At 37.2% G+C, this 144,179-nt stretch overlaps 1 long non-coding RNA gene across 1 annotated transcript; it reads right to left on the bottom strand.

The window, feature by feature from the left end:
- Positions 1-62,098: 62,098 nt before the first annotated feature.
- On the bottom strand, positions 62,099-135,373 carry LOC131405242 (uncharacterized). The gene is made up of 3 exons (XR_009219953.1): positions 135,283-135,373; positions 65,452-65,614; positions 62,099-62,966 (listed from the first exon to the last, which is right to left on the bottom strand). It is a non-coding gene; the product is annotated as an uncharacterized LOC131405242 (long non-coding RNA).
- Positions 135,374-144,179: the final 8,806 nt, after the last annotated feature.

Raw genomic sequence — 144,179 nt, 5'->3', positions numbered from 1 at the left:
AGAAAATAAGTGACAAGATAAAGTTTCAAATGGAAACTGCAGAACAGAAAAATATGATGACTAAAATTTAAAACTCAATTTAATGGGTTTAACAGCAGATAGAACTCAACCCAAGAGAGATTTCGTGATCTGGAAGATGGGTCAGCAAAAAATATCAAAACTCAAGCATGAGATTAAGAAAAAAGAAAAAATAGAGCATAAAAGACATAGAATATGATACAAACATTTAATAACATGTAATTGAGTCCAGATAGGGAGGAGAGAATGGAGGAAAAGCAATATTTGAAGCAACTTTGGCTGAGATTTTTCCAAAATTGCTAAAGACATCAAGTTACAGATTTAAGTAGCAATATGAGCTCATGCAGTAGGTTATATAACAACAAAGGAAATCCACCTAGGAAAATCATAATAAAACTGCTGAATGCCAAAAATAAAGAGTCAATCTTAAAACCAGCCACAGAATAAAAAACGCATTTCCTTTAACAGAAGTGATCGAAGCCACAGGATGTGGCATGATTTCTCTGAAGTGCTGAAAAAAGAACAAACTGCCAACCTAGATTTCTGTACAAAGCAAAAATATCTTTTAAAAGTGAAGGTGAAATGAAGACATTTCTAGACCGAAAAATTAGAGAATTTATCAAGAGCAGAAATGCACTAAAGAAAATACTAAAGGGATTTCTTTAGGGAGAAGAAAACTGGTCCTGATCCATGATGGAAATATGAAATTGTAAGAAGGAATGAAGACCAAAAGAATGGGCAAAGATATGCATAAATCTAAATACTGATTACACAAAATAATAATATTTGGTGAGATTTAAAATATATATAGAACTAAAATTCAAGACAATTATAATTTTAAAAAGCCATAGCAGTAAATGGTGATAGAGGGATCTGAGTTTCTAGTATTATCTAGGAAGTGGTAAAAGTATTAATTTATATTCGATTCCAAGCAAAGTTAAGGATTCATGTTGTAACCTTTAGTGTAAAAAAAAAAAATAAAAAGAACAAGAGTAAAGTGAAAGAATCGTAAAAAAATGTATAACAAGAGTAAGAAATTAAGATAAAAATAATACATAATAAAAGCAAGGTCAAAAAGAAGTCAAAAAAGGAACATGTAAAGGTGGAAAAATAGAAATCAAATTATTAGGCAGTAGACATATATCCACATATACCAGTAATCACATCAATTGTAAATGGTCTAAGTGCTCTGATTAAAAGACAAAGATTTTTCAGACCAGACTGAAAACAACTGTGTGTTGCCTAAAAAGATGAACAACAAAAAAAGCTACAGGCAAGAGGGGAGAATATATACAACACAAACAGTAACTTAAAAAGTCAAAAGAAAGCTGTTGTAGAATTTGCAAAAATATGGAAGCAAAAGGCATTTCTAGAAATAGTCATTTCATAATGATAAAAGGGTCAACCATCAGGAAGAGGTAATAATTCTTTTTTTTTTTTTTTTTTGTGAGGAAGATCAGCCCTGAGCTAACATCCATGCTAATCCTCCTCTTTTTGCTGGGGAAGACCGGCTCTGAGCTAACACCTATTGCCAATCCTCCTCCTTTTTTTTTTTTCCTAAAGCCCCAGTAGATAGTTGTATGTCATAGTTGCACATCCTTCCAGTTGCTGTATGTGGGATGTGGCCTCAGCATGGCCTGAGAAGCGGTGCGTCGGTGCGCGCCCAGGATCCGAACCTGGGCCGCCAGTAGCGGAGCGCATGCACTTAACTGCTAAGCCAAGGGGCCGGCCCAGGAAGATGTAATAATTCTAAATTTCAAAACACATAAGGCAAATTGTACCATAGTAAAACTTGATAGAACTAAAAGCAGAAATAGACAAATACATAAACTTAATAGGAAATTTTAACACACCTCTCTCACAAAGTGATAGAAGACAAACATCAATAAAGATAAAATCGGTTTGAATAATAGGATTAACAAACTTGACCTAATTGACTTACATGAAACACTACACTTGACAATGACAGACTACACATTCTTTCCCAGTGCATTTGGAAAGCTTGCCAATATTGACAATACACTGGGCCATAGGAAAAAAGTCATAACAATTTTAAATAATTGAAATAATTCAGAGTATTTTTCTGATCACTGTGGAATTAAGCTAAAATTAATAACAAAAAAAACCCCTAAAAATCTTCTAAGTACTTCTACAAACATACTTCAAAATATTTCTAAACCACAAGTTTAAATTATCATTAAGTTGAAGGGGAAATCATAATAAAAATTAGAAAATATTTTAAACTGAATAATGATGAAGATATGTCATATCACTTTTTGTGGGCATGCAGCTAATACTATGCTTAGAAAATAATTTATAGCACCAAATGTATGAGAAGTCTGAAAATCAATGATATAAGTATCCATCTAAAGCAGTTTGAAAGGAAATAAAATTTTACTCAAAGAAATTAAAAGGAAGGAGATAATAATGATAAGTGCAGAAATAAATAAAATAGAAAAAATTGTACAACAGAAAAAGTCCACAAAGCCACAAGTTGGTTTTTTGAAAAAGACTAATAAAATTGATGTTACTAGTAGGACATTTAAAAGAGAATGCACATACTACCAAAATGAAAAAGAGGGCATCATTGCAGATCCTGCAAACATTAAAAGGATCATAATAAAATCTTTAACTTTATCCACTAAATTTAAAAATTCACATGAAAAGGACAAATTGCTTAAAAATTACAACTTACCAAACTCTACACAATAAGATACAGAAAATCTAAATTGTCCAATATTTACTGAATCTGTAATGAAAAATAATCTTTCCATCACAAAACCTCTACCGATAGAGGTTAACGGTTTCACTGCTAAAATTTTCCAAATACTTAAAAATAATAGCGCTAATATTAAAGAGACTCTTCAGGGAACAGAAAAGAAAGAAACACTTCCTAACTCATTGTATGAAGTGAGGATAATCTTGTTACAAAAACCTGTCAAGGACATTATGAGAAAAGAAAACTAAAGGTCATCTGTCTTGAGACTATAAACGTAAAAATTGAAAAAAAAAAAAAAAGATAAACCCAGGAACAAATTTTAAAAAGCAGTCACAATTGAGTAGGGTTTATTCTAGAAATGCAAAGTTGGTTTAACACACACAAAAAAATCAGCTAATGTAATTTGTTGCCTTAATAGAATAGAGAAAAATCATATGATCAACTCAACAGGTAAAATGAGAGTTTTCTTAAACTAATAAAGAGTACCAACATAAAACCTACAGGGAACAATAATGGTGAAATATTAGAAGCTTTTTCTCTGAAATTGGAAATGAGATCAAGTTGCTTAATATCACGACTTCTATTAAAAATTGTCCTGGAGGTCCTAAGAAATGATATGAGCTAGAAAAAGTAAAAATTATAAGGGCTCGAAAAGAAGGAGTAAGCCTGTCATAATTCACAAATTACATATTTTCTATGTATAAAATCCAAAAGATTTACAATCTGGAATTAACAGGTAAACTCAGCAAGTATGCTGGGTACAAAGATAATATAAAATATTAATTTTTTTAATGATTAGAAACAATTAGAAAATAAAACTTTAAAAGATATAATAACATTAAAATCCTTAAATATCTAGGAATAAATTGAATAAAAATGTATAAAACCTCTGCACAGAAAGCTAAAAATATTATTGAGAGAAATCAATGAATACCTGAATAAATAGAAGACTATGTATTAGAAACCTTAATGTTGTAAATACATCAGTTCTCCATAAACTGATCTATAGATTCAACGCAATTTCAATCAAAATCCTAGGAGGTAATTTTATATACATTAATAAGATAATTCTAAGATTTAAATGAAAATGCATAAAACAAAAATAGCCAATATTTTAAAAGTAAATGGTCTATGTTTAACATTATTTTTAGTTTACATGGCATTATTATTATTTTTTTACAACAATGGAGAGTTTAATTCCTTGCCTTCTGACTCTAACACAGGAGCAAAGGCGTAAGGAAGATCTCAAGGAACTGGTGGGACCAATCCAGAAGTCCTAATCTATGGGTCTACTTATTCAGAATCTGCTAACTCAATTTAGGAAACATACAGAGTATAAACAAACAAAATTTTAATGTTTTGTAAAACCACCATGGTCCTTGTAGACAGTCGTAAATTGGTTTGGATTTTGGCTCTGCCACTTAAGGGCTGCGTGACTTGTGCAAGTAATTTAATCTTTCAGGTCTCAATTTCCTCGACAGTAAACATGAGATTTATTATTCCTCCCTAGAAGAATTGTTGTGAGGAAAAAAGATAAGATTTAAAAAAATATAGTTTCCTGACAAATAGAAGATATGCAATGGTACTTTCCTTTCTTCTCACTTCAGATCAACATGTTAACCTTGCTGCAGTTGTTGAAAATTATCAACTAAATATCAATTCATTGTCCAGGTTGAGTGGCAATTAAAACAGTTCCAAGTTGGATGGAAAAAGTAAAAATATCCCAAATTTGTTTCCCTTTATTCTAAATTCTGCCAAGTAGTTTTTGAATTTTTAGGAAAAGGGAAATCTGTGTGCTTTAAAATTTTATCAATTTTGCTTGCTGGTCTGAGTTTGTAGGTACATCTTTGGATCTTAGCTGCTGAGTTTGATCTTTGAGAGATAATGAAACCTTGAACCCAGGTGCAAAAGGTTTTGATTGTAATGTCACTATCAAACAATTGACGGTGGGTGCCTGGAGCATGTATAGAAAAGGATTCTGAGCCTGAGTCTGAACTCACCAAAAAAAGAAGCAAAATCTGTTATAGGTGTGGGAGGTGGGAGTGGTGGCATGCATGCCGTGTTTCTGAGAATCTACCCTACCCCCATGGTAGGGTAGGTAGGCATTTCAGAGTATGAGAAATCTTCTTAATGTAAAAAATGTTTCAAACTTCTACATGATAGAAAAATTATACTTTGAATGTTCATTAAACAGCAAAACATATCATGACCAGAAGTTTGGGTTTCTATAACCTATGGGTTTCTATAAGCTATATGTCATAAAAGTTCCTCTATGCAATATTTTTCAAAATTTAGGAAATCTGTGGATTTCTTAATGGATAAAAAATAAAGTGAGAAGGTTATAAAGAGTCCAAAGCACCATTATCTATAACGGTAATTATACAGGATATACACATGCAAAGTTATTCATTAAACAATATTATGATTCAGGTTTATTTCACAATGAAGGAGTTGGTCTCATGTTATAGAAAATGGACAGAATGGATATCATAGGGAGGTATAGTTGATTGCAAAGTCTAAGTATCTAAAGTTCCTACTTTCCTTCTTTTCACCAAACACAAAAATGGCTCCTTCCCATTTATTCCAGGGTATTCACACCCTGAATGCTTTGATATAGCAAGACCAGACTTTCAGGAGGTTGATGGGGAATACTGTATAAAATCACACAGAATCAGTGGCACAGATCAAAAGAAGTCCCAGATGCCAACTTATAGAATCATGCTGTGTTACCAAGCTGATCTGCATTAGCAAGTTTCAGAAAATAAAGCAAATTAAGTCAATATGGATAGCTGGTCCTTCTTTCAGTGCTATGATTTATAAATATCAAAATTTATATGATCTTGGGTTGGCTCCAATGTAAGGTAAAGAATATAACGTATTTCTGCGTATATTTTAGGAGTTTTTGTGTTAACACGTCAGCAGATTTATAGTTACTTAGATGTATCTATGAAATATCTTTTTTCTCTGTTACTTGGCAATTTGAGGCAGAAACTTTTTAAAACATTCCTCAATATCCTCACTCCTTGCATACCAGCCTGTCCTGAACTCAAACAGAAAAGAGAATCTGCCAAAGCTAGTGAACCAGTATTATAGAGAATAATTCTGCCAGAGACATTAGCCAATGAACATTTCAGTAGTTTATGTTAAGAATCCACAAATTCTCCGGTTTTGGGGGGAGGGGGGTGGTGTAGAAATAAGTCCCTGTCTTTGCTCTTATTTCCTTTTAATCATTTTATTCCTTGCCTGCACAAGGAGACCCATTTTTTCAGTGAAGGATCAAATTTAGCATGGTGGCTCAGCAGAGTCATGGGGTTTTTTTACAATCCATGGGAACAATATTTGACCTGATAAAATTCTTGTTGCCCTTATCCAGCTATTAATTCATCTTAACACATTCTATTTTAATATCAACTTTAGACTGCAACCTCTCTATTTCAGTTACTTGTTGCTGTTTTAAATGTCATACTGCACATTTTCCAGACCTCAGCGCTAGCTTCTGATTTTAAGAATACTAGCTAGGAGTTTCTTTTTCTGAGAGTAGTAAATCATCCATAGAGCTAAAACACTTGGGGGTTGAATAGGTTAACATTCCTGAGAACCTCCAGGTATACTAACTGCCTAACTATATGCAAGGCATTGTGTGAGATGCAAAGGATATACGTATATATGATACAGTTCCTGCCCTCAGAAGTCTTTTGTATGCCTATTAAATTATATCATTAAATTCAACAATGACTTACTGAGCATTTACTATGAATAGGACTTTTTACAAGACTGCATGAGATACTCTGTCCTTGCTCTCAAGATGATTAAGATCTTTTTTCCAAATAGTTTGAGATTTCTAGTAAAGTAGTAATATACATAGAATATTACAAGTAGGTTTGTGGTTCTAAATGAGTGGATTAATGTACATGCTTGTCTCATCTTCTCAATTGGAAAGTGCTTTAAGACAATGACTCTGTGATGCTCATTTTTTATATTTCCATGCCAAGCCTAATGCAGACAGATATTCCTTGGGGATATATACCTAAGGAGCTTACATGACTACTGTGGGAAACACACATGAAAGTTTTTTTAAAAAATAAATTGTGGTAACTGCTATAATAGAGGTGTTATCAGGTACCAAAGAAGAATAAGGGAGGAATAACTCATCTGGAAAGAGTTTAAAAAATGCCAGTTGAATAAATGAACAAAAATGTTAAAGTGAAGTTGCTTGAAATTTAGGAGCTTAAATTATTACTTTTCATTATACCTTGTGAAATAGTCTGGATATTCAAGTGCCATTGCTCATTGGAGCTAAGATTATTATTTTTTATCTACATTCAATTTCTTAGTAGTTTTATTTTGTTCTTCTTCAACCACAACAATGATCATTTGTCCCCAAACCAGAGAGAGCATAAAGTGATCCATGGAACCAAAGACATGATTTCTTTGAGACGGAACTTGAAGAATTTTGTGTTGGTGGAATTGCCTTAAATAGAAACATTTAGAGCATTCTAATCAGGCATCAATGGAGCCACTTGAGGGTGCCAACAGAGGGTAGGTTGTCCAGTAAATATGTACTGTCTATTATGTGCCAGACACTCTAGTAGACACGGGTGAAAAACACAGTAATACATTGCTTGTGGCCTCAAGAAGCTCAGAGTAAATTGACGTATGAATGAGTAGGAGAAAGAACAGACTTAAAATCTGGACCACGTTTTGCTTTGTTGTCAGGCAATCATATCACTCTTTACTTAAGCTAGTGGTTCTCTGTGGACCCTGGACCAGAAGCATTAGCATCTTTTGGAAACTTGTCAAAATGTAAATTCTCAGGCCCCAGCCCAGACTTATGGGATCATAGATCTGGAGGTGGGGCCCAGCAATGTGTGTTTTAACAAGTCCTCTAAATGATGTTAATAATGCACACTAAAGTTTGAAAACCACTGATCTAGGCCAACTCCTTGTCCTCTCAACATAGATACCAATATTGCAACTATGACTAAAATCATGTCTTCCTAGTCATTAGTTTATGTAAACTAAGAAAGTGGTGAAATGGTTATGTATATTAAACAGGAGCCCTCAAATTTAACATTTATTATTCACTTAAACACGAATATTTCTTCCCATCAATTTATGGTCCTGATATAGTTTCTGAGGCAGTGATACCAAACCTCTTAATTTCAAGTTCATGTGCCCAATGCACAATAAGCCATCACTGAGACATGGGCGCTTGGAGGTAGAGAAAGTTTTATTTGAATCGGCCAAAATGAGAAGGTGGGAGGACAGGTTCTCTCAAATCCACCTTAATGGAAGAAGAAGGCAGTGGGTCTTTATAGAGCTAAGGGGCTTCGGAGGAGGAGTTTCAGACAAACAAAGGGGAAATTCATGTTTCTTTCACTCCAGAAAAGCCCTTGGGCAATCAGATTTCTGGGCATCTACGGCAGCTGGGAGCTGGTTATCTGGTGACCATAACTTCGTTAAAGGCATTCTTTTTCTTCTGCAAAACAGGCTTATAAATCCTTGTGACCCTTGAATCACCCCTCAGGTTAAACAAGAAAACAGCAAATTAATAAGATTAACTTCTTTTCACTTGGGTCTCTGTTGGGAACAAGGTTGAAGGATAATCATGTTCTTATGGCATATTTACAGTAACCTTAGGTACCTGGCTTCAGCAGCCTTTGTTTTTTCCTCACCTTCTGTAGTACCAGTCAAAATGCTTGATACTGTGTTAAAATATAACAGAAAATGCTTTTAAAAATCTCAGAGATCTCTTGCATATTCTTGCTTATAAACTTAATTTTAGTCTAAAAGAATTATGATCATAGTATAAAACTCTGGCTTCTTGTAGACTGATAAATGTCAATATGAGGAGGAGACAGACAAAAAGAGTATGGAAGCAACTAAATCTAAGACTATTTTCTCCTCCGAATGAGGAATATTCAGTGATGCCATTCTATTCCATAATCGGTAGTGCGGCAGCATCTCTGATTACTCAGACTACTTCAAAGAAGAAAAATAGCCCTCCATTACAACTAATCAGACTTCAGTTTATTTTTTGAAGTCGTTTAGTGTGTTTCATGAAATGGGTGTGCCTGTTGTCATTAGATCTGTCTAGCATAAATACCTGTCTTAGAGGAGAGAGGTCAAGATGGCACTCTGTATATTTGCTGATTTCTCAGTCACAGTCATGTTTGCTAAACAAGATAACTTCCTCTCTGATTTCCTTTGAGGAAGAAGTGAAAAAAAAATGCTGGAGATAACATTAAACAGGAGATGGCCCCACGGAACTGCATCAATTCCACCCAGGATTTCAGAGGTGAGTAGAGAGGTGAAGAACTTGAGATTGGAGACTTGGCCTTTTCTTTCTAGTCTTCTTCCTTGACGTTACTTCATCAGCCATATGGAACTCTCAGCCAAGAAGCCATGAACACAATAAATTTGTCTACATAGGAATTTACCCCTACAAATACATATAAATAAGCAAAATATAAACACAGTTTATTACAGCATCCTCTACTTAGAAATTCTTTATGTTCTGGGTTATTTTGTTGCCTTTCTTTGCTTCCTATTTTGTGACATTTATCTTTTTATTAAATTCCTCCACATCCAGTCCAAGAATTAAACATTTTGCAGGATATATCTGTGGCAGAGCCAGTTTGTTGCCTACTCAATGGGCCACCCTGGCAGAGCCAGTTTGTTGCCTACTCAATATGCCACCCTGGCAGAGCCAGTTTGTTGCCTACTCAATGGGCCACCCTTCTTACCTATAAACAGACCCCTAATTAACAAGTGGTCTCAGAAGAGGGAGTCCCCACCCACAGTTCATGAAGATGAATCATAATTGGTCTATGTTAGCCATGGAAATTTCATTTGATTTGCCAGTAATTGGTCTGGAGTCAGCAGAAGACCCAGTTCTGACTAATGAGATATAAGAGAGAGTTTGAGGAGAAGTTTCCCTTCTGGGAAGACAAGAGCTGTCTTTTTTCTTAGGATACTGGTGTGAGGATATCTCCATAACACAACAAGAGCAAGAACCTAATGCAATAACCAAAGATGGAAGAATGGCAAGACAATAGCAGCCTAGGGATCTTGGTAGTATTTTTAAGCAGTTGAACCAGTACCTTCAATCACCCACATCTGACTTCTCGCTTGGGGAACAAAACAAACCCATATTTGTTGAAGACATCATTGATTATTTCCAGTTATATGTAGACTAACATGTTTCTGGCTGCATGAAGTATATATTTCAAAAATATTTCAAAGCTGATTTCATTTTAAGTCAAAAATCAGTAGCCACATTCCCAGGGGATATGCCCTGTGGAACTGGGCAATATCTTTTCACTAACCAGAGAAAACAGAGTGCGAGCCTTATCTTGGCATCCAAAAATGGTTCCATTTCAAAAGAATATGGGTATTAGTTAATTACGAGGTAAAAACTAATTTCCATTTTATCACTGCCCAATGAGGATTTTCATGCTTTTCAACATGGTAAACTCACACATTGCTGTATAGGTTTCGTTCATTTTATACTACATTCTTAGAAACTGTCTTAACTTTGTTTTCTAGCTTTTTGTATGTTTTATTTCAGCAATTTTATTCTAATTTCTAAGATCTCAATTTTTTTGTTTCTTCTCTTGCTTTCTTTTTTTCCTTGGTTCTTCCTATATCTCTTGTAGAGAGTGTTTTAAAAAATTATCTTCTCTCTGCTTCCTAAAGTATTCTTGCTTACCCTGTGGTTAGTTTTTAAACTCAGAGAGTTGGTGTTCCTTCTCCTCATTTGCTAATGACTTTGGGTATATATTTTTATTTAAGAAAGAGCAACTAGAAGTCTGAGAATAGCTAGTATGGGTTTCTTCTGCTGCTTAGTAAAGTCTGTTTTTAGTCTCCCTTGTTCTTTCCCTAAGAGGAGAATTAAAATAAGCTCAAAGCATGTAAATGTCCACTAGGAGGTTAGACTTAGAGTTTTAGCTGTCAGATGGCAGGCCCTTCAAAAGCTTGAAGGAAGAGGGCTGTATTCTGGAGCATCTATACTAAGGAGTAGAAGCCTAAGCTCTCTACAGATAGTTCATTCGACTTCTTTAGAACAGAATTCTCTCTTTTTTTGGTGGAGGGTAAACACTATGTTCCAGTCACTTTGCATATGGAGATTGGGGAGGAATGGGGTAAAGACAAAATCGTTGCCCTACAGACATTCAAATTTACCCCACTCAAACACACACACATCATGGTAACTCCACATTTCACCTTTGCCTCTCTCACTCCTACTGGTTCTGACCACAGAATCTCTCCAGTGTTCCACCTTGTAGACTGACTCACGTTTTCTCCAACTCCTCCTAGCATATGTTCTCTGGGCTGTGATTCCACCACTATTTTTTATCAGTCTGTAGGACTCTCGCATCCACTTTCCATCTTCCAGAAGTCTGTTGAAATCTCTGTTTCTAGTACAACCTCCTCCATTTCTCTTTATTATACTATGAATTTACTCTTTCTTTTACTTTTTTTTTTTCTGTGAGGAAGATCAGCCCTGAGCTAACATCCATGCTAATCCTCCTCTTTTTGCTGAGGAAGACTGGCTTGGAGCTAACATCTATTGCCAATCCTCCTCCTTTTTTTTTTCCCCAAAGCCCCAGTAGATAGTTGTATGTCATAGTTGCACATCCTTCTAGTTGCTGTATGTGGGACGTGGCCTCAGCATGGCTGGAGAAGCAGTGTGTCGGTGCGCGCCCAGGATCCAAACCTGGGCTGCCAGTAGCGGAGCGCGTGCACACTTAACTGCTAAGCCACGGGGCCGGCCCTTTCTTTTACTTCTAACTTCTCTTTTAGTCGGGCCTCAGGCAAGATAGAAGGCATGCCTATGACCAGCTCACAATTTCTACTCTAATTCTGTTATTTTAAATGTCAGTCACTCTTTTCTCCTATCCTCTTACTTCACTTCCTCACTGGCGTTCCCCCCAAATGCCCTGCTCCAACTCTGGTCTGTGAGATCCCTGTAGCCTCATCCTTCTGCTCTATTCTCCTGATTCTTTATTACAGAAGCTCAAAATAATCACTCTTGCAATATTAAAGCCTTCCTCTGAGGGTGGGTGGAAGTATTCAGAGGAGGAAACTAAGAATTAAGCATCAAAGCCAGAATACTCTTTAGCCATCAGGGAAAAGAGAAATGCTGATAACACTCATGTATTATTAATTTTCACTCTGTTATGCCTATTTTCTTTCCTGCCTTCCTTCACTAGTTTATAAGATCCTTGGAAGAGATACTTAACTTGTATACAATTGTGAATCTGGAACACTGAAGATACTTAATAAACATAGAAAAAGAAAATGAAGTATAGTATCTACTTGATATAGCTATAAAATTAAATCTGAGAGGTAAAGCAATTGGCATGAGGGAACATCCAGGGCACTGATTAGATGCGAGGGACATAGAAAGCTCTTGAGAGACAGACTATTTGTAGCTTTTTAGTGCATAGATCAGACTGCTACTGGCTTGAAATGTTGAAGTAGGTTGAAGATTCCATAACATGAAGGTATCACCTCTGACTTTTATAGTGTTAAGATTTTCAGGCAAGAGAATAAAAGGACCAGACATACTATGTATAGGACTAGAAAGCTGAGTGGGCAGGTGGCTGAGAAGATCTGTAGCCTTTATTCTGAAAGCCTAAAACAATACCCAGGAAATCCACAGTACATCCAGCCAGATTGAGGCTGGAGAGTTAACATGGAAGAGCTCTGGAACCGTCAGCCTACAGTCACACAGAAGCAATCATTTTTCTCCTATGAATAGACAACTCCCTTATTTCCACCCACCCTGGACACTCAAGAAGCCGCACATTGAAAGTGAATGAGTGAGACTCTCTGGAGTGAACCTCCCTGTTTAGCATCTCGGAGGCAATCACCACTATGCTGTGCTACCTAATGGGTAGAGTGAAGAGGTAGGGAGTGAAATCATAATCACACACCTCATACTAGCAGGCGTTTCATCAGGAGTTACAGTCACCCCCCTGCTTAGATGTCATGAAGCAATACACTCTCAAACATTGATGAAAACCGGATGCCCTTGTTTTTCAGAGAAGTCACAACTCTGTTTAGCAAATTTAGCATAGACCAGATAAAGTCACTGATTTATGATTAGCAATATAGATAGGTAATGCCTATTGGATACATCTACTTTAGAAAACTTTGGCCTTTCCACTTAGGAACAGTTTTTAAAAAATAAGTCAGTTTCTCTTTCATTACAATCAGGAGTTCACCAAATTTAATTTTTGTTTTGGCTTCGATTTTGGCTATAGTTAATCACAGCATAAGGTGAAACACTTATTCAAATAACATTTACTGAATATCTAATTTGTACCATTTATGGTAGATATAAATACAGGGACTCTGATTGAGGGGTTGAGCTTGTTTTCTCTAGCCAAAAGGATTAATACAGAATATCTCCCTTAGATAAAAATCTAACAATTTAGGTTAAATTGTCCTGGAGATGTTTTTTTTTTGTGAGGAAGATCAGCCCTGAGCTAACATCCATGCCAATCCTCCTCTTTTTTTGCTGAGGAAGACTGGCCCTGGGCTAACATCTGTGCCTATCTTCCTCCACTTTATATGGGACGCCACCACAGTGTGGCCTGACAAGCAGTGCATTGGTGCGCGCCCCGGGTCCAAACCCCGGCCACCAGCAGCGTAGTGCACGCACTTAACTGCTACACCACGGGGCCGGCACCATGGAGATTTAGGTTTAAGAACATCTAAAATCTGTTTAATAAACAGAATTTTGCATAGAGTCATGTCACTTTATGTCTCACAATATTTTCTTTTCACCTTTTACCAATTCAACAAAGTCCTTTAAGTACCATTAGAGAGAAAAATCTAATGATTTATTCCTAACCTGTGTTTTCACTGACAATATTTCCAACAATGCCACATAGCAATAGTTACACATCAGAGAGCCAACAATTAAAGAAATGACCACATTAAAAAAATGATCTATCTAAAATATACAAAGAAATCTTAAAACCCAACAATAAGAAAACAATCTGATTGAAAACTAGGCCAGAAACCTTAACAGAAACCTCACCAAAGAAGATATATAGGTGGCAAATAAGTATATGAAAAGATGCTCAACATCCTTGTGTGTCATCAGGGAAATACAAATAAAACAACAATGAGATACCACTAGACATCTATTAGCATGGCTAAAATCCAGAACACTGAAACACCAAATTTTGGCAAGGATGTGAAGCAACAGGAAGTCTCATTCATTGCTGATCAGAATGGAAAATGGTAGATTTTGGAAGACAGTTTGACATTTTCTTACAAAACTAAACATACTCTCACCATACAGTCCAACAACTGTGCTCCTCGGTATTTACCCAAAGGAGCTGAAGACTTAAGGGCACCCAAAAACCTGCACACGGATGTGTATAGCAGCTCTATTCATAATTGCCAAAACTTGGAAGGCAATCAAGATGTGCTTCAGTAGGTGAATAAATAAATAAACTTTGGTACATCTGAACAATGGAATGTTATTCATCACTAAAAAGAAATGAGCTATCAAACCATGAAAAGACACAGAGGAAATGTAAATGCACATTACTAAGTGAAAGAAGCCAATGTGAAAAGGCTACATACTATATGATTCTGACTACAGGATATTCTGGAAAAGGCAAAACTATGGACACAGCAAAAAGATCAGTGGTGGCCAGGGGTTAGTGGGGAGGGAGGGATGAAAAGACAGAGCACAGAGGATTTTTAGGGCAGTGAAAATATTTTGTATGATACTACTATGGTGAATACATATCATTATAAGTTTATCCAAACCCATAAAATGTACAACACCAAGAGTGAACCTTAACGTAAAGTATGGACTTGGGTTGATAACGACGTGTCAATGTGGGTTCATCAATTGTAACAAATGCACCACTCTGGTGGGGGATGTTGATAATGGGGAGGCTATGCATGTGTGGGGCGTGGGGTAAATGGGAAATCTCTGTACTTTCTGCTTAATTTTGCTGTGAACCTACAACTGCTCTAAAAAATAAAGTTTACATAAAACCCCCCAATAACTCATTCACCAGGACAAGTGATTAGCTTTCAAATCTGAAAAACAAAGTTGCTCCTGAAATTAGGGCAGATTGAATCAAACTCTCCCACAAATATGTCATTTGCAATATTCTGGAGATTATCCTAACAAGCCTCTGGAAAGAGAAAACTGCCAATGGCCAAGGAAGAAGACATCTTGTTCTATTCCTGTTCTGGGCAATACTAGCCTCCCAGGGTAGTAAGGAAAGGACAGAAAACTAAATAGCAAACAGCAAGAGTTGTTCCAATTCTGGGCAAATCTCCCTGGGTCCCAGCATGGTGAGCTTGAATCATTTTCCAGTAGACGGCTCTTCCACGAAGATGCCAATGAATGGAACAGGGAAAACAATGTCTAACGGCAACTACATGATGTAGTACTTACATAGACTTCAACCAAACAAAGTCGATGGGCCAAAACAGCGCTGGAGCCCTGAAAAGTTTCTCATGCTTGGCTTTAGGGTTAAATCCACTCTTTTTTATGCGACTCAAATTCTTTCCCTCATGGGCTCATCACTTTTTTTTTAATACAAACGTCTCTCAAACTCCTCCCCATATATGCAAAAATTTGCTAAGAGGGTATATCTTATGTTAAGTGTCTTATCATAATTAAATACATAAATAAATAGGACGGGGGAAACTTTTGGAGGTGATGGATATGTTTATGGCTTTGATTGTGGTGATTGTTTCATGGACGTATACTTATCTCCAAACTCATCAAGTTGTATATACTAAATATGTACAGCTTTTTGTATGTCCGTCTTAAAAAATATTTTTTAAATCTCAAAATGAAACAAAAACTCCTCCCCAAATCTTTTCAAAAGGAACTGATGGAATCACATTTAATTCTGCCTTTCATTACTGTTTATATTGCTTGCAAATAGTTTCTCAGTTTAATCTCATTATCATAATATATATCCCACCAGGAGTGGTACATTCTAAGTTTCAGTCTCTATTGAGAGGACTGAAGTCTACTTGACTGAACTTCTACCTGTGTTCTTGTATGACCTCAATTTTGTGATTGCAATAAGGCAAAGTATTTTACTGTCCCGACTATATCCATCCATACCTTATTTTCTCTCTCCCTTTCACTCTCTTCCTTCCTCCCTAGCTCTAATACTATTCTTTCCTTCTTCATAATAGATTCTCCTTTTGAATATCCCCTTTGATCAGTACAAGCTGCTTAACTATTTTGTGTCAGCTTTATTGATGTATAATTTACATGCGATTAAATTCAACAATTTTAAGTGTATACTGCATTAATTTTTAACAAATGTATACAATGGTTACTGCCATTACAATCACGATATGGAATATTTTCATTACTCCAAAAAGTTCCTTCATGCCTCTTTGTGGTCAGTCCACTCCCCTCACCCAAACCAGTGACAAGCCCTGATCTTTCTTTCACTATACTTTTGCCTTTTCTAAAATTTCATATAAATGGAATCATATAGTGTGTAGTCTTTATGTATGGTTTCTTTCACTTAGCATAATACTTGCAAGATTCATCCACGTGGTTGCATGCATCAACTGTTAGTTCCTTTTTGTTGCTGAGTAGTATCATGTTATATGAATATATCAAAATATGTTTCTGTATTCACCAGTTGATGACATTTGGATCATCTCCAGGTTGGGGCTGTTATGAATAAATCTGCCATAAACATTTGAGCACAAGTCTCTGTGTGGAAATATTTTGATTTTCCATAGGTAAATAACAAAGGGTAGAATTGCTGGGTCATATGGTAAGTATACATTTAACATTTTAACAAACTGTCAAACTTCTCCGAGTGGTATCATTTTGCACTTCCGTTAGCAATATCTGAGAGTTTCAGATGTCCCATATCCTCATCAACACTTGGTATTGTCAGTCCTTTTAACAGTAACCATGCAGTGGCATGGTTATGCAGTGGCATCTCAATGTGGGTTCAAATGTACCACATTGCTGTTTGCTTTTCATTTGTCCCATTTTTTTCTTTATTCCCTCCTCCTCTGTTTCTGCCTTCTTTTGAATGCATTGATTAGTATTTGTGATATACCTCAATATAACTCAAATGACCTCTGATCAAAGCCAATGGCTTATGACTCTAGAAATTTTATTAGTCAGTGGGAACTTAGTTTATTTCACGATCCACGACCCAAAAATGGATCTGAGAACTTGACCACACACAGTCAAATTAAAGAAGAGACGCTGCAGTTTGCATGAAGGAAAGAGTAAGGACCAGTGGAGTGGGAGTGAGGGAAGTACAGATGTGGAAACAGAGCTTCTGAAAATTCAGCTGTTTGTTTTTAAAGCTATTACATAGTCTTGTAGCTGTCTCCCTTTAAGGAAACCATTTAGGCAAGACAAGAAAAACAACAAATTAATATTATTTTCAAGTATATTCTCCATTGATGTGATAAATTTTATTAAGGGTAGGTGAAAAGGAGATAGTCTTTAAATAAAATAAAGTAACTAGATACCAAGAATGGTGTCCTGATTCTTGGTAAAATGTAGTATAAATCCATGGATTAAATTTAGAGCAACACTGAACATGAAGAACTATTCCGTATGAGTTGTATCTGGAGGGACAAGAGAAGAAACACACAGAAATTCAATATGAAGAAGAGAGTGGTGGTTGGAGACATGGTCCCTCCTTCTGCTGAGATGGATTGATTTACGGTTGGGGAAACATCAATTAAGGGTTTGAGAGGGAAACTGACGAAACATAGGAAATGAAGAAAAGAGAAACAGGAAACCGAGTTGGCTGAAGGAGAAGGGCAGAGATCTGTACTTTCTGCAAAGCAGGAGCTAGTTTTCCAACACTGATCATAACACATCTATAGCTACCTTTCTAAATAGCTCAATTGCAGACATGTTTAGGAATAAAATCAATTATCTAGAGAACAACATGGAGAAGTTAAATGGCCATATTTGTATTCTTACAGGGTGGGAAATGTGTTACTTTTTCTCGCTGTTTATACTGAATAGATCAAAGAAATTAAGTCACAGTGTTTGGAAAATTTCCTGGCAGGGAAAGGACTTAGCATGAGTGAATTCTTTTTACTCTATTAAGTTTTTCTTCCTGATTTCTTTTCTTTTTCTTTCTTTCTTTTTTTAAGAAACACTGTACTGGTCCTCAGTAATATGCAATTGAAGGCAAATATAGAATCAGTTAAAATCAAAGTATGGGTGTCTCATACATGTTAAAATAAGGTAGTCTCTGTAAAATAGTCAATCATTTCTTCTGCTTTTGCTTCTTACCAGACTCCTCTGGAGATATGTAAATTATTGATTCCATCTGGTTTATTGCCATGTGGGCTGCCTGAGTGTTTATTTTTTGAATGCAGGTGTAAATAAAGCTAAGTTACTTTCCAGAAAAGCTACCAAATAAGGTTATAAACCTGAAGTGTAATTCTCCTCTTCCAGATGCCACCCCAGACATAGAAGTTTACACAGGGAAACATACTACCTTTTAGGTCTGCTGAAGTGCTCGGCTGAGGGGAAAATTACCAAGCTACAGGTGTAATCCACTATCCTAAAATAGTCTTTCTGAAGGGCAAAGACTTCATTATAATTTTTTTCTGGATTTCTCTCTTTTTCTTTCCCGGGGTGGGCAGGGGGGTAGGTAGAGGTAAGTCTGCTAATGTTGCTTTCATATAAAGTGTTTTTCTGTAGTCTCATGTAGGCTTGATTGCGAGGTATTTTTCTTCTTATACTACTCTTCTCGTTTTCTTTCTCTACCTACTATTCTTGCTCCCATGATCTTCTGACATGAAACCTATCTGCCTAAATACATCATTTCCAAACTAAACGGAAAATGATGAGGAGGAAAAATCTTTTTAAAAATCCTCTTAAGTTTACATCTCTATATTAACCCACAAAAGAGTTACGGACAAGACTCAAATCCTAGTCTAATCAGATAATGTACCATTTAATGAATTAATGGTTTATTAACTGCTTATTGAATTAATGGATTATAAATATGATTTATAACCTATTAGAAATTGAAAATAACACTGAAATGTGGAAGTTTCTATTAGTACATTTGAGGCATATCCATATTTCTGCACTGCCAAGCCATACAAAACATCAGGTTTGTGCTGGGCAATGGTCCAGGCATAGTAAGCTCTCAGTATGGCTGTTAGTGAGCACAACAGAAAACGTACCATGTAGAATATCAAAAATTGTCAGATGTGCCATGATAATCTAGAGGAAAAAAGTAAATCCTTGTACTTGTGTTAAAGTCTCTATGATTTCCCAGTTAGTTATTAGTAGCAATTTTCCAGGACTTTATTCTGGGATATTGAGTTCCTATTCTCAGGTAGTCTCTACATTTCTAACTGTCAACAAACCATCTTGGTGTCTCCTTGAACTGTGGAATCATTTTGATTAACTGACCTCTTGGAAAAAAAATCCCAATTTATTCAAGGTAAGAAAAGGCAAATGCACATTTATACTCATTTTGGTTTAGTGTAAAAGGCCTGAGATTTAGAACCAAATGGATGTGGATAACACTCCCAGACTCTGCCAGTTACCACCAGTGTGGTCCTGAGAAAGTCTATTAACTCCTATGGGACTCAGTTTCTAATCTGGAAAATGAGATTGTTGTGGGATTGCTTTGAGGATTAAATAAGATAAGGTATGCATAGCACCTGTGTGTAGATCCTGACGCAATGTAGCTCTCTCCTTCCATTCCATTTACATTTTCAACTTCAGGTAAAAAGGATACTTGGTCTTTAAGGATCCGTGAAATCTTCCTCTCTTTTCTCTGACAGCATTTGGTAGATAGAAGGTGCCCAATAAATGTGAGCTCCTTGTCAAATCTTTATGTGCCTCACTAGACAGCAGGCAACCACTGGAGTATAACCCCTCTCATATATAGCCTGACTCCATCCACACAGCAACTGTGAAGCAGACCAATTTCGACTTCCTCATTCATCACTGCAGAAGCAGTGAGTCAGGCTGAAATAAATAGTAGAGTGCATAAGTGTCTGCAAATCTCGTTTAAACAACACCCATTTCTGGGGTAGATGAATATGAAAGTACTGATGCAGATATACATATTAGAGAGGATGAAATTTTAGAATTTGTGCCCTCTTGTTTTTTGGTTGAACCTCTTATTTTAACCAAAACTAGAGAGTCACCATTGTAATTGTGGGTGACGGTAGGGTTTATAAAAAATGATGTTCTTTTAATTTTTCAAGGCCTAACTTGAATGAATTTGTGTATTACACTTTCAGCAGTAATAAAGCTAAGATTAGCAGAAAGGAATATAATTTTGGATCTCTTATTTAGAAAGTTTATATGCTGTGTAACTCTATAAAGTTAAGTATCATTAGCCTCACATACTCTGCTTTATTTGGCTTATTCATCAATGGATATGTGAATAAGAGACTATTTTAAGACACACTGTTTGAAATAACATTTTAAAAGGGATAATACTTTTGAAAATATTAAAACAGTGTATTTTCATTCATCATAAATCCACTTCTCTATGACTCCCCACCCATTAAATGAGTAATACTCATTACTTCAGGGGGTTGTTGGATATTTCCTAGAACAAATAAGTCATTATTCAACTTTGAGCTTCAAAATTAAATTATTCCTGAGTGCACAGCTAGATGATAGTCTTGAGAATCAAGCTTTGCTAGGAGGAATATGTTTCTAAACTCAAAAATCTTCTTTTTACATTGCAAAAGCAAAGCAAAGGGTCAGAGCCTGGATTTTTACTCTCAGCCTCAGTGCATAGGGAAGGAAGGATATCGGGGAAGGCTCTGACACACAGGGAGAGGAAATCTTTCTAGTGTAAAGAGGACTCTGAGGGCACTGGAGGAGATGAAATTAGGGTAACTCAGGGGGGCCCTGAGATGGAGTCAGATGCTACCACCACCCTGGACCAAAGATGGAGGGAGAGAGAATGAGAGAGTAGGAAGTGAAAAGCAGTGGGAGCATAGGTCTCTTTCCCATTTTAGGCTATGGCCAGAGAATGCCTCAGAGGTGTCCTGCAGCCATTGGATTGGCCACAGTAGAGCAGACACAGTACATGACATGTTTAGGCAGAGGTGGCACCAAAACTCCTGCCTCCAGGTGGCATGGGAGAGATTCAGACCTAAAGGCTCTTCTGGTGGGTGGGGTGGGGGAGATTGGGGATTTGGCAGGTAACTCAGAATTAAGAAGCAACTGGCATTCTGGAGGTTTAAGAGGAGAAGAAATAGGGTGGAGAGCAGCTAGAGGGCGGCTGAAAAATGCACTGAGTCTCAGGAGCGCAGCCATTCAAACAAACACCAAACTGCTACACCCCAATCCAAAGTCAGTGAGAGCCAATATCAGGTCCAGACACTTCCCCTCCTGCCATCACAATGCTACCTGAACTTTACCTTGTGTCAGGAAGCCTCTCAGGGAGAAGTGGAAAGATGAGGGGAAAGGTGCCCTGAAAGACTAAGCACCCAACTGTCAATAAAAAGTATTTTACATTTAAAAGACTAAGTAATCTTAGTCCACCATTTTGTGGTGGAGGTTGTATAGTGTCTGCTGCTGAATGGAAATGGGGGCTATTGAGCAAGATGAGAGGAGTCACATAAATTAACTAATTTCCTGCATATTGGAGTTGTAGCCTTTGCTACTCTTTGGAGGATCAATCAAGAAGTTCTGGTTTCCCCAAAGCTCAGGTCTTGAACTGTATGAATTAGGAATTAGAAACACCATTTGCCTACTCACATTACAAGATTATATAGAGTATCAGAATTTTCAAAAGTAGAAAATAGGCTTTAATTAACCCTATAAAATGCTATTGAATATTGTTCCATGCATTCATTTTAAATGTGTCTATGTGTATGTGTGTTGTGACTCTTCTGTTTTGGGGCTTCAGTTAGCAGAGGGGTCAAATCAAATCCATCATTTATTTTGTCCAAAAGAGCCTAGAGGCATGAATATGCGGAGACCCTAAACATAATCAGCCTAACATATAGAACTCCAAAGTAGCAAGCTAGGCTAGGGTTAATTTATACTCTACAGTATGAGAGCTCCAGCAAGGGAATCCTTAAAAGAAATCAATCTGGCAAAACCAAAACATACATCTGTTTCAAATCCAACACTATTAATCTAAAATGAAGGTTTGTTTTAAATTCAGCAGATCTTGACTAACATATACTGAGAATTCTGAAAAGTAACCCATTAAAACCAGTGACTTAAATTAACCCCAAGATAAGGATTTGAGTGCAAATGGTTTATTAGGGAGCTGATCCTAGCAGGACCACAGAGGAGTGGTAAAGGGAGACAGGGAACAGGAGGAAATTAATAGTGTAAGATAACGTGCAGATGACCATTGTGGGTGACTGAGGCTCAATCCCACTGGGAACCTCTGAGCGAGGAGATCATGCCTCAGAGTCATACCACCTGAAGGACGAGGAAGTCAGTATTTAGTCTCCAGCTGTCTCTCTCATTAGCTGAGGGCTGCTTCTGGGGGCATCAACTTCCCAACCCTCTGACCTGCCCCATGCCGGGGCCAAGCATGCCAAAGGAATGTAGAAAACACAAGCAGTAGGAAGCCATCAGTGTGCACAGAAACAGGAGAGCTAACAATGTTAATCAGGCATTTGAACAACTTAAAAGCGGGAAAGAGTAAATCAGGCATTTCTGGAAGCAGCAGAAAAATGTCTATTACTAAATGAAGATGAACACTAGAAGGCGCTAGTGTTCTGGTAGAGTCCATACAAAATGTAACCCTGTAATATATAACCTTATCAGAGTAGATTTGTTTAGTTTGAAGATTTAAGCTACCATTTTGTCTAATTATTCTTTGACATTCCACTGAGCTGAGGAGATCCATGAGAAAGTTGCAAAAGCCAAAAAAGATTTTTAAAAAATTGACTGCTGGGATCCAGGGGCCAGCCCAGTGGCATAGAGGTTGAGTCCATGTGCTCCGCTTTGGTGGCCTGGGGTTCACAGGTTCAGATCCCGGGTGTGGACATATGCACTGCTTATCAAGACATGCTGTGGCAGGTGTCCCATATATAAAATAGAGGAAGATGGGCACAGATGTTAGCTCAGGGCCAATCTTCCTTAGCAAAAAGAGGAGGGTTGGCAACAGATGTTAGCTCAGGGCTAATCTTCCTCACCAAAAAAAAAAAAAAAGAAAAAGAAAATTGACTGCTGGAATCCAAAGTAAACTTTGAAAGCTAAAATCCTTCTCCGTATATCTCTAATGAGATGAGGTTCAAGGTGGGACAGATATATTTAAGAAATGAGAAGAAAGCAAATTTTAAAAATCTTTAGTTTCTTAGGTGCTTGAGATTATGCTACTGAGGAACCAAGGGTTGCATATCTTTAGACTTGGAACTCAAATTGTGATTATTAATGATTTGAGAAACATATCAAATCATTTAAATTAAATATACAACTATGGCTGAACGTTAGTCAAAGAAGGCTGCTTAATAATCTCCATAGTGGGGCAATCCTGTGTAGAATAAGGAGTTCTTGAGAATGTCTTGAGGGGAAAAGGGCGTGTGTGTGTGTGTGTTTCTTTCTTTCCTTTTCTTCTTCTTCTTCTTTTTTTAATCCAAAAGAAAAATTAGCTTCAGCACTGATCTCTGGTCACAACATAATTTCTGGGGTCAGAATAGGTGTGCTTAATTCATTTCAAAGCTAGAGTAAAAGTAAGGTCTAGAATTTACAAAAGGGAATATTTCAGATGGTGTCAGTAGAAAGAAACATAAGAGACAAAATCTAAAGAGATATCCAAGGAATGTCCCCACATGCTCTTCCCAGTAGACTAACCCAGACATTTAGGAGACAATGACAACCAAAACAGAGAGACCAAGTATGATTAAGCCCTCAGAAACCAGACAAGTTCTAGACACTCTCCTAAAATTACATGTACAGTTCCCTGTATGGAAAAGTAGCTAGTAGTAGTTAGTTACTAGAAGGGGACAATTTAGAGAAAAGTCTGGATCAATCAAGTGCCTTAATAATATATGTTGGTATTACCATTTGCTTATAATAATCAGTTTAAAAATTTTGGCTAGTAAACATCTACAAACATTATGTACCTTGTTTAATGCAGATACTTTAAAAAATGCTTGAGTATTTTTTACAAACTTGCATTATTTAGAAGAATAATTTTATAAAATAAAACAGTAAGTACATCTCTAAAACTGCCGTGAATATTGTTATATCTCTTCAATGCAGGGTATTTAGCATATGCTAAGCATTATATAAAACAATTAATGAGGCAAAGGAAATTAGCGTGCAGGTCAGTGGAATGAGGGAAGAGAAAGGCCTCAAGGCCTGAAAGATTTTTCTCATTGAGAGAAGCATATTGGTGAACTTTATGGTACAGAGAGCACGACTGTGACTTCTGTGACTTTCCTCAAGTGACAGCAACAAGCAGATCCAAATGTTGTTCTACACTTAAAATAAAAACATTTAAGATTAATAGGAGTTCATTTAAAGTAACAGATTTGATGCTTGAACCAGCAAGTTATTTAGCCTACATAAACAGAAATCTGTTTACTAATCCTTAATAATCATTAAAATCAAATGATGCCAATAATACACATAAAAATCAATATTCATTTGGAAGAAATTTGAGGAAAAATTTCTAGCAACTTCTAAGCTAGTAAAAAGTCCACTTACCAAGATTTAATTCGTAAATATGCCTGAATCCCATGTTACTATTTACTAATTAATTATCTGCCCATAGCAAACAGCCTACCTATTCTAATTTTTAGGTTACCAGAAAATGATTCCTGTACCATTAGACTAAACCATTACATTTTTTTAAAAAAATAGGAAAGCACATATCACAGTATTTGACAGGCAGTAGATATCCAAAAATGTTAATTATACTTAAGTCTGTTCATATCTCTATGATAAGAAAGAGTAGTGTATGGAAAGATACAAAGATCTGATATCAGATTCTATTTTTCATGAAATGAAGAGAGTTGCTGTCACGTTTATTCAGTTTTGGGTAGGTGAGGGAAGTCTACCAGGTTGCAAGGTTTTGCCTTATGGGACCTCTTGAGGAAAACTGTTGTATCTAGAACTGCCATATCAAACTTTACATTAGCTAGAGCTCCACAAAAGTGTGTTATTATTCCTCCTTAATGCAATGCTTTGACTCTGATTGAAAGTTTTGTATTAATATTTGCAAGGTATCCAGCTTTAAAAATAGACAACTAACAATCCTTCTCAGTGTTGTGGATTATTTGATATCCCTCAAATCTGTAACAATGGTTTGGAAGGTATTATGACTCTTATCCATCAAAAGAAGCCTCAATATAAAAGAGATTTACTGAGAAGCTACCCATTCATTCATGGCCTAGTATGTGTTAGTCTAAATTAAGCTTCTAAGATGAAGTGCTAACTGCGAAAGACAGGCAGAGTTTGTGTCTGCCATAACCTTTAATTATATTGGGAAGGCATACAATAAATAAGTAAAAGAACAACACAAGAAAATTTAAGATAGCAGTGAGTATTATGAACGTTGATGTGATGGATACTATTGGAAGTTGAAATTAGGTATCTAATTCAAGAAATTTCTCAGATTAAAATCATGACCAATTGTATCATTATGGACTTAAAGAACTTAATGAAATAAGAATTCTGAGAAATTATTGAAAAAATAACAAGAGATAAAATAGGAAATGGCAGAGCTGAAGAAAGAAGTGGAGAGTAAGATAATTGAAGCCCTCATTGGAATAAATAATTCTGAAAATACAGTGAGATTCATAAGGATAACCTGAGAAAAGTGGACAAGAAAAATTCAAATTAGGAATTCAAAATTATTAGCCAATGTGATAGATGTGGAAGATCCAATACATGTATGATTGAAGTCTCCTCAGAGGGTAACTGATTAAATAGAACAAAAATTTAGAAATCAAAATATACTACAATAAAACTTTCCATAAATAAAAGAATAGTTGAATATATGGGTTAAAAGGATTTATTTTGGGGGCCAGCCCCGTGGCGCAAGTGGTTAAGTGCGCACGTTCCGCTGCTGCGGCCTGGGGTTCGCTGGTTCGGATCCCGGGTGCGCACCGACGCACCGCTTGTTAAGCCATGCTGTGGCAGCATCCCATATAAAGTGGAGGAAGAGGAGCATGGATGTTAGCCCAGGGCCAGTCTTCCTCAGCATAAAAGAGGAGGATTGGCATTGGATGTTAGCTCAGGGCTGGTCCTCCTCACAAAAAAAAAAAAAAAAAAAAGAGGATTTATTTTGTCCCAGGAAAATCAACATGGAACAGTCAACATTGAAACACATATGAGTCAAATTATTGGACTTCAAAAATGAAGAAAGAACTTTCTAGATGTTCAGGAAACAAAATTAGATTATTCATCAAGGCAAAAAAAATCAGCTAGGAGTTTCAGACTGATTCAAAGCTAAATAACTTGGAGAAACGCCTACAAGCTCTTAGAGAACAAAGGGGAAGGGGCAACCCCAGAATTTTATATCCAGCCAAACTGTCTTTTCTGTATTAGTACAACATTCAAGAAATCAAGAAATATGATTCCAAGAGGCTTTCTTGAAAAAATTTGTAGGGTATTCTCTTCCACGAAGGTCACTAGGTGAACACTGCCGCATTTCGTCTCTGGCCTTCCAATTTTTAATGTTTTTATTTTACTACCTTCTATTATTTTATCACCACTAAGTAACTAAGAGTGAAGTTATTCTTACTGTTTTCTGACTGAAAATCAGTCCATGTCTCTGCTGACTAAAAGATAAATGTAGAAACTGTAGCAAAATGAATTCATTTAGTTGTAAGACTAAGAATAAAACAACTGTGGAGATCATAGTTCAGAAGAGAATAACTTTGTTGTTAACAATATTATTGTCACTTATAAATAATATAACTAACAAACATGTAGAAAAGAGAAAAAAGAGAAAATTGACAGCCTGGCAAGTGGGTTGATTTCTTTTATAGAAATGTCAACAGATTTTATGCTGATAAATCAAGTATAGAATATATCAATCAAAACAGACTAGACTAAGATATAGGAAAACCAATGCCTAAATCTCTATGATTTAACATAATAAAGGTTTATTTCATACTCATGCTAAATGTCCATCATGGAGGCACTGTCACTCTGTTCTATATTATCTTCACTCTGACACAGACTGACAGAGAACCACAATCTGAAGCATTACCAGAATTCATGGCAGAGGAAAGGTCTCACATTAGTAATGTCACTTCTATTCATAACTCACTGGCCAGAATTCATCACTGGAACTCACCCAAACACAAGATTATCAGGAAAGGCAATCCTATCACATGTCCAGAATGAGAGAACTGGAATATATGGCAAAGTGCACTAATTGCTACCAGGTCAAGATATAAGTACATTTAAGTGAATTAAAAATAACACCAAAATAGCTAAGAAAAAAAATAATGAGGAAAAATTAGGAAATGGAGGAGAGAGGGAGAAAATAAAGAAGATGGGAGGAAGTAGAAGTATACTCACAGAGGAGAGTTGGTGAATATTGTTTATATGAAATAGAGAACTGAGTATAACATAGATCTCTGCTGTCCAATAAGGTAGCCGCTAGCCACAGGTATTTAAATTTAAATTAATTAAAATAAATTAATATTAAAAATTCAGTTTCTCAGTCACACTAACCACATTTCAAGTGCTTGGTATCCAACATGTGGTTAGTAGCTACTGCATTGAACAGGACAGACATAGAACATTTTGACAGTCTAAGAAATTTCTATTTTATGGTGCCTCTATTGATGTTTGTTGTTATAAATAAAAAATATATAAAGAAAAATTATTATTACTCTTTTAAATTATGAGAATGAAAATGCACATACACAAAAGCAATCAAAACACAGCCAGATAGTAAAAGATAAAATAAAATTTAGAAAAACAGAAATTACAACATAAAATATGACAAGAAAACTAAGAACAAAGATATATGTCCTACCAAAAAGTTTGATAGAAAAATAAAAAACTCAGATAACATTATGTATATAAACGCAAGTATATGTAAACATAAGAAATAAAAATTGCTTATATTTTTAAATCCTTATCATAGGCCAGGCAACTAATATAACCATGCGGTACATATTATCTCACGTAATTATCATGACAACTTATGAGGTAGGTAGTTTTTATGGGCTGAATTGTATCCCTTCCCACCCCCACTCCTAATTCATATGTTTAAGCTCTAAATCCCGATACCTCAGAAGGTGATTGCATTTGGAGAAAAGGTCTTTAAAGAGGTGATTAAGTTAAAATGAGGACATTAGGGCAGGGGCCTAATCCAATATGACTGGTGTCCTTACAAGAAGAGGAAGAGACACCCTGTGCACAGAGGGGTGACCATATGAAGAGGCAGCAAGTGGGCAGCCATCTACAAGCCAAGGAGAGAGACCGCAGAGGAATCCAATCTTGCTGGCACCTTGATCTTAGACTTCTGGCCTCCAGAACCATGAGAAAACAAATTTCTGTTGTTTAAGCCACACAGTCAGTGGTATTTTGTTATGGCAGCCATAGCAAACTAATACAGTAGTACTGATGTATTTGTTTTTTTGTGATACAACCAAAACACCAAAATGTTAAATAATTTAAGGAAAGTTACAAAGCTTGAAAGCAGTAGAGGTTAATTGTGAAGCCAGGCAGTCTAATTTCAGATCTTGTCCTCTTAACCCATTTCCAAAGTTGGTCATGAATTTGAACATAAAGCAAGGCTTAACAAATGTTATGATTGAAATAATTCAGAGTATGTTCTCTGACCCCAGTGGAATTAAGCAGGAAATCAAAAAAGATAACTAGAAAATCTCCCGGAAATTTAAAAATACACTCTAAATAATTTATTGGTAAGAGAAGGATTTGAAATCCAGAATTTACAAATACTGTGAACTAAATTATTGAGAAGATATCACAAATGAAAACTTATAGTATGCAACTACAGCAGTGTTTAGAGAAGAATGTGAATCCTTAGACATATATATTAAGAAAGAATAAGGTTAAAAATCAATTATATCTAAGCTGCCATTTCAATAAGTTAGAAAAAACCGGTATGTCAAACCTAAAAAGGGACAAGAGAAGGAATAGCCAAGAAGAGCTCAAATCAACAATAGAGAAAATCAACTTACAATAGAGAAAACCAACAAAACCAGAAGCTGGTTCTTTAAAATTGATAATAAAATTGATAAACTCATAGCAAGATTGATGAAGAATAAGAGAGGTAATTCAAGATCACAAAAGGATTCTATGAAATGGACAAATTCCTCAAAAAGAAAAAAAAACTTAACCAAATTGACTTATTTAAAAAAGAACATCTGAAAACTTCTATGTTATTAAAGAAATTGAATCCATCATTGAAAACCTTCCCCTAAAGAAAACCTAAGACCTAGATGTCTTCATTGGTGATGTCTTCCAAACTTTTAAGGAAGAAATGACACCAATCACACACAAACTCTTCCAGAGAAGAGAAAAAGAGGAAATTCTTCCCAACAATTTCTATGAGGCCAACATACCTTGATTTAAAAACATGATAAGCACCTTAGCAGAAAGGAAAGTGAAAAATTACAGAAAATACCAAAAGTTGACAATGGTGAGGAGGAACTAAAATTCTCATACACGGGCTGGTGGGAGTGCAAACTGGTACAACCATTGTTGGACTGTATCTACCCAAATTAACCTATGTAGATACACCCCGCGATCCTGCAGCTTCATCGCTTGGTATACACCCTCCAGAAACATCCATAAAGCCAACAAAAGATATGCATTAGAATATTCACAGCAGCACTATTTGTAATAACCCCAATCTGGAAATGTTCATAATACTAAATACCAAAATGTCCATGAACAAGGGAATAGATATTAATTATAGTACTGCATACAATGGCATACCACCCAACAAGAACGAATGAATTTCATCTACATATAATGTAGATGAATCTCACAAACCTAATATGAATAAAAGAAGTCAGGCACAAAAAAGTAACATCGTATAAATCCACTTATAAAAAGTTAAAAAGAGGTAAAACTATAGTGTTGGAAGTCAGAATGGTGATTACCCTGGATGGCAGGGAGAGAGGGTAGGGTAGTAATTCAAAGGGCCATAAGGATACTTCTGAGTTTCAGGTGGTGTTCCGATTTTTAATCTGGTGGCAGTTACCTGGGTATATTCCCTTTGTGAAAATTCATTAAGCTGTACACTCATTATTTTTGTACATTATTATTATTATTTTATACTTTAATAAATAGTTCATATAAAATTTAGAGGAAAAATTAAACAACTATGGTATTGGGAAGGGGAAAAGTGGCCTTAAAAGATTTTTAAGTCCTTTGATTTTAAAGAGGATTAAATTACTGACCAATCGCACACTAAGTCAAGGTCGCATGTTATATTCTCTAAAACCAAAACATCAAATTACTAATATTGAATTAAAAAATTACTAAACAAACTTATGTGGTCAACATCCACACTTAGAGAATAAGACTTGACTGTAGGGAGCACCTGTGAAAGGAACAGACAGGCGGCCCTGCCACTATTATCACATTCCTGAGTTAAACATAGCAAACTTCACCTTCATTGCTACAAGACGACCAGGGTCCTATGTTGTGTTCTAGTCCCCCAAATCAATGCAATTGGGAGCATTTCTCTCATATTATTTCTTCTCTAACAAAAATCTTTATCTCTGCTGGTATTTGAAGATATGTCATGATCTTTGGGAATAAGATAATCATGTGAAAAAAGTCCTGTTTTTTCACCATGAACTGAACTTTGTGGACTTTATCATTAAATATCTGTTGCATATTTTTGTTTGGTGAATCCATTCCCTGAAAGCCCTGGACCTCCTGCCTTCCCTGCGGGTAAGCGTTTTTTTTTTTTTTTTTTAATGATGTCTTTTCTGAATCTTCCTTTCACAAAACAAATCCAGGAGGTATTAGATTAAAGATCAATAAATTTGATTATTGTGATCTTCAACGTATTATACAGAAATCTGTCTGTCCCCCTACCTATTTACGTACTCTCTATCTTATATGAATTAGATCCAAGCAGGCACCAGTTTTTAAAAATAATGATCCATTAAGTAAATATTTGATTTAGGAACCTGGGGAAATAATGATGCAGAAAAAAAACATAAGACCTGCCTTCAAAGAGTTAACACTATGATGGGAGAGATGGTGCTATAAATAGGTAAATTATTAACCAACGTGATGAGTGCTCTCATATGGATGCACAGAGGAGAAATTCCCCTGTCCAGGAGGGAAGGAAAAACAAAGCAATGAAATCTCTTTGATAAGTATTTCGGTTAAAATGACAGAATAACTAACATAGGACATAGAACAAAGGACTGTCACTAGCATTCTAAACCTTAAGTAAAATTTCAGGGGAAAAAAGTACGTTTGCAAGAATGGGCCACTTCTACTACGACATTCATCACTTTGAAAGTTTGTTATAAGATGCTTTTATAAGTTTCAGATTTACAAAAAAGAGGTAAAGTTTCTACAAATTTAATTACACAAAACGTTCCTACTATTGTGTCAGATATTGAACTAGATATTTAATGTAATTCTCATATATAAGTTGATCTTCACAAAGACCCTGAAAATTAGGAATCATTGTAACAGTCTTGAAGATAAGGAAACTGAGGTTCAGTGGATCGAAATTTGCTGCTCAAAGTCAAACAGCTGTCAATTGGCAGAGTGAGGACTCAGACCTTGGCTTCTTTGTATCCAATATGTTCACCTGTTTGTGCTACATCATGTAGTTGCCTGTAGCTCCTCAGCACGGACATACACATTGTTCATGATAGAAATGAATACATCAGTGACATACCAGTGAAAGAAAAACTGAAAGATGGAGGAGGATGAAAGAAACAATCCTGTGTCCTTCGAATAACCGCCTAGGCGTGCAGAAAGCTGGTCCCATTAAGGAGTTAAAATATCCAGCCTGAGAGAAGTAAATTAAAAGGGGCTGTATGAATCAAGTGCAGCTGGATTTGGAGGAAGGTGTATTTATTATTCTGTACACCTTGGCATGTGTGATTGATGTCACTTTCAGGCTTTATAGAGTAAAAAGTGCTGACAAACAAGTGAATCACTTTATTAATGTGCCATGAAAGGATAAATGAAGCTTGAGAAACTTTCTTTGCCCTAGACTCAGCACATTGGGAAGGCTGGCAAAGGCAAACACCTCCTTGGAATGATCCATTGCACCTCCTGCTCAGTTTTTCATATGTAATCTTCCTTTTAGACTTCCTAGAGGTATTGATTCTCCATGTTCACAATTTCAAAATACTTGGTCTCACTTGCACACATCTCAAAATACTTGGCTAAGTTTTCGTATTCATTTGTCTACCCACAAACCTTCCACTCATCCCTTATCCAAAGTCAGCTCTCCTGAAAGGTTAACTCATCAAGTGTCTCTCTCAGGACTTCCAGAGAAAATACATTATAAATTTGTATGTCTTAGGAGGAACAAATCAATGCTGTCACAGTGGGATTCATGAGCCCTAGGAAAGTGCATGTGTCCCCCCCACTCTCCAACATCAAGCTTCTCTGTAACGCTAGAAATTCATTTCTATATTCTTAGCTCTTTTTCAAGAGTTCCTTCTCAAAATGCAAATAACCAAAATCATTATTAAATAAAATATACCTGGGAAAAGCTAGGACAGAGCCAAAGAAGTGATAGGATCTCTAGAAGGCATTCAAAGGCAACCCATACATTTTCCTGGACCGACAATAAATGTCCTCTTAGGTTTCTAAAGTCCTTGTCAGCAAACTTTTCCAACTTTTTCAGATCCCAGGTCAGCGCTTCCTTTTCTTGAGAATAAACTTGTTCCTCCAGGCCAGGAGAAATGGTACCCATTGATAGGAACTGTTCCAGAGAGAGGTAGGTATGCATTCAAGTCAGACAAGGGAAAATAAACCATAAAAATCCCATCTTGCTGTGCTTTAGGACTGTGCATTTAGGACTCAGGGCATCTTTGTGCAAATAGAAAAAGGTGCCCTCTCTGGGTAGAGGGAACATGGCTTAGCAAGTAGAGAAACAGCTGAATTTCAGCCCCTACTCCCATCCTTGCCAGGAGCAACTGTACAGTGCACACCGAAACTGCACAACCACATGTGAGGTTCTCTCAGGCTACTGTTTCGGATGACGAAAGACTGTTCGTGGCCTCTGACTGAACTTTGCCTAGTTGTATTAATTAACTAAAACTAACTAACTAAAATGTTAATCTTTTAGGTTAACTTCTAAATGCAAATTTCTGAAAAGTTAACACTTGTTTGCTATTTCCCTGGAAGGCATCTTGAAATTCACTGAGGAAATAGATGTTTTCTGTTATTCTGTAAGCATTTTTGGCTTCATCTGCCTCTTGATGCATACTTTGTACCTTTCACACCAATACACACACACACACACACATCCACACACACCTAGACACACCCACTCACCTAGCTACACTCATACCCATATGCACAGCCACACACACACGTGCATGCATATGTATATGCACTCAGACAGATATACACTTACCCAGCCACGCACTACTGCACACGCACATAACTACATGCACCCCAAAATACACCACACATACTCACACCCATACACATTCACCCACACTCCTAGCCATACACACACATGCTCACCCACATACCCATAAAAATATCCACACACACACATAGCCACACACAAATTCTTTCTCCAATCACTGATGCCTCCTCCTACCCACAGACACTGCACAATCGCATACCAAAAGCTGCTCTCTCCAAAACCATCCTCATGCCTGAGAAACACATCTATGAAAGTCCTGCACAGTTTTGTGACTTTTACTCTTTCCTTATGCTTCACTTTTATTTGTTCAACCAAAGAAATTGAACGCCTTTAGAAACCTTTGAAAAAAGTAAACGGTATCTGAAAATGTTCAAAAAATTAAACATTCGCCAATCAATTTCACCTAAACATGCACAGCATTAACCAACCATTCTGTTTATAAATTGTATCACTATTCAGAATAACTCTGCTGAGGTTTGAAAGAGGCTAACAAACGATACTCCCTTTCCCTGCCAGATACAACCAATTGAGAGCCAAACTGTTACGCAGTTTATTGTAGATGAAACTGGGTTGGAGGAGATGGCTTTGGAGAAAAAAGAGCTTCCTAAATCATTCTTGTCCAGAATTAGATACTTACCCACCAGTCACTAGCAGCACTGAACAACGACAGTCCTTCCTCCACACAACCAAGAGAACACCAGATCTCTCTACAGAGAAACAAATCTCAAGGAGGAAAGAGGTAGGTCAAGCATGGAATGTTCCTTGTCTCAAACTCACCAATGAGGGTAGTCCATTCTCCTCTCACGAGGAGAAGCTCGGGGCACAGAGGGGAAGAATGTCCTTCCACATGGCAAGAGACATTAGGGGGAATAAGTGTTTCCTCTTAACACCCCTCAGCTTTTCTTTCATCTTTACCTTGTATGCTTAACCAATGAGCTTATGCATAACCAGGGGTGGAAACATTCCTCTCCAGGGAGGAGACTGGCAGGCTATCAAAATAGTCTGCTTTCACTTTCATAAGACCAGGTGACTATTTGTACATCCTCCTTGGACTACAGTTGAACAGTATAAATTTTGCTCCCAGAAGACACTGAAATGTGCTAGAACCACATATTAATTAAGTCAACCCCAAAGCTTCTTAGAAATTAATGTGGAAAATTTACTCTTTATTCTATTTCTTATCCCAAATTATTTCCAGTTTGTTGTCCAACATAGTTTATCAGCTGTCTGGCAATAAAATCAAAAGTCATCATAAAGATATTCCAGTAATAATATAATGAATTGAGATGTCTCAAATTTAAACATAAACCCCTTCCTGGAAGAAATTAGAATTCAATGATTAGAAGGGCTGGCCCCGTGGCTTAGCGATTAAGTGCTCGCGCTCCACTGCTGGCAGCCCGGGTTCGGATCCCAGGCGCGCGCAGATGCACCGGTTCTCCGGCCATGCTGAGGCCGCGTCCCACATACAGCAACTAGAAGGATGTGCAACTGTGACATACAACTATCTACTGGGGCTTTGGGGGAATAAATAAATAAATAAAATTATTAAAAAAAAAAAAAGAATTCAATGATTAAAGTCCCAAATAAATTGAAGCCCTAAATTCTTGTTAGTGTCCAAGAAGCCATTATGAACTAAAACCCAAAGAAATTAAAGTCCTACCCAAATTCTTACTGCTCAACTTCAGCAAGAGGAGTTCCCCATGACTGGATAGAATCAGAAATTCCTCGAACAGTAACACCTGGTGTCGTCCCCTGGTGTGAATTGTTCTTTCAGTGCCCTAGATCTTGAATTAGGTTATGTCAATCTTTTAATCTGTCTAACTTTTCGAGGAGTCCGATGAGTTAATAAAACACAAAAGATTCCCAACAATGGCAAACCAGCCACTAACTTTAAAAAAAAAAAGCCAATCCCCAGGGCTTAATAAGTCACCCAAGGCACAATTATGTTCTCAGTATCTGATTATTCTTTTTAGCCAGACTATAGCAGAAACTCAGTGGCTTCTGAGAAAAGGAAGGTAGATGGAGATTTTAGTTTCAGCTCAGTTAGGATACAGGTAAGTATGGCAATGGCCCAGAGTTCACAATCTGTGAACTTAAATTCAATTGAGAAAAATATTCCATCAAAACAATTACATACGGCAAGATTTAATTACCTAATCTGGAAAGAAAATTCACTTATGCATACTGTCTCCATACTTCGAAACAGACATTTGAGACACTGTGCCTTCTTGTAAAGTTTAGAAAATTGCCATCATGGCTGTCCCAGTCATCAGATCTTATTTATGATGTCTTTTTTATTTAACAGATTTATAAAATAAGCAGAACTAATAAGATGTAATAAGAAGACAAGTTTAGTTTTGTGTCCCAGTTAGTGTAAAATTTGTTCAATGGGGCTGGTTCTTACCCTGTCCTTAAATAAAAACTCAGACAGATCATATGGCTTTTAAGGTCAGTTTTAGGTACTAGAAAGCACTGGGGTTACTTTTAAGTGACAAGATATCAATTTGGAATTGGAAATGTCCTATCCGATGTAATAAAACTTCTAGCTTCATTCAAGTTAAATCTCTCTTCCTCCAGCTGGAGCCTTTGGCAGGCAGAGCACAGGACAAGAAAGGTCTACGCCTCTCATCCCTGCTCCACCTTATGATTTGTACCCTTCCTCCCTCAACTTGGTAATTACAGTTTCTCATCCACCAGGTTCAAAACAGAGGAGAGGCAAGGGGGAATGGGGAGGGAATATCCACTTCACTGGCATCATGAGAGGATAGCTTTACCTGAGAGGGGTTAAGGTTGATGTTTTCTTTCTGGGGACTTCACTTTGGGTACTTGGAGAGCCTCCTCCTTGCTGCTAGTCTCTCCTTTGCAGTTCCTATGACCTGGTGCACTCTTTTCTGGTGGCCTCTTACTCCCTCCTCAGCTCCTAGGAATCTGGAAGTCCAATTTCAACTTCTCTGCTTAGACCTGTTAAACAGGCATGTCACCAACTATCTAAGATGTCCCTCCATCCTCCAGGCACACGACCAGCATCTTGTGCAAGGAACACTAGTGCATTCAGGCTCATTTCATATTTAGGGACATACGCAATTTTTTCTCTTGCTACTGTGATTCCATTTTTCATTAATTCAATCCCTACCCCTATCCTTATAGCTCCCAAATTAGTACCCCAGAGCTGTCGTTTAAGCTGCAAATGTCATTGTCCATCTTTCTGCTTTATTGAGGACATCACCACAATAAAGCTGCCACCTTATACTGCTCTGATCTACATTCCCTGCCTCAGAATCTCAGGTCATATATGCATAAATCAAACTCTATCACCTCCAGAGATAGCCATTAGTGCTATTGTGGCTACTGCTATTGTGAGAATGTGTCATCTGCAGACCTCCAATTGACCAAGGGCCTGAGCTGCTGTGCACTGAATTCCACCGTTGCATTGGGACTGAAGCAGCACTTCCATGGGCTGCTATCAACCAATGACTGAGCATGACAAGGATACTAGGTAAGGTTGTTCCTCAGAAACACAGGATTCCTCTGACAATCGACTAACTCTAGGACTCCTTGACAATCTTGAGAGCTTTCCTGAGACCTCTCTTTCCTTCTCTCCTTCACTCGGGGAAAGACTTGCATTACAGTCTGATGGTTCTCTCAGCCTCCCTTACCACATTCTCTCGCAGCCAGTTGCCCAAACAAAATCCTTGCATGTTTAATCCTATCCTGGGTTCTGCTTCTCAGGAAACCTGACTAACACGCTTCTCACTGACATTCTTCTCCCTCTTCCTTTCCTTCTGACCACCTGTAAGACTCAACTTGCAGCCAGTCTCCTGGTGGTTGTGGCTAGTCTGGTCACTGAGTTCTGAGTGGGTGACATGTGTCACCTCCTGGAATATGTACTTGCTGGTGCAAGATCCACCTGCGCTCTCTTTCCCTCTGCCACAGCAACTGGAAAGCTTCCAGATAGTGGCTGATCTGTCAGTCTGAGTCCCCAGAATGAGGAAGATGTGGAACAGAAACTCCAGCTAGGCCAAAATGGGCATGCAGCAACAGCAAGAAATAAACTTTTGCTATTTTAATCCACCGAGATTTGAAGATTAACATTAATGCAACCTAGGTCATCCTGACAGATTCTCTAATTAATTTCCTCCTCCTGTGTTTCCTCTCAAATCACTCTGAGGCACTCAGAGTTGTCATTTTCACTACATTCCTCTTCCCATGTCTCTCTCCAGTCACTAGATTCTATTGATTAATCCCTCACAATGGTTCCAATGGTGTGCTCTCTATTTTATTTCCAAAGTAGCTCTCACTGTGGTTGTCATCATCTATTGCCAACTACAAAACTCTATTCATATCTGGTCTCTGATCCTCCATTCACTTACTTGTGCAGCTAATCTTTATTTTGGCACATTAACATGCCTTGCACACAATGGACATTAAGTCATTCAACTACTTAGAATTTTCAGTGTTTTGCTACTGCTGACTAAAAATCCAAATTCCTTAGTAAAGCTTTCAATACTAAATTCCCAAACTAACTTCTCAATTATATTTAGCACTCAAATTTACAATCTCATATATTGAGATTGCTGGATTCACCTTCAGAAAAATGTAAATAGTGATCACAATCTCAGTTTTTTAAAAAAATTCTACAAATGTGAAGATCTATAAATCCTCCCACATACTACATATGGGACTGATAGGATCCAGCCATTCATGCAGAGAAGTCTTTAACTTCTGTCCTTTAAGAGTTAGGCCAAATGAGAAGATAGTTCATTTGTTAAATTTTGGTATAAAGCAGCTGTAGGGGATCTCTAAACTAGTGATCCAAGGCTCTTCTATCTTGAAATATCCCAGCTGCACTTATTTTCTTCACAAGAACTCCCAAATGGGGTATTTTAAAATATCTTCCCTCATTCTGTTTATCAGATTTTCTAGAACCATATACTATTTAAGATGATGGTAACTCAGGACCAGTGACAGAGAACTAAGACTCCTTCCTTGTCATTCAGTCACTCAACATACATTTAACAAGCAACTAATATATACAAGGGACAGTGTCTTTTCATATTTGTGTCCAAAGCAAATAGCATGCTGCACAGAATGGCCAATAAATAAGTGCTAGTTATTGCTGAGCTTTGGGAACACAAGACCAATTACTCACGGACCCTGCCCATAATGACTTTCAAATCTTTGTGAGAGACAGTGAAATAAGCACCAAATGGAAATACCAGCATTGTGGTGTGAGAGACTGGAGCAAGAAAAAATGCATTCTTAATTGTGAGAATCAGGAAAGTTTAAAAGAGAATGTTTCATTTGAGCAATGCCTTCATTTTTCACTGTAAGTGAACATAGGGAAAGCATCACAAGAGTGAGAGATCAGTATAGCCAGTATAAGCAGATACGGAATTATCTGACACGACTGGGAAACATAAAATACAACAGAAAGCTAGATCAGAATACAGAGCAGAATAATGGGAAATTTAGCTAGAGAGGTAACTTGTAGTCATATCACAAAGAACATTGAAGGCCAAATTAAAAACTTTTGAACTTAATTTTTTAGGCAATTGAATGAATACTGCAGTAAAATAGCATAACCTAATATATTTTAGGAAGATAATTCTGATGGCAAGATCCAGGTTTAGTATTTTTTTTTTTTTTTTTTGTGCCTGAGCTAACATCCAGGCCAATCCTCCTCTTTTTGCTGAGGAAGACTGGCCCTGGGCTAACATCTGTGCCTATCTTCCTCTACTTTTATGTGGGATGCCGCCACAGCATGGCCCGACAAGTGATGCGTCCTTGTGCGCCTGGGATCCGAACCCAGGCCACCAGCAGCGGAGTGCGTGCACTTAACCGCTACGCCACGGGGTCAGCCCCCGATTTTTTATAAAGTTACCTCACAGGAGGCTAAGTTTCCCTAATGACAATTTATTCACTGTTCATTTCCTTCAGGGTACCTGAATATTACGCTGTACTCTTCCAGAAGGTTTCTGAATGGCATTATAGAAGTGAGTAGATAAGTGCATTTTTATCACACAGTCCTATTTGGCATGCAATGGTTGCCTTCAAGTAAAGTATTTTTATATAAGTTTATAATAGCCAGATGATCTTACTTCTATTCAACATGTTTATGAGTCATTTAAAATGATTAAGGACTAAGCAATCATAAAATTGTTCTGCTAGATTAAGTAGTTCAGGGATGATGGTTATTGCTTTATCAACAGTTTTCCCATAGATCTGTCATTCCTCTGCTCAGCATTCTCTCTCAACATCAAAGCCATATCTTTTGGGTTGATGAGTACAAGTGTCCTCCATTTTTGGCAGTCTTGGTCTTTTGTGTCACTGTGATGAGCACAGGTGTTCACAAGGCTATTTTCATTTCCAGCTTAATATCCGGTGGCACTGCAGTGAAGAAGGTCTCTTTCTGACTACAGTTATGCAAAAAGAGTTAATTATTAGAACTGCTTTCTTCTCCAAAGGTCAAAAGCTGAAATTGTCCTACTTTGATGCCCCCCAGACACACAATGAGACAGCAGGTATTCAAATTTGGCTTTAGTATCAAACTGGTACGATTTCATGAGTATAATACATGTTTTGTTATGTAGCAACTGAAATAGTACAAACTATCTCAAAAGATGGAATTTATGAACAAAAGCTACATTTCTTGTTCAACATATCTACAGACAGAGAAAAGAAAGAGCTAGCAGGTAAGAGTAATTCTTGTAGTTTCCTAGCAGTGGAAATCATAAATCACAGGAAACATTAATTATGCTCTAGCTCCATGACAATATGGGTCAAGACTCCACAAAGACACAATGAAACAAAAGCCTCAAACTCCATCCCTCTTTTTCACCTGTATGACCTTTCTAATAGGTAAGTATAATATCAAAAAGAACGCACTATTATAAGAACCACATATGATCCGACTGAGAAAATACCATAAACCAATTAAAAGCCTCTCAATCAATGTGCCATTTAGCTTAGCAGAGAGGTTAAGGCAGAGTAATTAATTGCTTAATCATTTGTAAAAGGACATGTTCTGGGATGGAAGAAATTTTGGCAACATTTCTAAGACATTAATAATGGCTGTTTCAATGCTTCTTCCTCTAAAGGAACAAGACTGCTATTTTAACACCACATATATGTATTATGATCACACGCAACTCTGTTCTGTGTATTTAAATAAAAGCATTCCTTAGCCTTGCCGTTTGAATTCAAGGACATTATAGAATAATATACACAATTTTATACCAATAAATTAGGACAAGCTGAAGAAAATCATACATTTTATAGATCAAACTGTAAAGAGAAATAAACAAATTGACAGTCACATTGAGATATTTCTCATTCCTGAAGGGGAAGCACACTTTTCTCAGTAACTGATAGACCAAGAAAAAAAGTTAAGAATATAGAAAATTTGAATACAATAAACAAAATTGATTGAGTGGACATATATGGAATCTTGTAAACACAAACTGTAGAATACATATTTTTGTGAGCACACATAGAACATTGAGAAAGAATACCATATGCCAGGTCAGAAGGCATATCTCATCAAATTTCAAAGGACTAGAATTATACACATTTCATACATATGTTCTCTAACCAAAGTGCAATTAAGCCAGGAATCAACAAACAAACAAAAAAGTGTTTTAAAGGAAAGGGGAAAAAAAGCCCATATGATTGGAAATGAAGAAGAAAGAGATTCCTAAATAATCTATGAGTCAAAGAATGAAAATGAAAAAATATTTTGAACTAAATGGTATGTAGAGTACAATAAAAATCTTATATATCAAAACTTAGAGGATGTGGATGAAGCAGCAAATTTACATACTTATATGCAGTTTGGAAAAGGAATAAAACTCAAACCCAATGAGCCAAGTATCTATTTCAACATGATGGAAAAGGAACAGAAGATTAAATCTCAATCAAGTACAAGGAAGAAAATAATGAATAGAGATTAATGAAATACAAAAATAAAAAATAAAGAGAGTGAGCTAAGGCTAACCTTGGTTCTTTGATAGGACTAATAAAAGTGATAAATCCTTTTTCAGATCTATATGAAAAAAAGAGAAGATAAAACCAATATGGTAAAAAACTGGTAGAGATGTCTCGACCAGTCAATTCAAACAAATTTTCAAGGTAGAAATAATGCCAATTTTAAAAACACTTTTTGAGAGAATTGAAAAATATTTAATATCCCAGTCTATTTTATAAGGTTAGCATGAAGGAAATTATAAGAAAGGAAATCTAAAGGCCGATTTCACTCCTGAATGTAAATGCAAAAACTGAATCCAGAAATAAATGCAAGATCAGCACACGATCATCCTTGACATATTTTGTGGCTTTTTCAGATCCACCCTCCTTGGTACACTGGGAGAATAACCTACAAAGCCTGCATCAATGAACTTTTCTTCCTCTGAGCTTTCATCTGGGTTTGGCTAATAGTAAGCACTAGTCAGAGATCAGAAGAAATAAGGAGACTAAGGCCGGTTTATGAATTCCTCCAGCCCCTGTCAGGCATCCCTCTCCACTTAACTCTCTCTCTTCTGGTGCTGGTAACCACTCCCAACCATCACGCCCAGGGACACTAAGAGGACTCCTCTATTATACCTTTTTTTTTTTTTTTTTTAAATTTTTGTTTATTGCAGTAACGTTGGTTTATAACGTTGTATAAATTTCAGGTGTACATCACTATACTTCTATTTCTGCATAGATTACATCATGCTCACCGCCCAAATACTAATTACAACCCATCACCACACACATGTGCCGAATTATCCCATTTGCCCTCCTCCCTCCCCCCTTCCCCTCTGGTAACCACCAATCCAATCTCTGTCTCTATGTGTTTGTTTATTGTTGTTATTATCTACTACTTAATGAAGGAAATCATATGGTATTTGACCTTCTCCCTCTGACTTATTTCACTTTGCATAATACCCTCAATGTCCATCCATGTTGTCACAAATGGCTGGATTTCATCGTTTCTTATGGCTGAGTAGTATTCCATTGTGTATATATACCACATCTTCTTTATCCATTCGTCCCTTGATGGGCACTTAGGTTGCTTCCAAGTCTTGGCTATTGTGAATAACACTGCAATGAACACAGGGGTGCATGTAACTTTATGCATTGGTGTTTTCAAGTTCTTTGGATAAATACCCAGCAGTGGAATAGCTGGATCATATGGTAGTTCTATCCTTGATATTTTGAGGAATCTCCATACTGTTTTCCATAGTGGCTGCACCAGTTTGCACTCCCACCAGCAGTGTATGAGAGTTCCCTTCTCTCCACATCCTCTCCAACACATGTTGTTTCCTGTCTTGTTAATTATAGCCATTCTGACAGGCGTGAGGTGATATCTCAATGTAGTTTTGATTTGCATTTCCCTGATAGTTAATGATGTTGAACATCTTTTCATGTGCCTGTTGGCCATCTGTATATCTTCTTTGGAGAAATGTCTGTTCAGGTCTTTTGCCCATTTTTTAATTGGGTTGCTAGTTTTTTTGTTGTTGACATGCATGAGTTCTTATATATTTTGGAGATTAACCCCTTATCAGACGTATGGTTTGCAAATATCTTCTCCCAATTGTTAGGTTGTCTTTTCGTTTTGTTGATGGTTTCCTTTGCTGTGCAGAAGCTTTTTAGTTGGATGTAGTCCCATTTGTTTATTTTTTCTATTGTTTCTCTTGCCTGGTGAGACAAGGTGCTTGAAAATATGTTGCTAAGACTGATGTCGAAGATCGTACTGCCTATGTTTTCTTCTAGAAGTTTCATAGTTTCTGGTCTTACATTCAAGTCTTTAATCCATTTGGAGTTAATTTTTGTGTATGGTGTAAGGTAAGGGTCTACTTTCATGTTTTTGCATGTGTCTATCCAGTTTTCCCAACACCATTTGTTGAGGAGACTTTCTTTTCTCCATTGTATGTTCTTGGCTCCTCTGTCAAAGATTAGCTGTCCATAGATGTGTGGGTTTATTTCTGGGCTTTCGATTCTATTCCATTGATCTGTGTGTCTGTTTTTGTGCCGGTACCATGCTGTTTTGGTTACTATGGCTCTGTAGTATATTTTGAAATCAGAGAGTGTGATACCTCCAGCTTTGTTCTTTTTTCTCAGGATTCCTTTAGCTATTTGGGGTCTTTTGTTGTTCCATATAAATTTTATGATTCTTTGTTCTATTTCTGTGAAAAATCTTGTTGGAACTTTGATAGAGATTGCATTGAATCTATAGATGGCTTTAGGAAGTATGGACATCTTAACTATGTTAATTCTTCCAATCCAAGAGCATGGAATATCTTTCCATTTCTTTGTGTCTTCTTCAATTTCTTTCAGAAATGTTTTGTAGTTTTCAGTGTAGAGATCTTTCACCTCTTTGGTTAAGTTTATTCCTAGGTATTTTATTCTTTTTGTTGCAATTGTAAATGGGATAGTATTCTTAATTTCTCTTTCTGCTACTTTGTTGTTAGTGTATAGAAATGCAACTGATTTTTGCATGTTGATTTGTATCCTGCAACTTTACCATATTCGTTTATTACTTCTAAAAGATTTCTGCGGAATTCTTTAAGGGTTTTCTATATATAAAATCGTGTCATCTGCAAATAGTGACAGTTTCACTTCTTCCTTTCCAATTTGGATCCCTTTTACTTCTTTTTCTTGCCTGATTGCTCTGACTAGGACTTCCAGTACTATGTTAAATAGGAGTGGTGACAGTGGGCATCCTCGTCTGGTTCCTGTTCTTAGAGGGATAGCTTTCAGTTTTTCACCACTGAGGATGATATAAGCTGTGGGTTTATCATATATGGCCTTTATTATGTTGAGGTACTTTCCTTCTATACCCATTTTATTCAGAGTTTTTATCATAAATGGATGCTGTATCTTGTCAAATGCTTTCTCAGCATCTATTGAGATGATCATGTGATTTTTATTCTTCATTTTATTAATGTGGTGTATTATGTTGATTGATTTGCGAATGTTGAACCATCCCTGCATCCCTGGAATAAATCCCACTTGATCATGGTGTATAATCTTTTTAACGTATTGTTGTACGCGATTTGCTAGTATTTTGTTGAGGATTTTTGTGTCAATGTTCGTCAGTAATATTGGCCTGTAATTTTCTTTTTTTCTGTTGTCCTTGTCTGGTTTTGGTATCAGGGTAATGTCAGCATCATAGAATGAGTTAGGGAGCTTCCCTCCTCCTCAATTTTTTGAAAGAGTTTGAGAAGGATAGGTATTAATTTTTCTTTGAATATTTGGTAGAATTCACCAGGGAAGCCGTCTGGTCCTGGACTTTTATTTTTGGGGAGGTTTTTTTTGATTACTGTTTCTATCTCCTTACTGGTGATTGGTCTATTCAAATTCTCTACTTCTTCTTGATCCAGTTTTGGAAGGTTGTATGATTCTAAGAATTTATCCATTTCTTCCAGGTGGTCGAATTGGTTGGCATATAGCTTTTCATAGTATTCTCTTATAATCTTTTGTATTTCTGAGGTGTCTGTTGTAATTTCTCCTCTTTCATTTCTGATTTTACTTATTTGTGCCTTCTCTCTTTTTTTCTTGGTGAGTCTAGCTAAAGGTTTGTCAATTTTGTTGGTCTTTTCAAAGAACCAGCTCCTGGTTTTATTAATTTTTTCTATTGTTTTTTTAGTCTCTATTTCATTTATTTCTGCTCCGATTTTTATTATTTCCCTTCTTCTACTGATTTTGGGCTTTGTTTGTTCTTATTTTTCCAGTTCCTTTAGGTGCATTGTTAGATTGTTTATTTGAGATTTTTCTTGTTTGTTGAGATAGGCCTGTATTGCTATAAACTTCCTTCTTAGAACCGCTTTTACTGTATCCCGTAAATTCTGGCATGTCGTATTTTCATTTTCATTTGTCTCCAGGTATTTTTTTTTTTAACAATTTTTTCTTTAAAGATTTTATTTATTTATTCCCACCCCCCTCAAAGCCCCAGTAGATAGTTGTATGTCATAGCTGCACATCATTCTAGTTGCTGTATGTGGGATGCGGCCTCAGCATGGCCGGAAAAGCAGTGGGTTGGTGCGCACCCAGGATCCGAACCCAGGCCGCCAGCAGCAGAGCACGCGCACTTAACTGCTAAGCCACGGGGCCGGCCCTCATTTGTCTCCAGGTATTTTTTGATTTCTTCTTTGATTTCTTCGTTGACCCAGTCGTTGTTCAGTAGCATTTTGTTTAATCTCCACGTATTTGTGGCTTTTCTGATTTTCTTCCTATAGTTGATTTCCAGTTTCATACCGTTGTGGTCAGAAAAGATGCTTGGTATTATTTCAATCTTCTTAAATTTATGGAAACTTGTTTTGTGGCCTAATATGTGATCAATCCTGGAGAATGTTCCATGTGCATTTGAAAAGAACACGTATTCTTCGGTTTTTGGATAGAATGCTCTGTATATATCTACTAGGTCCATCTGTTCTCGTGTATCATATAAGGCCAATGTTTCCTTATTGATGTTCTGTTTGGATGATCTATCCATAGGTGTAAGTGGAGTGTTAAAGACCCCTACTGTTATTGTGTTACTGTCTATTTCTCTTTTTATGTCTGTTAATAATTGCTCTATATATTTAGGTGCACGTACATTGGGTGCGTAGATATTTACAAGTGTTATATGCTCTTGTTGGATTGTTCCCTTGATCATTATGTAATGCCCTTCTTTGTCTGTTTTTACAGTTTTTGTTTTAAAGTCTATTTTGTCTGATATGAGTATTGCTACCCCAGGTTTCTTTTCATTGTCATTTGCGTGGAGTATCTTTTTCCATCCCTTCATTTTCAGTTTGTGAGTGTCTTTAGGTCTGAAGTGTGTCTCTTGTATGCAGCATATCTATGGGTCTTGTTGTTTTATCCAATCAGCCACCCTATGCCTTTTAATTGGAGCATTTAGTCCATTGACGTTTAAAGTAGCTATTGATAAGTATGTACTTACTGCCATTTTTTAACTTTTTTTCTCAGTGTTTTAGTAGTCCTTCTCTGTTCCTTTCTCCTTCTATATGGAATTGATGGTCTCCTTAGTTTGACCTCTGTCTGAAAACTCTACTCTTTAACTCCCCTCCTCCCTCATTTTATGTTTTTGATATCATATCTAACCTCCTTTTTGTGCATTTGTATCCATTGCCCTCTTATCATGGAAATAGGTAATTTTTCCTATTTGTGGTCTTCTCTTTTCCCCTTAAATCAGTCCCTTTAACCTTTCTTGTAGCACTGGTTTCTTGGTGACAAACTCCTTTAATTTTTGCTTGTCTGGGAAATTTTTGATCTCTCCTTCCATTTTGAATGATAACCTTGCTGGGTAGAGTATTCTTGGCTGTAAGTTTTTTCCTTGTAGCACTTTAAATATATCGTGCCACTCTCTTCTAGCCTGTAAGGTTTCTGCTGAGAAGTCAGCTGATAGCCTTATGGGGTTTCCTTTGTATGTAACTTGTCTTTCTCTGGCAGCTTTTAGGATTCTCTCTTTATCTTTAATTCTGGACATTTTGATTATGATGTGTCTTGGTGTGGGTCTGTTTGGGTTTACCTTGTTTGGTGCTCTCTGTGCTTCCTGTACCTGGATGTCTGTTTCCTTCCTTAGGTTAGGGAAGTTTTAATCTATTATTTCTTGAAATAGATTCTCTGCCCCTTTGTCTCGCTCTTTTCCTTCCAGGACACCTATAACACGGATGTCAGTGCACTTGATGTTGTCCCAGAGGTCCCTTAGACTGTCCTCACTCTTTTTAATTCTTTTCTCTTTTACCTGTTCAGCTTGGGTAATTTCTTCTAGTCTTTCATCTGGCTCGCAGATCCATTCTTCTGTATCCTCTACTCTGCTTTTGAGTCCCTCTAGTGAATTTTTCATTTCCAGTATTGTATTCTTCATTTCTGATTGGTTCTTTTTTATATCTTCCATTTCTTTGTTGACATTCTCACTGAGTTCATCTATTCTTCTCCCCAGATCAGTGAGCATCCTTAACACTCTTAGTTTGAACTCTCTGTTGGGTAGGTTGCTCATTTCTGTTTCACTTAGTTCCTTTTCTGGGGTTTTGTCCCGTTCCCTTACTTGGAATGTATTCCTTTGCCTCCTCATTTTGCCTCTTTCCCTGTGCTTTTGTCTACGTATTAGGTAGGTCAGCTACGTCTTCTGCTCTTGGATAGGTGACCTTATACAAGTGATGCCTTAGGAGTCCTGCAGTGTGCTTTCCTCAGTTCTCAATGTTACTGGGGTGACCCCTGTGTGGGCTATGTGTGTCCTTCTGTTGTGGCGTGTTTGCTCTCCCTGTATGCACCCAGGTAGGCCGAGTTATGCTCCTGGTCAGCTGTTGTAATGCTCAGCTGTTTGTAGTTGTGTGGGGAGTATCAGGTGTGGGGAGCCCCAGCACAGTTGGCTGCAAGTTCTAATACCACATTTGTGTTGCAGTATTTCTTTTAAGTGAGTAGGCCCCCAGTGTGGTAGGTTGTTAGGCTCAGGGTCTTACAATTGCTATAAGCCTCCAGCCTTTAGGTCTCTTGTCAGCTCTCTGAGGATTGCTGCTGGATGGGGCTGGCCTCAGGCCTGGGAGCACCCAATTGTTTCAGGCTTTGGAAGGTGGGGCAAACCTCCTATGTGTGTCTTTGAGAAGCACAAGTCTTCTGCAGCTGACAAGCCCTGCCGCCCACAGGTCCACACACACAGTCAACACAGTCCTGCCCCGAGTTTGCGCCCTGACCTCCTGAAGTGGACCCAGCCTCTCCACAGCGGGAGCTCCACATACTCCACCACCGCTCCACACTCTCCACCCCTCCTTGTGCACACCCTGCCCCACTGAAGTCAGCTCAGTTGCCAGGTTGCAGAGAATCCAGTCACCAATGTATGCAGGCCCACAAGTTGCCTGAGGGCTTGTTGTTGGGTGGGGCCAGTCGCTAGGGTGGGCTGCCCGCCCTGGCTGAGCTGGATTAAATCGGTGCTCTAGTGGGTCGCGCAGACCCTGGGCTAGCAGGCCCCAGGGAGAACGCCCACACCAGGCCACAACAATGGCCGCCGCCAATGTCCCAGTCCCTGGAGAGGTCTCACCTCTCAGCGAGATGTACTCAGGGCCTATCAGGTGAGTCTCTTTTCACCAAAGCACTGTGCACCTTTCTTTCTGGTGATTTTCGGTTGCTTTCTGAAACGGGTGAGTTTGTGCATGGGCCCTTTAAGAGCCGGTTTTAATTTCTTTGTGAAGCATCTTTTCTGGGGGTATTCCCTAATGTTTTAGTAGCAGGCAAAGTCAGATATTCTGCCACTCGTCTCGATTGTGCTGGGTCCACAAAATGCCCACAGCGGGGGCGCTCCCGGCTCAGGGCCCCGCGCCTCCAGGGAGGCTGCGGACCTGTGGGCTGCTCCCAGCAGCCGTGAAGCTGGCAGCTTGTGAAGGCGGCGTTTTTTCTCTCCACAAGGGAGCTTCTGCCTCTTCCACCTCAATTAGGGTTGTCGTTGGTTGCAGGAGTTCCTTTTATCCAGTTTTCAGTTCTCTCTCAGGGGTAATTTTTCCACAAGTAGTTGTGTATTGGCTGTGTCCGTGGGAGGAGGTGAGTTCAGAGTCACTATTATACTTCTTATGGTTTCTTCATTTTCTAGTCCATGTATTTTTAAATCACCCTTTTGCTAAACTACCTTCAAAATACCCAGTTTCATTGGGTCATCACTTTCCTGTTGGGACCCAATGACAAAGTAGGTTTTATTAAAAAAATGCAAGGTTGACTACTGCCCTAAAGTCAATCAATGTATTCATGTACACTACCAGAATCAAGGAAAAATATCTTTTTATCAACTTAGTCGATGCAGAAATAACATTTTCTCAACATCCACTGCAATGTACTATGTACTCTAACATATATATTCAGTAAACTAAAAAATAAAGGAGACTTCTTTAGTCAGAAAAAGATTATCTATTAAAAGATCTATGGAAAACACCATTCAAAATAGTGAGTGTTGAAAGTTTTCCCTTGGAGATTAGGAATGAGACAAGGATGCCCATCATCATTGTTCATGGTTGTACTAGTGGTCCCAGTTAGTTTAATAAGGCAGGAAAAAAATGAAATGTCAAAGTATTAGGAAGGAAGAGATAAAACTGTTATTTTATAGAGGCAGTTCAACTGAATATGTAGAAATCCCAAAAGCAGCTAAATTATTAGCATTAATAAGTGGTGATAAATTATTAGAATTAATAGTGATTTTAGGAAATTTGCAGGAGAAAGGGTCAATTTACAAAATCAACTACCTCTCTATATGTCAGCAACAAACAGTAGAAAATGAAAATTTTTAAATGAATCTATTGAAAATAGCCACCAGAATTTCAATATCAATAAATAAAACTAAGGAAAAGTGCAAGATTTCTATACAGAAAATTATAAAAATTGAAGAATTTTTGAGGCTTAAATAATAAGTAAACAAAATAGAATTGCAAAATCCAGAATATTAATACTCACTATTATATGGAAACTTGATTTATGATAGAGATGACACTAGAAGACATTGGGAAAATTATGGACTAGTCAATAAAGAAAGTTTGGGACTAACTTGAAAAGATATCTGCACCCTCATGTTCATAGCAGCATTATTCACAACAGTCAAGACATGGAAACAACCTAACTGCCCATCGATGGACGAATGGATAAAGTTGTGGTATATATATATATACCACATATATATATATGTATACACAATGGAATATTATTCAGCCATAAAAAATGAGGAAATCCTACCATTTGCAACAACATGGATGAACCTTGAGGGCATTATGCTAAGTGAAATAACTCAGACAGAGAAAGACAAATACTGTATGATCTCATTTATATGTGGAATCTAAAAAAAAACTCAAAAAAAAAAAAAACCCCACCAAACTCAGAAAAAGAGATCAGATTTGTGGTTACCAGAGATGGGGTACGGGGAGGGTGAATTGGAGGAAAGTGGTCAAAAGACACAAACTTCTAGTTATAAGAGGAATAAGTACTAGGGATGTGATGTACAGCATGATGACTATAGTAAACATTGCTGTATGATATACTGTACAGGAGAGTTATGAGAGAGGATCTTAAGAGTTCTCATCACAAGGAGAAATTTTTTTTCCTTTTTTTTTAATGTATCTATGAGATGATGGATGTTAACTAAAGCCATTGTGGTAATCATTTCACAATATACCTTAAGACGATACACCTTAAACTTATACAGTGAGATATGCCAATTATTTCTCAATAAAAATGGAAAAAAAATAAAGTAAGTTTGGGCGAATACCACTTGGAAAAAAATAAAATGTTAAACATGTTTCCTCTGTTACTCCATTTATTGAATTAAATTCCAGGAAGATTAAAGACTTCAATTTTTATTTATTTATTACTTTATTGAGATACAATTGACATGTAACATTATATTAGTTTCAGGTGTACCTGATTTGATTTTGTATATATTGTGAAATGATCACCACAATAAGTCTAGTCAATATCCATCACCATATATAGTTACAAATTTTTTTTCTTGTGAAGAAAACTTTTAAGATTTACTCTTCGCCACTTTCAAATGTGCAATACAGTATTATTAACTATAGTTACCATGCTCTACATTATAGGCCTATGACTTATTAGGACCTAAATTTTTTAATAAAAGGTATTGGAGATAAAGATATGCAACTACATGTATATAACCTTAGATGAAGGAAAGAAAGCTTTCTTAAACATCTTGAAAAAGCAAAAGTTGGAAAAGGAAAAAGCCATAAGGGAAACAACTGAGACATTTAACTACGATAAAATTTAAAACTCTGGTAAAAAAACAAATGACTTGTGAAATGCAAATAATACACTGGGAGGAAATATTTTTAACATATAAAGCAGACAGAATTCCCTTAAATCATTTAAAAAACAAACACAACACACACACAGTGGGATATAGGTAAAGAATATAAACATATGATTCATAAATGTAGATACTAGTGGTCAATGAAATATATGAAAAGATAGTTAACTCCAGCGGTAATGAGGGAAATGCACGTTTTGGCTGAACTAATTTCTCTACTGTCTGAACAACTCACTCTGAAAATGCCCCACTCTACCCCTCTCTCCAATAAATCAAAGAGCACAACTCTATCAAGTGGACATTTTCACACTAGACACTCCCAGACTGGACAAATGAATCCAAGAAGTGTCCCAGACACCTTATAACCACAAAGAAGCTTCAAGAAGTTAATATCCTGAAGATAAGGAGCCTGATCACAAGCTCTGCCTGCCTCCGGGTACTCCCACCACATACCCACAGCGAAGATGAGTCTACAGCAGTCAGAACCTACATTCTCTGCAAAGCCTTTGGAGACTCTCACGTAAACCAAAGAAACGTTCCCTGCCTTTCAAACTGTGGTCTAGAATTTCCTAAGAATTCAGAAAAAACTGAAAGACTGGTAGGGGTTGAGGGGGTTGGAACTACCAAACCTAAATTACAAGAAAATTAACATCACAATGAAACAGACATTGTAGAGAAAAACAGAATAAAACTTTAAATAAATATAATTAATATCCTCAAAGAGTCTTTCTTATCCATAATAAAAGAAACATGCTTCGCTAAAATAAACTATTTTGGTGCTTAGAGATTAAATATATATAATTCTAATTAATACATATTTAATATAGTATCTATTTCATATAGTTTAAATACTTATATATAAAATATTTAATGTATGTAGACACACATACGTACATATAGGCTCATAAATGAAAGCTGAAATTTAAAAACACACACAATAATGAGCTAAAAATAAGAAGAAACTTAGATAAAATATGAATTAGTGAGATGGCAGATTGAACAAAAAGATTATCCAAAAAAACCCAGTGCAAAATGGTAAAGAAATGGAAACTATGTAGAAAATATTGGCCTAGATATGTACAAATATGCCCATTGTATCATTATTGTAATAGCGAAAAATTAAAAATATTTTTAATGTCCATTATTTGTTGAATGGTTAAATAATTTATGATTCATCTATATTTAGTAAATAGTGCAGCCTAATATTTATTATATATTGCACATATTGCATTAAAATATGGTGCTTCCATTTTTATTAATTATTACTCATAATAAAAGAGTTGTATTCAGTTGTGAGTAACCATTATAAGTAAGCAGTGGCTTAAGCAAATTAGGGTTTTTGTTGTTCCAACTTTATTGAGGTATGATTGACAAACAAAAATTGTATATATTTAAGGTATACACTGTGATACATACTGTGTACATGTAAAGTATAACAGATGTGAATTTTTTGATATCTGTATAGATTGTGAAATGATTACCACAATCAAGCTAATTTAGATATCCATCACCTCACAGTTACCGTTTTTTTTTTGTGAGAATACTTGAGATCTACTCTTTTAGCAAATTTCAAGTATATAATACATTAACTATAGTCACCATGCTGTACTATAGGCCTCCAGAACTCATTCATCTTGTAACTAAAAGTTTGTATCCTTTGATCAACCTCTCCCCTTTTCCCCACCCCCCAACCTCTGGTAACCACCCTTCTACTTTCTGCTACTATTGAGTTCAACTTTTTTAGATTTCACATATAAGTGGGACCATGCAGTATTTGTCTTTTAGTGTCTGGCTTATTTCATTTAGCATAATGTCCTTTAGGTTCATCCAAGTGGTTGCAAATGGCAGGATTTCCTTCTTTTTTATGGCTGGATAATATCTATTGTATATATCTATATATGTATATATATATCTACCTATCACATTTTATCTATTCATCCATCGATGGACACTTAGGTTGTTTCCATATCTTGGCTATTGTGAACCATGCTGCAATGAACATGGGAGTGCAAATATCTCCTAAAGATAGTGATTTTATTCCCTTTGGATAAAATCCCAGAAGTAGGATTGCTAAATCAAATGGTAATTCTATTTCTAATTTTTTGAGGAACCTCCATACTGTTTTCCGTAATGGATTACCAATTTTCATTCCCACCAACAGTGCACAAGCGTTTCCTTTTCTCCACACCCTTGCCAACACTTGTTGTCTTTTGTTTTTTTTGATAATAGCCATTCCTAACAGGTGTGAGGTGATATTTCATTATGATCTTGATTTGCATTAAGCTGATGATTAGTGATGTTGAGGACCTTTTCATGTACCTGTTAACCATTTGTACATCTTCTTTGCAAAAGAATGTCTATTCAGGTCCTCTGACCACTGTTTAATTGAATTTTTTGGGGTTTTTTGCTGTTGAGTTATGTGGGTTTCTTACATATTTTGTGTATTAATCCCTTATCAGATATATGATTTGCAAATACTTTCTCCCCTTCAGTAAGTTGCCTTTTCATTTCATCGATGGTGTCCTTTTCTGTGCAGAAGCTTTTTAGTTTGATGGAGTCTCATTTGTTTATTTTTGCTATTGTTGCTTGTGCTTTCAGTATCAGTTCCAAAAAAATCACTGCCAAGACGAACGTCAAGAAGCTTTTTCCCTATGTTTTCTTCTAGTCATTTTATGGTTTCAGGTCTTACATTTAAGTAAGTAACCCATTTTGAGTTCATTTTTGTGCGTGGTGTAAGATAAGGGTCCAATTTCATTCTTTGCAAATGAAGGGTTTTGATCTATAAGTAGAAGGTTGCAGGCATGGTTCAGGAATGTCAGGGGCAAGGTGATTCACAGAACCTTTCCCTCATAGTGGAATCATGGCCTTTGCAGCTCTAGCCATTACATCTATATTTCAGGCAGCAGGAAAGAGGAAAAGGACAAAGAAAGTAGGGGCAGTATCTGTACTGAAAAAACAAACTTTGAAATTCCTAGCAGACATCTGCCTCCATTTCATTGGCCAAGATTGTGTCAAATGGCCATGCAATCGGCAAAGGACAATGGTATTTAGTTGATTTTGTTGTTTTAGCTGGGCTCATTGCTGCTTTTAATAAAACTGGGATTCTATTAGAAAGAAAGGGGTATTGGATATTAAGTAGGTTTCTAACAGTCACTATGAACTGTAAAAAAGAATGATAATGATCTGTACAAATTAATCCAGCATACTGCTGTCACCAAAACATATGCATAATATCATTGTATGTAAAATGAAAAAAACCCTCAAACTATATATATATTTTTTATGTGGGTTTCTATGTGTACACTCATGAAAATGTATACAAAAAGGTATTGCACGTCATTGCAATTTAGGAAAAAAATAACCAGAGAAAAAAACAAAAGAATATCCTACAAAATATCAAAGTTGGTTGTATCTGTGCAAGGAAAGCACGGATAGTTTAAAAATATTTCTTTGTAGTTTTCTGCTTTTTTCCCCATTTTTTTCTACGCTAAGCACGTTTACTTTGGTAATCAAGAAAAAAGCAGCATATGGATATGTGTAAAGGGTGGCATTAGCTAAGAGAAGTGAGAGGTGGGCAGCCAGAATAATTTCAGAGGACAAAATACTCTCTGGTGGAAAATATGATTATTTCCTTCAGGATTTTTCCATTTGTTTCCTTGCCTTGTTTCATTCATTTGTTTCATTGTTTTATTGATTTTCAACATCAAAACTATTTCATATTGAAAGTACACACAATAGAGATAGAATTTTAAAGACACCTGTTTACCTCCTGTTTTGTTTAATGAATTCACATTGATTGCCAGTGTGCTGGCTTGATGATCATCTCCCCAGGCACAGGAAGACAGCGTTCTTTTCTGGAGAAAGCCAATATGTTATCAAAAGCTAATACTTTTTAGAACTGTTTTAAATTAATATTTAAAATCACAGATGCCAGTCTGAACTTTATCGTGTGGATATTCTCTCTCAGTATTTTTTTTTTTCAGCCTACAGTTTAATTACCAAAGAAGCAGAGGCACGATCCTGGGATAGAAGATGAAATCTAATCATTCCGTTTCCTCCCAGGGCTCACCTTCTAGGATGTATCATTTCCTCCAGGACCCTTCATTTTCAGTGCTGCTTGTTTGATATTCAGCTTACTGATATCTTATTGCTTAATAAATCAGAGACAAGAAAGTATACGAACTGAAGCCACGGGGTGTATATCAACATTTGACACTTGGGAGCTGCCATCTAATTCTTACCACCTACTTGAGGTGATTTAGCTCAAAGCAGTGAATTTTGTTTCCTTATCTATGATAAGGCCAATTCATATTTATTTCACTGGATTGCTATGAAAAAAATAAGTGAAATCATGTAAAGTGAAAGAACTTTGGAATATTAAACAGCACAAGCTTGAAAGAAAAAAAAAAATCTCTTCTTTCCTAACAGTATTTGTCTCCAAGATATAGGAGCCAATTCTGCTTCTAGAACATGCAATAATTCTACATAATATTTTTAATTCCCTTAAGCTATGTCACTTTTTAAAGCATTTCCTATCTTCTGGGTTATCAAATTTCATTCAATCTAAAGGATCATCACTTAGAAATATACATTATTTATTCAGGAAAATCACTTTAGTTCGTAAGGAGAAGGAGGCTCCTTTTTTCTTTTGAGTAGGATCTTGCCTAAATTTTGACTCTCAAAACAGGCTTTCAACTTTAAGCAGTACATTTCAAGATCAATAATACTGGTAAGGGGTAAGAGTGGAATAACTAAAAATGTAGTTCTCTGATTTTTCTGATATCCATTCCTTAAAGGGGGAAAACAGGGTATTTTTTCAACATATCTCTGGATAAGGAGTTTTCCATGATCATAAGCTTGAAGCAAAGCACATGTCTGCTGTACTTGACATTTCAATGAGGCCAAAGACAATAAAATAAAGATTTGTATATGGTTCTAGGATATTATTAGAATCCTTCTTTTTTTTAAGATTTTGATTGGAAACCCTATTCAACTCTCATTTTACCAAATTACGGAAACTAATTAATTAACTGATCTTAAAACACAGCATACTACATGAGGGCTTTTTGAAAATATAAGCTTTAATTAGTTTGTCTTTAAAATGTCTATATTATCAAAGTGAAATTATGTGATAAAGATGTGGTTGCCTCCACTGAAAGAAAAATTTCCCTATTGCGGAATCAAGAAGCTCTACCTTCAGACAGGGCATAACCCTGCTCAGGACTTTCTCCTCGTACCCAGAAAATGCAGATGGTATGATACTCTTCTGTATGTCTAAGGCTCTTTATTCTTAAGCCATATGTATTGGACCCTGGTGTCTAGGGTAGCATAGCTCTCAGGCAGAGCCACTCTATGAAGAAAAAAATAAAATAAGCAAATTTGTTATTTTAGCCTTTAGTCAAGCACTCCACCTTGTGTTCTTTCTTCTAGTTACGTGGTCCGATGTTCATTTTCTCCTCCCTCCAACAAAAAGATGGTCTTAAAAATTAATACATTAAGGTGTCATTGAAATCTCAGGATGAATTTAATTCCATGGTTAACGTCTTCCAGTTTCATTTGCATTTTAATTATTATCTTTCAATTTTTTCCCAATATAGGTATAAATTTCAAGTATTAATTTTAGTCCACAGCAACCCCTCCACAACCAACACTTCCTGAATCAAGGTGAGCAAGAAGAATGTCAGAAAAAAGGGAACAGACATAAACTTTATGTGCTATACATTATTAATATACCATTTACTCCTAAACAAATTATACATACTTTTAGTGTTTCATTTTCCTACTCCATAAAATAGGATAATAATTCAAGCCTCTTCCATAGAATTTTGTAATAAATGACCAATGTGTTAGAAAATTCAGGAATCACAGAAACTTTTGTCAGTTTCCTTTTCTTATCCCGCCCATGTTAATGGTTTCTTTCTTTTTATTGCATTTTCTCTTTCTAGCTAAGGATCTTCTCTCCACTCTTAAATTATCTTTAATAATCGAAGTGTCAAATCAAACTTTTGCACCCAAATTGCAGATAGCACTCCTAAGCAAAGAAAAACAAACAGGATCCATGAATAACACACCCACGTTATTCCAACATCTTTCACAGTTCTTTTAAATATAATTCATTAACTCAGCACCAAGACAGCATCTTTTTGTTCTTCTCTGCTTTATATAGATACTCTGTCAAATCTCTGAATACTTGTTTTTGTCTTATTAAAAAAGAAAAGTGAAAGGAAACCATTGTGTAGAAAAATTAACATGTTCATAAAAGCAAATGTTAACATCAGATTGAGAGGAGAGATTATTCATGAAGGCACACACTCATATTGTAAGTTATAGAGCTCTGAAAAATCTCTAGTTATGTTATCACTGCTTGTTTATTAAAGATTAAAAATAAAAACTCAATGTGTCTGGAAAATACTAAGGTGAGAATATATAGTTTTATTTCTGTCTCTTGACTTCAGTAATTTAGAAATGAGGTGTTTATTTTATCCAGAATCTAAAAAAAAAAATTGTTAGGTGGGTTAGGGGAACTTTTGAAACAGAGATAAGGACAATAATGAGAAAAACATTCTTCCATTTTGTGTATGTTTATGATTTAATGCTATGATGAGTAGAAGCAATATAGTGTAGTGTAGTAAGATTGGACAGTGTAGGTTGAATTCCAATTCCCTCACCTCTCAGTTGTCACATTGAGCGAATTATTTAACATATGTAGGGCTCAAGTTTTTAATCTGTAAAATGGACACACTAATAGGCATTAACTCATACAGTAAAGTGTTAGTAGGCATTCAACTTTGGTTTATAGTTTCATCAACTATTTTCTAGAAAAAGAATCCTTGAATATAAAATAATCATTTAAATGTATCAAGTATAACAAGGCAGATGTTTTGAGTTCTTAACAACGAGTTTCTAATATCTTTATTATCCCAAGCCTCACAAAACAGTTCCCCCTCAGCAATCTGACGACTTCCCCTCAAATTTCACAAAGAAAACAGAAACCATCAGAGAGAAATGTCATCATCTTCCCACCAGCAAATTAAAAAGCCTTCCTGCATTAACACTCATATTCTCATCTTCCATCCTGTTTCAACAAAAGATATAACCATGTGTCATGGACAGTCCCTCCACTTTTGCTCTGGATCAAATTCCCTCTCACCTTTTCAAGGCCTGTACAGTGTCTATCATCCATCTCTCTCCTGTGTGATTAACCTCTTCCCCTCTGTGTATCATTTCTAGTAGAATACAAATAGGCTCTAGTATCTCTCATATTAAAATCAAATAAACAAAAAGCTTGATGCTACATCTTACCACCTATTTGTGAACCACCATTCACAACCAAACCTCTCAAAAATGTTGTCTACTTTCCCTTTGCTCCTCGTTTCCATCTATCTCACTAATTCGAGACACTGTAATCTGGCTTCTTACCCACCAATGCAGTGAAGCCGCTCTTGTCAAGGTCACTAGTGAGTTCCATGTTGCCAAATCCAAAGGGCATTGTCTTTATTTCATTTTACCCCACCTTTCACAATACAGTTGACTATTCTCTCCTTGAAATCATACCATTTCTTCCTTTCAGAGACATTGCTTTCCTCCTACCTCAGCCTTCTTTGCTCTTTTTCTAATACCTGACCTCTAAACATCAGACTATCTCAGAGCTTGTCTTCTATTCTTTTCTATCTATACAACCTCCAAGATCAGTTTACCCATCCTCAAGGCTCTAATTACCGCATCTAATTACCCAAATTCATATTAAGCCCAGATCTCTTCCCTGAGCTCCAGATTCATACCCAAGAGCATATGTGAAATCCCCACTTGGATGTCTCAGAGATTTCTCAATGTTAATAAGTCTGAAACGGAACCTTTAAAACACCCTCCCACAGCAGCTTGGCCTTCCGGTCTTCTCCATCAAACGATTAGCACCATTGTCATCCCAGTATCTCAAGCCAAAAAAATGTAATGACTGTCCTTGATTCCTCCCTTTTTCTTGGCTCCTATATTCTATGTATCAGCAAGTTCTGTTATTCTATATCTTAAACATCTCTGTAACTCATATCAATGAAAATTATTAGGAGAGAGCTTTCACCACATCAATTCAACCTTTCAAAAGCTGTTTTGGTTTTTCAGTTAAAGATGATGGCAAAAAGGCTCTTTTTATTGTACTCCCAACCCCATGAAACCTACTAAAAGCATCCAAAAGAATGTAAAGAGAAAAATCTTTGTTTTCAACTAAATTATAAAATATGAAGTATGTTTGCCATACTGGGAAATCTAGACCAAAACAAGAGAGCACATTAAGAACTGGCACATAATAGGGTTACGTTGTGAACAAGAAACACTGGTCTAAAAGCAAATGATTCTGTTCTAAATGAACAACAAGATCTAGAAGGATAAGAAGGCCAACAAAAGTAACAGGGACTGTAAACTTGACAGGGACACAGGGAAAGTGGAGCAGAATGGGCAACTGTGCTGATACGTCATTCTTCTGGTCTACAACTGGGTGGTTATGGATGGATGAAATGGGATGAAGGCAAGAGGAGAGACAGTTATTACACACTGCTAGATCTCAGCAGCAGAGCTGTGACATAAAGAACTTTATAGGTCATAAAGACTGCTAGGGTGCTGAAAGTTGAGTTAAGATGTGTTCCAAGGCAGAGAAAATTTCTAAAAGGGTTTTTAAGATGAGAAACCTAAACTACATTGTTCCAGTTTACATCACCTCCACTTCCACTCAGTTCTCCAACTACATTCTTCAAATAATTTGATTCATTAAAAGCAGAAGAATAAAAAATTTTGAAAATACATATGAACACTTCAAAAAGAGTAGAGAGGGAAAATAAAAAGCAGGCAGGTGAAAAAAATACGTTTCAAGAACAACTGCCCAACAGATTAGGAGTTCAGACAAATAATTCTCCGTGGTCTCAAATAAATTTTAGATAACATTACTTGTCCATAAAAGAAAAGCTCACAAAAGAGACAAATGAGTTGCTAAGACAGCAGAAGATAAAAGTGAGCTGGTTGAGTGTAGGAATAAAATGAAAAAAAAAAAAAGGGAGACTAAAAGATATATTAAAAACAACTAAAAATAGGATAAAGATGATTTAAATCACATTCAGGTACATGTTGACAGTCTAGATGAAATTATAAATAAAGAATAAATATATAGGAATGATTATGGAGAAGATGGTAGATCGAAGGCCACACAAAGATTCATCACATATATAATTAGTGAAGAAGATTTTATAAGAAGTGGAACTGAAAAACCATGCAAAAGCCAAAAAAACTTTTTAAATTTCAAATCATAGAAAAATTTTAATCTGTATATCTAAAGAACACTCTATTTCCCAGATGTCTCAGGAAAATCTGTTTAAAAAATGATAGACACTAAGATATAATCTGTTTGTGAACTTAGCTGAGGAGAGAATTTACCTAAAGAAAGAAGTGTACTGTCATCCAACTAGAAAAGGAAGCCATGAATAGAAGGAAACATTAGGTTACTTCAGACTTCCCTGTTGCTCCTCCTCATGCCAGGAGGAGTCAAGGAAGATATGTCTACAAGATTATAAGAAAATAAAGTGCCACCCAATCATTTAAAACAGCCAAGTTATACTTCAAGTATAACAGCAAGTGACATATGTTACCAAACATGCAAGAACTTAGCATACATAAAATCCTCAGGGCAATACACAAATACCTGAAAATGAAGTTCATCCAAATAAATGCTAAACCAAAATAGAGGAATAGGGAATGCATGAAAATAAGATTGGCATCAGATTTCTCATTGACAATGCCAAATCCAAGAAGACAAAGAAGTAATAGCTCAAAAGTTCAAACTCTGAACCTAGACACCTCTGCACAAATAAACTATCTATAGTTTATCTATAGTTTGATATAGTTTAACTATCTATAGTTAAAAATAACTATGTTTGTGAAGGCAAAATTCTCAACAATTTAACAGAAGTAAGAACTCAGTTTACTACCCACAGACTTCCTCTGAAAGAATTACCTTACAATGCATTTCAGCAAAAAGAAAAGAGAATTAATGAAGAACAATTGGGATGTAAGAAATGTTGAACAAATAAAGCAGTAAAACATATTGCTAATTCTCTTACTTCTCTTAAGGGCAAGATAATTAACACTGATAATCCTAGATTGTGTTAGTAAAATACAAGTAGAAATATGTGTATCAGTAAGCTTTTACTAGGTAATTTTGTGTTACAAACAACCTCAAACATCTCAATACTTCACAGAAACAAGTTTTCTTCTTACTCAGTTTCACGTGGTCCACAGATTGCTCTAAGTTGGGCTTTCATTGAAAGATCTCCAAGATGTCATGTTAAATGGACAAAAACCACAATATAGAGAAATATGCATATTATGACAAAAAAGTGTGTATAACAGTGCTGTATGCAAAATATAGCTTGTTGACTAGCATTACTAGTCCGTGATGAGGTGAGAGAATTGAGTGGGAGATGGGAAGTGGGGAGTTTCTTAACAATCTCTCAGGGTTTCAAGACTGAAATGGAAAATCTACATTAAACAACCCCGAGAAAAATCCCCTGGGAGTCCCTTTTACAAAGTCTTGGCTATTAAAGAGGAGAAGCTGGTTCTGCTTGAGAGAGGAAGAGGGTTGAGGCTGTGCAGTGTCACCAACTGAGGAGGGGCAAGGCTTCAGCCCAGAGTGTGGCAACCTAACTGAGAGGTGGAGAGATGAAGGCTGCAAACCCCGGAATTTCCTGGGTGAAATCTGAAACTGGTCCCCATACACAAAGGGCAAGGAGAGACCAAAGAAAGAGGCAGACCACTTCAGATTGGTAGGTGGCAGTTTCAATAAGCAAAGGAACTTACATATGAGGCTTTGTCTTGAGCATCTGCAAGATGAGTACATTTCTGCACCCCTCCTCCCCACCGCCAGAATCTTAAAAGTTTATATAGAGGCCTTACCTGGGTTCAGTCACATATACCGTCCAGATGTTCTCAACAACACATTGCTCTCTCAAGGCTGCGTCCTTGAAATGGCTCCCACTGTGGGAATGGTGGGCAGAACACACATTCCAAGGACAGGGGAAGGGGCAAGAAGCATCAGATTACCTGGGTCCAACTCGTGGGTCAACCAGCAGTCATGTCCTCTCGATGATCTCCTCCAACACTTGGGTCCCTCTGGCTCATAGAAGCCCTGAGCTGGCAGGAACTCTGATGGGGACAATTACTTGAGTGACTGTGTGGGCTGTAAACTTGGAACCTTGGTCTTGTGCACTCCAGTGACATTCCCATGGCTGAGGCTGAGAACATGGCCTTCCTGCAGCCTCAGCTGTGCCAGGGCATTGTATAATACGAGGAGCCATGGCATCATGGCCAACAGAAATAGAAGACTGTGCCCTTTAGCTTTTTTGTTTTTTAACTGAACAAACTCTGGAACTTCTTTCCATACGATAGAAGAGTGATGCCTCAAATTTTACTGATATTGGAAACATAGTTAACCTTGTCATGTAGATGTTAACTCAAGATTTAATTTCATTTAGACAAATGTAAAATGTGACATACCTTACCCTGCCAGTGTCGTAGAAAGATTGGCTGACTTCCTATTTGTTAGGCACGATGCTCAGCAAATTAAATTATTTAATCTACAAGCCCTGTGAGATAATCATTATCATTACTCCCATTTTACAGTTGAGCAAACTGAAGCTTAGAGAGATTTGCCCAAAAATTACAGAGCTAGTACAATTCAATAATTGTCAGATCTATTAGTAAATTCCAGGGAATTGGTGTGGTAGAGGGGTAAAAATGGGCTTTGAGGTCAGAAAATGGCTTTTGGACATTAAATCCTGCTGTTACTACTAGTATGTGGTACATAGTAAACACCTAAAACATTAATTTCCATTCTCCCTTTCATTTCTCCCTTTTTTGTTGATGTATAAACCTAGAAAGAGAAGAGCAATAAAAATTCACATATATTTGGAAGTCACAGTCAAAATTCACACATATTTTTGCCATAACATACACTGCAAATGGGATTTGGAAATGAGAGGAAAAGCTCTCTTAAATATCAGCTTCAGATCGTTCACTTGGCAAAATCAAAGTTTACTTTACCTTTTATCAGTGAGCAATTCCCAGTAAGTCTTGAATGCATTAACCTTCGAATAAGAGCACTTGTCAAAGTTTCCGGCTTATTGGAGGCATGTATCTAATGCCTGCCGGTAATGTTCTCATTCTTCAGAAACAGTGAAAACTAGCTGAAGGAACATGGGCTTTGGAGGTAAACAAAACAGAACTGCAATCCTAGTTTCTCCCCTATACAAGTCTGCAAAAATTATTCATCTCTTGGGCCTTCAGTTGCTTCATCGTACCTTCATAGAATTATGTGAGAGTAAGGTCAGATACCACAGGCAAAGCACCCTGTAGAATACTCAGCGCAATGTAAGGACTCAATAGCTCAATAAGTGGTTATTATTTTTATTTTAGTGCTTTTCTCACTGTCAGAAGGAGATGATGCTTCTGTTAACTCAAAGGGAAAGGGTTGAGATATACTTTTAGAGGGCGATTGGTGCTGCAGAGAAAGATTTCTTGATTAATTAATACTACGGTTTTCTTATGAATCACCCACTGTATTAGGTAATACACATTTTTATTCTCATAAGGCAACTTTTTGTGCTTCAGTTCAATAACTGTTTCCTGGGCATTGACTGGCCCTGTACTAGTTTCTAGAGATTTAAAATAGCTAGAAGTCACCCTTGCTCTCAAGGAAAGGATTCCTGAGTAGTAAGGAAATCAGTGCGATCATAAATCCCATGAGGACACACGGGGTCTCCCACACCTTTGTAACTCCTACGGCACCTACCTCAATGCCTGCGCTGAGCTTAGCAATGTTGCTGAATTTAATGGAATTTCTGCCAGGGTCCCGTTTCCCCATAGTTTAATTCCAAATTTCTCCTACGATATCACAGTTCTTGATCTGTGACATGCAAAGATGTCTGGAAGACTTCCAAAGATGTTTTTCTTATTTTTCTCACTTAAGCTAACGCCATTTTTCTAGATTTAAATGTGCCATCTCTGTCTCTACAAATCCTATCATCTATTAAACCCTTTCATATTCCAGAGAATCCAGCTTTGCATAGATTAGATAAAAATAAAAAAGGAAAGGTTAAAAAGCAGGAGGAGGAGGAAGAGAATTACAATAAGGAGATACAGAAAACAAGTTCTTGGAAGAATTGTCAGTGAAGACATAATTATTATGCATTAACCGCCAACAGCTAGCATTAGTCCAAAGAAGCTGTCTGTATTCTCTAAGTATTTCAGACAATGTGGTATTCATTTATAAATTCTTGACAGCTCTTTAGATAAAGTGTGTATAATAATTTTGCAGCAATCCATTATCTGCCTGAATGTACTTTAATTTAGAGTTAGAATATATTTGAAATAATTTTCCCAAGTACTAAACATACTTTCCTTCAAATATATGACCTACATGTAAAGGATCATTAAAAGGATTAAAACGAGTCAAAAAGTTCCTCTTTTCCTTCTTTGGTTTTTCTCTGTTCTATCTATAGGTCTTTGAATAGTGCTTTTGGCTTGATCAATGGAATCTATGTGATTGTTTTGAAAAATACATTCAGCCCTCAGGAAGGAACGTCTCCCACCATCCTGCTGAAGCCGAGGCTGTCTGAGTGTGCCAAGAAATTCTGATGAGGAAATGGTGCAGACCTAATAATTAAGGGAAAGGTACAAATGAAAGCACCCTGGTAGACAGTATGAAGAGACAGCCTATCATATATACTCCAAGTTAAACCCTCCAGGTTTTTCAAAGAATCCATAAACAACCGAAATTGGTTTTTTGTTTTTTTATGAGATGACCCCAGCCAGCCTGCTCAAGAGCAGACTGTACAGTGTAGCCTCTTCACTAGCTACCAAGGAATCAATTTTACTCCCATCCCCATCTCCAAAAATGCAAAAACAAACCTCACTGATCCCAGAATTCCTGTAGGTTTTTTTAAATCCCTCTACCCACTTTCTTATAAATCTTGTGCTTTGATAGTTATCTCCTTTACATATGAATAAGCTGCTATTTTGCTTGCAGCTAACTGACTAAAATGCCTGAGTTATTCTTCAAAAGTCTCAACACAAGTAAGCAGTTCCATTATAAAGGCAAGTCCAGGAGGGTTTTATCAAAAGTCATAAAATAGTAATTCAGAATCATGTAATGACAAACAAGATTGGGCTGCTGAAAACTATCAAGCAAGTTAATAAGGACTCATCATTTCACTTTCTGGTTTTACTTGCCTTTTTGGTTGAAAGTAAACACCAGAGGGCAAAATGAAAAATAGCAGTGAGATAGTAGAATAGGGTCATTGTAAGGGCAAAATTCACCGGGGGAGTCTTCTCATGTTCGACTAGACATTCAGACTCACCAGACTACCACAGGCCCTCTTGGCCTCAGCGCCTCTGGAAGACAGAGGACGGAGCCACACATGCAGCAGGGGGAGTAACCTCAGGCTTCTTCCGGGGAGTCCTTGCAGCAGTTTATGCAGCAGTGCACACAGCAGCTATTTTCTTTGCTGCCTCACCTCACCCCTGTAAAAGAAAAGTTGCACTGGTCACTTGTTAAAAACAGTAAGGAAGACTTTATTCAAGACTATTGCAATAGGGAAGAGAGATTGAACTCAACTCCCCTGAAACAAAAGGTGAGAATATTTTTAAACACTGGAGTGAGCTAATGGGAAAGTACTGGAGGACTTGAGCAGGGAGGTCAGTCAATGTGGTTAGGCCATCTCTTTTGCTAATTGTCACTTATCACTTATTGAAGTTAGGCTCCTACCCTCCCAAAGAGACTGGGGACAGGGGACCTATCTCAGTTGATGATTACATTTCAAAGGGAGGGCTCCCAGGTCCTTGAGAAAGACATTTCTGGCTTGGAGAAGATTTACGTCTCAAAGGGGCAGAGAAACAATTTACAATTGCAAGTTTTCTAAAGTTAATGCACTAAGAAAAAGGAGGTCAGAGCCTATAGTCAGGAAGAAATCTGTCCAAAGTTTAGTCAAGCTGAGGGGAGTGTTAAAGCCACTTTGTTCACCCTTGGTGACAGTTCAGGTACAAGGGAATGAACTACACTGGCTTAAAATCCTCCTGCCCCACAGGATGCTGATTTTTAGAAACAGTTCCATAGGTCCTCACAAGGGACATGTCCAACTATAAGAGTCACCACATTCAGAGAGGCCCAGAGTTATGGCTCCCTATCAGATCTTTATAATTCTTCTAGTCCAGATATAATTTACCAATCAAGGGACATTTTTTCCGTGAGCAATGCTTCCTAATAACACAGTTGACTTTTTATCTTTTTGGGTTTCCAGGGAGGAAGAAACCATAAATTTAACTGGGAGTCAAATTTTTATGTGGAAGGGGAACATATTTTTGTTATCCTTCACTCTTAATAGGTATCACAAAAGTGTTGTATTTTACCTCTTTTTCTCCAAATGCCCTCTCTCTAATCTTCCAAGAACATGCACATGCTTGAGAACACAGACAATTACACACACACACCTACACATTCAATCTGTCATCCTGTCCTCTACCATTCAAAATTGGCTAAAATTCTTTCTTTTGAAAGCTCTCTTCAGTTTCATTATTTTGTAATTCTAGTGAGTTAAATAAGTGTATGACACGTTACTGGTTATGAACATATACTTAGTTCTCTCAGTGTTCTAATTTTCTATTTCCTGTTTTTTGTTTCTAGTTCATTTATCCCACCTTGGAAAGCAATTTTCTATGGATACACATGTTTCTGTATTGATTATAGACCTTGCCCATTCAATCCATATTCATCCAGTTAGTGCCCACAATGGCCAGGCTCTCTTCCACGCATTAAGTAAATATATGGCCCTTCTGTCATGGAGGTTGACAGTTGGAATGCAATGGACCTAATTTCTTTCCAACATAATTTGACAAAAATTGCTGCAAAAGATATATACCTGGGTAATAAAATAGAAAATGAAAACTTAAAGCCAAGGAAAAATAGATCCAAATGTGTTAGGTGTAAGGGTTAATATAATTGCTATAATTGTACCTCAGATTTAATTCTGAGTCTCCTAAGAGTTAGCTAAAAAACGCAAATATAGTATCACAATATACATTAAAAGAAGTTGAACAGAGCAGTTTTTTCTGAGAAAACAAATTTTTGGTTTTTTAAATTTCGTTTTTTTTTTTCCGTTAATAAATCCTAAAAGCAATTTCTTATCAAGAGTTTTATATAGGGAATGCTGTTACAAAAATTAACTGTTAGCATACATTTTATGAAATACCAACAGAAGCAAAAATATCATTCGTTTCCTAAAACAATCTTGAATAAAAACTTGAGCAATATATGAATATACAAGTTAGTAAAAGTAATTCTATAAAGAGCTAAGTGGATATGGTCTTGATATATAGTTATCTCAAGTCTACACTGAGCCTAGAATAGGACCAAGAGCACCAAGAGAAGATGAATGATATCTCCCTTTCAAAACCCTTCCCCCAAACGGAATCCATTTCAGCCAGATGAACAGCAGGTGATTGTGACGTTGCATGGGTGTTTCAATAATGTGATGAATACAATGGAGTTGCTTATTGCTGCTTGAGAGGAAATCTGTATATTTTAGAGATCAAGAGAGCAGGTGGTAGGGTTCACATAGTTTGCTGATGTTAAAGAAAAAAACAAATCAATTAGCTGGTGTTCTCCCACAGAAGAACATCTGCATGGAGGTGCAGCCCAGGAGCAATTGCGTGCATGACCAAGATTTTCTTTTGGGAAAAGCCTCAGCCCCAATTTAGCACTTGATCAACCAAGTGTTCAAATGAGTCCCCAGAAACCAGCCTCACACATCGTGGGAGATGCTTGAATAAAGAAATGTTTTCATGTGGGGTGCCGCCAGTCACAATTTCATAGATGGGGGCAAACATCAATTGTGCCCCTTTGGCACACATTTCTAATCTCCATCACTTGTGGTCATACATGCCAGAATTAATTAGCTATAAAATGTACTCTCTCATCAGAAAACTAATTTCCTTGTGAGGTAGAGTTATTAATTATTGGCTTTTTGTATTTTGAAGAATATCTGCCACAGGAAATGTTTGTTTGTTTAATTCATGTCGTGGAATTCTTTGTGTTTGTTTAACTCATGTTGTGGAATTCTTTGTGGCAATAGTTAGATGGCAAGGCCGATTGTCTTTTGACTTTACTCCTGGCTCATGGTAGTATACAATAATGCCAGTATACAACAGCAAACATCTCCTCCTCTTTACGGATTGAGGGTATAAGTCCAGTTCCTCTAAAAGGAGTATCAAACAATAAAGTTATAAAATAAAATTAAAGGGCAAGAATAGTGCTGAGGGTCATCCTTTCTTGCCCTAATTCTTGCAGTGTTATAAAAATACATATTTTACAACATGCAACAATAATCAAGGGTATATATTAAGGCCACAAATCTTGTCCCTTTTATAGTTAATACCAGCAGAGCCAAACCGGGCGAAGAAAAATTATCCAATTCCTTACATGAGCTACTCATTTGGAACACGAAGAAATCATTTTGCATTAAAACATGGATCACAGTTACTCAGAAGGAACGCTGATTTTGTCTGGTGGACTTGGGAAAAATAGATTAAGGAATAATGTGGGAAAGAAAGACCTAGATTAGTTACAGCTGATCTCCCTCTACAGTGAATTTCATTCACTCAGCAATGTAATTCTCAGTAACTCTTTGAAAATAGCTACTTTCATCAAAGTGCACTTCTATATTTTATTAACTTAGTTACCTAACTTAAACAGGATAATAAAAATTATTATCTCTTAGGTAAAATTGAGGAAAAACACATACAGGATTTAAGAGCCTTGCCCATATAAAAGAAGAGGCATTTTCACTTTCAATTTTGTGGAGCTTCTATCAGTCAGTGAAGTTGTTGCATCTGTTTGATGTGTTGATATTCCCACCTCTAATTTTTTGAAAGCCCTCTTTTATACAGTAGTCATTCTGCATTGTCAGTGTTCTGTGTGAATCAGAATTCCCACTGTGCTCTAAACACAGAATTGTGGTTCATTCTCTTCCCCATGATTCTTTTCATCACAACTAACAAATAGGAGAGAGATGGTCTCAGAAAGCATTTGGTAGCTTATTTGTTCACTTGTTTGGTCCACAAATATTTGGTGAGTGCCTGCTGTATACCAGACACTGCGCTATTTGCTAAGGATAAAGCAATGAATAAGACCGATATGTGTCTTTGTCTGCATGGAGCTTAGAATTTAGTGAAATAAAAGAACAAATCTTCAACCAAAAATTATCAGGACAGTGAGTGCTACATACAGGGGAGTTCCAGGCACTTTGGGAACAGAAGAGGCTCCTTGAGGAGGTTGACATGGAGGTTGAGCTGAGACTTGAAGGATTAGCAGAAGTTATTAAATCATCTTATTCCATAGTCTACATTTATGTGAAGACACTTTATCTAAGAAAAAAATTAAATGTTTCTGTTTGTCAATTTATGCTTCCAATATCCCAACCCACACAGATGCCTGATCATAAACAATAAAGGAAGAGGGTCAATGGCTTCTTATTCAAGGGCTTAGCTCTCCTGAGGGCTCTGAGCACTTGAAATATCTGTTTTCCCTTTAATCTTAACCTCAGCTCTTTACTATGTCTACAAAAAAGGCTAAAGTGTCACTTGTGATTATTGAGAACTTTTGTATCACCTCTTTCCTACAACCTCTCTCTTCAACAAGGAAAGTCAACACAGAAATTCACACCTTCACTGTGGAACAGCAGTTCTTAATCCAGAATACCATTCAGGGAACTCATATCTGGATGGGAAAAAAATTGCAACTTTAATCTTTATTTTACTTCCCTAACCTCTAACTAAAACACAGCATTTCCTTCATTATGAATACAGGCAACAGATAATGAAAGTATTAGCAGCATCTGTGATGTTATAACCAATGGAAACCAAAGATATTTTCATATTATATATAAAAAGACATATATAATATTTTTATAGTTGTTGCATATACTTTAAACATTGGGTCTTTTCCACCACTACTGAGAAATTACAGTGGCTATTAGACCTGCCACTAGATCATGTGCGATTGTGATCTTTCTACCTACAGCTGCTCATAATGCATGGCTGGCCAACTACATGGCACCTAGTAATCCTTCCATCACCAAGTGTGGCAAGTTCTTATACTGGTGACTCAGACAACTAAGCTGATTCCTAGTATTCTATATCTACAATTGTTTATTCATCAATACACAGACAGAGATAAGTCATCTTCACTGTTTGTTAAATGTTTGCAAAACTAGAGACTTCAGATGAGATTTCTTAACTCCCTGCAAAGACACATATATGTTTGTAATGTGGCACAGGAGGGTGTAAACAGCCTTCATTCTGATATTGCTCTTAAAAATAAATTTTAACTTTAACTTGTCTACATTTTAAATGTACTGTCTTGCTATTTAATGTGTTAATAAAAATTCATTTTTAATATTTTGATAATGGTACTATAATGGATTTCCTTTGTAATCTTAGGTATATTATTCTTATTTTGTGCATTGAAGAACATTTTTTTTTGTGTGTGAGGAGAATCAGCCCTGAGCTAACATCCAATGCCAATCCTCCTCTTTTTTGCTGAGAAGACTGGCCCGTGCCCATCTTCCTCCCCTTTATATGGGACGCTGCCACAGCATGGCTTAACAAGCGGTGTGTTGGTGTGCACCCGGGATCCGAACTGGCGAACCCCCGGCGGCCAAAGCGGAGCGCACACACTTAACCACTTGCACCACCAGGCCGGCCCCTGAAGAACATTTTTATGAGGAGTTTACAGGTCATACCAAACAGGCCAAGGAATAAAAAAGGTTGAGAATTCCTGCTTTAGAATAATGCTCTCCTGATTACATTGAATTCTAGTGCTGAAAGGAGCTCTTCTGGAGCTTCCAGAAGGAAAACAATGGCCTTGTACTGGTAAAACTTGTATGCTTATGTAAGGAATAGGGTAGAGGTGGTCTAACTTCTACATAGTCAATGTCTCTGGCACGCAGATATGCAATTGTCAGCTTGGCTTTTTAAAAACACTTTTATTGAAGTATAACACACACATAGAAGTGGGTAGAAATCATAAAATATAAATGGTCACAAAGTGAACGTGCCATATAACTCCATCCAGGCCAAGAAATAGAAGATTCTAGAACCCCAGAATTCCTCCTCATGCCCCTTCCCAATCACTACTACTCCTCTAAGATTGCCACTCTCTTGACTTCTAATACCATAAGTTAGTTTTGTCTGTTAGTGAACTTTATATAAATGAAAACAGCTATAGGATTCAGCCATGTTTATGTGTGTAGCTACAGTCCAGTCATTCTCGTTGTAGTATAGTATTCCATTGTATAAATATATCACATTTTATTTATCCATTCTACTGTGGATGTACAATTAGATTCTTTCCAGTTTGGGGCCATTACAAATGATGCTCTTATGGATGTTAACATCCAGGTCTTTTGGCGCACATGAGAACTACTAATTAATTGATATGCAAATGTTCAATTTTAGTAGACGAGTCAAACAGTTTTCTAAAGTTGTACCAATTTATATGACCACCAGCAAGGTATGAAAATCACAGTGATTCCACGTTCTCACCAATCCTTGACAATACTTAGTATTCAATTTTGTTATTTTTAGCTATTCTGAGGTATATCTCATTGGTTAACATATCAATTTTCTCAAAAACATATTTTAATTTCAAACAACCACCATAGATAAGTTTTTCATTAACTATCTGGAGGCTTATGTAAAAATTAAGACCATTTTTCTCTTACATTAAGTATAATTGAGAAAAAGGAAAGTAAATTACTGGGTTTCTATCTGCTACTCTCTGTAAAGACTTAATGATAATCAAGAGGCACACGATGCCTGAGCCCCAGGATCTTACAGTCAGGAGGAGGAAGCAGACAAACAGGTGTTAATAAGGCAGTGTGATAAGAGCTTATGGAAGCACATAAGACGGCAATGATCCTATTTCAGAAAGTCTGGAAATTGAGCTCTAAGCTTAGACATAAAGGATATGTAAGCTCTAGAAAGTCGAACGAGTGGAGACTAGGGAATTAAAGGAGAAAGGTACTGCTTATAAAAAGGCCCATCACCACCACCAGCTCCTGAGAGACTGGCATAAGTGAAATAACAAGATGAAGCCTGGAGGTATGTGAAGTGCACCTAGGGTCAAAAGTTCTAGAGAACTGGAATGGGGGACATTGTTGGCAGCACAGTGGGAGGGACTCTATAACTCTGTTTAACGCTTGAGTGCACACACATCACTTATCCATTGTTCGGCACTCACATCATGCTGGACATGCTGGGCTTCTGGGTGCCACAGCCTAGCATGGATAAATGGCCTAGAGGGCAACAGCCTTCTTCAACGCTTTGGCGTAGGCAGTGAGATAGGATGAAGCATCTGCCTCCCTCATCTGCCGAAAGCCAACCTGAACGGGGACATCTCAGTGGATTCCAGTATGGTTTTCCGACAATTTCAAGGAAAGGTCCTCCTCCTGCTCCCTCACTACACTGACTTTTATTTTAGCACGTGCAAAGCCCTTGAAAATTAGATACAGCTTCAGGAAAAGAGGGAGAATGTCTAAATTGACTGAGATATAGTTTCTGTCACCCAGTGACAGACTTTAAATTACATCCAGTGACTGGAAATTCAAATTAGGAGCTAATTTGTTATGGCAGAATGATGAATTACTTTTACTGCACGCTAAGTTAGGGGAGTAAGACTTGCATCTTCTACAGTTTGACTGATTTTTCTCCAAAGTGCTTGGCAACCCATTTGTAGAGTGGGTTAGAGATTTTCCAGGCAGATGTGAAGGAAGGACAACAGGGAAGAAAATGGGAGAACCTAGCCAGTTCAATGACAGACCACAACATCTAGACTTAATAGGAAAGAATGAAAACAGAGAGAAGCTAACATGTCTGAAAGAAGCCGGTGGCCAAACAGCTCTTAGAGCTCACCGTGAGACTAAGGGTCAGGAGTAACAGCACTGAATGAGGGAGGCAGGAGAGGAAGGCAGGGTCAGAGAGCAGAATACTTATATTGTGGGAGTTAAAATCTTGAATTTGGGGCAGGTATCTTTATTTTTAATCCAAGCTCTACCATTTATTTACTGTATGACCTTGAGCAATTTACTTAACCACTCAAAGCCTCAGTTTCTCTCTCAGTAAAATAGGGGTCATTATAGTATCTACCTCACAGAGCTGAATTCGGAATTAAACGAAACAATAGCTCTAAAGGTGATAGCTCAGTGCCCTGGCGCGTGATAAGTTCTTAATTGGTGGCAGCTATTATAATTGGTAAAGCAATTACTGTTAGGGTATTCAGAGTGACACAGTGTCCACAATTTGGACAAGGGAGTGAATGGCTGATGTGGAAGGGCAGTTTAAGACTTTGGCATTGAGGAGGTCAAGAATATCGTGTTGGATGGTAATCCATGTAAACTCTGAAGTCACACAGCCAGTGGCGTGATTTGGGGCAGAGAGGAATTCTGTGAACTGGATGCCAAAGGTACATTAGCCAACTGGGCGTGACCAGGCAGTCAGCAATGATCATGTGGAGGAAGAGTGTGAGCATCAAGGAGCAGGGATTTTTTTTCGGAAGACTGGAAGAATGGCCGTCCAGAAGTGACACTGGGGAACTAAGAGGTGTGAGCTTCACTGCCCAGTGCTGATGTAGGTGACTGTGAGAGAAGAAACAGCATTCACTTGAAAAAGATGCAAGAGGGAGGGTCCTCAGGGAGAAGGAGGTTTCAGTTAAAGCAATAATGGGACAAAGTGTTCCAGAAAGTGGGAGAAGGGTAGTAGAATTTGTTTACTGTGGAAAAAAGCGTCAGAGGGCACCTGGATAGGCGGGAGGAAGAGAAGCACAGGAGGTTGGGAGTGATCAAGGGAGCCGTGAGCAGTGGCGTCCATCAGAGGCTCTCTACAGGACCCTACAGGTTCCTACAGGTTCCTACAGGGGACCTGTAACCCTTTTAAAAGAGCTTTTTAAAAGACTCTGTTAAACTACTCTGTGCTGTCAGGATTGAAAAGGCAAAAATGCATACATCAGAAACAGATACACACAGATTAAAAAGAAATTTGATTGGAGGAAATACAAATGCTAATTAGCAAATAAGTATATCCAATAATACTTGTCTGTAACTCCCATTCTACAGCATCCTAATAAAACTCTAGAAATTTTCCTAATGAAATAACTGCACGTTGTATCTCAAAAGCACCACAAATTACCTAGGCATACCCTGTTCCAGACAAGCACTAGCTGCTTTATTTGGCAAATCCCAGAAGCCGTGAGGCCATGATTGGTTTTTAGCAAACCACTTTAGATACTTCACTTCCTTCAGTTTAAAAAACTTGGTGTTTAGACTCCCTTTGAGCATGCCTTACATCTATTGAGAGGTCTTTGTGTTGTCCACGACGTGGTCTCATCTCAATGCCCTAGACACCTTTTAGGGAAGCTGGAGCGATCTGCCTGTCTGAAAGACATGCCTGCCAAAGTCAGCTTTGCCTGTGGCTTTGCTTCAAATTCCAAGAGCTTTTCAAACAGTAGTGTTGATGCTGCCAAGGCCAAATACTGCATATGAAATTTAAAAAAAATCCATAATGAGGGACACAGAGGAAGATAAGATAAATAAAATAATTATGGAGGGGCATTGTGATAGAATCTGTTTCCTATTTAAATTCATTATTTTGTTGTCTCCAGATAAACAGCACAAAGGTGAGAGAGATCTTTAAGCCTGTAGCAGAGACAAATTTTTTTAAGAAATAAGAAGCAGTGCAGACATCTGTCTGCCAGGACAAGCAACTTCAGACAAGGGGAAACTCTCTTCAGCTCATTCAGACCTTTGGAATAAATCACTGGCTGCCAGCTGGAAATAACTTCTTGGGAAGGATTTCCTGAGACACTAATATTATGCTCGGAAATTCAGTGCTGCCGAACAAAGACAGCACTGTTGTGTAGTTCTGTCATGAATCTGGTGCACCTGGGCAATATGCTGGGATGCCAAGGCCCTTGCAGCCATTATTTGAAGTCGCAGGTGTCCCTCTCAGCCGAACACCAGGAGCTACTGCATTTGCACCTGGTTTAGAAGAGAGAGTGTGGGAAGAACATGGAACTGGGCGTCGGGCAAGACTGCAAGTGAAACTCTGTTTTGTCACTCACTATGTGTGTGACCTTGGACTCATTGCTTACTCTCTCTGAGGTTGCATTTTAGTTTCCTATATAAACTGGGCTAACACCTAGTGGGAATTACATGAGATAAAGTATGTAAGGCATCTGGAAAAGCTCCCAGTTTTTAGAAAATACGAAATAGTATTTATCATATGAATAAAGCCCCAGATCCGTATGCTCAAAGGGGAAAGGAAGAGGATATCCATTATAAAACAACCTTACTGTTAGGTGACTGTGTATTCATACTAAATCCAGAAGAATTTACAAAACTTTTCTCTAATTCAGGTTCCAGCATATCTTCCAACTTTTAAAAAACCACAGGGGTTTAAAGGTTCTGAGGTGGGATCCCTTATCTGTTCAACCAAGATTCAGGCCCTCAACTAGTCCGAGTCCCTCGTGCTAGACTCTGAAGCTCACACATGACCACCATCTTCTCTAGTATCTAGAGAAACAATGCTTCCCAAAGGGGAATTCTCTCTCCCTCTCCTTTTTGCTCCTCTCCTCCAAAAGCCCCACTTCCTCTTAGCCTCCTGTAGAGGTTGTCAATTGAATGGATTTAGTTGATTTCAATATGAATATACTCAAGTGGGAGTGGGAAAGAGGGTCCCTGGAGCCCAAGGAGGTAATCAGACTTTTTAGACAGTTAAGATGGACCTTCTCTCAGCAGTTCTCCTGTAAGTTATAACATTAAAAAATTTCAATCTCTTCCTCAACTAGAAGAGCTTGTTGTGCCTCCCTAGATTCTACCTGCCGTGCTACGTATGTATATGTTGGAAAGGCTGAGTGTTGGGGAGGAAAAAAATCCCATCCTGCCATAGTCCCTCTGATGGATTTCATGGAGCTCGCACAAAACTCCTATAACTACCTCCTTCCTAATGGTTAAAGATGGGCTGAAGTGTTCTTCTGGGCCCTAACACCAGCAATAAGCCCCCTGGCACGTTCAGCTCTTAAAAGGCTGCTCTGCAGGACCTTCCATTTGCTCCTTCACTTCGAATTCTTCCAAGTCTCCAAATACCAATCTCCACTACCTTGTTCAAGATATACTGGCTGGTCCCCCAGCCTCTATTACCACTGTCTCCTGCTCAAGAACTGTGGTAGGGGCTAAGTGCCTTCCTGTGTTGAAGTTATAGCTTTCCCATTCCTACCCAAGATCTCTTCCTAACTCTCCTCCTCTACCACCATTCTACCCTCTTTTTCAGAGAGAATAGAGTTGGTTTATTTCTCTTGTGACAGAGAAGTCTGCCTGTTAATTTGGGAATGGGTATTAATGGAAGTGTCCTATGAAGGATGGATCTTCTCTTATTCACTCTTTTAAATGCCCCATCCTAGCCCCCTGATGCACTTCATAAGTGAAGGGGATCTTAATCAACCCACTATAGAATACAAGGAAACTTCCAGCAGTCACCTACTTCATGCCTACCCAGAACCTTAATTCCATAGCAAAATTCGGGTCTCCAGGCCACGTTCTGGTGTCATAGTGCTTAGTTTTCTTTTTTCTGTTGTACATTGTTTTGCTGATCCGTCATATCCAACAACCAATAAGCCACTTACAGTTTATTGCTTAAATTAGAGGTATATAATGAAGGAAATTGGTCTCTTTTGTCCCCTTGTCACATATCACAAACCAGAGGATGGGTAGCCAGCAGTCCTTCTTGAATTTTGAAAAATGAGACTCCAATGGTGTCACTTCTAGTAGCACTGTATACATCGACTACAAAATTCGCATACTGGCTCCATTGAGATGTCACTGCACAACTATTGGATTGGCAAAACTGAAAAGAGCTGAACAACTATTTCTGGTATGGTTGTGAAGAAAAGGGTACTCTCATATATTAATGATATATGTATGAACTACTACACTTGTAAACATCTATTAAAATTAAAAACACTTATACCATTTAACCTAGCATTTCAACTCCTAAGAATCTATCCTATAGAAATAAAATATTCCAGTCTAAAGGGACAGTTGTACAAGATATTTATTGTAGTATTAGTCATATTGGACAAAAACTGAAGACAAATTTAATACCTATCAATAGAAGAATGGCTGAATACATTTTATACACCCACACCATGAAATATGGTACAGGCATGAAAACAAACAAATCAGATTTGTAGTAAATTCACAGAGAATTTTCCAGGAGAAAAAGTGTGTTTTGTAAAACAATGAAAAAAAATAGATTTCATATGCATGTATATATACATGCACACACATATATTTGAATATATATATCTTTATAATACATATATTATATATATGTATATATACCTTTATAAAATTCCACCAATTTGAAGAAAAAAATGTGAAGTTGTTAATATGGGTTATTTGTGGGGAGAGGAGGGATGCGGGTAGCATGTTACTCTGGGGAGAACAACAATAAAGTCAAAATAAATAGCTCTTAGATAAGCTTAATCATATTAGTATGTAAAAAATTTTTAAAAAATCATTATACATGTGAATAATTCTACACCCACCAACACAGACCTCACATTCAAATGTCCATGGCTGCAGACTCACAGGAAAAAAGGCCCTGTACTGATAAAGTATCCTTGAGACAATTCAGCAAGATGTTTTTGTTTATCTAGGGCCTTCTCTGATCCACAATAACTACTGAGTCCCATACATAGCTTTAGTTCTCTAGTGTTGTTCTGGAACTGTGCTTTTTCTCTATTAAAAAACTCCATATTCCATGCATACCTCCCAGAGATGTAGCAAGAATGACCCACTTCTCAAAGCACTCTGGCACCTTCAGTTGTTTCTCCTGGGGCTCCTTTATAGTCTCAAGTACAAACATTTTATCCAATTACACGAGTGTGTCCAAAATCTTTAGATCCCAACATCCCTCCTCCTCCACCTATGAAGTATAACTTTGTTTTAGAAATACCCTATGAAATTTATTCCAATGAGATAAATCTGAAGGAAACCTGCCTTACCTTCCTCAGCCAAATATAACTGATAATACCCACTTCCCAAACACAACACTGAAAACTGCCACTCCTCACTCCTTGGTAAAGGGTATCCTGAACCCAAGGTATGGTTTAATCTTACTCCTTTCACTCAGTTCAGAATAACCCATATTTATTAGGTACATGTAAGGGTTATGAAATACCAGTAGAATATACTCTCTTAATTCATAGATTAATGAGAAGTGATTCTCTGAAAAACTTCACGGCATTACAGTTCTATTCAGTGCTTCTCATCTTTCGCACAACCCATGTCCTGTTAAGGGAGAGAGGAGGCCATCTTCTTTTTCGAACTTAATTCCTAACCCCATCTCCCTTGCCTACTTCTGCACTGGGCACATAAGAAGCTGCCTGCTTTTCCTCTTTCTTCTCTCTGTAGCTTAGTGCTAGTGCACAGGAAGTATAGTAGGAAAGCAGCTACACGCTGCTCCTCAGTCTGCCGATGGCAAAGTTGGCTACATAGAAGAAACTCGGATTGTGTCCAACGAGCACACCTATTCCTGACTGGTCTGTGGAAATTTGAGAACATCATCTCAGATGTGTACTTAATTATCTCACTCCCAAAATTTCCTTTGGAAATTTTAGTCCACAATATGCCCAAGATACAGGTTGATCTCTAATTTTAAAAATACAATACTAATTAGAACTCACTGCCCCATATTGCTTGGCACTACCCTACTTAGTCTAGCCTACTAGTCCACTGGTCTCTTGAGAAATATCCTGAAACTTTTGGGCCATAATTCCAAGCAAATGGCCCAGATAGTTTTGCAAGGTTTAATCTAACACTGCAGGGCCTTGAAAACATTGCCTTTAGGATCAAGTTCACTTTCAAATGCCCCCAACTCTGCAACTTTTTCAACATTGACTATGATTCCCCAGGCATATGCAGTACTCCATTAAATGTGTATCTTTCTTACGTTGGTTACAAAAATGGGCCCTTATTGTTGAGGCACGCCCTGTGAGCTTGCTTAGGGACATCTCTCTCCTGCCCCCTCAAAAAAATGCAGGAGGTCTTCAATCACCAATTTTTTTTCATGAGATGCTAATGTTTCAACCTGACTCCGCAACGTCTTCTACATTGACTACTAAGACATGAGCTCTTCTACATAATTCTTGTTTTTTTTGCTAATTCTTAGTACGTAGTCTCAGCTCTTTCTGCTTCCACTCAATCTAATTGTAATAACAGGAAGACTCAGGAGGGCCCTGCTGCCTGTGGTCTGCTGACAGAGCTTTGCTGTATTTGGCTTCCAACAACATTTGATTGACCTTGATTCACTTCTCTGTACAAGTTCCATGGGCTATTTCTCTACTACCTTAAGTAAAACTGATTCTAATTTCAAAAATCTAGAAGTCTTTTATCTTACTTTGCTGGATAGTGAAGATATTGGCATGCATTCTCTAAAATCCTAAGGACCTTTTTTTTTTTTTTTTTTTTTTTTTTACTTTTGCCAAACAGATGGTTGAAAAAAGGTAACTCACAGTTACCTTTGTGTTTTGTATATTCATGATTAGGAGTGGGAACAAGCATAATTTCATATGTTGACTGGCTATTATGTTTATTTTTCTCTAAATGATTGTTCAGAAACTTTGCCCATATTTCTATTGAGCTGTCATATTTCTTATTTTGAATCAGTATATCAATTGTTGGCAAGAGTGTAGAAAAACTAGAACAGACGTATACTGATTGTTAGAGTAAAATTATCACAGGCACTTTGGAAAGCAATTTGGCCGTAACTTCTAAACTTAAAACACAAGAGTATACTATGAGCCAGCAATTTCATTCTTAGAATCTATCTTAAGGAATAATCTGCCTCGTGTTCTTAAGGAGATGTATAAAGGATATTCATTGCAGTAGTCTTTGGATAACAAAAATTTGGAAACTAATTGTTCTTAATTGGAAAGTATAATTAAATAAATTATTTGGTCCACATATAAAGACCAAGAATTAATACCTAGAATATATAAAGAACAAGTAATTCATCAATACATTATGCTTTTAAAAAACATCATAGTGCTACATACAAAACTAAATTTCTCTTTTATTACCACTCTAAAATCCTAGGTCCCTCCTAAGAGGCAACTACTACTATCAACTCCCTATGTACCATGTTCATAGGCTTTTTTCCACTTTTCTACTGGTTTTATTTCTCTTTTCTTCTTGATTTCTAGAATTTTTATATACTTTTGATATGAATCCAATTTCTGTTACATATATGGCAAATACTTTATCCCAGTCTGTTGTTTATTATATCTTTTTATCATGAAGAAGTTTCTAATTTTGACATCAAATTTATCAATCTTTTTCTTTATGGCTTTTGAGCCTTGCCTAATAGGGTTTATGCTATCCCTAGTCATGAACATAGTCATACGTTTCCTACTATTACTTTTATAGTTTAGGTTTTTAATATAAAGTCTTTATCACACATAGGATTTTTGTGAATAGCATGTAGTAGGAATATGACCTTATTTCTTTCCTAATGGATAACCAATTTCCTCTAAACTATTTATTGAATGCTTTATATTTTCTACACTGATTTGAAATGCCAACTTTATAATATAATATATCCTCAAATGTGCCTGAGATATTTGTGATGTTTTATCCTATCACTCTAATCCACTGAATTCATAGAAAACAGGTAAAGACCTCAAAATAAGCAGCAAAACATTACCTAGAATTCAAAATCCATCCATGTAGAAAACAACCTTAAATTTTTACTAGAATAATCTCTTATTTCCTATCATTCATATTGTTTCCACTTTCCTAATTGAACCCCAACTGATGCAATAATTTTAGTTATGGTCTGCTTCTTGGGATTAGCCAATTGTACAAACAATATGTATTGAACTTCATCATGAGAGATATAAGGAGCCAATGAAACTGGAGCATGTATTAAAAAGAACAGTAGAATAAGGAAGACCAATTAAGAAGAGGCCGTTGTTTCTACTCTACAAATGAGAAAACCGAGCTATACAGAAGTTATGGAATTTCCCCGAAGTCATACAGCAAGAAAGTGGCAGAGCATGAATTTAAACGTAAGCAGTTAGTTCAGATCCCATGTACTTAACGTAAGCAACTAGAGTCCAGATCCCACGTACTTAACCACTACCTAAAGTGACTTCCACCTGGAATGAGATTAAACATTCATGGGTCCAGAATAATATAAGTGTTCCTGTAGTGTTTACTCCAAGCATGTCTGTTTACTTACATTTCCCTACTTAGCCCTATCAAGCAATTTCTGCATGACTACAATTTTAAATGTCATAGAACTGTGTTGCCAAGAAGTTAAATATAGCTAGACAAAGAGCTTAAGGAAAACTGTTTTGAAATATAACAGAATAGTCCCTTCTCATTAATGCATGATTATGCACCACAAATTACTCCAAGACCTAGATAATATAATAACATAATAATAATAAAATTATTCTATTTCCAATATCAAGTAGATTTTCCACTTACACAATGATGGCACGATTACAAATAAATGTTTTTATATAATGATCAGCACAAACCTAATACCTATGAAATAATGACCTTGACCTTACATGCAAAGTAGTCAGCATAGTGCCTATCACATCCTTGTCAATCATGGTGTAGTAGTTATGATCATTATAAATAAAGTCACTCTAAAAGATAAGCAATGCAAGCATAGCATATTCTGTTCTTAAAAAAGAAAACTGCAAAACTACAAGGGTAGAATGCCTTAATATTTTTTTCTTGTACAAGCAAGTAATTTATTTATTTCTTAAAATTAAGGTATAATTGACATATAACATCATATTAGTTTCAGGTGTGCAACGTAATGACTCGATATTTGTATATATTGTGAAATGATCACCACAATAAGCCTAGTTAACATCCATCACCACACAAAGTTGCAAATTTTTTTCTTGTGATGAGGACTTTTAATATCTACTCTCTTAGCAACTTTCAAATATATAATACAGTATTATTAACTCTAGTCACCATGCTGTGTATTACATCCCCATGACTTATTTATTTTATAACTGGAAGTTTGACCTCCTTCACCCATTCTGCGCACCCTCACCTCCTTGCCTCTAGCAACCACCAATTTGTTCTCTGTATCTCTGAGTTTAATTTTTTTTTAAGATTCGACATATACGTGAGATCATACGGTATTTGTCTTTCTCTGTCTGACTTATTTCACTTAGCATAATGTCCTCAAGGTCCACCCATGTTGTTGTGAATGGCAAGATTTCATTCTTTTTTATGGCAGAATAATATTCCATTATGTATATAAACCACATTTTCTTTACCCATTTGTCCTTTGATGGACATTTAGGTTGCTTCCATGTCTTAGCTATTGTAAATAATGCTGCAATGAACTTGGGGGAGCATATATCTTTTCAAGTTAGTGTTTTCATTTCCTTTGGATAAGTACCCAGAAGTGGAATTGCTGGACCAAATGGTAGTTCTACTTTTAATTTTTTGCGGAACTTCCATACTGTCTTCCATAGTGGCTGTACTAATTTACACTTCTACCAACAGTGCGCAAGGGTGCACATCTTTTTCCTCCACATCTTTGCCAACACTTATTTCTTGTCTTTTTGATAATAGCCATTCTAACAGGTATCAGGTGATATCTTATTGTGGTTTTGATTTGAATGATGATTAGTGATGTTGAACATCTTTTCATGTACCTATTGGTCATCTGTATGTCTTCTTTGGAAAAGTGTCTATTCAGACCCTTTGCCCATTTATTAATCAAATTGTTTTTTTTTTTTTTATTGAGCTGTATGAGGTCTGTACATATTTTAGATATTGACTCTTTATCAGATACATGATTTGCAAATATTTTCTCCCATTCTGTAGGTTGCCTTTTCATTTTGTTGATGGTTTCCTTTGATGTGCAGAAGCTTTTAGTATGATGTAGTCTCACTTGTTTATTTTTGCTTTAGTTGTGTTTGCTTTTGGTGTCAAATTAAAAAAATCATTACTAAGACTGATGTCAAAGAGCTTACTGCCTATGTTTTCTTCTAGGAGTTTTATGGTTTCAGGTCTTACATTCTAGTCTTTAATCCATTTTGAGTTGATTTTTGTGTATGGTATAACATAGTGGTCCAGTTTCATTCTTTTGCATATGGACAGTTTTCCCAACACCATTAAATGAAGAGGCTATATTTTCCCCATTGTATATTCTTGGCTCTTTTTTCATAAATTAATTGACCATATAAGTGTGGGTTTATTTCTGGGTTCTCTATTCTGTTTCATTGATCTATACGTCTGTTACTTTAACCTTTCTTGAATTATACTTAGCAATAAAATGTTCTCAAGGTTTTAGAATATCTATAGCGAAGAACAACAACAATAATAGTGTACAATTAGATTCTGTGTGATCTGATAATAAAAAAAGATATAAATCTCATTCAACTGTAAACTCCTAAAGGACAAAGAACGCAGCTGAAGAAAGTTCAAAAGAAATATAGTTTTAGTATTAGATTATCTGCTGTAATCTTTGTTTTAACTTCCATTTATTATAGAAAGAATTATGGAAACATTTAAAATATAGTCAATATAATCAGGTTCAATTTGACTCTGGAAGGGTTTTTATAATATTAAGAAACTATTTTAGTACCCCAAATAAATTTCTAGATTTGCACAAATCAAAATTAGCCTACATTCTCTAGCTTAGGTAGGAAATGGTGGAATAATGGTGTAATGAAGGGTCAGATGGCCAATTGCTTTATGTACAATCCTTGAGTACCATAATGATCTGAACACGAAGAGTCATCAAAATTGTCTCTTCAACACAACAGAAAATTGTAAAACAGGAGATAACATCAAATAATTTGAAAACATGGGGAAAATGGGAACATTTTGGGTGGTGGGAGCAATTAACACATTCTCAACCATGCCAATGATGCTTCATATGGAAATTCTGTTGGTTTTCATGAAAAAGATACATACTAATACTCCCATTTTATTAATAGAGTGCTCAAAAGCTCAAATGACCTACTTAAGATCATGCAATGAGTCAGAAATAGAAATAGATATATGTCTTCTCAGCACTATTCCTTAAATGAAAAAACAAAAATGTCATCTTTAGTCAATTAAATCTGGAATGCTATAAAAATGAAAGAAATTATCAAGGAGTGTGATTTTGTAAAATAAAAAATATATTTTGTAGCATATGTAGATAACTTAGAGGGGTACGGCCTTAACGAGGTTGGAAAGTTTTTCTAAAGGCAGCAGTAACGATTTTCCACCTGGGCAAGTAAATATGCCAAGGAGCCACCATTAATTTCAGTCATTCTTTTCCACAATAAATGGACATGAAAGAACTGAATGTACATTGAAACAAAGCTTGCCATATTCAGCACATCTCTCCAGGGTCTTACAGATGGATTGAAAAAATACACTGTCCAGGTCCATTTCATGCATTAACCAATATAAAATAATTAAATAGCAAAAACTCCAGGAAGCCAATAGGCCATTATGAACAGATCTGTAGAAATTGAGGGGAAAATACTTGATAGTGGAGACAGGAATTAACCACAGAGTAAATTACTTTGAGTACTGGAAGAGAATCGTTCAGACAGCTAGGTGAGTCCATCCTGCCCCAGAAGCACAGACGGAAGCAAACCCTTTGTCCTAGGTGGCAGCAGCAGTCATAATTGCAGCATTCCACCATCCGAGCAGGAACAAATGGAAATAGAAATAAGCAGAGCTGTGGACATAAACTTGATAAAGATTTTGTCCTCAAACACCGAGCTTTGAGGAATTACTGGCGTAAAGAAGAGACATTCTTCCAAAGACCTTATCAGCCCTGATGACTGTGACAAGTACAAATTAGGGTGCATCTTGGCTCACAGCTAAGATATAAACACTATCACATTTGTGCCATTTCACTACCCTTCTGGTTAGGTCTCATGGATATAGAGGTAGAGACAGTAAAAAATAAAACTAGATGAGCCAGTGCCTTTCTCCTGAGAATCTGGAGTTTGAGCAGAAAGACATGGGGCCCCCTGGGAACACGGGCTGAGCCACGACAAGAGCAGCACTCTAAAAGAAGCTCCATGAATGCCAGTGACTGAGGCCCTGGATCCGCCTCTTATCCCTGCCTCCCAGCGGCATGATTGCTTAGCTTTTTTGGATTGTGTGTAGCTCCCTCCAATAACTCCATTTTCTGCTTGAGCTACCTAGAGTCATTTTCTTTCTATTGGTTGCAATAAAATGAACATTGCCTAATATATCCGTCCAGTGTAAAATGTCACAGAACAACGTGAGACGTGAATGGGTATCAGCCACAGAAAAGGAATGAGCAAATGATGCTAAACAAAATGCTCCTCTTCAACAACAAAGTCCCAAACACAACCAAAACACAGATATTAGTTTTATCCACTCCTAATTAGGAAATAGCAATGGACCAACAGATATATAGAAGATATACCTATATATGGTCTTTTCATATTTGCAGTTAAATTAATGGTTTATATGTTCTACGTACATTTTTACCCAGCGTTATGTCTAGTTCTTCTCAAAGGGTTAACCAAATTAAGCCTTGAGTGCCTAGAAAATCCAGACCTTAAAAATGATGTGTAAACAAGACTATTGCTTGCATATCAAATCAAGCTCTAATAACGTATAGTAAATAGTAAATAAATACATAAGTAAGCTCTAATAATGAAGATCATGGGAGGGGAATCACAATGAAATAAATTGTGCCTTTATCTTGAAACAATTGGGACAGATGATGCTTATCTTTAAGATAAGTGATATGGAGAACCCACGAGGGCAGTGATTTAGTTGATATACATTTACAAGGTAGTTTTCTTGGATATGTGCACCAGTTCAATGAACATTATGTTAGCAAAATACATTTTATAGAATGACTAAGTTTTGAAAGTAAGTTACAAGGCTATCAACTATCCTGTGCAATTGTGCTTTCCCATACGTTTTATGAGAAAGCTGACAGTTTCATTGCACTGCACAGGATAAAAGTATAATCAGATTCTTGGAATCCATTGAAAAAACAGTATGAATTGTGAAATTGGAATTCATCAAAATTCATATTTAAGAAACTTCTGGATTTATTCTTTTATTGGATCCTTCTTATATGTATTTGTTTTCAAGTGACCTTTTCAATATAATTGCTGGTGAATTGTCGAGTCTTGCCACCTCTCTATGATTTATATTCTGTAACCTAATTAAAAGTAATTGTCTTGAGTCCTAATTTCATTTAAAACATATTCTGAATTATTGACATTACTGAAGTGCACTTATTGTTCATTTGGTGGAACTTAATTAAATATGTTTTATCATGATAAAGCTTTGATACATGATTTTTAATATCCTTGATAAGACCAGAAAAGAACAGAAAGATCTGTAACTGTTTAATTTTACCAAAATGGAGATATTACACTTTGTTTCTTGTTCAAATTTTACTTTTGCAAAAGTGAAGAATTAGAAAATGATTTTTACTTTGCTAATTGTTTGGGGAAATTAATATTTTATTTAAAAAAACTCCTATATAATACTACAGAACAACATTATCAAGCCATATTTCTAAAAGTCCAGACGGTATAATACTCTGTGAAATGTGGGATGTGATGGGTATATTGTTTAGTTTATGAGCTCATCAATGGAAATACACTTGATAATAGGCATAGCTATTGTTCAAAGATAAATGGAGAAAGTTAAAAATAAAGCCCCATCCATTATTTTCTTCTGAGATTTTAAAGCAAAAAAAGCAAAAACACAGATGGGGCACTCATGTGTACTTTTGTACCCAAAGATGATATGGTTATTATTCGTGATATTTTAACAAATAAATTGGAAATTTAATAGTTTACATAATAATAACATATTGAGATTTTTCAAAGGAGTTTCACATACGTCATCTCCCATTTGATAATAACAAATAAACTATTAATTACAGCAAGTAGTGTCTCCAATTTAAAATGAGAATTTTTTTTTTTTGTGCGGAAGGCTGGCCCTAAGCTAACATCTATTGCCAATCCTCCTCCTTTTTTTCCCTTTTTCTCCCCAAAGCCCCAGTAGATAGTTGTATGTCATAGTTGCACAACCTTCTAATTGCTGTATGTGGGACACCGCCTCCAGCATGGTAGGACAAGCAATGTGTCCGTCCGAGCCCGGGATCCAAACTGGGGCCGCCAGAAGCGGATCACACGCACTTAACCACCAAGCCACAGGGCCGGCCCCTAAAATGAGAAATTTGAAGTTTAAATTGTTTACTATTCTTACCCAAGACTGTTCACAGCTGGGATTCATACCTTAGTTTTCTGGTTCTAAATTCTGGATATTTTCCCACAACGTCACAACAGAACATATAATGTTGCCACCACTCAAAACATTTTTTTGAATTATCCTTCAGAAATTTCCTTCAGAAGCAATTTATGAGCCATGAAAGAAAGCTAACTCACTACAATATAGCAAAGATCTCTGAGATTTTTATGAAAATCTTCAAAAAAGCCTTGAGATTATAGAGATGGGTAAATTATTGACGACAGAAAAATTCCATGGTCATAGAGAAAGGTAGCTCACTCTTGTCATCCAGTCATCCAGCCAGTGATTCAGTGAATATTTATTGTTTTGCCTACTCTGTACAAAATACTGCATATACTGCTGATAATTAGTAGTGAATGGACAAAAATGATCTCACTAAGTTTACAATGAGTGCAGTGGCAGATAGGAGCAAAAATAAGCAATTAAATAAAATGTGATAAGTAATTTGACAGAGATAACACTTTTTCTAAAAGATAATATTGGAAGTGCTTTCAAACTACGAAAGAATAACGGTGCCATCATCCCAGCCATATAAAGTGCAACAAGAGAATAGAGTGTCTAAGCATATAGATTTTGAATTACACTCCTTAGTACAGTATTCACTTGACTTCAATATCTTGATTCTTAGCTGGGTGACTTTGAAGTTTGGAAAAGTTGATTAATTTTATAAAACCTCAGTGTCTTTTCATAAAAATAGAGATACTGCAAAAGCATAACTGGGTGGGGGTGGTGGTGGGGAGGACGGGGAGGGGGGGCCAGTGGCGTAGCGGTTAAGGGGCACGCTCTGCTGTCGTGGCCTGGGGTTCGCAGGTTTGGATCCCAGGCGCACACTGACGCATTGCTTGTCAAGCCATGCTGTGGCAACGTCCAGTATAAAGTAGAGGAAGATGGGCGTGGATGTTAGTTCAGGGCCAATCTTCCTCAGTAAAAAGAAGAGGATTGGCAACGGATGTTAGTTCAGGGCTAATCTTCTCCCCCCCACCAAAAAAAAAGGAAAAAAAAAAGAAGTGTAACCAGGGGGAGAATGCATTGAAAGGGGATCAGTGCATTCAGAGGATTCCACAAAATTCTCTCTGTGTGAAGAGAGGAAGAACCAGAGAGCATGGAGTTGCCTAGTCCTCCAGCCATCCTAGAGTGTCATCTCTTAGCCAACAACATGTGGGAGAGGAAGTTCTGTCCTGTCTCACAGGGAGATGATGCAAAGTGTTACATAGGAATGAGGAAAAGAAAAAACAACCCACCTTGGCTGGATGTTTTGGAAATTTGGCAACTGCTGAACTCTAAGGGATACAAGAGATTTGAGAAGAAGGTGGTATTTAAGGAACTTTTGCTGTGTTTAATTGGCTGTATTTCTGTTAATATTCATTTTTTGAGAGATCTAAGTAAAAGTTGGGTCCCATGTTTAATCACATTTATTGGCTGGAATATGTTTCTTTGAAGGTTACACTGTGTAGAAACTGAATCACTTTGGACCCAGGATTTATTTGGATTATACAGGTTGGTGTTGTACAGGCTGATGTTATAAAATGCTTAGGATAGTGCTTCACACAAACTTAAGTACTCAAAAAATAAATGTTATTGTCATTATTCTCAATGTACAGTTTAGAAACTCCTATTTTTATTATTTATATGTCTCATCTAAATCTAATTTTAATTTGAGGAAACATATAAAAGATGCACAGAAAAAGAAAGACCAAAATCCAATAATATTGGATATATTTAAGAGAAATAGAGGACAAAAGAAATTACCCACGCAAATACTTAAGCAAAGCTACAACAGGTGAATGTGAAACAAAGCTCTTTTCTTTCTATAGCTAAGGCAAAGAGAAAAATTCAGTAGATTACATGCATCCAACTGTCTAGTAAAGCAGAATAAATTTTTAGGAGAAGAAATCTAAACTTATTTACCTGGGTTTGAGTGCTGAAAGAAATTAGTCACAAGGATCTTTACATCAGAAGGACTGAACAACATAATGCATAATATCCTTGGCGAAAGTTCTAATGCAAAAAAGAGCAGAGAGGCCTTACATACAGCTATTTATTATCTCTCCCTTTGAAAGCTGAGAGCATAATAGGTTTCTGCAAAGGTAATTCTACTGACATGTAACTTTCTGATGATTTACCTTATCACTGAGATACAGCTTGGGAATAATTTGGCCAATGAGCCTAAACCAGACCTACTGAATCAGAATCTCCAGGGGCAAGGCCCAGGACTACATGTTTTTTGGTTCCCAAAGTGACTCTAACAATCAGACAGTTTCAGTGAGACTGCTAGTTGCTCCCCCAAGAACCATTGCCTCCTTTGCCCTTATAGGAATAGAACCCTTGATTTCTGCTGCCTCCTGGCTATCAGAATAAGAACTAAATTTCCCAGCCTCCTGTTCTGTTGAATGTTGCCATGTGACTATGTTTTATACAACAGACTATAATAGAAACGGACCCCTTCTGGACTTGTCCTTAAAGTAGAGGCCATGCCACTTCTATTCTTCTCTCATCCTGATGCTTGACTGATGGTATAAAGCTTGGATCTGTCATTTACCGTGAGGATGGGCACCACAAGCAGGAAGGGAGATAGAAATAATGGGTGGAGGCTGGTCTCCGGATGATCTCATGGAACCAAGTGACCAGACCAGTCCTGGACTACCTGCCTCCTGACTATTACTGTGAACGAGAAATAAGCTTCCATCATGTTTAAGCCACTATTATTTGGCTAGTCACTAATTAATATAGACAGCTCTCAAGAGTTATTTTCTAAAACAGTGACATAAACTAAAAATAGAATCCTTTAGTTTGCCTTAATAGTTTATGTGCAAATTTTAAACTGTATCAGTCTTGATTTTTATGGACACTCCTGGAATGTGAAAATAGGATCACATTATTCACATGAAGATGATGCTTCTCTTCTGGTCTGCCGGAGCAGCTAGTGGCCATTTTGTCTGAAACTATAGCAAGCCTTAGAAAGGGGAATGTTAGGACTCATCTCCAACTTAGTCTTTTAAATACAGAAATATCCTCTATCAGAAGGTTATTGCTGTCCATTTGGACTCTCATGGTATATTTTTATAAAGGTTGTGAAAGTGTATTTAAAGGTCCAGATCAAGGTAAAAATGAGGTGATTTGACTGACCCCAGAGTATTTCCATTGAAACAAATTGAGTCAAAAGCCAAAATGCAATAAAAGTCAACAGAAATTTCAAATCATATTTGAGTAGTGTACTACTCAATAAAGAGTAGATTAATATTTACAATCAGTTTCTCCCACCCAACCCCCCCCCCCGCCCCCCGCACTTTCAGTGTACTAGAATAAGCCTCAGTCCTACAATTTATAAGGAAGAAAGCCAACCCTTATGGAACATGTATAAAAGAAAACTTGGAAAATCCTGCCTTACCAGCCTAGGAGACTTCTTGACTATTTTCCATAGAACATTAGGAAAATGGATGGATTTAATAAGAGAACATGGTGACTCAAAACATGGCCATTCCATTTCCAAGATGTAATTTATATTAGTTACATGTGGAAGGGGAAAAATTGAGGTTATTCTTCAAAATTCTTTAAGTGCTGAGAAATTTGACATGCTTGCTGCATTCTAGTACCTTTGTGGAAAAAGAGATATCCCAAATTAGAAATTAAATATTATTGGATGTCACCACTGTCAATTACTTTAGATATAAAGAGGGAGGCCAGATAGCAGTGACAAATGAGGGCTTTAAGGTAAGTGACCTCAGGATGTTACTTTCTAGTTTTAACTTTCATGATTCTATGATTCATCTGAATGTGTAAATCCTGATATGTTTCTTTTAAACTCAAAACAAATAAACAAAAGCAGTCTCATGACATCGCACCAAGCTGAATCTCGCACACGGGAAAAACAGGCGGTTGCTGGGCTTCTAGGTCTGTCTTCACAAAAGTAGGAGGTGAACATGTGCACAGAATTCTACGCGATTCCTACCTAGGACGAAAACTGAGCCTCTCCAGCCTGGGAGAGGCCAGGCATACTGCGTGCGACATAGTGCCTGGGAAGACTTTTGCATTCACAACTAAAACCAAGTTAATTTTCAAGCTTCATGGCAGCGCCTACTTACTATTATCTTTACTCAGCTGCCATCTAATCTAGAAACTTAAAAACATTCTATGGAGCCAGCCCTGATGGCCTAGTGGTTAAAGTCCAGCGCTCACTGCTTCGGTGGCCCAGGTTCATTTCCTGGGCGTGGAACCACACCACCCGTCTGTCAGTTGCCAGGCTGTGGTGGCAGCTCACATAGAAGAACTAGAATGACTTACAACTAGGATATGCAACTATGCACTGGGGCTTTGGGGAGGTAAAAAAAAAAAGAAGAAGATTGGCAACAGCTTAGCTCAGGGCAAATCTTTCCCTGCAGGACAGAAAAAAATTATGAATTGCTTTTTTGTGAATTTACAAGGACATAATTTCATCCCAGATAGCAAAGATGTGTTTGTGATTTAGTTCACGTATCTGAGGAAAGCATAGTCAATAACCCACTCAAGTGTCTTTCCTTTTTCTTTTATACTAAAATTCTAACTTTATGGATTCCTAAAAGCCTCATTTAACTGTTTAATTTCTTTTCTTTCTTTTTCTTTTGCAGGCTCTTTGGAAGTTGGAAATTAAAGAATCTATGTTCAGAATGGCTATTAAATGCTTAAATAGTTAACAAATCGTGGTGGGAGAGGGAGGAGGTGAAATGGAAAAGAGAGCCCAGTTCCAGGGAATCTGCCACTTAAATTCCCTACATCCAGAATAAGGACAAAATAGGAAATATGTTTGAAACTGACTCTCGAGTTTCAGAAAATGTGGAGATAGGTTTAGTGTAATTCATTTACTATTTAGTCAACAGACAAGTCAAATTATGGTTTTCTGATTCAATTGTAATTTGAAAAATCATTAAAAATCATTTGTCACAAATCCCACTACAGAGAGCATTTATTCTTTTCCTGAAACATCGTCAATAATGTGGGCATTGGCAGCTTGCACTGTGCAAACAACAGTTTTGCAAACAGAACACCTGCAAAGCTGAACCCAGGGCTGCTGGGAATAACTGGGGTTCGCAGGAAAGATACTCACTATGCTTTACTCCAACAGCTCATATTACAGAGCAGCTGCCCAGCCAATTCTTTGACCTCCTTTTGTAAAATCTGTTTATTTCTCAGATTCACGTTCCATCCCTATTTTCTTGAGGCATCCAGCTTCAGTATTTTCAGGCTTGAGGGACAGTATTAACTATTCATTGTGACTTGCAGCAAAAAGAATGAAATTAGTTCAGATGATTTGACAAACCTAATTCCTTTGAGCAACTAGAAGCAAATAGAAGAATTACTTTACTGTACTGGGTCTGTAACGCCTAGAAAAGATTGCTAAGCCAGAACTTGGCACTTTGTTAGTGAAGAGTGTTACTTTAAGCGTAATTAGACATAGCACTCGGAGCGCTGACATAGGATCCAGGCAAAAGGGATTCTAGGCTGATCCTGCCACTCCTTTATTATTCTTTGGGAAAAAGCATTTAATCTCTTTGAGCTTACACCTCTTTATCTTGGAAAAGAAATATTAATTAGAATATTTCCTAAAATTCTATTATAAAATTCTACAAAATAAAAGTAGTTTGTTAATGACTGAAAATGCTTCCGTTTTTACCAAATAGCTTGACTTTGATACTTTGTCAATAAAACTAATCCTAAAGCCACGCACTAAAAAGAGCACTTGGATGTTCACATGCTGTGGTGTGGACAGCATTAGCCACCTTCCCTGTGGGGCATGGGGCTTCACCCCGACCTCCTTCCACACTAATGTCCACATGTTCTTGGACACAGGGTCTTGGAAACTTCTTCCCAAAAAGAAATATTTTGATAAATGTGCTTGATCTTCACAAGGTCCCAATAGATTTCAAGCTTTCATAATAAATAATATCAATATAAGATTTTTCATTATGAAAGTAATGTTTGTGAAAATTGTGAAAAACAGAAAAGCAGAAAGTGAGAAAAGGCTTTTCACAATTTTATAACCCAAAGATTTTGTTTGTTACTTTTCTTGTTCATCCTCTCACAATCTTGTAGATATGAGCAAATGTAGTTGTGATCCTCTGGTATATTCAAAACGTTATAATACTGGTCATTAAATGTCAGGTTTTCTTATTGTAAAAACGATATATACACAATGTGTATGATTTTGAAAATAAGGGGGAAGTGCAAAGAAGAAAATAAAAACATGTAAAATCTTATTTAAGAAGACAATTGTCTGTAGAGGGCTAGGGAAAGCTCTAGAAAAGGAACTCACTGTGAACACATTTGACCATTGGCACCCTGATTCCATGTATTGATTATGTTGGGGGAGGGGAATTCTGACCAAAATTGTGGGCCCAAAGGTGAGGCAGATCAGCTACAAAGACCTAGTGTACGTATATTTGTAGGATACTAGTTCTAAGTATTTATTGTAAAAAATCATGCCTCCCATTTGTACTAAGGTCCTATCTCCTTTTTTGCACTGCTGAATATTTACAATTATGTTTGGTGCTGGGCATTCTGCTATGAAACAACAAGAAACCATGGAACACTCAAAAAAAAAAGACAAATATTGAACATATTAGCATATTTTCTAACCATTGTGTGTCTGTATGTATATATTTTACAAAGTACATATTATACTCCATAGACTGATCCAAGATGAGGCATTGGAACTGGAACTTCTAGAAGAGCTGCAACCTCACCCTACTAACACCTTTGCAGGTTTCAGGAAGATAATTTAAAGGAACTTTCTTGACTGATGGATAATGTATCTCCCCAGTAGTCACATCAACACCTATGTCAGCACTTCAGACACCACTTGTTTCAGCAGTCCCCAACCACCCACACATTTGGTATTTCCCTAGAAGGACTCACAGATCTCAGCGTATAGTTGTACTCATGGCTAAGATATATTACAGCAACACAGCAAAGCTACACAGGTAGATCAGTGGGGGATAAAGACATGTCAGGTAGAGTCTGGAGGTTTCCTACGCTTTCCTCAACCCCTCGAGCTACACACAGCTCACAGCAGTGAAATGTGGTCACATTGTCTGCAGTGTTTCTGCCCAGGGAAGCATGTGTGAGACTTGGATCCCAAGGTTTTTAATTGGGGGCTGGTCAGGTAGGCACTCACTGCCTATCTACAGCTACCAAAATCCTAGACCCCCAGATTGAAAGCTGGTGTTCACCATAAATCACAATATCTAGGCAGACTGGTATAGTGGCCTTATCAGCACTGGGAATATTCTAAAGCCAACGCCAACCAGATGCCAGTCTCTTAATTATTGGTTGCGTTGCTTGATCTCTTTTAGATTCAGTTTTCTCACCTATTAATTGGGCAATGTAATAAGGAATAGGGTTGTAAATCCCAATCCTCATGTTGCACTTAGCATAATGCCTGGCACATAGCATTCTATGCAAGCTATTATTATTGAGTTAAACTAAATTATATTAATGGTATTTATAATAAATCAATGATGCAGGACATTAAATATGAACTTTAAAGATACTGAGAGTGGGTTGGCCTGGTGGCATAGTGGTTAAGTTCACGCACTCTGCTTCGGTGGCCTGGAGTTTGTGGGTTCGGATCCCAGGTATGGACCTACGCACCACTTATCAAGCCATGCTATGGCAGGCATCCCACATATAAAGTAGAGGAAGATGGGTGTGGATGTCAGCCCAGGGCCAACCTTCCTCAGCAAAAAGAAGAGGATTAGCATCAGATGTTAGCTGAGGGCTAACCTTCCTCACCAAAAAAAAAAAAAATAAAAAATAAAAAGATACTGACAGCAGTATGCAAGCTTCTTGGTAATGAAAATAGGCATTCTGTTGATTTATGCAATTCTATATGTGTGTAGTGGTTTTTGGGAGGGGATGGTATTCTATTTAATAAGGCTATCCTAACTATTTGAAGGGTATAAACATTATGAGCAAGTGTTGAAAAAGAACAACAAAGGTTATTGATTTAAATGATTCTCAAACTTTCAAGAGATTTCATTTGAATTGTGGTGTAAAGGTTTGTTTTTCTTAGTACTAGGAAAGGAAAAGAAGCAGAAGAAAACTGAGTTGAGAAGTACTGCAAGGTCAGACTGCACCCCTGCACTGGTTGGTGTTATACCTGAGGAAATGTGCTTTTTACTTATTGCATGCCTTAATGTGTCGTACTGCATTAAAAGCTTTATGCCTTTATTTCATTCGTGAATTAGGTATCAGTATCCCAACTGTACAGATGAGGAAACTGTGACCCAGAGAATCTAAGCAATATGCCCAAGGTAGCCCTAGGAAGTGCAGATCTAGGAATTCAAACTCAGGAAGTCCCCACTCAGAGCCAGGGCTCTTTCCCACTTTGTTGTTCTATTTCTCTGGGTCTAAAAGACCTTTCCATGTCCGAAAGTCCACCCATGCTAATCATTCTCTCGTGTTGCCTTTACCTGACTCTAAACATTCAAACTGCTGGATACAGAGGAAAGTAGATTCGACCCAGGGTTTAGGAGTCATTTAGAGATCATGTAATTATCATTCTGTTTTCTTTTTTGTTTTTTGTGAGGAGATCAGCCCTGTGCTAACATCTGCCAATCCTCCCCTTTTTTTTTTTTGCTGAGGAAGACTGGCCCTGGGCTAACATCCGTGTCCATCTTCCTCCACTTTATATGGGACACCGGCACAGCATGGCCTGCCAAGCAGTGCCTCGGTGCCCGCCTGGGATCCGAACTGGCACACCCTGGGCCACCGCAGCAGAGTGCGAGCACCCAACCGCTTGCGCCACTGGGCTGGCCCCTCATTCTGTTTTTTAATGGGCTTCCCCAAAATAATTCCATACAGAGAAGTTTTTTTTAAATGCCCATGCTGCAGCTAATTTCAGATAAAGGTTTCATTAGACGTAATTTATTAGGAAGTAAATTTTTCAACAAACGGAAAGAGTAAAAGACAATAATGCATCTGGAAAACCTGAGGGATCATTTATCCAGACTTCCTTTGTCCAGAGAGATGCATTCTTTGCACTGTTCTCTCCAGAAAACTTGGTTTTATGCTATATTCAATGTGCACAGAACACACACACACACTCACATAGTTGTAAAGGAAAGAATGCAGGAAATCCAAAGTAGCGTGGTCCAAAGCCCCAGGGAAACTTCACTAAGCCAATGCATTCCAGGACCAGATTTCTTGGTCTAAACAGGGGAAAATGCACAGGATCTAAAGCCTCCTGTGATCACTGCCTCCGTTTCAAGGTCACTTGTGTAGTGTAGAGAAACATCACCCTGTTTGAAATAGTGAAAAGAGAAAAATCAAGATTCAACATGTAGGGTATGGAATAGCAGTAGCTAGAGAATCTGCCTTTCAAAAATTAAAAAGAGGAGCATAAAACATGCAGAGAAGTTGCAGCCTCATAAAACTGCAACAATGCAGCTGGTCTCTGACCCCAAGAAGTTGAAATAATTTCTGACGTAAGAGAAATATTGACATCTTTCTGGAGCTCTGTACTACCCATGACAGTCCATGGGAGCCAAACCATGTAAACTGTTCCAGAAGTTACTATTTTTAAATTGAAGCATCCTAGAAGGATCCAGGGGGATTTGGAATAATAAAATAAAAGTAATTGTGTGCTATCAATGCCACATCACAGAAGAATTCTGGGGAAAAACTTCTAACTTGATTTCCCCCTTATCGTGAGGCTCACTTTGAATTTCTCTTTGGCCTGGTATCAATACACACATAGGTATAGCTTCTAGGTTCTTCATTACAATTGAAGATGAAAGATGCCCTTCCTGTATTATTTATTTTCCTTTAGAGAAAAGTGTCTTTAACTTTGAACTCTATAGAGCTGCTATGATCTTTTTTTTTTTTTAACCCACACCCAATAGCAAGAACTGTACTTATCTAGTGTTAGGCAGTCAGTCATTGCCAGAGGTATCTAAAGGTTCAGACACTTAGGAAAACAGAGAACTAAACCAGAGCAGCCTTCAAACAAGAGCCACGAGAGGAACCATCTCACAAGCTTTAACATCTTCCTTCTACTGAGAATGGATTTGATGTTTCTTGGTGACCACAGTCAGGATGACTGTAAGTTCTGGGATGCTCTAGGTCTGTTATCCTGGCATAATCATTAATGGTGTCCCCTATTATTCTCAAAAGTACCCCATTTCAGATATAGTGTCTTAACTATAATGTGACCTTAGAAATTACTATAATTGTATATAATATATCCAGAGAGGAATAAGAATGTATAAATTCAATATTCCCATCTATAAACCTTCTCTAAAAACAAATTCAAAACCAGGTAGTGCCTGTCCTATGATACATGCCCTGGTATGACAACGGCGTTTTAACTGACTTCAGTAAGAACTTCAGTAAGACTCAACTCTGTTAAAGTTTGCCAAGAGTTTCTGGTTCAATGTTACTATTTGTCTTATGAGTTTTGTTAGTCTAGATCCTTCCGGATTACAGTAGCTACAGACCACAGGAAGTAGGTTATGCTGTTCAGAAGCTGTCATAAAGTGCCATTCATGAAGTTTATTTATGGCTCATCAGTGCTTCTCAGGTCAACCTCATAATAGCCAATGACTACACTAGCTTGTTAGTGTGTTAGTGATTCCGAGGAAACAAATACGGTTTAGTTTTATTTCTTCTGTTCTCTCTTTTGAAGTTGGATTCAACATATCAGGATTTTTTCTTTTAAATTTTATCATTGTAATTCTTGTTATGCTATTTTCACAAGCTTTGAAAGAAAATAAGCATTAGAGAATATAAGAAAAAAAGAACAGAAGCCTCCTTATGGCAGAATAATAAAAGTAGCTAAGATTTGTTGAGGGCTTATTAAATGCCAGAAGCTTTTCTAAGTCATTTATGCATTGAAACCCATCCTCAGAAGAATCCTATGAGGTAAGCAATATAATTTTTCTTATTATAGTAGGCAAGTGTAGGACAAAGCATATGATTTTCCTCTTGAGCACAGAAGCTCCCAGGAATTAGGCTCCAGCAAGCATTGCTGGTGCCATTGGCCCACAACTGCTTCTAGTAATCAGATAGGATTATCTGCTGCCAGAATGACCTCATTCCTGATGAGTAGTTGAGCTCAATGGCTCAACACCCTTCAAGCTTTGAATCTGGGATCCACCACTAAGCGGCATCTGAACTCCAGACAACCCTGGAACTCACTTAGTGCCCACTCATCCTCCATATCATCCACGTCATACCTCCTAGGAAAGTTCTAGAAGAAATTAACAGAGATCGGTATTCCAAAAACCAGAACAGATTTCTTAGAAGAATCACGTTTAGTATGTTCCAATTATTTCTCATCCCCTGAACCAAGCCTCCCTATGTTCCCCTGGCACTTCTAACACCCAGTAAAAGACCATGAGCAGAGACCCAAAGTCATTCCTAAGTAGCTTCTAGACTCAGTATTTTGAAACAGGTTGGTCCCTGTTTCAAATACGTTATTCAACAATAAACAATGCATTAAAACTTTATTCCATTTCTGGAACCATATCACAAAGTGAAATGAAGCAATGCATACAATATTTCTAAAGGGCAGATCATAAAAACCATTGCAAATAGTTTTAAAAAAAGGATTAGACTCATACGTTATTTACTAAATAATAAATTCTCCCACCTACCACCACTTCCCACGTTACTAAATTACACAAATTTAAGCATCTTCCCATAGGGGACACACTATTACCCAAAAAGGCTGATTCACAATAAAATGAAACATAAAGAACATTGAAAGAGTCTTGAGTAATATTCATGGTTCTGCAACAAACTACTTGTATTAATTACTGTAAATATGTCACTCTAACTTCTCTGGGCCCTAGTTTCCTCGTCTATAAAGTGTGAAGAGGGGATAAAAACCTCTAGGGTCACTTCCAGCTCTGAAATGTCTGGATTCCTGGATCTAGACTGCTTAATTCCCTGAAAACACTTTGCATGGACCAACTTGGAACACGAAATGGTTACAAGGACGATAGGAAGTCATTAGGTAAGTTGTGTTACTAAGCTGAATATACTTATTCTATTAATTTAGGGCTTGTTTTTCACTAAATCTCCCTTTTTAACTTGACATTAGTTATAGGCCCAACCTGTCAAAATATAGTGAGAAATTCATATCCTTGGTAGCTAGTCTCCAAATATGGCCTCCTAATGAACCACACCTCCCATTATTCACATCCCTGTATAGTTCCCTCCCTGCTCTCTCTCTTTAACCAGTAGAATGCAGCCGAAGTGATGCTGAGGGACTTCGAAGCCCAGGGCAAAGAAGCCTTGCACCTTGCTCCTTGGAGGATTTGCTCTGGGGAAGCTAGCCATCATGTATGAAGTCTGACTACTCTGAGCTCACCACAGTATAAGGAAGCTCAAGCTACCCAGGAAGAGAGGCTTTTAGAAATAATAAACCAATTCTGTAAAATGGCAGAATATAGAATCAGCAAAAAAAATCAGTTGTGTTTCTATACACTAACAACAAACTACCTGAAAGAGAAATAAAGAAAACAATGCCATTTACAACAGCCTCAAAAACAATAAAATACTTAGGAATAAATTTAACCAAGGAGGTGAAAGATCTGTACACTGAAAACTATAAGACATTGATGAAAGAAATTGAAGAACACAAATAAATGGAAAGATATGCCAATTGGCTATATGAAATTAACAATAAATGTGTGCTACACATCCTTCATATCATTAAACTTTACAATAAATAAACCTATGTATATATATATATACACACACACAAACACACACACACATATATACATACATACATATGTGTGTGTATATGCAATTTTTTTTCCAGAGAGCTGGTACTTAAACATTTACCAGCATACCACTGGACGTATTTATATAAAAATAATGCATTGGCACAAACCAAAGGCCCAAGAACAGCACGTGAATAAAGATTTTGCAGGAGAAAAATCTGGAGTAAAATTGAATCGTCATATGCTTTTAACAGAAATGCTGAAGCCAAACACTTTTGAAAGATAACAATAGTGCCATATTTGTGCTGAAAGTAGAAATTAAATTTTAGTAAAACTATATCACAAATGACATTAAATTAATATTATTAAATATTTTAGTTTTTTGGATTTTTTAATGTATCTAATATTGAAATATGCTTTGAATTCTATAGTTCTATAAGAACCATAAGCATTCATCCATTTATTTCCCATGGCTCTAGTTAATATATGCCAGGCACTAATCTAGGTGGTAGGACACATCAGTGAACAAAATAAAAGAATTTATTCCTCTTTTGCTCATACCTAAATACTATTTTCATTGAAAAAATTATAGTTCAACACTGGATATTTGTAATTTTTTTCTTTAGAAAAAGCCTATACATTACTCGAATTTGAGAAAAAAAATCAACTTAAAGACTTTTTCAGAAGTAGGACAAATGGTCCATGGCCTGTTCACTGCTGAGAGAGCTGAACAGTGACACAGAATAAAACTCAGTCAACAGTCACGGCTAAACAGGGTGGGGACTGGTCTTTCTCACTATTTTGTTTTAATGTGTGTGTGTTTGTTTGTAGATCATCAAAAAACAGACCACACTCAACATATATCATTTCTAAAATAATTTTGTTGGTGACTAAGCTCTTATTTTTTTCCCCTTTTAAAAGGATGGGTTTTAACAGGGTAATTTAAAGTATTGTATTAGTCAGGGTTTTCCAGAGAAGCAGAATCAGCAAGATGTGTATAGATAGATAGATAGAAAGATAGGTAGATAGATAGATAGATAAATAGATTTATGTTAAAGAATTGGCTTATGTGATAGTGGAGGTGCAAGTCCAAAATCTGCAGGGTAGGCTGGCTGGTGACCCAGGGACAGTCTCAGTTCAAAGGCAGTCTGCTGACAGAAGTCCTTCTTGCTCAGGGGATGTCAGTCTTTTTTAAAATTAAGGCCTTCAACTGTTTAGATGAGGCCCATCCACATTATGGAGCAGGACTCTTAAAGTTTAAAGTCCACTGATTTAAAAGTTAATCACATTAAAAAAACACCTTCACAGAAACATCCAGAATGTTTGACCAAATATCTGGGCACTGTGGCTCAGCCAAGTTGACACATAAAATTAACCATCATAGTAGTATATTTAACATTATGACAAGTTCATTTAGCATTTATTAATTGATAATTTGTAAAATATATATGAAAATATTTAGAACGTAATGCTTATCTCTTTTTTTGAGATAAAAAATCACTTCTGGTGAATAACTATAAATTGAACTCATCTCTGGCAAATAACCATGAATTGGATTCCACTGTACATAAGCTTATTTTAGGTTTTACTATTGTCTGTTAAATTAATTTAACCTGTAACAAAAATAAAAAGCAAATTAAACTGAAATTATTAAAGTATAGTTTAAACTCAAAAGGAAAAACGAAAGTATTGGATTTAGGAAAGAATATAAAGATACAAAGGTCAGTTGTTGCACTATCCATGTTGCCATTTTAAGTTCTTTCACTAAAAATAAGGGTACATGGTCATTTAAACACCTACACGGACACAGGAGAGGGAGAGCTGAGGAATGACAGAGCCAAAGGTTATGCCAGCATGTCAAAGGAAGAAATTGCTGGAGAGGATCAGAAAACTGCAGAACATGAAGCTGAATTGGGACTCATGAAAGGACTATATAGGTTCTCAAGCTATAAAAAGAGACTAGAAAGAGAGGCATCCCATAAATTGCCTCAAGAGCATTTGGCCTCTGAAGCAATAATGTGCTGAGGCTTAGGGCTGAGGAAACAGTGAAGATACAGTCAGAGTGCAGTCAACGCGTCTGAGTTGGTGATGATGCATTTTCTGATGCCTCGCTACTTAAGACCCCGTGCCTCAACTAGAACCATATGCCATTTAAGCCAGCTTGGCAAGCACCATGTCACCCAATGTCTTCATTTCAAAATACTCAGCTGAGATGAATTATCACTGGAGCTTAAATTAAATAACCCAGTCATGGCAAATCATAAGCTTTCAATTTTTCCTGGTACAAGAGGAATTTATTTAATTTTCTTTTAAAATAAGACAGTTATCATCTGTATAATGGGCACTGGTTGGTGCTTCACTTAGATCCCAGATCCCTGGGATCCCTTCTGCTGTCTCTACACCCCTTCCTCAGGCTCTGGTGTGCTTTTGCCTCCAAAGGCCTGTACACAGGGCTATCTTCTGCTGGGGGGCCCCTGAGTCCTGGCACACTAGGCTGCAGGAGCAGAGAGCCCGAGTGCCTGCAAGTTTACATCTGCACCTCCCCGCCCCCCTCCCCCAGCCAATGACTGGCAGGAGAATATGGAAGCCCATCTCTTTGCCCCAGGTCAAGACAACACTGAGGTGTGGCTTCTGCTCAAAAATTCCCCTACAGGAATCAGCTGAACTCTCCGCAAGACTTGACCTGAGGCTAGCTCCCGGCTTGGCTTCTCCCCTGCTATGTCCTGTCTCTCCCAGGCCCTTACTAGTGTCTCCTGAAATGCTTCCCAGTAAATCACTTGCACAGGCAATTTTTGTCTCAGACAATTAGGGGAAGACAAATCTACACTTTTGGCCTTTAGGGTTCTGTCCAAACAATACTGCAAAGCAAGATAAAAAACAAACAAATCCAACACTTTGTTATGATAAGCCCCCGATTCGGTAGCCAAAGTCATAAACAGTGAGTTAGAGGCATCTCAACTCCATAAAGCCACCAGAGATGTTTATGTATGTTATTGCCAGTGGCCTGAGTGTTTTAACATGGGAAGTAATATGACATTCCAGGGAGACCATGGACTTCAGAGTCAAAAAGACTTGGATCAACGTTGGCACAATGAATTTCTAGCCCCGTACCCATTGGAACCCTTAGATTCTGGATCTATAAAATGGCAATACTGACCTTAAAGAGTTTTAAAAAGTAAATGAGTAAATGTTTAAAGCACTTGATACATAGTAAATACAAATTATTATTGCATTTTGTTTTCTAAAGTGAATGATTTTGCCACAAGGAAAACAGAGCTGATTGAAGCATCTCTTTCCCTACAGTGAAAGGCCTTGGGGTAGAGCCCTAATTAATTTCTGTCAGGAGCCACCAGTTTACATTTGAGAGAGAATGACATCACCAGTTTACATTTGGAAGAGAGTGACATGGCAATTTTTACTATTTACCAGTAACCTTAAGGTTCTCTTGAATTATTGAGGCTTGTTTCACTCGTTCATCAATACATGTTTATTGAGTGGTTATATCTCAGGCACTAGGATATACAGAGATAAAATAGACTGATTCAATGCCAATAAACAAGTAAACAAATAAATAATTAAAATAGTTAGAGATGGTATAAATACTATGAAAGAAATAAACAAGGGGATGGGATAAAGTAACTCAATAAGGGAGGGGAGCAACATTAGACGGGACAATCAGGAAACACCGCTCTGAGGGAGGGATATTTGAGCTGCAGCCAGTCTTGTGAAGATCTCGGAAAGAACCTTCCAGGCAGAGGGAACAGCAAGTCCTAAGGTAGGAGAGACCTTGATGTCTGTGGAACTAAAGTGATCTGAATTCAGGAGAGCACGGAGAAGATGAAGACAGAGAAGTGGGCAGGAAAAAATGATCCAGTTCCTCAGGGGTGTATTGAATGGTCTGACTCAACAGAACACAGACATGGAAAGCTTTTTTGTTTATCTCCAATCTTTGCTCCTAAATGTATTGTATCAAATCCCCCTTTCCTTCCCCCTTTTCAGGCAAAACTTACAGCTTTACAGCCAATTTCAGATATAAAGCAAGACAGTCCAGTAAAATTAAATACAATCTAAAACTTAACCCTCAAATGTAGTTTAATGCTCCATTCCTCCCCTAGCTGATAGGCACCTGTCAGTGCTTTCAATTCTTCACTTCTCCCCTTCCCTCTTCTGGTGTCTCTTTCTCCCCCACAGGTGTGGAGCCTTGGAAAAGATAGGAGGAAAGGGGGAAAATGTCTCTGACTTCATTGGTGCTGCTGCTGGTCCTCCTCGACTGTTGATGCTCTCTGTCACAGACTTTCAAGGGCTTGCTCTCTCACACCGAGAGTATGTGTGAGTTCCTCAGGAAGCCCTGAAGAGAACATCCAGTTTCTTGATGTAGACAATCTACCCAGGGTGACCTCATCCAATCCACCCTCACTCAGTGATACATTCTGCAACCTCTTTGCTTCTGGCAACATGGTTGAAGCCTGGTCCCCTTTCGTGTGCTTGGTCCATGGAAAGATCATCATCCTCTATCTATTAAACAGTGGAGGTGTGACTTCCCTAATACTCAACGCTCTCCCCGCTACTCTTGCTCTTTCCACATCTGTTTTCAAATAGGCACGTGGGGAGATTAATAAGTCCACTGCATAGGCAAACATCCAGCCTATAATTCAGCTGTAACTCACACCTTCTTCACATACTCTCAATCTCTGTGAGTGGATCTCTTGAAGTGCCCAGCCCTCTCACATGGCTTGAAGCAAAACAAGAGAAGAGAAAGAAAAATGTGTAGCACTTTCCCACAGGCTGATAATTTAGTAATTCCTCTCTGGTCTAGATTTAGGTAGACTGATAAGGGACAGATAAAGAGGTCTGACAGGCATGGTAATGAAATTGATGCTGCCTTTCCATACCAGGTCCTACGGGGATATGTCTGATGCCATGCTTTACAATGCAGAACGAACTACTTAGCAGCTCTTTCACTTTGATTACAATCTTTTGTATTGAATACAATACAAAGCTTTTTGTTTTGAATATAATCTATATTAACAAATGCTTGGTGACTATCCGCAGAACTTGTCATTGAAATTTAGATACAGTAAAGCATAAATGTGTTCGTTTATTCATCAGAACATATTTATTTATTTGTGTGATTTTTCTTCACTGGAATTTGAACACATTCCTACTCCTTCTGCTAATTAATCTTTTAATTACTCAGAACCAACCACTAATGAACAGTTATGATCTCTAGTATACTCTCTAGCAAGAGATGGTCACACTTGCACTAAGCCCCCCACCAAATCATCCTAAAATGTGTGTTTTCATCTCTCTCTCCCAGTTTGGTTACAAACAATCTCTTCTAATAAATGTAGACACCTGGGAAGAGGCATGATGGGTTCTTTTCTTTTTGTAATTGAGCTTCTTGTTTTTGTTTATAATGAAGGAGAAAATTAGGTAAGCTGGATGCCTTAGTTTCACACTGTGTAAGCAAAGAAATAATAGAGTTTGATTAGTTAACCACAACTAATGCATATGAGGTTACAATAAGGAAAATTAAATGAAAGAAAGGAAAAAGAAAAATAGTCAAAATTTTTTTTGGACCCTAAAAGCAAAGAGAGAGGGACAGCAGGACGTCATAGAACCACATTAAACCTTTATCTCTGACAGTTAGTGATGATAGATTATTAAACCAAATCATAAACCCATAAATTGGCCCATCATTCTATAGGTAATGTGCCATGTATCATGTACTCAGTACATGAAGCAAAGCAGCTCTGAGGAATTTGAGGCTTCAATGAGTTCTAAAGAGAGTAAAATTCAGAAATGGCTTGTATGGCATTACTACCCACAGGATATTGGTGCCAAAGTATCCATTCCAGGTGTCTATTTAAGTACAGATCTAAGTAGTAAAACACAGTGGCCTAAGTTAGGCAACCAATCAGGGCATTCTTCCCCTTTCCTCAAACATGTAGATACAGCAGATCAGGTGCATGAGTAATACATCCCGTGTTCTCGGGGACTCACCTCTGCACATCTAGTCTTTGATTTCATTAAAAGTATGTGGTGATTAAAGTCCTTTGAAAACACTGGGCTGCAGTCACAAAAGCTGAAATCACTTTATATCAAGTAAGTGAATAAGATAGCTCTTCTTACCAGGACAGAAAAGAAATAGATGAAAATTTTGAAATCTAAGACATATTACCATTCATAGAATATTTTTTACGAAAAATAAATCTCTAAAATAAACAACAAAAAAAGTAAAGCTATATGAACCTGGTTTTTATTGATTTGCTTTAATGTTTCTTATTCCAAAGTAAAAAACTATACATAAAGAAAGAGAGTAGGAATAAGAATAGAAGGCAAAGGACAGTCTCTTCGATAAATGATGCTTGGAAAATTGGACAGCCACATGCAAAAGAAGGAAACTAGACTATTATCTTACACAATACACAAAAATCAACTCAAAATGGATTAAAGACTTGAATGTAAGAAACTATAAAACTCTTAGAAGAAAACATAGGTAGTGAGCTCTTTGACATTGGTTTTGGTGATGAATTTTTGGATCTGACTCCAAAGGCAACGACAACAAAAGCAAAAATAAACAAGTGGGACTACATCAAACCAAAAGCCTTCTGCCCAGCAAAGGAAACCATCAGCAAAATGAAAAGGTAACCTACGGAATGGGAGAAAATATTTGTAAACCATATATTTGATAAAGGTTAATATCCAAAATGTATAAGAACTCATAGAACTCAATAGCAAAAAAACAAACAACCCAATTAAAAAATGGGCAGAGAATCTGAATAGACATTTTTTCCAAAGAAGACATACAGATGGCCAATAGGTACATGAAAAGGTGCTTAATATCATTAATTGTCAAAGAAATGCAAATCAAAACCACAATGAGATGTCATGTAGCATCTGTTAGAATGGTTATTATCAAAAAGACAAGAAATAGCAAGTGTTGGTGAGGATGTGGAGGAAAGGGAACCCTTGTGCACTCTTGGTAGGAATGTAAATTGGTGCAGTCGCTATGCAAAACAGTGTGGATGTTCCTTAAAAAATTAATAATAGAACTACTATATGATCCAGCAATTCCACTTCTGGGTATTTATCTGAAGAAAACAAAAACACTAATTTGAAAAGATATATGTACCCTATGTTCACTGCAGGATTATTTTCGATAGCCAGGACATGGAAGCAACCTAAGTGCCCATTGATGGATGAATGGGTAAAGAAAATGTGGTATATATATACAATATACCATAATAATATGGAATATTATTGAACCATAAAAAAAGAATGAAATTTTGCCATTCATACCAACATGGATGACATTATACACTTGAGGGCATAATGCTAAGTGAAATAAGTCAGAAAGAGAAAGGCAAATACCATATGATCTCATTTATATGTGGAATTTAAAAAGAACGACAAGAACAACAAAAAAACCAAGCTCATAGATACAGAGAACAGATTGGTAGTTGCCAGAGGCAAAGGGTGTGGGGGTGGGAGAAATGGGTGAAAAGGGTTAAAAGGAACAAACTTTCAGTTATAAAATAATTAAGTCATGGGGATGTAATGTACAGCATTACAGTATTAATAATACTGTATTGCATATTTTAAAGTTGCTAAGAGAGTAGATCTTAAAAGTCCTCATCACAAGAAAAAAAATTTTGTAACTATGTATGGTGATGGATGTTAACTAGACATTTTGGTGATCATGTCTCAATATATACAAATATCAAATCATTACATTGTACTCCTGAAACTAATATAATATTATATGTCAATTATACCTCAATAGAAAGCAAAAAAAAACAAATACTAGCTGGAAAAAAAAGAATAGACAGCAATGACAAAATTACAAACATTAGACAAATTGTTTTGAAGTTTCCTGAGGAGTTAAATTTGGGAAATGTCAAAGGTCTGTAAACATATAAATTTCTTTTATTGTAATAATATCAGGAACACATCATCAGTAAGCTAAGAACCATTGTTTTGATGTTAACCCTTGACTAGGAAATGCCCATCAACCAGTTTTCTGGGGGTTATATTAAGAAAATGCCGTGAGTTTCATTTTTAGTTGCCTAAATTTGCCATTCTTTCTCCCTGGCCTTTGCATATGTCATTCCCTCTGACTGAAATATTTTCCCCTCCTCTTGGCCTAACCTAAGCTAGGTGACAGCTTAAAAATCACTGCTTCAGGGGCCAGCGGGTGCCACAAGCGGTTAAGTGCGCGCGCAACGCTGCGGCGGCTGGGGGTTCAGTTCAGATCCGGGGCACGCACAGTCGCACCGCTTGGCAAGCCATGCTGTGGTGGCGTCCCATATAAAGTGGAGAAAGATGGGCACAGATGTTAGCCCAGGGCCAGTCTTCCTCAGCAAAAAAAAAGGAGGATTAGCAGATGTTAGCACAGGGCTGATCTTCCTCTCACACACATACACAAAAATCACTGCCTCAGTAACACCTTTGCTGAATGCCTGCACGCTGGTTATGTACTGATTGCAGCTCAGCTCCAAACCCACTTTTCTATATTTTTTTACATAATGCTTGGATTGGGACTCTGCATATTACATTTTTCAGACTCCTTTGCCAGCTGGCTCATACGAGATTCTGTCAGTAGGCGGCATTAGAGAGACACTGGAAGGCAGAAGGAGTAGAGGGGGGCCTTTATTCTGTTTGCTTGCTGTTCCTGTCTGTGTTGCCACAGTAGTGGCAATTCACCTCCGCAGCAGCGGTTGGCTCTAGACACCAACAACTTTCAACACTCACAGACTCAATCTCAGAAATACTGGCAGCAGCCAGATGTGTACGCTCCTCAAAGGTCTGAGTTCCAATTCTGTGGGTCCCGTCGTCCACAATCCTAACTTATGGTAATCTATTGTTTCTCCCTGCCTCAGGGGTGGCGTCTGCTTCCTTGAATTGTTTTATCTAGGTGATCTCCTTTTTATGATTTTGTTTGTCAATCCTCCAATACTTACGTTTTCAGTTCTCAGTGTTAGACCTGTGGTGTAGAAATCCCTAGTGTGATTTCTTTTTCCTAACTGGATCCAACTGATACAGCAATAGACTCCATGAATGAGGTCAGGAAACAAATTCTCAGAGATAAACACCCTAGGACTGATGTGGTTATGCCATTAGCCTTGAATATTGTGCTAAGCTCCTTGTAAATAAAAAATAGTATACTGATAATCTTTGGCATACAGTGCATCACAACATTCTAAGTGATCAGTATAGTAAGTAAAATAAGGCGCCTATGATGCAAGTGTCTTAGGAAACCAGGGGCCTCCTGTGCTTGGCCTATGGTAGTAACAATGACTATAAAACTGGGGTGAGACTTGTTTTTATTTATTTATGCCTGTTGGAGAACTTACAAGAAGTAAACAAGCTCAGGATTTTTAAACTTTCAGTTCAAGAAAAAGAGAGCTCTATGGCAGTCCTAAGAGAATCTTTTATCCTACAGCTGTAAGAAGAGGCTGTAGGATAGACATTGCTTAACATGAGATACAAAATTTAACTGTGCAGATTGAAGAATTACAATATAAGTTGATTTCCCAGACTTACAGTCTCCTTTGTGACAGTCAGGGCATCTGTTGGAAAAGAGTGGATCCCAGATCCTTGAAATGGGGACATCTAGGCAGACACAGATAAAAATGAGACTCTTGAACACCCAAGTCCCTTTGAGTCTCTTCTTAGGAGACTCACCTTCTCTTGCCTAAAGACCCTGTAATAATCCATCTGAAGCAAATGTCTCGTAAGAGGATGCCCGCCTCCATTACTTCTTACTGCATCTACTCCTATAACTAGAGTCTAATGATTCTGGGAAAATAAGTGCAATATCTGCCAAGGTAGGAGATCACTTATATTCCAAGAGAATTATGAGATTTATCTAATCTATTTGACAAAAAACTGGACAATATGTGAGAATGGATGCTAAGAATCTTAGACCAAGGAGGATGGAATATAACATGAAATAATTTATCAATATGAGTACATTTACCACAGATTATGTGTTTAATGTGAGATTGTGATGCCAAAAATTCCCTAGAATATAAAGGAAAAAAATCCCAAAGCCTCAGAGAGATAGAAAGGTTGGAGTGGATTTATGATGTGCAACTGCATGTCTACCCACTACCTCCGTTAACTCCCCATAAGAACGCCCAGAGAACAGTCCTTTCACCAAAGATTTAAGAACCACATTAAATAAAGGAGCACCAACATCCTTGAAAATCTAAATACTGCCACCGAGGTGGCTTTTTGATTTCAGTAGGGATGATGGAATCTCAGTGACAGAAACTAAATGGCAGCATTTAATTGCCACAAACAAGAGGAGTGCAATGACTTTGGTAAGAAGCAGGACAAAGCAGTAATCAGAAAGTTTTGACCACAAGGATCTTTGTCAATGGCTGATTGATTAGCCTTAGGAATGGAATACATTTCTAAGTGTCCCTAGTAATGAAATACAAGATTCATCTATGAAAATATTACATGATCCTTGTAACCGGAAAATCTCCAAATATCGGGGCCAGAAACTTGACTAGCGTCTCTCTCATGAGAATGACAGCCTCTTGACTGTCCCCTTGACTGAAAGGAATCCAGGTCCCCTTGAAAAAAACCCTGCAGTGCTGCCACATGTAATAACTATGAATAGGGCCTCTAAGCCTTCCCCAAATGGACCTGAGGCCATTAACAAGTCAGGGCAACTGTACACTGAGGGAAAGGAAATACCTAGATCTTTTAGAGCTAGACACTCTGAATTGGCACCAATTTTTGTGGACCAAAACACTACTGTGGCCCACCACCAAAGGTGAAGGCTTGTAATAGGTGATAAATGGAGTTTTGGCCCAAGACTGTCTCATAGTGGACCCACTAGCACCATGGACTCACCCAGTGTTCACTTCCCAGTTCCTGAATTTAAACCTGGAAGACACATATTTGGCAACTGGCGGAATCCATTGATCCCCTGAGCCATGCATGTGGGATATTATGGTGGAAATTGCTGAACAGAAATCCCTACTCCCCTTACTAGTAATACTATATTACTCAGAAAACGACAGAAATTGGTACCACCCTCAAGGGCTTGAAAAAAGGAAAGAGGTGAATCCCATCATCGCCTTGTGTAATTCATTTGTTTGGCCTGTGCAGAAGATGACTGGATCTCAGACAATGACTGAATTATTGTAAACTTAATGAGGAGATGACTATGAAGTGACCTCTGGCGCTATTTAATCTACCTCTGTCCCTAGGACAATTCTTTGAGTATTCTCAATTAGGAGCTTTCTTGATACGCTGTTTACCATATGCAATATTATTCTTCCAAGTCTTCTCAACTAGGACTGAATCTCTCCCCCTGAACTGTGGTTTTCCTGGCAGACATCATCTCCAAATAGTGCCACTTCTAAGATGCTCCAATTCCATGCTTCTCTCGAGTTCTCAGCACTCCGTGCCATGTGTTCCTGCACCTCCTTGATCCCAAGTACTTATCTGTGACTCAGATGTCTAAACAAGTTAACTAGACTTCCTCTTGTTACTTGAATTGGTCTATGCTTCTCCTCCTAGCCCATTCACCCCCAGTCCCCATGCCAGTGGCTCCTATAACCTCAGTTGCTAGTCAATCCCAGTCTACTTTGTCCATGTCTGCTCTTGACATGTTATGCACATGTCACATGACTGCTCCAGAAAAGCCAATTAAGACCCTTGAAGCCACCTATTAATATGAATAATGTCTTCAGTCCACAAAGCATTTTAAACTTTCCAAAGTTTAAATACATTAAACTTTGTAACCATGTCACACACATTATCTCATTTGAGACTCACATCATTACATAACAAGTAGAACAGGCACTATGGTCTCAGTATCAAGATAAAATAGCAAAATCTTAATGAGTTTAAGTGATGATTGGTTCTAGGTCATATTCTTGAAAGATTCTCATACCATCTTCACTTCCTCATTTCCCCCATTTGTTCTTCAATTTACTGAAGTAACGCATCCCTTACACACACACACATATACACACACACACACACACACAGGTCAGTGAGACCACTCTGGCAAAACTTCTACTTTCTCACTGCCAAACCCAATATCAGTTTAGTCTTTATCTCGAACTTCTCTTTCAACATTTGACCTGTGGTCTCCTCTCCACTTAGAACTCTCATCTCTCTTTCACTCAGTGGCACAGCTCTCTCTGGATTCTCCCACCTTTCTTCCATTCCTTCTCAAAATACTTCATGGAGCCTTCATGCTCTGCTCTGCTCCTAAACTTAGGTTTCCCCCAGGAAAACTAATTAGGCTGAAAACATTTCTTATTCAGCTCTCTCCCTTAGGGATTTCATTCATTTTGATGGTTTATAATTAAAATTTAATATTTTCAAATTTATATCTCTAGTTATGACCTCTGCTCTGAATGTTAGACCTATATGACCAAATGCTTGTTGTCTCCACTCCAGACATCTTAAACTCAGTATAACAAAATGTGACTCAGTGTCTTTCTTTTCACATCTACTGTTATACATGTATACCTTATTTCAGTTAATGGCACCAACACTGACACAGTGACTGAAGTCTAGAAACATGGAAATCATTTTTATCCTTTTATATCTAATCACTAAGTCCTACCAAATTGCAGTGTAGCCTCATAATCAGTGTCCTTATTTCTCCTCTTCTTCCCTTCAGATATTTCCTTCAATAACAGAGAGCACGGTATAAAACAGAAATCTTGCCAGGTCCCACTTTTGTATATAATCATTCAGGGATTCACCATCTGTGACAGTAGCTAATGTTTTCAACAAATTTTTCCACTTCTTCCCCCTTCTGGTCATGTGATAGGATTGCACTTCCTGGCTTTCTTTATGGTGGGAGGTGGGAGTACATGTGACTATTTCTGACCAATGAGTTTTGTCACTTTCAACCAAAGCATTTAACCGCTGCTATAAGAACTTTCAGGGCTCTCTTACTCTCATTATTGCAACCTGTAATATTTGAGATGGTGGTCTTTGATCCCTAGATCCCTGAGTGATGACTATAATTGCCAATTCATGATCTACATGTAGTGTGATCAGGAAATATGCCTTTGTTGTTCTTAAGACAATGAGTCATTTGGTTGGTTTGTTACCACAGCACAGCGTATCTTATTCTGACTTATATAAACCTTAGTTTCTAGAAGTAGGGTGCTGCTGAACGGTAAATCTAAGAAACAGAATTAGCTTGGAGGCCCGGTGGTAGGCTGTGAAGAATCTAGAAGTAGGACAGTCAATGTTATGCAGTGATGAAACAATTGATAAAACTGAGAGATACAGATAATGGATCTAACGGACTGATAGCATTAGAGGCAAGGATTAGAAATCCAAATGTTAGTAGCATGCATTAGCTCCTGTTGGCTACATATGACAAGACATTATAAGAAAGAGAGAAACTTTAAAAATTGGCTAGTTTATAAGTAATGCTAAAATAAATAGGAGAATGGAAAATATTAGGGGACTTGCCAAGTTGGAAGAAACAACTACCTCTCCTTTCCTTGGTAAAATATAAAACTGAGGAGCCTTTTGGTGGCAAACGGTGATTAGAATTCAGCCTTGCAATCAAAACAAAGATACTGCTGCTAAACCCATGGATTCAAGGCGTGCTCAATAAATTCTTTCAGTTCAACAAAATGGCTCAAGGAGAAGAGGCAAAAGGTGTGTCTTTCCCCTCCAAAAACTGACAAGGGTCAAAGCATCTGCAATTATGTTGAGAGAATCGTGTTCCAAAAAGAATTGTGAGTGTGGTTATTGGCATATTGAGATACCTAAAATAAAACAGATAAGCTGACTAATACTTGAAATAGCTGCCATAGACCACAATCCTGGAAGAAGAGCATATTCTCCAATGCCCACTTCAGACACAGCCAAGGAGAAAATCAGAAAGGGAAGAAACTGTGAGGGTGGTGCATAGAGTCACAGAGGAACGGATTGGGAAGAACTTTTCAAGGGTCAGAATTAGGAATTAATCAAGGAGCACCCACCTCCCCTACCCCGATCCTATCTTCAGGGTACAGGACTCTTCTCATGTCTCCTCAGCAGGATTTCGTAAAATCTGCAAACCAGTAACTGCAGTATGACTCTCATTCTCTCTCTTTCAACCATCTGAGTTTATTTATTGTGATTATTTTATTCCTATTCCAGCATTGGATATTGGGTTTGGAGAGTGGGGCAGATAATCTGATCTCTTAATTCAAAGTCTTCAGAGTGAGAAGAGTAACACCCCAATCTAAGATAGACTACCAGGCACTACTCCCTGATGTAGACACTACTATGAGACCCTAGACTCAGCTGATATAATGACTAAATGGGGCTTTTGGGGTGTCCCCCTTAGGGAGAAGCTGAATATATTTTGCATACTGGATGGAGGACAAATCAAATATTTGGTGACCAGAAAAGCAAACTATAGTAGTCTTTAGTACTATTTGTCAGATAGACAGTGTTCTTCCCTTCTGCACACGTGGTGACTGTGAGTAGAAGTGGCCTATGTCATCTCTAAGCCAGAGCACTTGGTTGCTATTATGAAACCCTTCAGAATTCTCTTTTCCTTCTGACAAGGTAACTTCCAACATTCAAGATATTTCAGTAGCCTGGGTCCCTTAGTGACAACAATGCAGAGTCACCCTGCTGACCTGCAAAAGACATGTAGTGAAAGAAAAATAAACTTTTGTTGTTTTAAGGCAGTGAAAAATAGGAGTTGTTTGTAACCATAGCAAAACATTGCCTTTCTTGACTTATGGTTCATCATTTACAAGCCCAAGCTTCTTAGCATAACACACAAGATCCTCCATGACCTTGCCCCTGTTTATTCTCCATCCTCATCTTTTGTCACTCTTTCCTTGAAACTTGATGCTCTAATAACAGAGTTTCCTATGCATATTCTGTTACCTCACAATTTGTTGCCTTTGTTTACCCTATTTTCCTTGCTTATAACTCCCTTTTTTCTCTTCTTCTTCACTTGGCTAGAACTTGGTTCAGCATCATTTTTTCCAGGAATCATTCTTTGATTTAGTTTGGAGTACCTAAGAATAATTCTATTGTAGTCTTACCATATTGTATTGAAATTATCTGTTTACATATCTCATTCTCAATTAGACTGTGATCAGCATGGCCGGGGAATGATCTATTCATCTTTGTGTTTCCTGTACCTCATGTAGTACCTGGCACACAAGAAATGTAAAATAAACATTTACTCTTTAGCTTAATCTAATTTCTGCATACAATTTAGCCCAGTCTTAAGACTTCCAAATTTGAACTGTAAATCAAAGCATCTGTGTTCAATACTTTCCCTATTCTCTCTTAATTCTGACAGAGTAGTAGAGAATGTTAATTTCTCTTAGTTTGATGATTGATTGTTTCATTCACTCTACAATTATTTTTGTGATGAGATAAATATATTTATTTTCTCTCTCTTCTTCTTCTTTCTGGGATCTGTTTAGCCCATGTCAAGGTTAGGAAAGTGATCTCTAGCATTGCAAATGAGGATAGGGAAATAAAAGAGTCAGACACTCTTTTGAAAAAGTAACATATATGAGACATCTTAGAAGAAAGCTAACATTTATATACTGATAAGCCTGATTTTCTTTTATATAAAATTCTGAGGATAAATCCTAGTAAGGGCTTATCTTGTTCATCTTTCTACACCCCTGATCCTCATCAGAACCAGATAAAATTCAATGTCTGACAGTTCCTCAAGTCTGAACTCTCAAAGGAGCAGAATGAAGGGAAGGAGAAAGGATAACCAAGGAGCAAAATGTACAGAAGGAACATGGGAGAAAGAGAGGAACTACAAAGGGAAGAGGCTTCTCTAAGCACAGAGAAAAGGGATTTGTGGGCGCCATGGATATCAAAAAAAGAAACTCCAGGCCCACAGGAGCAAATGGTAAAATGAGTTGAATAGAAGCCGCTTCTAAATTTTCACCTCCTCATGGTCAGAATGGTTTGGAACATTCTTCTCAAACCTAAAGTAAAGCAATGTTTGCATTATCTTTTGACTCCTTAAGTGTGTCTTAAAGGCCTCACAGAACAGCATTCAATCTCAAAATGAGCTCCCCCCCCAGGCTACAGATTATAGTACTAGGACTGCATTTACTGACCAATGACTTCCATAGTAAGGGACAGTCATGAACAAAACAGACAAGGTTTCTGCCGTCATAGAGCTATAAACTAGTATCTGTCCATCAAATGATGTCAGAGGAGACAGTCCACTCATAGATCCCAGGATTTCTATAGAACAGTTCCTCAGGACCTCTGAAGCATCAAACTGCTACCCTTTAAAAACCTAATAGGGGTTGGGAGACATCCGGAAATTTCTAGAGGGTGGGCAAGATACACAGCCGATGCCTTTCCCATAGAGTCTTCTTTAAACTCTCATGCTCATTATCATGCTCTATTATCAAAGGGACCTCAGGAGACTTGTGAGCTCTTTGACAAGAGCCAGGAAGACAAATGTTAACATTATACAAAGTACAAAAGATGGCCATATACTCTAGTGGTTACGATTCATGTAGATTTTGAGTCACTTGAATTTCAGTTCACCTCTAAGACAATTTCTGCATCAGGAAAATAGCTTAATAACAGTACTATAAATAACAGTACTATAGTATAGTTATAGTAAGGTTATAGTAGGGATTATAGTTATAGTTATAGGTTATAGTAAGGATTAAATAGTAAACTGCATTAAAGTACATTAATAAACTGGCTCACAATAAGTATGCAATAATATTAGCTACAAGTAGTAAGAGGAGTAGTAGTACCATTCTTCTTCATATCATTCATTTGTATGACGAATATCCCCCCAGTGCTAGATACTATGCTAGACAGTGGGGAGACGACACAATAATCAAGTTTCAACTTAAATGTCATTTCCAGGAGACATTTTCCTTCACCTTTCACATTATGTCAGATCTCTCTATTACCTGCTACCATCAAGCAGGGACTTTTGTTTGTTTTGTTTGCTGCTCTATCTCCAGATCTTATGATATACAGTAGATGATCAAAAATTAACACTGGTTAAATAAATTAATAGCATCATTACTTCTCCTTAGCTGCATACAACACAATTTCAATTAGTTATTTGTATTAGTATTTGTTTTTTTCTATCTTTTTCTACTAGATCATGAATTCCGCTAGAGACTATGTCTGTCTTCGACACTGTGTCTACAGGCTAACAATGCCTGGGTACATGACAGCTACCAATTAAATGTTTGTTGCATGAGTGAATGAAAAATAAATGAAAGAGGAAACATGGGTGCTACAGAAACACATGGTCAACAAGGCATTTCAGAGAAATGTCCCAGGGAAAAAGAGGAGGAGGAGTGTTCTGGCCTAGGGAATTTCCTGTGAGGAAGGAAGGAGGCAGTAGAAAAACTCATCTCCCTCCACGTACTCCATGCATCAGTAGCACCAGATTTTATTCTCTTCCGCAAAATACGTCATGTTCATTAATAACTCCATATGCTTTCGGAGACTAACAAATGCTCTTCTTCCACGTCTCCATCTGTTGAAAATTCAACTCCTCAGTCAGTCCACAATCAAATACCACCTCCATCGTAAAATACTTCCTAATTCTCCTCAGCTCAAATGAATTGCTTCTTCATCTGTGTTCTATCATATTTGCTACTACATTCACTGACTAAAGGGCTTAGTGGATGTGTGGTTAACCGCAGGAATCTGTCTCCTCACTTAGATTGGGATCTCCTTGGAGGCAGAATTCACTTATTTAGCTTTGTATTCCCCCAAAACTACCAGAAAAAATATATTTAATACTTGTTTATCAAATTGAATTGAAACAAAATCCAAGAACTTCCAATGCAAGAGTTATAAATTAAAAGATCTTTTATTCAATCTTCACACCAAGCTCATTTCCAAAGGTCTCTTTATTTTTCTGGGTTGCCTTATTCCAACTGCAACTCACAATTCCTAACACCTGCCTTACTGCCATTGCAAGAATCAATAAAGTAATATTTCCTGGCAGTTTTAAGACTGGATCATAAAAGATACTCCTTTTTGTTTGTAGAATGTGCACCATCTTCTTCTTTATATTGTTAGTTTTGATAGGAGACTGGTTAATATAGCATCTGCTTCTTTCTATCTCTCCTTCTTCCCCACCCTCTTATTCTCAATCTCTTGCCCATAGAGATACTCTCTTGTATCTGTAAGTATACCAAAGTGAAAACCTATATTGTTGTTAAATAATACAGTAAACTCCTCAATAAATATAAAAAGCATTAAATATCGCAAATAAAATTAATTTAATGAAGGTAGGAAATATCACTCTCTCTGTCACTAAATTTTCCAATGTTTTGGCTACATTTTATCACCTTTTAACTTTAGAAAAAATAGTATTAACTATAAAGTGCTTGCATTTAAAAACTGAGACCTAACTGAAAGTAAAGTTACCTAAAGAACCAAGTAGCGGGTTGGGGTTATTCTTAGCAGAAAGAACTATGCGTGCGCAGGCCCTGAGGCAGGGAAGAAGATGGTATCCTCAAGGAACCTGAAGAAAGGCAAATAACTGGAACTGTGAAAGAGGATGTGAGTGAAGCAAGATGAAATCTGTAGAGTAAGCAGAGGATCAGATCCGTCAGTGCTTTGCAGGCCCAGTTAAAGATCTTATTTTCATTCCAACTTATCAGGGAAATCTTTGAATTTGTATATCTAAAACATCACTGTGGCTGTTAAGTGGGGAATGCATTGCTAGGGAATTTGATCTAAGAATAAGATAATTAAAAGTAGATTCATTCTTTCAACCAAGAAATATTTATAAAGCAACCAAAAGTCATCTCTTCACAGAACATTCTCAAGGATAGATCATATGTTGGGCCATGAAGCAAGCCTTAACAAACTTAAGAAGATAGACATCATGTCTAGTATCTTTTCCAATCACAATGGTATGGAATGAGAAATCAACAACAGGAGGAAAATTGAAAAATTCACCAATATGTGGAAATTAAACAACACACACCTGAACAACCAACCAGTGGATCAAAGAAGAAGCCAAAAAGGAAATTAGAAAGTGTCTTGAGACAAATAAAAATGGAAATACAATATAACAAAACTTATGAGAAGCAGCAAAAACAGTTCTAAGGGGAAGTTTATAGTGATAAATGCCTATAAAAAGATCTCAAATTAACAACCTAACGTTATACCTCAAGGTATTTGAAAAAGAACAAACTAAACCCAAAGTTAGCAGAAGGAAGGAAATACAAAGATCAGAGCAGAAATAAATGAACTAGAGATGAGAAAAACAATAGACAAAAAATCGATGAAAATAAGAGTTAGTTTTTTGAAAACATAAACAAAATTGACAAACTTTAAGACTAACCAATAAAAAAAGAGAGAGGCCTCAAATAAACAAAATTATAAATCAAAGAGAAGACATTACAACTGACACTACAGAAATACAAAGGATTATAAGACACTACTATGAAAAATTATACACAAACTGGATAACCTAGAAGAAATGGATAAGCTCCTAGAAACATACAACCTACCGAGACTGAATCATGAAGAAGTAGAAAGTCTGAACAGATCAATAACAAGTAAGGAGACTGAAGCAGTAATCAAAAACCTCCCAAGAATGAAAATCTCCAGACCAGATGGTTTCACTGGTGATTCTAACAAACACTTAAAGAAGAATTAATGCCAACCCTTCTCAAACTCTTCCAAAAAAACTGAAGAAGGAGACACACTCTCAAACTCATTTTATGAGGCCAACATTACCCTGATACCAGAACCAGATAAGGACACTACAAGAAAAGAAAACTATAAAGATGCTCAACATCATTAGTAATTAGCAAAATGGCAACTGAAACTGCAATGAGATACAATTATACCTATTAGAATGTCTAAAATTAAAAAGGAGAAGGAGAAGAAAGAAAGAAAAAAGAAGAAACTGACAATACCAGGTACTGGCAAGAAAGCAGAGCATCTGGTCTCATACATAGTTGGTGAGAATGCAAAATGATACAACTCTGGAAAAGAGATTGACAGAGTGAATTTTACTACATATAAATTTAAAAATATTTTTGAAAAAAGATGGAAACAGGATGGTAATCAGAGGAGAAAGTGGGATCAATAGAGAGTTTTTTAAGATGGGAGATATATCTACATGTCTGTAGACTGATAAGAACGATCCACTTCAGAGGGAAAACTTATTAACGAGGGAGAGAGCACAGAATTTCTAGAGCAACTTCTTCAAGTAGGCAACAAAAAAGGGATCTTGGCAGAACAGAGATGTTGGCATTTGCTAGGAACGTAAATTGTTTATTAGAGTAAACAGGAGAGAAGGCAGAATACATGAGGACAGATGCAAGTAGGTGAGTAGATGTAGTTGGTGACTTAAGTTCTCTTCTGATTGCTTCCATTTTTCTCAGTGAAATAAGAATCTGAGAGTGATGCTGAGAAATTATCATTTAAGAGTGTGGGCGAGTGAATAGACTAGGGGAAGATAGTATAGGTAGGTTCAAGAAATATTTAATGACTCAATAATGGTGCAAGCCTCTGGAAACTAATTTTTATCCAGCAGAAAGATATAGTTTTAGTCCAAAAAGACAACCTCGAAATACAGTAGTATTAAGGGAGACCAAAATCTGTATTCATGATAATTAGCTCTAAATGAAAAGGAATTTCTGACATTGGAAACCACAAAAATAATTATCCAAGATAACAAACATTCAGATATAGTCTTAAGTAAATGTTTAAAAACACAGAAGTCCTATAAACAGAAAAATCAACATTCCAAAGGAATCCTGGTTGATTATTTATTACCGAAATGGAAACCAGTCAATCATGGAACATAAAATGTGACACAGGCTTGCAAATGAAAATATATAAAAGACAAAGCAATTATTTGAAGGGACTTATTTAAAACCTAGCCACATTCAGAGTCAAACTTCACCATTTCTATAATTTGGCTCTTTTAATTTTAGAGGTGAGAAAAACTTAAGAAAGATATGCAGAGCTAATTAATACAGGTGTATCTGGTACATGTATCTAGAAATAATACAACTGAAAATTACCTGGAATATCCTGGACATGGTAGGAAAGAGACATGCATCACTACTATTTCAAAGACACTCCTCCTAGAGTCCACCGAGAAAGACAATTAACTACCAAGCAGCATCCAGTCCACAACAACCACCTTCAGAAGCAAACTGTTCTTTTTTTTTTGTGAGGAAGATCAGCCCTGAGCTAACATCCATGCTAATCCTCCTCTTTTTGCTGAGGAAGACCGGCTCTGAGCTAATATCTATTGCCAATCCTCCTCCTTTTTTTTTCTCCCCAAAGCCCCAGTGGATAGTTGTATGTCATAGTTGCACATCCTTCTAGTTGCTGTATATGGGATGCGGCCTCAGCATGGCTGGAGAAGCGGTGCGTCGGTGCGCGCCCAGGATCCGAACCCAGGCTGCCAGTAGCAGAGCGCACGCACTTAACCGCTAAGCCACAGGGCTGGCCCAGAAGCAAACTGTTCTTACTGTACCCAGAAACCATCCCCCAAGCAAAAGACTTAGAGGAGGGATTTGAGAGGTATGTGAAATGAGGCTCATCATATGGTTAGGGGAAGATAGCCAAAGCATCTTAGGGAAGCATCCAAACTTACCACTGCCAAATTGTCCTTATGAATTATAAAATCACATAAGGAAATCTGGTTCATCTACTTCCATAGGCATTACTATTAAATGAATAAATGATCTATGGAAGCCATGTTCTGAAATTCACATTAGAATAATTTAGAAAATGACTGCAGAATGAATACCCTGCCCAAGTTAGTTGCTTTTCTCTATCTACAGAAAAGTCAACTGATACATGAGAAAGTAAAACGTGGGGGCCGGCCCTGGGGCGTAGTGCGCGTGCTCTGCTGCTGGTGGCCGGGGTTCATTTCCGGGGTGCGCACCGACGCACTGCTTGTCAAGCCATGCCACGCTGTGGCAGCGTCCCATATAAAGTGGAGGAATATAGACACAGATGTTAGCCCAGGGCCAGTCTTCCTCAGCAAAATAGGAGGATTGGCATGGATGTTAGCTCAGGGCTGATCTTTCTCACAAAAAAAAAAAAAGAAGAAAGAAAGAAAAACATGCAACCCCTCAAAAAAGCATTTGCCTTCACCTTTGGACAGGTAGCTAAATAGTGGAATAATGTAACTTGTAATATATTATCACTACAGACTATTACAAGATTTAATTATGTCTTTTAAAAATGAAATCATCAATGGGAGCAAATAGTCTGCCAATCAATTCATTCTCAACATTACTTTTTTTTTTTTAAAGATTTTATTTATTTATTTTTCCCCCAAAGCCCCGGTAGATAGCTGTATGTCGTAGCTGCACATCCATTCCAGTTGCTGTATGTGGGACGCGGCCTCAGCATGGCCGGAGAAGCGGTGCGTCGGTGCTCGCCCGGGATCCGAACCCGGGCCGCCAGCAGCGGAGTGCGCGCACCCAACCGCCAAGCCACGGGGCCGGCCCTCAACATTTCTTTTTATATAGTTCATTATTTATTTTGCTTCTCATGGTAGTCAACATGGCCTTACATTATATGAGTTCTACTGTACTTGACTGGGTAGGCAGTGTTGACCAACTGTGTTAGCAAGAAGTGACATTGCTATAACTCGCTAAGTAATACAACATACACTCCTGTGCACTGACTTACTTGGCACTGCACTGTGTGACTAAAAGCAAAGCATTTAATGGCAACAAAAAAGGAGGAATGTCAGACAAGGACATAAAGTGACAAAGGCATTCCATGCTAAATAATAGAGAACATCCTGCAATTGTTTCTTTGGTTTTGCTGATGAATAAAACTGATGCTAGAGTTCTTGTACTGAATGATGTGCTATTGAGATTCCTTTATCTATGGTTGGGGGGTGAGGGAAGCAGTGAATTAGCTTCGTTCTTACTCTGTAATTAAGAAAAACAACAGCTCTCTTTAAAATTATTTTTCCCTGATTTCAAAGCCTTCTGTTTTAATTGATGTTCACTGGATATTGCCTCAGCAAATAACAAACCATGTTTATCTATTTTCTTCCTTATCTGACTCACAATGCTTTACTAGCAATTCAATACCACAGACACACACACACACCAGAAAACTCAGCTGCCTAAAAGCGTGACTGAACATTCATAGACTATTAATTGAGCCAATTTAATGTAAAGGCCAGATTTTCCATCTTCTTTTTCTTTCACTTGGCATTTTTAAAACTTTGTGGTAAAGAGGATATTTTGGTTAGTAGATTTCTTCTTTTGAGAGAAGTAGATGTTGCAAAAGGCTTTTCTCCTTCAGCAGTTTATCTTTCTTCACAAGACAAATTTTTAACTGATATTGAATTATTCCTCCAAAAACTCTGCCTGAAAACGTCAATAGGTTCATTGTGATAGATTGATGGCCAAGGGAGAATTTTCGACAGTTAACCACAGCTAACAATTGCCTCCTAGGACCAGAGCAGGGGTCTTATCACCCACTAAGGACATAAAGTAAAGGAGAGATAAAGATAGAAATGCTTTTAAAAGTGCAATTGATAAAAACATGGATAATTGATAAAAACTAATTGAGGAAAATAGCAATCCCAAATTTAGAATTCACGTTTTATTCCAAACAGTTATTTACACTATTTGGACACACATTTTTCCCATAGAAACAATGTTATGGGTGGAGTTTTAGATGCACATTTTAGCATACAAAATTCTTTTCAACACATAAAATAATCACTCAAATAGGTCATCATTTTATTTTATGAAATGGTATTAGCTAGGACAGTCCAGTTGCCAGAAGCAGAAATGAACTTGAGCTCACAAGAATAGAAGGAAAATTTATTATAAGGATATAGGGTTGTTTTATGCAACCCCAAGACATGGGAATAGAGCTGAATCCTGCAAAAAACTGGAGAGCCCCTTTGGCTTTCTCTCCAACTCTAGTCTCTACTTATCTTAGTGAATTTGCTTTGTTCTTTTCTCTTTTTCTGCACATGGTTTTTCTGAAAAAACACTCAAGTTGCTTTGTGGAACACAGACAGTTGTAGGGAAAATGGAAATTAGGCAGACCAGAGCTCTGGTCTTTAATCCTCTTGTTCTCAAAGAGGACAAAATTCACAGATGATAACAGATTCAGAGGAGGCAGAACTGAGAGAAGGTATGGGAATAGTAGGAGGAAGTAAGAGAAAATTGTAAGGAGTATAGATAGACAAGGAGGAAGGAAATTGGGGATCATAGAAATAATGGAGGTAATGTTGGGGAAGGAAAGAAGAGTATGGTATATAGGACTCTCCTAATTCATTTAAATCATGGACTTACCTAAATTTAGGTAGGCTAGACATTATTTATTAGGCAGAAGTATGCAGTAAGAAAATTCTAGTAAGTAGAATCTAAGAGTCCAGGTTTCTCAGGCAATCTATACCCTAGACACTTAAGCTCCTTTTGAGTTTTGTTCCCTCACATGGAACTGTGTGACGTGACTTCTAAAGAACCGTCTAGTTCCTATTCATTTTTATTCTAAATAAAAAGGACAGAACTAAAGATCACACTTTTGTTCTGAAAGTCAATCTAGTTACCATTACTTCCATGCTCCCATGACCTTGGAATGAAGTCTACAACAAGAAAAGCTCTGGACCTCATTAGGAAATGCACTGAGCCAAAAAGAAAACAAAATTCTATCCTGATTAAAAGCTCATAAAGAATTCACAGCAGAAGTGCCATATGACTTTCTGGTTAATGAACCTCAAAAGAAATATAATGAAGCTGAAGAAGGTCCAAAGACACAAAATTAAAATGATAAAAGATATCAGTTTGAACACAGACTAAAATAATTAAGGTTCTTCCTGATAAAAAGATTAAGATTAAGGAGCTATGGAGCTAAATATCTTCAAAAACATGGATAAGGTAAGCACGGATTTCTTCAGTTTATCCCAAAATTTTAGAACTAGACACTCTCTTGAAACTTAAAAAACTAATTTTAGGACTAATACTTTCCATAGTGGCCCAATATGAAAAGTGTCTCCACTTAATCAGAGAAAATAAATTCAGAAGAGTGTAGGAAAATTCTTAGAAATTACTTTTCGTTTTTTAATTTTTTTTGAGGAAGATTAGCCCTGAGCTAACATCTGTTGCCAATCCTCCTCTTTTTTTCTAAGGAAGATTGGCCCTGGGCTAACATCTGTGCCCATCTTCCTCTACTTTATATGGGACACCACCACAGCATGGCTTGAGAAGTGGTGTGTAGGTCCTCGCCTGGGATCTGAACCTGCGAACCCCAGGCCACCAAAGTGGAGTGCGTGAACTTTTTTTTTTTTTTTTTTATAATTTTATTTATTTTTCTCCCCCAAAGCCCCAGTAGATAGTTGTATGTCATAGCTGTACATCCTTCTAGTTGCTGTATGTGGGACGCGGCCTCAGCATGGCGGGAGAAGCGGTGCGTCAGTGCGCGCCCAGGATCCGAACCCGGGCCACCAGCAGTGGAGTGCGCGCACTTAACCGCTAAGCCACGGGGCCGGCCCCCCAGGAATTATTTTTTGAAAACAAAATTCTATTAAAGTAAGAAGAAAACAGTGGAACGGGTCTCTCAACGCTGTGAAAACAAATTGTATATTTTATAGTCTTTGAGTAAAATACACCTTTACGAAAAGCTCACTAATACTTGAACCATCATTAATTTTCTTTTCTTTTCTTTCTTTTTTTTTTTTGGTGAGGAAGATCAACCCTGAGCTAACATCTATTGCTAATCCTCCTCCTTTTTTTCCCCAAAGCCCCAGTAGATAGTTGTATGTCACAGTTGCACATCCCTCTAGTTGCTGTATGTGGGACGCTGCCTCAACATGGCTGGAGAAACGATGTGTCGGTGCGTGCCCGGGATCCGAACCCGGGCCGCCAGTAGCAGAGCATGCGCACTTAGCCGCTAAGCCACAGGTCCAGCCCCCCAACCATCATTAATTTTCAAACAATTATTATATAACGTGGATATGGCAATGACAGAGCACAAAGTGCCCTCCCTGGTGTCACAATATTTAAATTACCAACTGCCGCCATAGCTAGAAAATTGGTAGGAGGACTATATAGTTTTACAGTCTCATCAATTTCTTTGTCATGTACCTCAGTAAACAAGGGAGAAACTTCTAGACATAGAGGCTGAGCACTAGAACCCACAAAATATGTTTGTTAAAAATCAAATACAATTGTAAAAAAAATAAATAAATTCTTGAACTTCAGTTAAACATGAAGGATTGAACACATTTCATTTCCACTGTTCTCTCTCCTGAAATTCATTAAAATGATGGTGAAAAGATTTAAAGAGGTTCATAAGAATAAAGTGAACCTAAGAAGGAATAACAGTGACCCAATTTTGGAAGCTAGAAAAAAGATCAGAGAGCAAGAAAAACCCCAAAAGGAGCAAACCAGAGCTGGCTGTTTTTTGACCTCAGAACCCACAAAATGCCTAGAAACTGAAAGGCATCATAGGGGCACAACAGGATTTGATACAAGAGGATTGCTAAAGAATTTATGTAAGAAGCTGTTAAAATCACAGATTCTGTCCTTCATCTCCACAGAGGACTTGGAGAGATTACATCAGGGAGACTCTATAGGACCCCAGCCAAGTTGAAAAACAAAGATTAAGTGAATGTCTAGATATTGAACAATGAGATTCATGGGTCCCTTCTCCCATTTGTCTCCAAGAACACTAGCAGACATATATATCTCCCAGACAAGAGATGAAAGTGGTCATCTCTGAAGTAACTGATCAGCTCAATGGGGGCGGGGGGGTGACCTACAATAACTGCCAAAATTGCATCCCTGAAAGAGCCAAGCCAAAGAACCCTTCAGTGAGGATCATCAGTCAGCAGCCTATGTCTCTGCCACAAACACACCCACACACAAACTGACACCCAGAGCTTCCAATTAGCTTTCAGTGTCTCATTCTTAAATGTGAATAGGTAGATAAGGTGTATCAGACATTTCACAAAACCCTCCTTCATGAAGCAAAGACCAAAATGAACTGGAAAGGCAGAAATAGATATCATGATGGGAGCCAGGTATTTTAATTATTTTCTTTAAAAAGCACAGAGAAAATACTATAATTATGAAAAAAGAATGGGAAAATTTTAAGGAACACTCAAAGATTAAGAAAAAGCTCTTGGAAATTAAAAATCAGATAGAAGAAATGACAAACTTAAGAAGAGTTAGAGGATGTGATTAAGGCAATCTCCAGAAAGTAGAGCAAAGACAGACACAGAAAACAGGAGGGGAAAAGAGGAAACTTCAAGGGTCAGTCCAAAATGTCCACCGCCAAGTAACAGGAGTTCCAGAAAGAGAGAACAAGGAAAGAGGGGGAAGGAAATGATCAAACAAATAATTCAGAAAATGTTCCAGAACTGAAAAAGTTCAGTTTCCATATTACAGGTGCTTAACACAATAGAAGACTCACACTAAAGCAAAAGCATGTCATCAAGAAATTTCTCAACATTGGGGATAAAAAGAGTATATTAGAAATTTTTCAAGAGAAAAATAAACAAAACAGGGCACAAAGGATCAGACATCAGAATGGCATTACACTTCTCGCTGGAAGTAAGACTACAATAAACACCTTCAAAATCATGAAGTAAAATTATTTCCATCCTCAAAGAGCTCTTAGGTAAAAATAAAGATATTTTTGGATATATAAGGCATCAAAAATTTATCTTCTATGCATTCTTTTTCAAGATGCTAGAGGAGGTGCTCTACCAAAATTAGAGAGTAACCCATCATATTAGTTTTCTATTGCTGCTGTACTAAATTACAAAAACCTCCCACAAACTTAGTGGTTTAAAACAACACAAATTTATTCTCTTATTGTGCTGGAAGTCAGAAGTCCTAAAATCATAAGAAAGAGGGGCCAGCCTGGTGGCGCAAACAGTTAAGTTCGCACGCTCTGCCTCGGTGGCCCGGGGTTCACAGGTTCGGATCCTGGGCGCACACCGACACATCGTTTGTCAAAGCCATGCTGTGGTGGCATCCCATATAAAGTAGAGGAAGATGGGCACGGATATTAGCTCAGGGCCAAACTTCCTCAGCACAAAAAGAAGAGGATGGGCATCGGATGTTAGCTCAGGGCTGATCTTCTTTACACATACACACAAAGAAATAAATAAGAAAGATAAATTATCATCTTCAATAGAATAAATGAATACATAATATATAAAACTGAAAAATCAAGAAACAGTGTATCAGCCTATTATTCTGAAGTAATGGAGGCAAAAACCTAAGAAAGTAACAAAGATTGAAAGTGGCTGTTTCTGAGATATGGGAACTGCAGGTGGGGATGAGCGCAACAGAAGACAGTTCTTCTTCCTTTTAAGCTCTTTTGGAATTATTTGACTTTTTAAACTTTGTATATATGGAACTTGATAAAGGTAAAATGGAAAAATAAGTGCCCTTTGTTGTATTAAATTGAATATAATATATATGGCTTTGTAATTTTGAAAAAAAGAGCGAGAGGAGGATAAACTTCAGAGAGAAAAGAGACTTAGAAGTTATTTTTCTACATTTAACTGGGGTGAAATAAAAGGATGCTTCACTTAGGTTTTGTGTTTTCTTTTGGCTTCGGAAGGATTTAATTTTGTTTCCAAACTGTTTGACACATTTGAAAACATTTATTTCTAATTCTTAATAATAATGAATAATGTATCAACTATTCACTCCTCAGCTCCAAGATTACCTCCTCTGAAAGGCCTTCTCAGGTCGTTCATCTAAGGTAGCATCACTCCACAGTTACAATCAACTCATCTTGCTTTATTTCCCTCGTAGTAGCTCTTACCGTGACCTGACACTTTCTTGCTTGCTGCTAGTTTACTTGTCTGTTAACATCTGCCTCCTTTCTCTGAACGTGAACTCCAATAGAGCAAGGCTAGTTCGCCTTGTCTGCTCATCTCTCCCCAGCATCTGTAAGTGTGCTGGCCTTTAGTAGGACCCAATTAATATTAAATAAGAGATTCACATATTATTACGTGACTTAGTTCTTTCCCCACATCATCTTCCAATTATTTCTAAAAGTATGTCATTGGAAAATGTATTCATTTTAAACCTACCCTAGAGATAAAACCACATTTAATAGGTAGAGCTTTAGATTGGAAATTCTATTGCTTAGAATCTTAGTTCCTTCAGTTTTTAGCTGTGTAGACTGGAGGTTAACTTCCTTTCTAGGACTTGGCTACCTCAGCTATAAAACGATGATATTTATAACAGCTATGTCATAGGATATCTTGAGCGTTAATCACTTCATTTTTGATGTAAGAGAAAAGATGTTATTCCTTCCCTCTCATCCTTCACACCTTTCTGAGGAAAGAAGACGGTTTGGCGAATGCTGAGCAATGTAAGGGAACAGAAATAGCCACAACAGACCTTTTAAAATTGTTTTGAAGCTCAAGAAATATTTTTTCTAGTCATCCACATAATCAAGGTGTAACGTGGTCCAGGAACAGTTTCTCAATCAAGTGGATCTTAAACAAGAGCTCAGGTAAGGAGTGGGTCAACTTGACCTGAGAGTTTATGCCAAGTATAACTCTGAAAAGGAAAAATTCAAAAGGTAGGAAAGAAAAACCAAAGGGCCTAAAAAAGGGAATACCGTATCAGAATAGAAATAGCGAGCCTGAAAGATAATCAATACATGACACGTAAACAAGAAACACCAGCAAAGAACTGGCAATAGACTTATAAGAAAGCAATGATGACTTTATTAATAATCCGATCTGGAAGACATCAGAGAGAATATGGAAAACAAATGGGCTAAGTTGTACTAAATAAAGCCGTGATAAGTTGCAGCATGTCACCATCAGATGAAGAGTGTAATATAAGGAAAAGGTAAGGTTCACCTGGCTCTTAACTGTCATCCCCTGGCATGACTTGCTCTGGAGGGTAAAAGACGACAGGAGTACCTCTGAATAAAAAATGCCCTGGAATTTCCATAATATCCCATGACAGGCGAAGGAATGCTTTGAACTAGGAAACAAATAACTAGAGCCAATGAAGTTTCTCAGAAGTAAAGTATCCAATTTCCTGCAAATATCCCCAGAGTCTGAGACAAGAGAACAACATTCTGTGCCCTTCGTATGATGTATCATCAAAAATAACTAGATAATCTCCATCGGCAGAGCACAATACAAAGATGTATGTCTTAAGGAGACAAGAGAGTTGAGATATTTTCAGCAATTCAAGATACCATAGGCGCTGGGATTCCCCAAAGGTGATTGTTTAGCCGGAATAAAATTACTTTTCACTTGTTTGTAGCCATAGACCAAAGTATACGTCAAAAACCCCCCAAAACTGAGTGTTACTTGAGTTGCTTTTGTTTCACCAAAACAAATTACATTCATTCTGCCATCCATAGAGTGACTGGGACTGTAACGCATTTTGAAGAGTTAGGCTCTTATTCAGTGCCTACCAGGGTATGCTGCTATTAAAATAAGACCACTATGAATATTTTCTTAGAAGAGTTTTCTTCCCAAACGAGTTTGAAGCAGGACGCAAGACGGTTTAGGGAGTTCAGCATTCACTCACGATGTAAATACTTATGGAACATTTGCCTTTTGCAAGGTGTTACGTAACATACTGGGGGACTGCTAGTAAATAAGAAAAATGCTTCCTTCATGGGACGTCCAATGCAGTGCGGAAAACAGACAAGTAAACAGACAATTTAGAGTTGGTAAGTACTAAAGGGAGGTTAGTGCCAGGTCCTAATGAGGTTTTTGTTCATCTGACCTTTGTCTCAGAGGCCCAATGACTCCATCTAGGTCACACGCTGCTGAGCACACAGCGCACAGGGCAAGACAGTTCAGCAACTCAGATGAGATTTATAAGCACCAGTGGAAAAATAACTAAAAACCTATCTTCTACTGATACTGGCTCAAGAGTATCAGCATTGAATATTAAATAAATACATTATATCAGTATTAGAAACTAGTAAGACAGGACTCTTGGTTGAGTTCTTTTCAGGTATTGATACAAGAAAGGGACAGCCAATAACAAACCATGAGTATTGCACAGAAGGGAGGACAGTAGCCTGATACTAGCCTCTCCCTCTGGTATCTCCCTCAGCCTCCCTTTACCCGACACCAACAATTTCTACTGCTGTAATAGACAATCAAAGGGAAATCTTCATTCTAAAGAAGGGATTTGTACACGCTATGGCTCAACTACATCCTTGACACCTTGCTATTATAAACATTGCAAAGCGTAGATTGGGTCAACTAGAAGTAAACGGTACTGTGATATTCTATTTTTTGAAATTTTCTTGTTGGTTATTTACTATGTCCTTCTGTTTTGTATAGTATTTGTATTTTATAAACATATGTGATAGCCCAATGTGAGGAATTTTGAAGACAAGGTTTGAGATGGAAAAGGAGGTTTCTAAGCTTAGGTCTATGGACAATTCTGATAAGGTTAGTGATAAATAATTACAATCTTCTGCTATATCTTGCTGCTCTAGTGCAATAAGAGACACAGATAAAAAATCCATTTTTATAACAAAACCTACTTATCAATGGATTTTACATCGGCTAGTAATGCAAGTCACTCTTTCATTGCATGTGGTCTGGGGCAAAAAGCTTTCAACTGCTGCTGTGATAGCTCCAGCAAAACTGAAAAACCAATGAACCACAAATTACAGTCATTTAATAAGCAAAGATACTGATTGTTTTAAATGGCGCTTGGAATCCTGAAACAGAGTAAAGCTTTCAGTAAAAGCTTTCAGGAAGCAACTTATTTAGCAATAGAACTTATTTCCCTAAACAGGAAAAGTCACACAGTTGATGTGAACATAATAAGACCAACATGTAAAATTATAGTAGTAAGTAAAATGTTAGGGCGAGATGCAGTATAAGAAATGGAAAAGGTTTCACTCTTAAATAGTACAAGTCGACGACTTATTGATGACATATCACATGAGGCAAGAGGTTTTGTGAAATAAATTAAAAAGCAACTGCTTCTCTGTCCAGGTTGATAAGTCAACATATTTCACCAATAAATTCATGCTATAGCATTTGTAAGTTTTGTATATGACGGTGACACTCAAGAAAACATTATCTGCTGCAAAAAGCTGCCCTGAGGGTGAAGAAAATGTTTTGGAATTAGATATTGGCGTGGTTGCACAACCATATGAATATACTAAAAATCACTGAATTATACAATTTGAAATGGTGGATTTCCTGGTATGTGAATTGTACCTCAGTTGAAAAAAAAAACTGTCCCAAACAAGCAAAGGCCAAGAGAAATGATGAAAAAATTTAAGACACAGCTAAAATGTCTTCCTCATTCCCTCACCCTGTCCTCTTGTAGTACTTTTTCTCTATTATGGCCCTTATCAAGGTTGTCCTATGTTATAGTTAGCTTGGTATTTCTTCTACTAGATTTTAATGTGTTCAAGGCCATTTATCTCTAAGACATATTTCTTTTGGCTGAGTATTAGCCAGGAATATTAATCAGTTTCTATTTTTACCTGGGTGTCTTTGTAATATCCTATATTACTATCCAATAGTTATTGAACCTTCAGGTAACAAGAATTTGGTCTAGCCCAACCTATGCCCCATCAGAAGCATGAGGTTATGGGATGTGCTTTTCTAACCAAGGTCAGCTCTTTGGCCAAAGAGATTCACCAGATATACTTAGTTCACTTTGAGTCACTGTGATAGTTAATTTTATGGGTCAACCTGACTGGGCCATGGAGTGCCCAGATATTTGGCTAAATATTCTGGGCATGTCTGTGAGAGTGCTTCTGGACGAGATTAAGATTTGAATCAGTAGACTGAGTAAAGCAGATTGCCTTCCTTAATGTAGGTAGGCTTCATCCAATCCGTTGAAAACATGAATAGAATAAAAAGGCTGAGTAAGAAAGAATGCTCTCTCTCTGCCTTTCTTTGAGCTGGGACATTGATGTCCTGCCTTCAGACTCAGACTCAGACTAGAATTTGCACTATAGTCTCTCCTGGTTCTCAGGACTTCAGAGTCAGACTAGAACGATACCATTGGCTCTCCTGGGTATCCAGCTTGCTGACTGCAGATCTTGGGACTTCTAAACCCCCATAATTGCATGAGCTAATTCCTTATAATAAATCTCATATATATATGTATATGATTGGTTCTGTTTCTCTGAAGAACCCTAACTAATGCAGTCACACGGAGAGATTGAATCAGTCTCTAGTAGAGTATTATGTGTGCTGATCACGTCAACTTGATGGCCATGGTGTGAAGAGGGTGAGTTAAGAGCCCAGGCCAGGCTAGATCCTTGTTTTCCTTCTCCTCTAGGCGTATCTAAATCTGGAGAATGCCCCAAACTGATGCAACTCCAACATTTTAGTCTTCCAAGCCATCCATCTATCTTGAGCACAAGTGCCACCCTAGCCTGTTATTGGGGTTATCCAGGTTAATGGAACATAGCACTTGGGCAACCAGTTAATTCTGGGCGGGATTTCCCATATGAACAACCAAAAGTACAGTAACAATGGCCAAAGGCAAGTTTTTCTTCTAGAGAACATATCTTTTTTTCCTCCACACTCCTACAGCCTCCACCTCCCAAAGGAAGGCTTCAGCTTACCACCAAAGTTAAACACAAAGTCTTAACATGTCTGCTTTGCCCTAAATATCCCAACATGTACAGTGTTTTTCAAGTAGATTCCAATTTGACAAAAGAGATAATATAGCACAAAATAGGAGATTACAGGCTATCTCAGAGCACGAGAGAATGGCCTATCAGCAGTAAGACATAGCCCAAAGTTCTATTTGAGGGGAAAAATGAAACAACTTCTCAGGTAAATGTGGCTTTCTTACTTCCAAAATCCCTCTGTAACGTACCAGTGTCTCTGCTGCTCTGAACTCTGACGCTTCCCTCTTCACACTGTAGGGCTGAGGTTTTCTTGTGCCAGAGTTGGGTTTGTGGAGCGCTCCTAGCTGAGAAAGTCACAAACTTGCAGATCTTACCCAATGCAATATTGGGTAAGAAATATTGGGTAAAAAAAAAAAAAGAGTATTTTTTTTTTCAGTTTCTGCCTGCCTTTGGACATTTTCCAGTGCCAATTGTTTTTTAAAAAAAATATTGTTAGTGGAAGGAATTGCCCTAGGTCTTTTTACCACCATTACTGGAAGTCCCATTTCTATTTAAGTACAGAATTCGTTTGGAAGAATTAAGCTGTTAAATGTGTCCCTAATTCTCAACATTGACTACAGTGTTACACAGCTATCTTCCTGAGAAGCAGGGGATGCAAAAGGAAGTGAAGAAGAGGTGAGAGGGGGACTCTTCAGCGACTTTCTCAAAGAGAGAGACTGAAGAATTCTTACCAAATGATGTCATCTTCACCAAGAATATGTAACTATGACAAAGCAGTCTCAGAAGCTAGAGAATTAACTAATAAGGTTCCTAAACTTTTGTCAACCTCTATGGTCTTCATATCTGCTGCACTTTTAAAATAATTTCTCTTTCTTTCATTACACAAAGTAATTCTTAAGCAGAGCTTGGGGGTTCTGAAGCACATTTCTTAATCTCTGTAGGAAGTGTTTTTGTCATTTGAGAAAGCTTCTTGGAATATTCTGGTTGAGATGCCCCACTGAGGTGGCTTGCTCCCCATCCTCAACCTAGTTGATAATGGTTCTCAGATCATTTCATCCAATAAGATTTAATGATGAAAACAAAAGAAGAGAGACAAAAGACCGTGGGTCCTACATTCAGGCAGTCTGAGTTCAAAATCGGTAACATCTCTTTTTAGCTGAATGACCTTATACAAGTCACTAAAACTCCCCAAGCCTCAGCTTCTCCATTTCTGACCTGGAGAAAAAAATTGCACCTAGCTCATAGAATAATGCTGAGGTTTATACGAAATAATTTATCTAGTGCACTCGGTACGTTGTCTCATGGCACAAAATTATTGCTCAATTGTCATTAGCTATAATTATTAAGGAAAGAGAAAGAAACATAAAGAGAAAGTTACCAGTACTCATCTCTTTCAGGAAGGGAGAAGACTGTAAAGACCAGAAGAAAGAGTGCTCATTTGGAGCTACTGAGAGACGGACCAGAGAAGAGAGGGCATCTGCTTCATTTCTGTAACTGCCTATAGTCCCTCACCGTTACCTACCACTGTTGGATCTCTTCTGCTCTGATCGCTGAGAACACGTGCAATATCTTCACAGTTCCACTGGGGGTTCAGTGTCTAGTTTGGGAATGAATGACCTAGAAAATAAAATCAAAGGCATAGCAACTTCAGTATTGGAAGCATTTCCCAAAGTCTGAAGCTTTACTTTTTGCCAATGTCATCTATTTCATACTAACAATGACAAAACCTTGGCATACTAATCTTTTATCAGGGTATTTTTTAGATGCTTTCTTGTTATGCTAATACAAAATAACACGTCAGTATTTCCATAGGTTACTACATCTGGATTGAAGCATTTTATGATAGTGAACGTGGTTTTTGGTATGCAAATAATTTAAGGGATATTTTCACAGTTCTAATTAGGAAGTTTTAACAAACTGAAAGTTTTGTAGCTAAAATTTCACACACATAGAAAGGAGAATTAAATAATTCAGTACACAAAAGGCATATTCCATTGTTAAAAAGTAATTCACATTGTCAGGGCCCTATCTCCATCCTTTGATATGCAGATCAATCCAAAGAAATATTATTTCTTAAAGTAAGCTCTGAATGTTCTCTCTCTTTCTCCACATACGTTTGCCACGACTTCAACGCCTGGAGATTTTGCAGAATGTGAACCAAACCAGAGACAGAAGACTATTTCTAGGACAGTGAATGCCTCATGATAAAATTGTTAACCTAACTCTAATTTGTCAGAAGCTCATAAATATGTAAATAGAGATCTGTCATTTCAGTTTGGCGTTATCCCAAATCACCCAAAACTAGCAAAAACCTTCAGAAAACACAATACCAAGAGTAAAACACTCCATCTGAACAAAAAAAGGTTGTGTAAGCTTTATAGTATTGCCTGTGTCATATTACAAAAGTTCCTAGCAAAACTGGAGCTCCTGTGGTATATATACATTCTCCCAATTCCAGTAAAGTAATTTCCTCTATCTTTGTTATAAACTTCAAAGCTTTTTAAATAAAATAAAATAGAGAAAGTACATAAAGCTATGAACCTTTCAAATTTATTGTTTAACATTTATATCATGCATATTATGTTCCAGGCCATGTTCTAAGTGCTTTTAAAATATTAACTCATTTATTACTCTTAACAATCCTTTGAAGTAGGCACTATTTTTATCATCCCCATTTAGAGTTGAAGAAACAGACACAAAGGTGAAGATGAGGCATAAAGAGGTTGGTTAAAATTAATTCCAAATTAAAAACCTAACACAATAGAAGAGTTATGCCATAGAAATCTAAACATTGCCCTCATTCCCAGCCTCTCCCTCCACCACCAACTGAGGCTTTGGGTAGCTGCTTAATATTTTAAACTCTTTTGAAGGAAAATGTGTCTAGGTGATGAATATCCTCTAGATAAAACCAAATTTCTTCATGTGTTTATTTTCAACCCCAAAGCAGAGAATTTCCCAGTTAGCACAAATTTTCAAGCCAATTATTCTTTAAAAGCTGTTTTGGTACAATTTAGCCCCTTCTTCCATGCAGCAGAACATGGCTTCAATTTTGTTCCCCTTCCAGTAAATATCCTGGCTCTACTCCATAGAGTAGAGCCACTACTCCACTACTTCACAGAGCTGAAAGGTTCTTTCATGACTTTAGAGGAGGAGATAAATCACTTATTTAAACCTAAAACACGTTTAAATTAAAGTAAAACTTCTTGTTAAAAGTTATAATATAGAATGGCATGGGTTTTATTCTCAGTTCATACCTATAGAGTGCTTGAATTTCCTATAAAGAAAATTAGCAAGTGTCTCTTCACCTTAATGAAAACTTACCAAAGAGTATGCCCTTAAAAAATTAGGAAATTACATTCTATAGCTTACGAGGCAAACTTGGAATTTTCTCTTACATCGACACACATGTCAGGCTATGTCCACATTCACAAGAAGCTGCTGAATCAAGTTCTTTGAAGACAGGGGTTGGGTCTGACTTGCCCACAACTGTGGCCACCACTGCATGCCCAGACAACATCATAGTACAAGACACATAGTGCGTAGACACATTTCATGAGTGAATGGACAAATTATCCATTTAAATCCCCCAAAGTTTAAGCAGTTTTGGTACAGCCCATGTATCCAGTATGGAGTCCTCAACATCCCTAAATTGAAAGGAAGAAAACACCTTTTGATGGACATGGTTACAAACTTGAGGAAAAGCTCCTACCCATAAGATCCAAGGCTGGCATGGGAAGCATATTTTTATTGAAGTTGCAGTGACTGTTTTTCTCCAAGTGGATCCCTACACCTCCACTTTCCATTGAATCAGAGGCACCAATATGGTGCATCCCTTCCTCTGATTTGACCAGTTTGTTTTTCATAAAAAGCAGCTTTCAGTCTCTCTGGAGACTGCAAATAGAAAAGCCACACTTAAAAACAAACAAAAGACCTCAAACAGCCAATGTAATCTTGAAAAAGACAAATAAATTTGGAAGTCTCATACTTCCTGATTTCAAAATACATTACAAATCTACAGTAATCAAAATAGTGTGGTACCGGCATAAAGACAGACATATAGAACAATGGAATAGAATATAGATTCCTAGACATAAATACTCATGAATATGGTCAAATGATATTCAAAAAGCATGCCAATACCACTCAGTGGGGGAAGGAACAGTCTGTTGAACAAACAGTGTTGAAAACACAGGACACGCACATGCAAAAGAATGAAGTTGGATCCTTACCTTACATCATATACAAAAATTAACCCAAAATAGATTAAAGATCTAAAGCTAAGACCTGAAACTATAAAACTCCTAGAAGAAAACATAAAGGAAAAGCTTCATGACACCGGATTTGACAATGATTTCTTGCATGTAACACCACAAGCATAGGCAACAAAAGAAAAGAAAAAAATATCACTGTAACAGAAATGAAGAATGCCTTTGATGAGTTTGTTAGTAGACTGGACATAGTTGAAGAAGGAATCCCTGAGTTAGAAGATGTATCAACAGAATCCTCAAAAATTGGAAAGCAAAGAGAACAAAAACTGAAAACAAACAAAAAAACAAAACCAGAATATCTGAGGACTATGGGACAACTACAAACAGTGTAATATACATGTAATGGGAATATCAGAAGGAAAAGAAAGAGAGAAAGGAACAGAAGAAATATTTGAAACAATAATGACAGAATTTCCCCAAGTTAATGTCAGAAACCAACCCAGGAAGCTCAGAGAACACGAAGCAGGATAAATACCAAAAACATAAAAATAAAAAAAACCAAAAAACAAAACAAAAACTACACCTCAGCATATCATTTTAAAATTACAGAAAATCCAAGATAAAGAAAAAATCCTGAAAGAAGTCAGAAGGAAAAAACACATTGGTTATGGAGGAGCAAAGATAAGAATTACATCTGACTTCTCCTCTGAAACTATGCAAGCCAGAAGAGAGTAGAGTGAAATATTGAACGTGTTGAGAGAAAATAATCACCAACCTAGAATTCTGTACTTTGCCAAATTATCATTCAAAGTGAAGGATATACAAAGACTTAGACAAAGAAAAACTGAGGGAATTTGTTGCCAGTAGACCTGCCTTGCAAGAAATGTTAAAAGAAGATTTTTAGAGAGAAGGAAAATAATATAGGCCAGAAACTTGGACATACATAAAGTAAGGAAGAGCCTCAAAGAAGGAATAAGTGAAAGTAAAATAAAAACTTCTTTTTTAATCTTAATTTATGTAACACATAAGAGCTTGTTCAAAATAATAATACCAACAAGGTATTAAATTATGTATGCTTACATATATAACTTATGTATATGTATATGCTTATGTATACTTATATATGTTAAATTAATGACAGTAAGATACAATGGACAGAAGGGAGGAATTAGAATTATTTTGTTATTTTAGTGTGCTCACACTACTCATGAAGTGGTACAGTGTAAATTGAAAGTGGACTTGGATTAGCTGTAAACATATATTGCAAACTGTAGGGCAACCACTTAAAAAAGTAAAAAAAAAGAAGTATAACTGATATGCTAAGAAAGGAGAGAGAATGGAATCATAAAATGCTCAATTAAAACCACAGGAGGCAAAAAAAAAGGGTGAAAGACAAAAATAGAAGCAAAGAACAAGGGCAAGAAATAGAAAACAGTAATAAATATGGAAAATATTAATCCAACTATATCAATAATCACTTTGCATATCAATGGTCTAAATGCATCAATTAAAAAACACAGACTGTCAGAGTGGATCGAAAAACCAGACCCAAGTATATATTGTATAAAAGAAACCCTCTTTAAATATAAAGACTCACGTAGGTTAAAGGTAAATGGATAGAGAAAAATACCATGCTAACACTAGTCAAAAGAAAGCAGGAGTAGCTATATCAATTTCAGACAGAGCAGACTTCAAAGAAAGGAGAGTTATCAGGGATAAAGTAGGGCATTACATAATGATAAAGGGGTAAAAGGTGTCAATTTTCCAGGAAGATATAATAATCTGAAATACTAGCAAGTTGAACACAACGGCACAGTAAGAGGATCATGCACCACGACCAAGTGAAATTTATCCCTGTAATACAAAGATGGTTCAATGTACAAAAAATCAATTAATGTGATGTACCACATCAACAGAATAAAGAATAAAAATCATGATTAACTAAATAGATGCAGATAAGGTATTTAACAAAATTCAACATGATAAAACTCTCATGATAAAAACTCTCAACAAACAAGGAATAGAAAGAAAATATCTCAACATAATAAAGCCCATGTAGGAAAAGCCCACAGCTAACATCATACTCAATGGTGAAAACCTGAAAGCTTTTCCTCTATAATCAGGAATAAAGCAAGGATCCCTACTCTTACCACTTCTATTTAACTAGTAGTGGAAGCCCTAGCCAGAGCAATTAAACAAGAAAAAAAAGTCATCCAAATTAGAAAGGAAGAAGTAAATGATCCCCATTTGCAAATGACGTGATTTTATATATAGAAAACCCCAAAGACTCCATTAAAAGAAAAACCTGTTTGAACTAGTAAACAAATTCAGTAAAGCTGCTGGATACAAAATCAACATTCAAAAATCAGTTACGTTTCAATACACAACAAACTATTTGAAAGGGAAATTAGAGAAACAATCCCATTTACAATAACACCAAAAAGAATAAAATACTTAGGAATAAACTTAATCAAGGAGATGCAAAATTTATACACTGCAAGCTACAAAACATTGATGAAAGAAATTAAACAAGACACAAACGGAAGAATTAATACTGTTAAAATTCCATACTACCCAAAGTAATGTACACATTCAATGCCATCCCTATCAAAATCCCAGAGACATTTTTTACAGAAATAGAAAAACTAATTCTATGATTCATATGGAACCACAAAAGACCATGAAGCCAAATTAAACTTGAGAAAGAAAAACACAGCTGGAGGTACCACACTTCCTGATTTGAAAATATATTATGAAGCTACAGTAATCAAAACAGTATGGTACCAGCATAAAAACAGACATATAGAACAATGGAACAGAATAGAGAGCCCAGAAATAAATCCATGCATATAAAGTCAATTGTTCTTTGACAAGGGTGCCAAGAATACACAATGGGGAAAAGATAATCTCTTCAGCAAATGGTACTGGGAAAACTGGATATCCACATGTGAAAAATGAAATTGGACACTTATCTTACATCAGACAGAAAAATCAACTCAAAATGGATTAAAAACTTAGAATGTAAGACATGAAACTGTAGAACTCCTAGAGGCAAACAGAAGAAAACACAGAGGAACAGCTTCATGACATTGGTCTTGGCAATGATTTCATGGATATGACACCAAAAGCATAGGCAAAAAACCCAAAAATAAACAAGTAGGACTACATCAAACTAAAAGCCTTCTGCACAACAAAGGAAATGATCAACAAAATGAAAATACAACCTACAGAATGAGAGAAAATATTTGCAAACCATATATCTGATAAAAAGTTGATCTCCAAAATATATAAGGAACTCCTACAACTCATTAACAAGAAAAACTGATAGTCCAATTTAGAAAAGTGCTAAGGACCTGAATAGACATTTTTCCAAAGAAGACATACAAATGGCCAACAAGTACATGAAAAGATGCTCAACAACGCTAATCATCAGGGAAATGCAAATCAAAACCACAATGAGATATCACCTCACATTTGTCAGGATGGCTATTATCAAAAAACCAAAAAAACCAAGAATGTGTTGGCAAGAATGTGGACACATTGGAACCCTCGCACGCTGTTGGTGGGAATGCAAAATGGTGCAATTGCTATGGAAAACACTATAGAAGTTCCTCAAAAAATTAAAAATAGGACTACCATATGATCCAGTAATTCCACTTCTGGGTATATTTCCAAGGAATTAAAGCCAGGATCTTGAAGAGATATTAGCACTCCCATGTTCACTGCAGCACTATTCACAGTAGCTAAGATGTGGAAACCACCTAAATATCCATTGACAAGTGAAAGAATAAAGAAAATGTGGTACATACATACAATGGAATACTATTCAGCTTTTAAAAATAAGGATATTCTGTAATATCCATAACATGGTTGGACCTTGAGGACATTATGCTAAGCGAAATAAGACAGACACAGAAAGACAAATACTGCATGATTTCACTTAGATGAGGTATCTGAAAGAGTCCAATTCATAAAATCAAAGACTGGAAAGGTGGTTACCAAGGGCTGGAGGCAGGGGGAGATGGGGAATTATTAGTCAACAGGCATAAAGTTTCATTTAATGAAGATGAATAAGCTCTAGAGATCTGCTATACAACATTGTACCTATAGTCAACATTAATGTATTGTATCCTTAAAATCTGTTAAGTGAATAGATCTCATGTTAAGTGTTCTTACCACAACAAAATTTTCTTTTTTTTGAGGAAGATTGGCCCTGAGCTAACATCTGTTGCCTATCTTCCTCTTCTTTTCTTTTTTTTCCCCAAAGCCCCAGTACATAGTTGTATATCCTAGTTGTAGGTCGTTCTAGTTCTTCTATGTGGGATGCTGCCTCAGCATGGCTTGATGAATGGTGAATAGGTTTGCGCTCAGGATCCAAACCGACGAACCCCAGGCTGTCGAAGCAGAATGCGTGAACCTAACTGCTACGCCACCGGGTCGGCCCCCACAACAAAATTTTTAAAAGAGAGAGAGAGAGAATTCATCAGAAGGACTGGGTAACCCCCATCAAGCCTGAAGCATCCACACTGCCTGTTGGAGTTCTTAGCATTTTTAAGTTAGCATATGTAAATATAAATGCATTTTTTAACCTGGTCCATAGAGGGTTATGCTAATACTCCTTAGTTCATATTATCATATTGATCCATGCAAAAATCCTGTCTTGCTTTAAGATATTTATTTTTTTCTTTCATCCCTGCCACCACAGACATCCTTTCTAATGTATTTAATATGTATAAATATATGAGTTCTTATATAATGTAAGTTGTTTCTTGTGGATATATTTCTAATGTGCACAAGTGGTATTGTGTTAATGTCATCAACTCTCACTTTTTTCACTTAACATTAAGGTGTCACAATTTGTTCATATTGCCATGTACATATTTAGTCTGCTGCGTCTAAGTGCAACACTGGACTCCATGACATGCATCCTTCATGTTTGACCTACCCATCCCCAGAAATAGACACTCAAATCATCTCAGGTTTCCTGCCATCACAGACAACACAGTGATGGACATTCTCACAGGTTTCTGGAATAAGGGTGACCAAACAACTTGCTAATATTTATTCTTGTTCTAAAAAGAGTTAAATCACCTAAGCAAAATTACCTAGTCATAGGGGAGATGTGTACTTAATCTGACCGGGTACTGTCTGACGGCTCTCCACAATGGCTGTAGACTGGCTAGTATGGCTGGTTCCACACTTCCACTGGCACTGCATGGGGCCTATATGCATACAGACTCTCCATCACTTAGCAGTATTTACCACTCTAGAATTTTAGTTCTGAGTTGTTATGGATACATTCCCAATCTCACTCTCTCTGTCTTTTTGGGTTGCATTACAGGAGAGGAACACTGAACTTAAGATATTCACTATTTATATAGTAAGAGGAAACAACCCTGCTTTTTGTCTAGGGAGAGATGTTGCTGCATCCCTCCAGGTTACTTGTGGCAAAGATTACCTTGAGAAATGACCTGGGGAAAGAGTAGTCAGGGTCTTGCATTCTGGCATCCTCAGCAAGAACATGAAGGAACACTCAGGGCCCATGGCAATTATGTCTCCCAGTGAGCACGTTTCCCCAAATCAGGTAAATTCAGTAAGTTGCAGCAACTATAAACTTGGTCCACAAGCTCAGGTGGGCCAGAAATCAAACATTTATATTCCTCTTTGCATCAACTTAATTCCATTCTAACCTCTATCTCATTTGGAATGGCAGGAAATATAACCTTGGCCATGCTTGGGAGAAAAAAACAAATGTAATATTCAATAAATTGCCTTTTCCAAAGTGTTATTATTGTTATTATTAGCCTACTATTCCAAATGATTTGATTTTATTTTAATAGTCTTTATATTGATAATAGTCCAACATATAATCACACACCAATACTCTTCCCTTCCTAATCTCTCGACCACATACTGCTCAGAAAATGCTTAAGATTGAACAATATTTAAAAGTTCATTGAGGAATAAAGTTTACAATTTTTTCTACTAATTCAGATAGCCAGAATTTAATCACAAAGCTAAAGGATAACTCTGACAAAACTCTTCATTGTTATTCTCTGTACAGACGGTGAACAATGAATCTCTCCAAAACCTGTGGCTCCAGTGGAAACTTTGCAAAGAGTAGTTACTGTTGTCAAATGTAAAGCCAAGGAAAATAAATGAATGTTAGGAGAACAATATTAATGATGTAGTTGTCTTTAAAAAAAAGGGA

This window comes from Diceros bicornis, chromosome 1 (genome assembly GCF_020826845.1).
Source record: "Diceros bicornis minor isolate mBicDic1 chromosome 1, mDicBic1.mat.cur, whole genome shotgun sequence".
Lineage (NCBI taxonomy): Eukaryota > Metazoa > Chordata > Mammalia > Perissodactyla > Rhinocerotidae > Diceros > Diceros bicornis.
The sequence above is the reverse complement of the archived record's forward strand: the minus strand, read 5'-3'. Positions and strand labels throughout refer to the sequence as shown.